General features: G+C 50.9%; 2 protein-coding genes across 42 annotated transcripts; both read left to right on the forward strand.

Annotated features, from left to right (window-relative positions):
* The first annotated feature begins 9999 nt into the window (after positions 1-9999).
* On the forward strand, positions 10000-19658 carry NR1H3 (nuclear receptor subfamily 1 group H member 3). 3 transcript variants are annotated; one of them, XM_038765026.1, is made up of 11 exons: positions 10000-10031; positions 10768-10873; positions 11506-11583; positions 12341-12541; positions 13000-13266; positions 13641-13849; positions 13976-14155; positions 14350-14449; positions 17701-17814; positions 18379-18473; positions 18653-19658. In XM_038765026.1, exons 3-11 carry the CDS (start codon positions 11541-11543, stop codon positions 18797-18799), a joined length of 1356 nt encoding a protein of 451 aa, XP_038620954.1. In that variant the 5' UTR covers positions 10000-10031; positions 10768-10873; positions 11506-11540; the 3' UTR covers positions 18800-19658. The 3 variants fall into 3 exon arrangements, with proteins under 3 accessions (XP_038620954.1, XP_038620952.1, XP_038620955.1); XM_038765024.1 differs by lacking the exon at positions 10000-10031 and adding an exon at positions 10270-10451; XM_038765027.1 differs by lacking the exons at positions 10000-10031; positions 17701-17814 and having other exon boundaries at positions 10666-10873.
* Positions 19659-43411: 23753 nt separating this feature from the next.
* On the forward strand, positions 43412-110334 carry MADD (MAP kinase activating death domain). 39 transcript variants are annotated; one of them, XM_038764164.1, is made up of 36 exons: positions 43412-43578; positions 45696-46295; positions 48775-49078; positions 51041-51172; positions 57314-57427; positions 58824-58904; positions 62474-62652; positions 63076-63311; positions 64088-64244; positions 65250-65353; positions 65544-65737; positions 67943-68202; positions 68421-68560; positions 74998-75099; positions 79456-79515; positions 79833-79935; positions 80928-81114; positions 81207-81357; positions 82217-82423; positions 84232-84285; positions 85156-85256; positions 85497-85580; positions 86193-86351; positions 92671-92779; positions 93117-93179; positions 93456-93576; positions 93656-93761; positions 94153-94263; positions 96730-96837; positions 104582-104746; positions 104898-104970; positions 105139-105245; positions 106977-106985; positions 107179-107248; positions 109240-109286; positions 109765-110334. In XM_038764164.1, exons 1-36 carry the CDS (start codon positions 43517-43519, stop codon positions 109939-109941), a joined length of 5037 nt encoding a protein of 1678 aa, XP_038620092.1. In that variant the 5' UTR covers positions 43412-43516; the 3' UTR covers positions 109942-110334. The 39 variants fall into 39 exon arrangements, with proteins under 39 accessions (XP_038620092.1, XP_038620094.1, XP_038620100.1 ...); XM_038764166.1 differs by having other exon boundaries at positions 85497-85568; XM_038764172.1 differs by having other exon boundaries at positions 109713-109902.
* Positions 110335-112168: the final 1834 nt, after the last annotated feature.

Here is a 112168-nt window from a genome sequence, read left to right on the forward strand (position 1 = left end):
TCTATTATCATTCTAGACTGTGAGCCCACTGTTGGGTAGGGACCGTCTCTATATGCTGCCATCTTGTACTTCCCAAGCGCTTAGTCCAGTGCTCTGCACACAGGAAGCGCTCAATAAATACGATTAATTGATTGATTCTATTATTCTATTATCATTCTAGACTGTGAGCCCACTGTTGGGTAGGGACTGTCTCTATATGCTGCCATCTTGTACCTCCCAAGCGCTTAGTCCAGTGCTCTGCACACAGGAAGCGCTCAATAAATACGATTAATTGATTGATTCTATTATTCTATTATCATTCTAGACTGTGAGCCCACTGTTGGGTAGGGACTGTCTCTAGATATTGCCAATTTGTACCTCCCAAGCGCTTAGTCCAGTGCTCTGCACACAGTAAGCGCTCAATAAATACGATTGATTGATTGATTCTATTATTTTATTATTCTATTATCATTCTAGACTGTGAGCCCACTGTTGGGTAGGGACTGTCTCTAGATGTTGCCAATTTGTACCTCCCAAGCGCTTAGTCCAGTGCTCTGCACACAGTAAGCGCTCAATAAATATGATTGATTGATTGTCATTATATTATCATGTTATAGTATAATGATATAATTAATAATATCTTCATAATATTAATTAATATTATGTCATGTGTCTAATATATGTTTTATATCCTGTATATCATATATTACATATTAATACTATATAGATTGATTGATAATGTCATCGATACATTATTAATTAATGATAATTAATGATGTTATCGATGCATTATTAACTGCATTATTATAATAGAAAATAATGATATGCCAAATGTAAATAATAAATATAACGAATAATACGTGTAATAAATCAGTAATCGTATCAATAAAAACGATTGAATTGAATTGTGGCTGCATATATGGTATATTAATAGTATATATTATATATTAATAGTATATATTAACTAAGAATAATTGCAACATTAATCATAATTATATTATTTATTGAATTCTAGATGTATTATTACATTTAGAGTAATAAATGTAAATAGAGTAATAAATACATGCAAACATATATACATAGGGAAGCCGCGTGGCTCAGCGTAAAGAGCCCGGGCTTTGGAGTCAGAGGTCATGGGTTCGAATCCCAGCTCCACCATATGTCTGCTGTGTGACCTTGGGCAAGTCACTTCACTTCCCTGAGCCTCAGTTCTCTCAACTGTAAAATGGGAGTTAAGACTGTGAGCCCCACGTAGGACAACCTGATCACCTTGTATCCTCCCGGCGCTTAGAACAGTGCTTTGCACATAGTAAGCGCTTAACAAATGTTATTATTATTATTATTATTATTATTATTATTTTATATTTACAGGTGCTGTGGGGAGGGGAAGGAGGTAAGGCGAGGGGGAGGAGGGGGAGAGGAAGGAGGGGGCTCAGTCTGGGATGGCCCCTTTTCAGTCATTCATTCACTCAATCGTATTTATTGAGCGCTTACTGTGTGCAGAGCGCTGGACTAAACGCTTGGGAAATCAAATTGGCAACATCTAGAGATGGTCCCCACCCAACAGCGGGCTCGCAGGCTAGAAGGCAGGCTCACAGTCTTTGCGCACATTCTTGAAAAAGTCCGTGTTCGTGAAGCCCTTACTCTGTGTCAAACACTTTCTTATGACATTCGTTAAGCGCTTACCATGTGCCAAGCACTGGGATATTCATTCATTCATTCCATCGTATTTATTGAGCACTTACTGTGTGCAGAGCACTGGACTAAGCGCTTGGGAAGTCCAAGTCGGCAACAGATAGAGGCGGTCCCTACCCAACAGCGGGCTCACAGTCTAGAATAATAATAATAATGATGATGGTATTTGTTAAGCGCTTACTATGTGCAAAGCACTGTTCAGTCATTCATTCATTCAATTGTCTTTATTGAGTGCTTACTGTGTGCAGAGCACTGGACTAAGCGCTTGGGAAGTACAAGTCGGCAACAGATAGAGGCGGTCCCTACCCAACAGCGGGCTCACAGTCTAGAATAGTAATAATAATAATGATGGTATTTGTTAAGCGCTTACTATGTGCAAAGCACTGTTCTTTCATTCATTCATTCAATTGTATTTATTGAGCGCTTACTGTGTGCAGAGCACTGGACGAAAAGCTTGGGAAGTACAAGTCGGCAACATATAGAGGCGGTCCCTACCCAACAGTGGGCTCACAGTCTAGAATAGTAATAATAATAATGATGGTATTTGTTAAGCGCTTACTATGTGCAAAGCACTGTTCTTTCATTCATTCATTCAATTGTATTTATTGAGCGCTTACTGTGTGCAGAGCACTGGACGAAAAGCTTGGGAAGTACAAGTCGGCAACATATAGAAGCTGTCCCTACCCGACAACGGGCTCACAGTCTAGAATAATAGTAATAATGATGATGGTATTTGTTAAGTGCTCACTATGTGCAAAACACTGTTCTAAGCACTGGGGGGATACAAGGTGATCAGGTTGTCCCACATGGGGCTCACAGTCTTAATCCCCATTTTAGAGATGAGGGAACTGAGGCACGGAGAAGTTGAGTGACAAGGATAATGATGTCATTTATTGAGCGCTTACTATGTGCAAAGCACCTTTCTAAGCACTGGGGGGGTTACAAGGTGATCAGGTTGTCCCGCGGGGGGCTCACAGTCTCCATCCCCATGTGACAGGTGAGGTAACTGAGGCCCAGAGAAGTGAAGTGACTTGCCCAAAGTCACCCAGCTGACAATTGGCGGAGCCGGGATTTGAACCCATGACCTCTGACTCCAAAGCCCGGGCTCTTTCCATTGTGAAGCCCTTACTATGTGTCAAACGCTTTCTTATGACATTCGTTAAGCGCTTACCATGTGCCAAGCACTGGGGTATTCATTCATTCATTCATTCAGTCGTATTTATTGAGCGCTTACTGTGTGCAGAGCACTGGACTAAGCGCTTGGGAAGTACAAGTTGACAACATATAGAGACAGTCCCTACCCAACGGTGGGCTCCCCACAGCACCTGTATATATGTTTGTACAGATTTATTACTCTATTTATTGTACTTGTACATATTTACTATTCTATTTATTTTATTTTGTTAATATATTTTGTTTTGTTGTCTGTCTCCCCCTCCTAGACTGTGAGCCCGCTGTTGGGTAGGGACCGTCTCTAGATGTGGCCGACTTGTACTTCCCAAGCGCTTAGTCCAGTGCTCTGCATACAGTAAGCGCTCAATAAATACAGTTGAATGAATGAATGAATAAATCCCGATTCCCCACTTGCCAGCAGTGTGACCCTGGGCAAGTCACTTCTCGGTGCCTCAGTTCCCTCATCTGGAAAATGGGGATTAAGACTGTGAGCCCTACCTGGGACAACCTGAAGATGGTATTTCTTAAATGGTTACTAAGTGTCAAGCACTGTTCTAAGCGCTGGAGCAGATACAGGGTCATCAGGTTGTCCCACGGGGGGCTCACAGTCTTAATCCCCATTTTCCAGATGAGGGAACTGAGGCACAGAGCACTGAAATGACTTGCCCAAGGTCACACAGCGGACAGGTGGCAGAACCGGGATTAGAACCCGCGACCTCTGACTCTCAAGCCCGGGCTCTTGCCACTAACCCACGCTGCTTCTCACCACATCCTGATAACCTCGTAACTGCCCCAGCGCTTAGAACAGTGCTTGGCACATAGTAAGCGCTTCACAAATACCATCATTATTATACAAGCTTATCAGTTGGGACACGTCCACATCCCTCATGGGGCGCGCAGTCTTAATTCCCATTTTAAAGACGAAGTAACCGAGGCACAGGACTTATCCAAGGCCACTCAGCAGATACGTGGCAGAGCTGGGATTAGAACCCAAGTCTTTCTGACGCCCAGGCCTGTAATAATAATAATAATAATAATGATAATAATAATAATAATGGCATTTATTAAGCGCTTACTATGTGCAAAGCACTGTTCTAAGCGCTGGGGAGGTGACAAGGTGATCAGGTTGTCCCTATGTGGGCCCACAGTCTTCATCCCCATTTTGCAGATGAGGGAACTGAGGCCCAGAGCAATGAAGTGACATAATAATAATAATAATAAAGGCATTTATTAAGCGCTTACTATGTGCAAAGCACTGTTCTAAGCCCTGGGGAGGTGACAAGGTGATCAAGTTGTCCCACGGGGGGCTCACAGTCTTCATCCCCATTTTACAGATGAGGTAACTGAGGCACAGAGAAGTGAAGTGACTAATAATAATAATCATCATCATCGTCATCAATCGTATTTATTGAGCACTTACTGTGTGCAGAGCACTGTACTAAGCGCTTGGGAAGTACAAGTTGGCAACATATAGAGACAGTCCCTACCCAACAGTGGGCTCACAGTCTAAAATAATAATAATAATTAATAATAATAAGTAATAAAATAATAATAATAATAATAATAATGGCATTTATTAAGTGCTTGTTATGTGCAAAGCACTGTTCTAAGCACTGGGGAGGTGACAAGGTGATCAGCTTGTCCCGTGAGGGGCTCACAGTCTTCATCCCCATTTTACAGATGAGGGAACTGAGGCCCAGAGAAGTGAAGTGACTTGCAATAACAATAATAACAATAATGGCATTTATTAAGCGCTTACTATGTGCAAAGCACTGTTCTAAGCGCTGGGGAGGTGAGAAGGTGATCAGGTTGTCCCGCGGGGGGCTCCCAGTCTTCATCCCCATTTTCCAGATGAGAGAACTGAGGCCCAGAGAAGTGAAGTGACTTATAATAACAATAATGGCATTTATTAAGCGCTTACTATGTGCAAAGCACCGTTCTAAGCGCTGGGGAGGTGACAAGGTGATCAGGTGGTCCCGCGGGGGGGCCCCAGTCTTCATCCCCATTTTCCAGATGAGGGAACTGAGACCCAGAGAAGTGAAGTGACTTGCCCAAAGTCACCCAGCCGACAATTGGCGGAGCCGGGATTTGAACCCATGACCTCTGACTTCAAAGCTTGTACTCTATCCATTGGGCCACACTGCTTCCTTCGCTGTTCTAAGCACTGGGATACCCACAAGTTCATCGGGTCGGACGCAGACCGACACATGGGGCTCACGGTCTAAATCGGAGGGAGGAGAGTTTAATCCGTATTTTATAGATGAGGGGACCGAGGAACAGAGAAGTAAAGTGACTTCCCCAAGGTCACCCGACAAGCAACTGGCAGAGCCGGGATTAGAAACCGGGATTAGAAATATGTTTGGTTTTGTTCTCCGTCTCCCCCTTCTAGCCTGTGAGCCCACTGTTGGGTAGGGACCATCTCTCTATGTTGCCAACTTGTACTTCCCAAGTGCTTAGTACAGTGCTCTGCACACAGTAAGCGCGCTTAGTACAGTGCTCTGCACATAGTAATCGCTCAATAAATATGATTAAAAAAAATAAATAAATACGATTGATTGATTGCAGTGCTCTGCACACAGCAAGCGCCCAATAAATATGATTGAATGAATGAATGAATGAATTTACTGTGTGCAGGGAGCACTGGACTGAGCACTTAGGAGAGTACATTACAACAGAGTTGGTAGATGGGTTCCCTGCCCACAAGGAGCTTTCAGTCTGGAAGGAGACGAGAGAGGCCCCTTAAAGGAATGGCTCAGGGCAGGGGGTGATCGCGGGCGAGACTGTGAGCCCACTGTTGGGTAGGGACCGTCTCTCTATGTTGCCAACTTGGACTTCCCAAGCGCTTAGTACAGTGCTCTGCACACAGTAAGCGCTCAATCGATACGATTGATTGATTGATTGAGAGGGCCAGAGCTGAGCTGTTGGGAAGAACACTTCGAGGCACAGAAGGATGGCTCTAAGGGGAAGATGGGCCAGAGGGAGAAGCAGCATAGCCCAGTAATTTTTTTATTTTTAATGGCATTTGTTAAGCGCTTACTATGTGCAAAGCACTGTTCTAAGAGCTGGGGGGGGGATACAAGGTAATCAGGTTGCCCCACGTGGGGCTCACAGTCATAATCCCCGTTTTCCAGATGAGGTAACTGAGGCCCAGAGAAGTTAAGTGGCTTGCCCAAGCTGAGAAGTGGCAGGGCAGGGATTCGAACCCATGACCTCCGACTCCCAAGCCCGTGCTCTTTCCGCTGAGCCACGCTGCTTGGCCATGGCACTTCATTTCTCTGTGCCTCAGGTCCCTCATCTGTATAATGAGGGACCTGCAGAGAAGCAGCGTGGCTCAGTGGAAAGAGCCCGGGCTTTGGAGTCAGAGGTCGTGGGTTCAAATCCCGGCTCCGCCACTTGTCAGCTGTGTGACTTTGGGCAAGTTACTTGACTTCTCTGTGCCTCAGTTCCCTCATCTGTAAAATGGGGATGAAGGCTGTGAGCCCCCAGTGGGACAACCCGATCACTTTGTATCCTCCCCAGCGCTTAGAACAGTGCTTTGCACGTAGTAAGTGCTTAAGAAATGTCATTATTATTATTATTATTATTATTATAATGATTAAGACTGTGAGCACCGTGCGGGTTCTGGACTCTGTCCAACCTGATTAGCTTGTATCTCCCCAGCGCTTAGTGCAGTGCCCAGCACCTAGTGAGAGCTTAACAAATACCATAAAAAAAAGAGGCACCCGGGGTCTGGGGCCCAGCAGTTGCTGTCCTTGGAGAGATTCCCTTTTACTCCCAGGCTTGGGAAGATACTGGAAGAGGGGAAAGAGAGTGAGAGTGAGACGAGGGAACTTGCGTGGGTTGAGTCAGGGGGGGCCTGAGACAAGCGGGAGCCTCGGAAGCGGAGTATGTGGATCGCGTGACTGTCTTGAGGGAGGTGGGGGGTGAGACCGAGGGCTCGGGGGACTCCGGGTGAGGGGACTGAACGGGCTGTCTATGATAATGCGAAAACTCGTCTCGGAGCAGATTTTGCAACATCACCGCCCTTCCTCTCTCCTATTTCTCCTTCTCTTCCTGTATTGTTCCTCCATCCCTCCCCCATCTCTCTTTCTTCCCTCCCTCGTCCTTTCGTCCTCCTCCTCGGGGCCTTCGTTCCCATCTCTCCCCTTCCCATCCCGTACCTTCCCTTTCCTCCCCCAGTCGCCCCATCACGTCCCCCCCGTCTCGTCCGCCCTCCTCTGCCTTCTCCCCCACTGCCATTCATGCCTTCCCATCCCCTCCCGTTTTCAGTGGGACCCATGGGAACTGGAGTTCATGGCCAAAACAGGAAGAAGGCCAAGCAGAGCTAGTGTCGAGGAGGGTGGAGGGGGGACCGGGGGGAGCGGAGGGGTGAACAACCGACAGTAACCTTAACTCCCAGCTCCTCTCCTCCCACAGCCGGACCGAGGCGTCCGGCCGGACACCAAATCCCACCGCTTCCATCCCTGGCTCCCCTGCCTCCTCGTTTCCCGCTCCGGTCCCTCACTCCCTGCTCCGCCAGGCCCGATAGGCAGCGGGCGGGAGACTCTGAGCTACTCGGAGAGGTGAGCTGAGGAGGGCCGTCCATGCCACAAGGGGACTGAAACTGGGGTTTGGTGTCTTTGGGCCCCTTCGAGCGCTTAGTCCAGTGCTCTGCACTCAAGTAAGCGCTCAATAAATACGATTGATTGATTGTGGAGAGAGGAGCTGCCCCTGGCGTGGAGAGCTGGGGAGTGGAAACGAGGGGAGACCACTCCCATTCTATCAATCAATCAATCAATCAATCGTACTTATTGAGCGCTTACTGTGTGCAGACCACTGTACTAAGCGCTTGGGAAGTCCAAGTTGGCAACATCTAGAGACAGTCCCTACCCAACAGTGGGCTCACAGTCTAAAAGGGGGAGACAGAGAACAAAACCAAACATACTAACGGAATAAAACAAATAGAATAGATATGTACAAGTAAAATGAATAAATAAATAAATAGAGTAATAAATATGTACAAACATCTATACATATATACAGGTGCTGTGGGGAAGAGGAGGAGGTAAGATGGGGGGGATGGAGAGGGGGATGAGGGAGAGAGGAAGGAAGGGGCCTTCTACCCCTGTTGGGCAGGGGCCGTCTCTATATGTTGTCGATTTGTACTGCCCAAGGGTTTAGTACAGTGCTCTGCACACAGTAAGCGCTCGATAAATACGATTGAATGTACGAATGAAGGGCGATCCCGTTGAAAAGGAGGTCTTTGGGCAGATAGTTCGGTGTTTCTGCGCAGTTTTCTTGCCAAGAAACTCATCCTGGCTGGAAGGGGCTGCAGGCCCAATGAATCATCATCATCATCATCATCATCAATCGTATTTATTGAGCGCTTACTATGTGCAGAGCACTGTACTAAGCGCTTGGGAAGTACAAATCGGCAACATATAGAGACAGTCCCTACCCAACAGTGGGCTCACAGTCTAAAAGGGGGAGACAGAGAACAAAACCAAACATACTAACAAAATAAAATAAATAGAATAGATATGTACAAATAAAATAAATAAATAAATAGAGTAATAAATATGTACAAACATATATATATATATATATACACACAGGTGCTGTGGGGAAGGGAAGGAGGTAAGATGGGGGGGATGGAGAGGGGGACGAGGGGGAGAGGAAGGAAGGGGCTCAGTCTGGGCAGAATCCTGGGCAGATTCAACCCACCTGCGAAGGGCTTGGTGGGGTGGGGACTTGACCTCTGAGAAAGGAGGGAGCCTATCTCGTCAATCTGTGGGTCAGCCGGTCATTCATTCGATGGAACTGATTGCGCCTCTGACTGTGCAGAACACAGGACAGAGTGCTTGGGAGTTGGTAGACACAATCCCTGCCCTCAAGGAGCTTGCCATCTTCCCCGGGGACATTTAGAAATTCAGAGGGAAGGGAGTCGGCCTAGCTGGAGCCTCTGTGTATAGTCACAGGTCTGCCCCGGGCTCCTCTCCTGGACTTCACAGGGGTTGGGGGCTGGATGAAGCTGCAATTCGGCCTCTTCTCTCTCCCCGCTGCTCACCCGTAGCCTGATTCATTCATTCAATCGTATTTATTGAGCGCTTACTGTGTGCAGAGCACTGTACTAAGCGCTTGGGAAGTACAAGTTGGCAACATGTAGAGACAGTCCCTACCCAACAGTGGGTTCACGTCTGATCCCAGATGCTGCTGAGGAGACCCCCCCAACTTCCAGGCTGCACCCCCTCCCACTACTCTGAGAGTTCCTTCAAGATCCCCTGTTTCTGATCCCAAGAACAGCATCCCAAACTTCCTTTCATTCATTCAATCAGTCGTATTTACTGAGCGCTTCCCGTGTGCATTCATTCATTCAATCGTATTTATTGAGCGCTTACTGTGTGCAGAGCACTGTACTAAGGGCTTGGGAAGTACAAGTCGGCAACATATAGAGACGGTCCCTACCCAGCAACGGGCTCCCAGTCGAGAAGGGAGCAGAGCACCGTACTAAGCCTTAGAAAGTACATTTCATCAATAAAGAGAGATAATCCCAGCCCACAAAGGGCATGCAGTCTAGAAGTTAATAGTAGTATTTGTTAAGCACTTACTATGTGCCCCCTTTTAGACTATCTCCCCCTTTTAGACTGTGAGCCCACTGTTGGGTAGGGACTGTCTCTATATGTTGCCAATTTGTACTTCCCAAGCGCTTAGTACAGTGCTCTGCACATAGTAAGCGCTCAATAAATACGATTGATGATGATAATGATGATGTGCCAAGCACTGTTCTAAGCACCGGGGTAGATACAAGGTAATCAGGTTGTCCCACATGGGGCTCACAGTCTTCATCCCCGTTTTCCAAATAATAGTAATAATAGCATTTGTTAAGCACTTACTATGTGCCGAGCACTGTTCTTAGCTCTGCGGGGGATACAAGGTCATCAGGTTGTCCCACATGGGGCTCACGGTCTTAATACCCATTTTACATTATTATTACAGATGAGGTAACTGAGGTCCAGAGAAGTTAAGCGACCTGCCCAAAGTCACACAGCGGACAAGCGGCGGAGCGGCATTAGAACCCATGACCTCTGACGCCGAAGCCCGTTCTCTGTCCACTGAGCCACGCAGATGAGGGAACTGAGGCACAGAGGAGTGAAGTGGTTTGCCTGGCCTCCTGCGCCTGCTTCTTCCTGACCCCCGGTCTCTCGGTCTGGCCAGTGAGGGGGGCGCGGGGAAGGGATGGCTTGGTCAAAGGAGAGCAGGGGAAGGCAGGGCCTTTCGGGCCCTTGGGTGTGAGCTTTCTCTCAGTGCTTTCTCTGCCCCCTGACCGTAGTGGCAGGGGACCTTCAGGGGTGACGAGTGTGGCGGGGACCATTCAGATCGCAGCTTCGGCGGAGGGCCGGCGGGGATGGGGTAGGAGCCCGGGGAGCACCCCAGCCCTGACAGAGCAGGGAGCGAGAAAAAGGCTGGGAAAGAGAGTGGCTGCGTGTTGCAATCCGTGGCCTGCATAAAGACCTTTGCTCAGCGAGGTGTCTGTGGAGTGGCGGCTCCGGGGGAGGAGAGAGCAGGGCCAGCTTTGAAAGGGGCAGCGAGGAGAGGCGGGCAGAGCCTGGAGTGAAGCTCCTGTGGTGAGGACAGTGGGTCAGGGGGCTACCCTGGGGTGGGAGGAGGTGGGGAGCCACTCAGGCTGTGGGGGAAGAGGAACTGCCTCAGTGGGAGGGAAGAGGAAGGGGGGAAAAGGGGGAGGTGGTGCCACTGGGGAGCTGGGTCCCTGAGGAGGAGCCATCCCGGGAAGACACCGCCCCCGGGGGGGCCAGCAGAGGCCCAAGCCCTGGGCAGGCTGAGTGGAGTTCCCTGGTGGGAACAGGGGGTGTTGTCCAAGTCCCCACCCCCGGCCTTCACTTCCCTGGTGAGCTCCAGCTCTCTCCCCACTATCCTTCCCAGCTCTGCCATCAGGGGCTTCCTCTTCGGTGCCAGGGGCACGGCCGCACGGACCCCCCACTCTCAGCCTCCAGAGACCTGCCAAGAGGGACGCCGGCCTTCCGATCGGGTGGGTGTTGGCCTAGGGGAACAGGAGAGAGGGGTGATCGAAGAAAAGGGTCAGTAGCTGGGAGTCTGGGGGATGTTTTAGACTGTGAGCCCACTGTTGGGTAGGGACTGTCTCTATATGTTGCCAATTTGTACTTCCCAAGCGCTTAGTACAGTGCTCTGCACATAGTAAGCGCTCAATAAATATGATTGATGATGATGTGGGGATCTCGGCAGGCACATGGTTCTAGACAGGCGACCCGAGGAGGCAAGATCTCTGTTCAGCTTGCGGACGAGGAGCAGGAGGCCTGCCGTGGGAAGGGGGAAAGCTGTTGGCTCCCGGCACTGAGAAAAAGTTCAGAGTCCCATTTGGGGCTGGGGGGTTGGGAGGCAGCTCTCTCCTGAGAGGTGCTGAAGTGGCCTGCTGCTCCTCTGTTGGTTGGGGGGGATGTCCCCTACCCCCAGACGGCAGGTTGTCTCTATCGCTTTCCAGGCCTCAGAAAGTCTGCAGAGTAGCTGCGGGTATCGGAGGGCAGGACGGAGGAGAGCAGGGACCTTGGAGAGGGCAGCTTCCGAAAGAGACGGGGACCCTGGCTAGCCTGGGATGGGGCGGGACGGATTCACCGGGGAACCTAACATGTGTCCTCCTGGCAGGGCGACCATCTCGGGAATGACCGGGGCCTCAGGAGATGTCGGCGTGGCTGGTGGCCCCCGCTCCGGATGCCGCTGCCAGTGAGTGACCTCTAAACGGCTCGGGCCCTGCCCGTTGATCTCCTTCCCCTGATCCTTTCTCTCTTTCCAGAAATGAGCCCTGCCCATCACTCAAGTTGAAACCAGCCTCGCTACTCTGCCCTAGCCTCCCCGCCTCCTTTTCCTTCTCCCCCTCCTCCTCCTCACCTTCCTCCTCCCTCTCCTCCTCCGCCTCCTCCTCCACCTAGAAACAGGTAGAGAGTTGGGTTCTAGGGATGTGGTTCTCCTCTCGCCTAGAGTCTTCCCACATCCCTGGCATCTACCTTGATCTCCACACCCAGCTCTAGGGAAGGGGACTGCATTAACAGGCTGATGCTTATCCAGAGCTGACTCCCAAGATTTAACAATAATACCAATAATAATAATAATGATAACAATAAGAAGAATTGTGGTATTTGTTAAGCGCTTCCTGTCTACCAGGGGCTGTTCCAAGCACTGAGGTAGATTACAAACAGATCAAATACAGTTCAAGAGGGAGGAAGACTTCTAAACTGAGGTCACGCTAATCCTCGGGAAAGGGGTCAAAAGCTAATCTCGCCTTGGAATTGGGGGCGGCGGGGAGTGAGGCCCAGAGCTAGGGTCCGAGCTTTGCTGGTGGATCAGGATTTCCACATTCCTGACCTTTGCTTTCCAAAGTTGGAGTTGGGAATTGTACCGGCAGGCTTCTCTGGGTGTTGGGGCTGAGCTGGCTCGGCTGCTGTCCGGGCCACCGTCTCGGTCGACCTCTCTCCACCCTCAGGCTGCACCCCTGGGGACTGGCTGCTGGGGCCCAAGTGGCCCTGGAAGGCTGAGGCCCAGGATGCCTGCCGCCTGGCTCGCAAAAACCTCGGGGACGGTTCCGGCTCTTCTCTCCCTGACCCGGGCGGCTCGGCTGCGGGACCGGAGGGGGAGGAATCTGTCTCCCTGCTCCCGGGCTCGGAAGCTCCTCCGGAGCTCACAGGTGAGGGCTCTGGGGAGTGGGAGACTATCTGGGTGGGCAGGAATGTGTCTGTTTGTTGTTATACTGTATTCTCCCAAGTGCTTAGTGCTCTCAAGCTCTCAATAAATACGATTCAACAAATGAATGAATGGAGAGAGGAGCCCAGGGCTTCCTCTGCAGGGAAGCGCAATGAGCAGTGAGCGGAGGCCAACGGGGAGCTGGGGACTGTGAGCCCACTGTTGGGTAGGGACTGTCTCTATATGTTGCCAATTTGTACTTCCCAAGTGCTTAGTACAGTGCTCTGCACATAGTAAGCGCTCCATAAATACGATTGATGATGATGATGATGGGGACGAGGGGGAGCGGGAAGGGCTGGCATCCTGGGGGAGGGAGCGGGAGGGCCTAACTGGCTCCAGGGTGAAGGGCAGCCCAATGCCCGCTCCCCTCCCCTGCGCTCACACCCACATCGTGCCCCGCAGAGCTGCGGCCGCCCAAGCGCAAGAAGGGCCCGGCCCCCAAGATGCTGGGGAACGAGCTGTGCAGCGTGTGTGGGGACAAGGCTTCCGGCTTCCACTACAACGTACTGAGCTGCGAGGGCTGCAAGGGCTTCTTCCGCCGCAGTGTCATCAAAGGCGCCCGCTATAGTTGCCACAGCGGGGGGCACTGCCCCATGGACACCTACATGCGCCGCAAATGCCAGGAGTGTCGTCTGCGCAAGTGTCGCCAGGCAGGCATGAGGGAGCAGTGTGAGTGTCCGGGCCCACGGGGAGCCAGGCCCCTGGGTCGAGGGGCGACACGGGCGGGAGGAAGGCAGGAAGGGAGAGGGCCAAGTCCGACACGGGGGGATGCCCGGGAGGAAGGCGGGCAGAGGGTGGGATGGAGAAACGCCTGCTGCTCGGGGAGGAAGACTTTAGCGCTTAGTGGGAGGTGTGTGGGAGCACAGCGTCTGTTCCTGAGTGTCTGTTAAAGCTCCTGCTGGTCTTCATCCTGAACCGCCATCCCAAACCTCCTCCTAAAACTTCCTGCTGCTTCCCTTTCCCCAACTCGGTGTCCACCCCCCGAGCCTGGTTTCCTCTCCCGACCCCCCCCCTCCAAGCCTCACCCCCGGCCCTGCTCTCAGGCGTGCTGTCTGAGGAGCAGATCCGCTTGAAGAAACTGAAGCGGCAAGAAGAGGAGCAGGCCCAGGCGGTGCCGCCGCCCCCGCAGGCCTCCTTGCCCGGCCCGGCCCTGCCTCAGCTCAGCCCCCAGCAGCTGGGAATGATCGAGAAGCTGGTGGCTGCTCAGCAGCTGTGCAACCGGCGATCCTTCTCCGACCAGCTCCGTGTCACGGTACCCAAGCGGGGAGAGGGCGGGCCATGGTGGTCCGGGGCTCGGCGCCGGACCGGTTGGGGAACCAGAGCCAGCTCGCTGGCCCACGTCAAGGCGACTCTTTCCTCTCTCCGGACTCGCGGGCAGCCCTGGCCCGTGGCCCCAGACCCCCAGAGCCGGGAGGCGAGGCAGCAGCGTTTTGCCCACTTCACGGAACTGGCGATCGTCTCTGTGCAGGAGATTGTGGACTTTGCCAAACAGCTGCCCGGCTTCCTGCAGCTCAGTCGTGAGGACCAGATCGCGCTGCTCAAGACCTCCGCCATCGAGGTGTGGGATGAGCAGAGCGGGCTGGGAAGGGGCGCTACCCGGGATGGGGACTCCTGGGGGAGGGGTCCGACCGATGGTTAGAGCCAATTTGGGGTGGGAAGGATTTCCCTTCCGTGGCCCCGGAGCAGAGGCGGGGGGCTCCGGGAGGACGGGGAAAGCTGGGACGAGCCGGACGTCGGGGCCTATCTTGGCAGGTGATGCTCTTGGAGACGTCTCGGAGGTACAATCCTGGCAGCGAGAGCATCACCTTTCTCAAAGATTTCAGTTACAACCGGGATGATTTTGCCAAAGCAGGTGAGGTCCCTGGGTTCAGCAGGTCGGGTACCAGAGGGGACAGTCGCTCAATTGCATTTATTGAGGGCTTACTGCATGCGGAGCACTGTAAAACCAGAGTACAATATAACAGGGTCGATAGACACGTTCCCTGCCCACGACGAGCTTATGTCTAGAGGTTAGGCGGGCACTTAGTACAGTGCTCGGCACATAGTAAGTGCTCAATCTAGATGCGTGAATGATGAATGAGAAAGTGTGTCCAGGCTTGACGAGTTCCAGGAGAAAGGGCATTATCCATCAAGAGAAGCAGCGTGGCTCAGTGGAAAGATCCCGGGCTCTGGAGTCAGACGTCACGGGTTCAGATCCCGGCTCCGCCGACTGTCAGCTGTGTGACTCTGGGCAAGTCACTTCGCTTCTCTGTGCCTCAGTTACCTCACCTGTAAAATGGGGATTCAGACGTGGAACAACCTGATCACCTTGTATACCCCAGTGCTTAGAACAGTGCTTTGCACATAGTAAGCGCTTAACAAATACCATTGTTATTCGTCTAGACTGTGAGCCCACTGTTGGGTAGGGACCGTCTCTATTATGTTGCCAACTTGTACTTCCCAAGTGCTTAGTACAGTGCTCTGCACACAGTAAGCACTCAATAAATATGATTGATTGATTGATTGATTGATTGATTCCGAAGGTAGAGAAGGCCCCATTTCCTGTCTGGGAACAACAGGTTGGGTTAGGGTCCTAGGGCCCTCCCAGGCATTTGGTTCCAGGCTCTAGACTTTCTTCCTCCAGTTCAGTCACTGACACACTCAGCTGGGCTCACGCTCAGAGACTCTCGGGCCCACGGCTGCACTCAAAGAGACTCCTGACCTCCCCGGGCCTCTCTGTTTACCACTCTGGTTTTTACTTTTCCCGTGACTGCTCCTCTCCACAGCCTTTTAGGGTTCAGGATTTGTCCCCTCCCTTCTCGCCAATGCTGTCTTCCAACTGCCCCTCTTCCAAAACCCAGGAAGCATCCTTATGATAGAAACAGGCCGTCTTTTGCTTCTGTGATTTCCCCAACCATCACTACCGAAGCATGGGATCTGTGGGAGAGCCCGATAGATAGAACGAGTTGGAGGATGATTGCCGTTCCGGGCTTTTGGAGAAGGGAAGATTGAGATAATAATAATAATAATAATAATAATAATAATAATAATAATGGCATTTGTTAAGCGCTTACTACGTGCAGAGCTCTGTTCTAAGCGCTGGGGTGGATACAAGGTGATCAAGTTGCCCCACGTGGGGCTCACAATCTTAATCCCCATTTTACAGATGAGGTAACTGAGGCTCAGAGAAGCTAGGTGACTTGCCCAAGGTCACACAGCAGTCATGTGGCGGAGTCGGGATTCAAACCCATGACCTCTGACTCCAAAGCCCGGGCTCTTTCCACTGAGCCACGCTGCTTCTCCAATCTCACTGGACAGTTAAGGATGAGACTAGGGAGAGTGAGGCTCAATTGGTCACTGGGGAATTTTGCTCCCCGTCTCTATATGTTGCCAACTTGTACTTCCCAAGCACTTAGTACAGTGCTCTGCACACAGTAAGCGCTCAATAAATATGATTGAATGAATGAATGAATGAATCTCTCTAGGTGACTGCTTGGACCTCAGTTTCTTAGATGTAAAATGGGGACAGGGATACTGACCTGCTTTCTGGGGTCAGTATTCATTCATTTGATTATATTTATCGAGCGCTTACTGTGTGCAGAGCACTGTACTAAGCGCTTGGAAAGTACAGTTCGGCAACAGAGACAATCCCTACCCAACAACGGGCTCAGAGTATCATTAGGGAGTGTAGCTCACAAGCGATGGAGTGTTCGCAAAGCTCAAGTGGGGTGACTCGAGACTGCTCTTCACTTAATAATAATAATAATAACATTTATTAAGCACTTACTATGTGCACAGTACTGTTCTAAGCGCTGGGGAGGTTACAAGGTGAGCATGTTGTCCCACGTGGGGCTCACAGTCTTAATCCCCATTTTACAGATGAGGGAACTGAGGCCCAGAGAAGTGAAGTGACTTGCCCAAAATCACCCAGCTGACAATTGGCGGAGCTGGGATTTGAACCCGTGACCTCTGACTCCAAAGCCCGGGCTCTTTCCACTGAGCCACGCTGCTTCTCTGCTTCGCTTCCTTCCCTTTAATTCTCCTCCCGGGCCCCAGGAGCGCCCAGTGAGATCTCTTTATACAGGGTCTGGGCCTGCTTAACTTGGTTCTTATAGGACCCAGAACGGCTCCTTGGGGTGTGTGGGAGCTCAATAAGTAGTAGTTAATAAGTAGTTCTATGTGATGGTGACATATTCCAGCTCGGCTAGGGGCCTAGCTACCCATTATTATTATTATTATGGCATTTATTAAGCGCTTACTACATGCAAAGCACTGTTCTAAGCGCTGGGGAGGTTACAAGGTGATCAGGTTGTCCCAAGCGGGGCTCACAGTCTTAATCCTCATTTTACAGATGAGGTAACTGAGGCCCAGAGAAGTTAAGTGACTTGTCCCAAGTCACACAGCTGACAATTGGCGGAGCCGGGATTTGAGCCCATGACCTCTGACTCCCAAGCCCGTTCTCTTTCCACTGAGCCATGCTGCTTCTCCAAGTCTTCCCAGTTCTTCCCGTTCTTCCCAGTTCCACCCATTCTTCCCAGTTGTCTGCTTTCAGGCGGATCTCCTTTCAGGTTGCAGATCACATTCACTGGGCGGAGCTCAGGGTGTATTTTGAACTTCCAAAAAGTGGCTCATGACCCCAGGTTGAGGCCCAGGCCAAGGCTGAGCTAGGAACCCCCTGCCAGGGAACGGCTCCAGCCCTGTTCCCCCCGACGTACGGAGCTGACGAACCTCAGGTCAAAGGTACAGGAAATGATATATCAACAAGCAGCGAGTGAGAAAATTTGGCAGGTGAATCCTAAAGCCAGTTTGGACGCGAAACGGGAGCCGGGGGAGAGGTCTCTAGATGCTTCTGATGCCAGTTGGCTGGATGATCCACCTCAGGCTCACGTCACTGCAGAAAGACCCACTGTAGGGGTTAGAAACCCTGAGGCGTCTCCAAATACTGCAAAGGGGAGAAAGGTCAGGAAAATCAGTGGCCAAGCGTAATAAAGACTATTGCCAGGGTCCAAGGAATTCTTGGTGGAGTCTCACTGGTTTCCCCTCGATGAGCGTCATTTAGAAGAGTTGGGGGCGGGGGGAGTCCGGCTCACCTCCCACCCCCTGTTCTGTCCCCTTCTTTTCCAGGCCTGCAAGTGGAGTTCATTAACCCAATCTTCGAGTTCTCCCGGGGCATGAACGAACTACATCTCAATGATGCTGAGTTTGCTCTGCTCATTGCCATCAGCATCTTTTCTGCAGGTGCTCAAGGCCAGAGGAAGAGGAAGAGTTAGGAGGGCGGGGGGGTTGTCCGAATGAGAAGCTGGAAGAGGCCAGGAGGGTTGAAGGAATCCAACAGGGATTCAGGAGAGAGGTGCGGCTTAGAGGGGAGTAACTGTAAAGGGGGGAGATTTTTCCTGTAGGTCTGTTTCAAGATAAGGCTAGTTTAGTGGGCTGTCCGTACTTCCTAGATGGGCTTGGGACCCGGAATTCAGCCTGGAGTCCTGGCCAGACCGACCCCTCAACCCCGACGTTTCTTTTAGAGAAGCAGCGTGACTCAGTGGCTAGAGCCCGGGCCTGAGATTCAGAAGGACCAGGGTCCTAATCCCGGCTCCGCCGCTTGCCTGCTGTGTGACCTTGGGCAAGTCACTTCACTTCTCCGTGCCTCCCTTCCCTCATCCGTAAAATGGAGATTAAGACCGTGAGCCCCGCTTGGGGCAGGAGCTCTGTCCAATCTGACCGGTTCGCATCCACTCCGGCGCTTAGAAAAGAGCCCGGCTTGCAGTAAGCGCTGAGCAAACTCCACGGTTGGTGTTTTTATTTCAGATCGTCCCAATGTCCAGGACCAGCCCCAGGTAGAACAGTTGCAACACACGTACGTGGAAGCCCTCCACGCTTACGTCTCTATCCACCGCCCCCAGGTGAGCGTCTCCTCAGGGTGGCCCGTCCTCTCCGTCACCCCGGCCCTCCTTCCGCGCCTCCCCCGTAGCGGTCCTTCCCTGGCCGAGTCGGCAATAGCTCTCTCCATCACTTCCCCTTCCCCAAAGCATCCCCGTGGGGGGAGGACTCAAGGTGGCAGCTGGTTTAATCCTTCCCTCAGGACCCGCTGATGTTCCCCCGGATGCTGATGAAGCTGGTCAGCTTGCGGACCCTAAGCAGCGTCCACTCGGAGCAGGTGTTCGCCCTCCGCCTGCAGGACAAGAAGCTGCCTCCGCTGCTCTCTGAGATCTGGGATGTGCACGACTGAACGGCCGACGACGACGCTATTCACCCCTTCCTCCTCCTCCCTGGGGCGTGGGCCGCTGACCGGGGTGAGGGGGCATGCTGTAGACTAGGACTGCGGCCTGCAAAGGGGAGGGCGGGTCATCCTGCGAGAGAAACGTCGTAATGGGGAATTGAAGCAGCAGCAGTTCTGTTGATTGACCCACCGGGTTTGGCTTCTCAGGGCCCGGCCTAACTGTGGTCAACTAACAGGCCACATCCCCTTCCCGCCCTCTCCGCCGAGCCCGCACCAACCCTGCACCTCAAGAACGTCTGCTTTGGCTGATTCAAACGACAACCACGCTGGCCAAGGCCCTAGTGTCATTCCGGGAATCCTAAGAGCCCAGCTGCCTCAAGGACGGGAGGCCAAAACCGAATATAAAAATGAGACAAATAACTCTGATCTCTTCCATGGTGGAGGCCGTGGAAGAACGTACGACTGTCCTGTCTGTCTCCCTTTGGAAATGGGCATAAAGGAGGGAGATCTAGAGCGAAGTTTCTCCAGAGACACGAGAAATCTCAATTGCCTGGGCCGTAGAATCCCGCACGAGCTGAAATTCAGTGATCCATCCCAAGACAAGGTGGCACCCGGCCAGCGGGGAAGGAGGGAGGGCACGCGTGGTTGCCCTTGTGCGTTGTTGGTACCATCAATCAATCAATCAATCGACGGTATTTACTGAGCTTTTATTGTGTGCAGAGCACTGTACTAAGTGCTCGGGAAAGTGCCATACGATATACGGTGCGTGTTTGAAAGTGCCACCATCTCTAAGCCTGCCGGGAGCTGTGGTTCGTCCCTTTTTACATCCATCGTCATCATCATCAATCGTATTTATTGAGCGCTTACTGTGTGCTTACTGTGTACTTGGGAAGTACAAATTGGCAACATATAGAGACAGTCCCTGCCCAACAGTGGGCTTACAGTCTAAAAGAGGTCGGGCGACGGTGCCCCGAATCACTTCATCTCGGTCCGAGGCCCGTCCGCTTTCTGCATCTCTTAGAAGCTCCACTTTTAAGCCTACCCGCTAACCCCGCTAGCCTCTTGTCCGAGAAAGCACACAGAAAGCACACTGACACTTTCAAAACTCTCACGGGTCATCACCCCACTCGAGGCCCCAAATAAAAGAGAAGGAGCGTGGCTCAGGGGAAAGAGACTGGGCTTGGGAGTCAGAGGTCGTGGGTTCTAATCCTGACTGACTTTGGGCAAGTCACTCCTCTGGGCCTCATCTGTCAAATGGGGATTCATTCATTCATTCGATCGTATTTACTGAGCGCTTACTGTGAGCAGAGCACTGCACTAAGCGCTTGGGAAGTCCAAGTTGGCAACATATAGAGACGGGCCCTACCCAACAGCGGGCTCACAGTCTAGAAGGAGGATGAAGACTGTGAGCCCCATGTGGGACAACCTGATGACCTTGTATCTCCCCCAGCGCTTAGAACAGTGCTTGGCACATAGTAAGGGTTTAACAAATTCTTAACAAATCCCCCTTCTAGACTGTAAGCCCACTATTGGGTAGGGACTGTCTCTATATGTTGCCAACTTGTACTTCCCAAGCGCTTAGTACAGTGCTCTGCACACAGTAAGCGCTCAATAAATACGATTGAATGAATGAACAAATACCATTATTATTATTATTATTAAAAGGTCCCCAAGGCCTCAATTGAGAGTATCTCCCCCAGCACTTAGAACAGTGCTTGGCACATAGTAAGCGCTTAACAAATACCATTATTATTATTCTTATTATTAAAAGGTCCCCAAGGCCTCAATTGAGAGTATCTCCCCCAGCACTTAGAACAGTGCTTGGCACATAGTAAGTGCTTAACAAATACCATTATTATTATTATTATTATTGTTAAAAGGTCCCCAAGACCTCAATTGAGAGTATCTCCCCCAGCGCTTAGAACAGTGCTTGGCACATAGTAAGCGCTTAACAAATACCATTATTATTATTGTTAAAAGGTCCCCAAGGCCTCAATTGAGAGTATCTCCCCCAGCGCTTAGAACAGTGCTTGGCACATAGTAAGCGCTTAACAAATACCATTATTATTATTATTATTGTTAAAGGGTCCCCAAGGCCTCAATTGAGAGTATCTCCCCCAGCGCTTAGAACAGTGCTTGGCACATAGTAAGCGCTTAACAAATACCATTACTATTATTATTATTATTGTTAAAAGGTCCCCAAGGCCTCAATTGAGAGTATCTCCCCCAGCACTTAGAACAGTGCTTGGCACATAGTAAGCGCTTAACAAATACCATTATTATTATTATTATTGTTAAAAGGTCCCCAAGGCCTCAATTGAGAGTATCTCCCCCAGCACGTAGAACAGTGCTTGGCACATAGTAAGCGCTTAACAAATACCATTATTATTATTATTATTATTATTATTATTAAAAGGTCCCCAAGGCCTCAACTGAGAGTATCTTCCCCAGCGCTTAGAACAGTGCTTGGCACATAGTAAGCACTTAACAAATATCATTATTGTTATTATTATTATTGTTAAAAGGTCCCCAAGGCCTCAATTGAGAGTATCTCCCTCAGTGCTTAGAACAGTGCTTGGCACATAGTAAGCGCTTAAAAAATACCATTACTATTATTATTATTATTATTATTAATAAAAGGTCCCCAAGGCCTCAATTGAGAGTATCTCCCCCAGCGCTTAGAACAGTCCTTGGCACATAGTAAGTGCTTAACAAATACCACTATCATTATTATTATTATTATTATTAAAAGGTCCCCAAGGCCTCAATTGAGAGGGTTGGCCTCGTCAAACCGACAGGCCCAGGGGTCGCCAGGTGGGCAGAACTAAGTTTCCGATAATGGAGGGGGGGAAAAGGAAATCTGACTATCCTTGGTCTTCAGCGAAGGCACTACATCGCCCACCCTCACTTTATCACTTTGTAAATAACAAAAATTGTGATGACTCATAAGATTATTAACCCCATTTCGCCGATCGGGGCCTCGTTCCCCAAAATACACCAAGCCGTCGCCCCCTCTCCTTTGGTATTGGTACGCTCCCGTCAACGGAGCCTCCCTCCCCCTCTCCTTTGGTATTGGTACGGTCCCGTCAACGTAGCCTCCCTCCCCCTCTCTTTTGGTATTGGTACGCTCCCGTCAACAGAGACTGCCTCCCCCTCTACTTTGGTATTGGTACGCTCCCGTCAACGGAGCCTCGTTCCCCCCCTCTGCTTTGGTATTGGTACGGTCCCGTCAACGGAGCCTCCCTCCCCCTCTCCTTTGGTATTGGTACGGTCCCTTCAACGGCGCCTCCCTCCCCCCCCGCAGAAGCAGAATGAGACGTTCCTCCGTCCATCTGTCGCACCTGAGCACTTTCCAAAAGAAGGGGGAGCAGGGGGGGAGAGAAGGAGGAAAAAAAGAGGAATACTCAATCAATCAATCAATCGTATTTATTGAGCGCTTACTGTGTGCAGAGCACTGTACTAAGCGCTTGGGAAGTCCAAGTTGGCAACATATGGAGACGGTCCCTACCCAACAGTGGGCTCACAGTCTAGAAGGGGGAAGCAGGTCATCCTATTCATTCATTCAGTCGTATTTATTGAGCGCCTACTGTGTGCAGAGCACTGTACTAAGCGCTTGGGAAGTCCCAAGTTGGCAACATATGGAGACGGTCCCTACCCAACAGTGGGCTCACAGTGTAAAAGGGGGAGACAGAGAACAAAACCAAACATACTAACAAAATAAAATCAATAGAATAGATATGTACAAGTAAAATAAATAAATAGAGTAATAAATATGTACAAACGTATATACATATATACAGGTGCTGTGGGGAAGGGAAGGAGGTAAGATGAGGGGGCTGAGGAAGGAAGGGGCTCAGTGTGGGAAGGCCTCCTGGAGGAGGTGAGCTCTCAATAGGGCCTTGAAGGGAGGAAGAGAGCGAGCTTGGCGGATGGGCAGAGGGAGGGTATTCCAGGCCCGGGGGATGAATAGGTCATCCTATTCATTCATTTAATCGTATTTACTGAGCGCTTACTGTGTGCAGAGCACTGTACTAAGCGCTTGGGAAGTCCAAGTTGGCAACATATGGAGACCATCATCATCAATCATATTTATTGAGTGCTTACTATGTGCAGAGCACCGTAGAGACGGTCCCTACCCAACAGTGGGCTCACAGTCTAGAATCAATCAATCGTATTTATTGGGCGCTTAATGTGTGCAGAGCACTGGCTCAGTGGAAAGAGCCCGGGCTTTGGAGTCAGAGGTCGTGGGTTCAAATCCCGGCTCCGCCACTTGTCAGCTGTGTGATGCTGGGCAAGGCACTTCACTTCTCTGGGCCTCATTTCCCCCATCTGTAAAATGGGGATGAAGACTGTGAGCCCCTTGTGGGACAACCTGATTACCTTGTACCTATGCCAGCGCTTAGAACAGTGCTTTGCACATAGTAAGCGCTTAACAAATACCAACATTATCATCAGTATTATTCTCTGAGCCTCAGTTACCTCATCCGTAAAATGGGGATTAAGACTGTGCGTCCCACATGGGACAACCTCATCACCTTGTATCCCCCCCAGCGCTTAGAACAGTGCTTTGCACATAGTAAGCGCTTAACAAATACCATCATTATTACTAAGCACTTGGGAAGTCCAAGTTGGCAACATAGAGAGACGGTCCCTACCCAACAGTGGGCTCACAGTCTAGAAGGGGGAGACAGAGAACAAAACAAAACGTATTAACAAAATAAAATAAATAGAATAGGTCTGTACAAGTAAAATTAATAAATGGAGTAATAAATACGTAGAAACATATATACAGGTGCTGTGGGGAAGGAGGTAAGGCGAGGGGGGATGGAGAGGGGGAGGAGGGAATAAGCCATCGCCGCAGGCTGAGCCTGAGAATCAGCTTCGAAATACTGGGCGTACATAATTAAAACAATACGGATAACGTAAAAAAAAAAACACCTTATGTCGACCTACATCTACATGTCCATATCTATTCTATTTATTGTGGGGCCTACGCCCCACAACAGCCAGCCATGTTCTGACACTGGAGTCAGTATATATGTATACTGGCCACCTGTATATATGTATATCACCTGTATATATGTATATATGTTTGTACATATTTATTACTGTATTTATTCATTTTATTTGTACATATTTATTCTATTTATTTTATTTTGTTAATATGTTTTGTTTTGTTCTCTGTCTCCCCCTTCTAGACTGTGAGCCCGCTGTTGGGTAGGGCCCGTCTCTATAAGCTGCCAACTAGGACTTCCCAAGCGCTTAGTACAGTGCTGTGCACACAGTAAGCGCTCAATAAATACGATTGATTGATTGATTAGGAGGCCTTCCCAGACTGAGCCCCCTCCTTCCCCTCATCATCATCATCATCATCAATCGTATTTATTGAGCGCTTACTGTGTGCAGAGCACTGGACTAAGCGCTTGGGAAGTCCAAGTTGGCAACATATAGAGACAGTCCCTACCCAACAGTGGGCTCACAGTCTAAAAGGGGGAGACAGAGAACAAAACCAGACATACTAACAAAATAAAGTAAATAGAATAGATATGTACAAGTAAAATAAATATATAGAGTAATAAATATGCACAACCATATATCCATATATACAGGTGCTGTGGGGAAGGGAAGGAGGTAAGATGGGGGGATGGAGAGGAAGGAGGGGGCTCAGTGTGGGAAGGCCTCCTGGAGGAGGTGAGCTGTCAGTAGGGCCTTGAAGGGAGGAAGAGAGCCAGCTTGGCGGATGGGCAGAGGGAGGCCATTCCAGGCCCGGGGGTCGATTGCGGGACAGGCGTGGACTTCCCAAGCGCTTAGTCCAGTGCTCTGCACACAGTAAGCGCTCAATAAATACGATTGATTGATTGATTGATTGATTGATTGAATGAATGAATTGACCTCGGCGTTCCCCCATTTAGCGAGATGGTACGTACCAAGGACGCGCCAATCAATAGGGCGGGGCCAGGGAAAGTGTACGATGAAGGGGGGGTTCGTCCCCCCCCCCCACCGCGCTGTGGTTTTGGTACGTTCCGGGCCGCCCGCCCCTCGCCTCACACGCTCCACCGTCCCCCCCCCCGCGCCGGGCATGGTACGCGCCCCCTGCTCCGATGCGGAACTGGCGCGCGCCGGACCGAGCGCCGTCGCCCCTCCCCCATCCCCTTCACGAGCAGGTGAGGGGAACCGGGTCCAACCGGATCGAACCGGATCCAACCGGATGGAACCGAAGCGGGGGAGAAAACGGCCATTCGGGGGAGGGGAACGATGGGGGAGGGGGAGCCTTCTCTTCATGAGGGCAGGCTTTATTATTATGATTATTATTAATAATCATAATAATATAATAATAATGATAAGGGCATGTATTAGGCGCTTACGATGTGCAAAGCACCGTACTAAGCGCCGGGGGAGGCTGCAAGGTGACTCTGAGGGGAGAAATGGCGGCCTGAGGAGAGACTGGGGGGCTCTATTTATTCATTTTGCTTGTACATACTTATTCTGTTAATAATAATAATGGTATTTGTTAAGCGCTTACTATGTGCAAAGCCCTGTTCTAAGCGCTGGGGAGGTACAAGGTGATGAGGTTGTCCCACGGGGGGCTCACAGTCTTGGTCCCCATTTGACAGATGAGGGAACTGAGGCCCAGAGAAGTGAGGTGACTGGCCCAAAGTCACCCAGCTGACCATGGGTGGAGTCGGGATTTGAACCCATGACCTCCGACTCCAAAGCCCGGGCTCTTTCCACTGAGCCACGCTGCTTCTCTGTTGCCAACTTGGACTTCCCAAGCGCTTAGTCCAGTGCTGCGCACACAGTAAGCGCTCAATAAATACGATTGGTTGATTGATTGGACTTCCCCAGCGCTTAGTCCAGTGCTCTGCACACAGTAAGCGCTCAGTATGATTGATTGGACTCCCCAAGCGCTTAGTCCAGTGCTCTGCACACAGTAAGCGCTCAATAAATACGGTTGATTGATCGGACTTCCCAAGCGCTTAGTCCAGTGCTCTGCATACTAAGCGCTCAATAAATGCGATTGATTGATCGGACTTCCCAAGCGCTTAGTCCAGTGCTCTGCATACTAAGCGCTCAATAAATGCGATTGATCGGACTTCCCAAGCGCTTAGTCCAGTGCTCTGCATACTAAGCGCTCAATAAATGCGATTGATTGATTGATCGGACTTCCCAAGCGCTTAGTCCAGTGCTCTGCATACTAAGCGCTCAATAAATGCGATTGATTGATCGGACTTCCCAAGCGCTTAGTCCAGTGCTCTGCATACTAAGCGCTCAATAAATGCGATTGATTGATTGGACTTCCCAAGCGCTTAGTACAGTGCTCTGCACACAGTAAGTGCTCAATAAATGCGATTGATTGATTGGACTTCCCAAGCACTTAGTACAGTGCTCTGCACACAGTAAGCACTCAATAAATACAATTGATTGATTGATTGGACTTGCCAAGTGCTTAGTACAGTGCTCTGCACACAGTAAGCGCTCAATAAATACAATTGATTGTACTTCCCAAGCGCTTAGTACAGTACTCTGCACACAGTAAGCGCTCAATAAATACGATTGATTGATTTTGTTAATATGTTTTGTTTTGTTGTCTGTCTCCCCCTTCTAGACCGTGAGCCCGCTGTTGGGTAGGGACCGTCTCTCTATGTTGCCGACTTTCATTCAGTCATGTTTATTGAGCGCCTACTGTGTGCAGAGCACTGTACTAGGCGCTTGGGAAGCCCAATCAATCATATTTATTGAATGCTTACTGTGTGCAGAGCACTGGACTAAGCGCTTCGGAAGTCCAATCAATTGTATTTATTGAGCGCTTACTGTGTGCAGAGCACTGGACTAAGCACTTGGGAAGTCCAAGTTGGCAACATTTAAAGATGGTCCCTACCCAACAGTGGGTTCACGGTCTAGAAGACTTGTATTCCCAAGCGCTTAGTACAGTGCTGTGCACACGGTAAGCGCTCAGTAAATACGATTGACTGACTGAATGAATGAAAAATGGATCGGGGCGGGCTGGACCCCCAGCAGTGGAGGGTTTGAAGAGGATGGGGACTCAAGGGGCCGCAGAAGGAGAAGTGGAGCCCAGAGACGGGGAGAGGAAAGGAGTCGTAATGGTGCAGGAGGGAGGTGGTGCGGCGGATTTTGGTCAGGGATTTCGATTAATCAATCAATCAATTGTATTTATTGAGCACTTACTGTGTGCAGAGCACTGGACTAAGCGCTTGGGAAGTCCAAGTTGGCAACATATAGAGACGGTCCCTACCCAACTGCAGGCTCACAGATTAGAAGGGGGAGACAGAGAACAGAACATATTAACTAAATAAAAGAAATAGAATAGATATGTACAAGTAAAATAAATGGAGTAATAAATCCGTACAAACGTATATCCATATATACAGGTACTGTGGGGAAGGGAAGGAGGTAAGATGGGGGGATGGAGAGGGGAACGAGGGGGAGAGGAAGGAGGGGGCTCAGTGTGGGAAGGCCTCCTGGAGGAGGTGAGCGCTCAGTAGGGCCTTCAAGGGAGGAAGAGAGCCAGCTTGGCGGGTGGGCAGAGGGAGGGCATTTCGGGCCGGGGGGAGGACGTGGGCCGGGGGTCGACGGCGGGACGGGCGAGAACGAGGCCTAACGGTGAGGAGAAGAGCGGCGGAGGAGTGGAGGGTGCGGGCTGGGCTGGAGAAGGACAGAAGGGAGGGGAGGTAGGAGGGGGCCAGGGGATGGACAGCCTGGAAGCCCAGGGGGAGGAGTTTCTGCCTGATGCGTAGATTAGACACCGGTCAGTCCGCGCGTGGAGGCTGCTCAGAGCTGTCCAGCCGGGGAGGGGATGAGGAAGAGCTGTCCAGCTTCGGGGGACCAGAATTGCCTTCATCACCTGCATTTGACATCTTTTTTGGCCTCCCTCGCCTCCCGGCATCCTTTGCGGCCCGCCCGTCCTCCCTCGCCAGGCCCGGACTCATTCGTCCATCCATCCAGTTGTATTTATTGAGCGCTGACTGTGTGCAGAGCGCTGGACTAAGCGCTTGGGACGTCCAAGTTGGCAACAAATAGAGACGGTCCCTACCCAGCAACGGGCGGCCCGCCCATCCTTTCTCACCAGGCCCAGACTCATTCATCCATCCATCCATCCAGTCATATTTATTGAGCACTTGACTGTGTGCAGAGCGCTGGACTAAGCGCTTGGGACGTCCAAGTTGGCAACAAATAGAGACGGTCCCTACCCAGCAACGGGCGGCCCGCCCGTCCTCCCTCGCCAGGCCCGGACTCATTCATCCATCCATCCGTCCATCCATCCAGTTGTATTTATTGAGCGCTGACTGTGTGCAGAGCACTGGACTAAGCGCTTGGGATATCCAAGTTGGCAACATATAGAAACGATCCCTACCCAGCAACGGGCTCACAGTCTAGAAGGGGGAGACAGACAACAAAACAAAACACGGGGACAGGTGTCGAGTCATCAGAACAAATAGAATTAAAGCTAAATGCACATCATTAACAAAATAAATAGAACAGTAAATAGAATAGAAGCACCACTTGTCTGCTGCTTGACCTTGGGCAAGTCACTTCACTTCTCTGGGCCTCAGGTAACTCATCTGGAAAATGGGGATTCAAACTGTGAGCCCCCCGTGGGACAACCTGATCACCTTGTTACCTCCCCAGCGCTTAGAACAGTGCTTTTCACATAGTAAGCGCCCTTCAAAGCCCTACTGAGAGCTCACCTCCTCCAGGAGGCCTTCGCAGACTGAGCCCCCTCCCCAATCAATCAATCGTATTTATTGAGCGCTTACTGTGTGCAGAGCACTGTACTAAACACTTGGGAAGTACAGGTTGGCAACATATAGAGACAGTCCCTACCCAACAGTGGGCTCACAGTCTACATCCCCCCGCCTTACCTCCTTCACCTCCCCACAACACCTGTGTATATGTATATATGTTTGTACATATTAATTACTCTATTTCACTTGTACATATTTATTCTATTTATTTTATTTTGTTAATATGTTTTGTTTTGTTGTCTGTCTCCCCCTTCTAGACTGTGAGCCCGCTATTGGGTAGGGACCGTCTCTAGATGTTGCCAACTTGTACTTCCCAAGCTCTTAGTACAGTGCTCTGCACACAGTAAGCGCTCAATAAATACGATTGATTGAATGAATGAATGAATGTTAAAATTCACAATTCATCCATCCATCCATCCATTCAGTCGTATTGATTGAGCACTGACTGTGTGCAGAGCACTGGACTAAGCGCTTGGGGAGTACAAGTTGGCAACATCCAGACTGGGTAGGGACCGTCTCTATATGTTGCCAACTTGGACTTCCCAAGCGCTTAGTCCAGTGCTCTGCACACAGTCAGCGCTCAATAAATACGATTGAATGAATGAATGAACATCGAGAGACGGTCCCTACCCGTTGCCAACTTGTACTGGGTAGGGACCATCTCTCTGTGTTGCCAACTTGTACTTCCCAAGCGCTTAGTACAGTGCTCTGCACACAGTAAGCGCTCAATAAATACAATTGATTGATTGTACTTCTCAAGCGCTTAGTACAGTGCTCCACACACAGTAAGTGCTCAATAAATGCGATTGAATGAGTGAATGAAAAGGGGGAGACAGACAACATAATGTGGAGGCAGGCGTTAAAGTCGTCAGAACAAATAGAATTAAAGGTATATGCATATCAAAATAAATAGAGTGACAACTATGTACAAGTAAATAGAGTAATTCATTCATTCATTCAATCGTATTGAGTGCTTACTGTGTGCAGAGCACTGTACTAAGCGCTTGGGAAGTACAAGTTGGCAACGTACAGAGACGGTCCCTACCCAACAGTGGGCTCACAGTCTAGAAGGGGGAGAAAGAGAACAAAACCAAACACACTAACAAAATAAAATAAATAGAATAGATATGTACAAGTAAAATAAATAAATAGAGTAATAAATATGTACAAACGTATATACATATATACAGGTGCTGTGGGGAAGGGAAGGAGGTAAGATGGGGGAGAGGAAGGAGGGGGCTCAGTCTGGGAAGGCCTCCTGGAGGAGGTGAATATGTAATAAGTAATAAATCTGTACAAATATACGGGTGCTGTGGGGAGGGGAAGGAGGTAGGGCAGGGGGGATGGAGAGGAGGAGCGCTTAGAACAGTGCTTTGAACATAGTAAGCGTTTAACAAATGCCATCATTATCATTATTATTATTATTATAAAAAGGGGGCTCAGTCTGGGAAGGCCTCCTGGAGGAGGCTTTGAAGGGAGGAAGAGAGGTAGCTTGGCGGATGGTCGGAGGGAGGGCATTCCGGGCCGGGGGAGGACGGGGGCCGGGGGTCGACGGCGGGACGGGCGAGAACGAGGCCCGGTGAGGAGGTTAGCAGTGGCAGAGGAGTGGAGGGTGCGGGCTGGGCTGGAGAAGGACAGAAGGGAGGGGAGGTAGGAGGGGGCCGGGGGATGGGGAGCCTGGAAGCCCAGGGGGAGGAGTTTTTGCCTGATGCATAGGTTGACAGGCAGCCAGCTGATGCAATCAATCAATCAATTGTATTTATTGAGCGCTTACTGTGTGCAGAGCACTGTACTAAGCGCATATCATCATCATCATCATCATCAATCGTATTTATTGAGCGCTTACTATGTGCAGAGCACTGTACTAAGCACTTGGGAAGTACAAATTGGCAACATATAGAGACAGTCCCTACCCAACAGTGGGCTCACAGTCTAAAAGGGGGAGACAGAGAACAAAACCAAACATACTAACAAAATAAAATAAATAGAATAGATATGTACAAATAAAATAAATAAATAAATAGAGTAATAAATATGTACAAACATATACATATATACAGGTGCTGTGGGGAAGGGAAGGAGGTAAGATGAGGGGGATGGAGGGGGGAGGAGGGGGAGAGGAAGGAAGGGGCTCAGTGTGGGAAGGCCTCCTGGAGGAGGTGAGCTCTCAGCAGGGCCTTGAAGGGAGGAAGAGAGCCAGCTTGGCGGATGGGCTGAGGGAGGGCATTCCAGGCCCGGGAGATGACGTGGGCCGGGGGTCGATGGCGGGACAGGCGAGAACGAGGTACGGTGAGGAGATTAGCGGCGGAGGAGCAGAGGGTGCGGGCTGGGCTGGGAACTGAGCTGTCAGTGCCATGTCTTCAATTCCAGCATTTTCATCCATCTGCAGAACAGTGCTTCTGATCGTTATCACTGCCTTCTGTTCCTTCTCCTCCTCCTCCCTCTTCTCCATCTTCTCCACAGCGTGGAGGAGGCAGGAGAGCCCCAGGCCTTAGGTTGTCCTCACGGCAGCTCAGACGTCACACTGCCCTCCGGCCTCTGCCACCGTGCCCCGGGACTCCTGCCGCGTCTGCCCACAGGGCAGGGTTGACCCTCTGAGGGGCGGCCTGCTCATTTTAAGGAAGAGAAAGGATTTAAAACTCGGGAAAGGAAATAATAATAATGGCACTGGTTAAGCGTTTTACTATGTGCAAAGCACCGTTCTAAGCGCTGGGGAGGTTACAAGGTGATCAGGTTGTCCCACTGGGCCTCACAGTCTTAATCCCCATTTTGTAGATGAGGTAACCGAGGCACAGAGAATAATAATAATAGGAATAGTGGCATTTGTTAAGCGCTTTACTATGTGCAAAGCACTGTTCTAAGCGCTGGGGAGGATACAAGGTGATCAGGTTGTCCCACGGGGGGCTCACGGTCTCAATCCCCATTTCACCGATGAGGTCACCGGGGCCCAGAGAATAATAATAATAATAATAATAGTGATGGCATTTATTAAGCGCGTACTATGTGCCAAGCACTGTTCGAAGCGCTGGGAAGGTTACAAGGTGATCAGGTTGTCCCACGGAGGGCTCACAGTCTTAATCCCCATTTTACAGATGAGGCAGTTGAGGCCCAGAGAAGTGAAGTGACTGGCCCAAAGTCACACAGCTGACAATTGGCAGAGCTGGGATTTAATAATAATAATAATGATGGCATTTATTAAGCGCTTACTATGTGCAAAGCACTGTTCTAAGGGCTGGGGAGGTTACAGGGTGATCTGGTTGTCCCGTGTGGTGCTCACTGTCTTAATCCCCATTTTACAGATGAGGCAACTGAGGCCCAGAGAAGTGAAGTGACTGGCCCAAAGTCATACAGCTGACAATTGGTAGAGCCAGGATTTAATAATAATAATAATAATAATGGCATTTATTAAGCGCTTACTATGTGCAAAGCACTGTTCTAAGCGCTGGGGAGGTTACAGGGTGATCTGGTTGTCCCGTGTGGTGCTCACAGTCTTAATCCCCATTTTACAGATGAGGCAACAGAGGCCCAGAGAAGTGAAGTGACTGGCCCAAAGTCACACAGCTGACAAGTGGCAGAGGCAGGATTTGAACCCATGACCTCTGACTCCAAAGCCCGGGCTCTTTCCATTGAGCCACGCTGCTTCTCAGGTGATTCTGACCCATTTGCCCGTTCTCTTTCTCCTTCTTCTTCTTCCCGCTCTCCCTCCCCAGGAGCTCCCGGGGGTGTGGGGGAAAGCCTGGTGTCCTTGGTACCCCTGGAGGAGGCGGGAGCGGGAGGTCAGAGAATGCACATGGTTCTGCACGCAGCAAGTGCTCCGTAAATCCGATTGATCGATTGAGTGAGGAATCGTGTGTGGCAGCCGGGGCCTTGGGTTTGGAGTCCTATGGGAGAACCAGGAGATGCTCTTTCTCCCCAAGTAATAATAATAATAATAATGATAATAATGATGGCATTTGTTAAGCGCTTACTATGTGCAAAGCACTGTTCTGAGCGCTGGGAGGATACAAGGTGATCAGGTTGTCCCCACGTGGGGCTCACAGTCTTCATCCCTGTTTTCCAGATGAGGTAACTGAGGCACAGAGAAGTGAAGTGACTTGCCCAGAGTCGCATAGCTGGGATTTAATAATAATAATAATAATAATAATGATGGCATTTGTTAAGCGCTTACTATGTGCAAAGCACCGTTCTAAACGCTGGGAGGATACAAAGTGATCGGGTTGTCCTGTGTGGGGCTCACAGTCTTCATCCCCATTTTACAGATGAGGTAACTGAGGCACAGAGAAGTGAAGTGACTTGCCCAAAGTCACACAGCTGACAGCTGGCATAGCTGGGATTTAATAATAATAATAATAATAATGATGGCATTTGTTAAGCGCTTACTATGTGCATAGCACTGTTCTAAGCGCTGGGAGGATACGAAGTGATCGGGTTGTCCTGTGTGGGGCTCACAGTCTTCATCCCCATTTTCCAGATGAGGTAACTGAGGCACAGAGATGTTAAGTGACTTGCCCAAAGTCACACAGCTGACAGTTGGCAGAGCTGGGATTTAATAATAATAATAATAATGATGGCATTTATTAAGCACTTACTATGTGCAAAGCACAGTTCTAAGCGCTGGGAGGATACAAAGTGATCGGGTTGTCCTATGTGGGGCTCACAGTCGTCATCCCCATTTTACAGATGAGGTAACTGAGGCACAGAGATGTTAAGTGACTTGCGCAAAGTCACACAGCTGACGGTTGGCAGAGCTGGGATTTAATAATAATAATAACAATGATGGCATTTGTTAAGCGCTTACTATGTGCAAAGCACTGTTCTAAGCGCTGGGGGGGATACAAAGTGATCGGATTGTCCTGTGTGGGGCTCACAGTCTTCATCCCCATTTTACAGATGAGGTAACTGAGGCACAGAGATGTTAAGTGACTTGCGCAAAGTCACACAGCTGACAGTTGGCAGAGCTGGGATTTAATAATAATAATAATAATAATGATGGCATTTATTAAGCACTTACTATGCGCAAAGCACAGTTCCAAGCGCTGGGGAGGTTACTTTGTGCCAGGCACTGGACTAAGCGCTGAGGTGGATACAATCTAATCGGGTTGGACACAGTCCCTGTCCCATGCGGGCCTCATAGGCTCAATTCCCATGTTACAGAGGAGGGAACTGAGGCACAGAGAAGTCAAGTGGCTTGCCCAAGGTCACACAGCAGACAGGTGGCGGATCCGGGATTAGAACCCATGACCTTTTGACACCGTGAGGTTCACAGACCTAACGGCTGCTATTGGGGCCTCAGCTGTGGGTTGAGATCTGGCCAAAGAGCCATCGTGTCGAGCCGGGACTCGAGCGGCGGCCGTGGAAAACAGCTTCAGATTAAAATTATTGACGTCGGGGCATTTTGGGGGCCGTGGCAGGGGTGGTTTGTGACCTGGGCGTTAAAGAAATGATATTTGGGTGTGGGGATTCATTCATTCATTCATTGTCGTATTTATTGAGCGCTTACTGTGTGCAGAGCACTGTACTAAGCGCTTGGGAAGTACAAGATGGCAACATATAGAGACGGTCCCTACCCACCAGTGGGCTCACAGTCTAGAAGGAGGCCTTCCCAGACTGAGCCCCTTCCTTCCTCTCCCCCTCGTCCCCCTCTCCATCCCCCCCATCTTACCTCCCTCCCTTCCCCACAGCACCTGTATATATGTATATATGTTTGTACGTATTTTTTTTACTCTATTTAATTTATTTGTACTTATCTATTCTATTTATTTTATTTTGTTGGTACGTTTGGTTTTGTTCTCTGTCTCCCCCTTTTAGACTGTGAGCCCACTGTTGGGTAGGGACCGTCTCTATATGTTGCCGATTTGTACTTCCCAAGCGCTTAGTACAGTGCTCTGCACATAGTAAGCGCTCAATAAATACGATTGATGATGATAGAAGGGATGGGGCTGGGGGGGGTCTGGGACCGTGGTATAGCCAGAAACCCTGTTGGTTTCTGCAAGCAGGGACCCTGAGGTGTCCCCGGGGAACGACCGCTGATTTTTAACATAAACACAAACCTCAGGGCTCTCCCTTTGGGGATTCTCCTCCCCGCTGACGCTCCTTTTATCCTTTAAAATGATAATAATAATTGTAGTATTTGCCGAGCACTGTGCTAGGGGGAACTGTGCAGTAGAGTTGGTAGACATGATCCCGGCCCACAAAGAGCTCACGGTCTAGGAGGGGAGACAGCCATTAAAATAAATTACTGACAGACGAATGGCAGTCTTTTAGACTGTGAGCCCACTGTTGGGTAGGGACTGTCTCTATATGTTGCCAATTTGTACTTCCCAAGTGCTTAGTACAGTGCTCTGCACACAGTAAGCGCTCAATAAATACGATTGATGATGATGATGATGATAGTATTTGTTAAGTCCTTCCTATATGTCAGGCATCATTCTAAGCACTGGGGTGGATATAAGCAAATTGGGTTGGGCCCAGTCCGTTGGCACTCAGACCCCTAACCTAAGGTCGCTTGGACTGTCTCTATGTGTTGCCAATTTGTACTTCCCAAGCGCTTAGTACAGTGCTCTGCACATAGTAAGCGCTCAATAAATACGATTGATTGATTGATTGATTCTTGGAAGCATCGGTTGTTATTCGGCGTTGCGTGATTTCATGCCTTCTTACCCGTCACCCCCCCAACTTCTTCATATTTTGCATATTTGGAGGCCGAGGACCAGATCTTAGTACTGAATTGGAGTTATCGCTCACCTTCTATGGGACATTGAAGGCCTTCTGACGGATAAAGGGGAAAGAGACACCCCAGGTTCACTCAGTCAATCAATCAATGGTATTTATGGAGTGCGTACTGTTTGCCAAGCACTGTACCAACAGTAGAGTTGGTAGACATGATCCCTGCCCACAAAGAGCTCACAGTCTAGAAGGGGAGACAGCCATTAAAATAAATTACTGACAGACGAATGGCAGAGTATAGGATGGGGTGTGGTGAATATCAAGTTCTTAAGGGGTACAGAGGAGAAGCAGCATGGCCTAGCAGATAGAGCACGGGCCAGAGTCAGAAGGTCATGGGTTCTAATCCCGGCTCCGCCACTTGTCTGCTGTGTGACCTTAAGCAGGTCACTTCACTTCTCCGGGCCTCAGTTATCTCATCATAAAATGGGGATCGAGACTGTGAGCCCCACGTGGGATGGGGACTGTATCCAACCTGACTATCTCTATATGTCTATATGACTATCTCTCTCTCTCTCTCTATATATATATATATACAAGCGCTTAGTACAGTGCTCTGCACATAGTAAGCGCTCAATAAATACTATTGATGATGTTGCCAACTTGTACTTCCCAAGCGCTTAGTACAGTGCTCTGCACACAGTAAGCGCTCAATAAATGCGATTGATTGATTGATTGATTTGCTTATATCCACCCCAGCGCTCAGCACATGGTAAGGGATTAAGAAATACCAGAGTTGTTATTATTACAGATCCAAGCGCATAGACATTGAAGAAGGGAGGGTGAATGGTAGAAGTGAGGGCCCGAGTCAGGGAAAGTGGTGTGATTTTAGTAGGGTTTTGAAGGTGGGGAGAGTTTTGTCAGGGGTCCTTGGGCACAGGGTATTCGCTACCCTGAGGCTGGACCAGAGGTCAAGGGGTCAGCCACGAGATAAATGAGATTTCGATAGATTAGCCTTAGAGGAAGAAATGTCTAGGCTGGGTTATAATGGAAGAACGGTGAGGTAAGGTCGGAGAGGGTGGTTGGTTAAGTGCCTTAACGCTGATGGAAACTACATTTCTATCCTACTTATTTTATTTTGTTGGTATGTTTGGTTCTGTTCTCTGTCTCCCCCTTTTAGACTGTGAGCCCACTGTTGGGTAGGGACTGTCTCTATGTGATGCCAATTTGTACTTCCCAAGCGCTTAGTACAGTGCTCTGCACATAGTAAGCGCTCAATAAATACGATTGATTGATTGATTGATTGATGGCGGGGAGTTTCTGTTTGATGTGGAGGTGGGTGGGAAGCCATTAAAGGGTTATGAGGCACGGAGAGATGCGGACTAAATGGGTTTTTTTTTTAGAAAAATGATGCAGGCAGCAGAGTGAAGTTTGGACTGGAGGGGGGAGAGACAGAAGACAGGGAGGATCCCGCAGTAGTCAAGATGGGCTAAGCTAAGGACTTGGATTGGCATGGTAGCAGTTTGGAAAGAGAGGGAGGGGCAGATTCTAGAGGTGTTGTAAGAGAAGAAACTACAGGATTAGTGGCATTGCCTATGCGGGTTGAATGGGAGAGAGGAATGGAGGATAACGCCCAAGTTGCGGGCATGTGAGGCAAGGAAGATGGCGGTGTCGCCTGCCGGGATGGGAAAGCCTCTAAAATGTGGATTAGGACGGTGAGTCGGATGCGGGACGTGGACTGCGTCCAACCTGATCAGCTTGTGTCTACACCAGCGCTTAGTAAAGTGCCTGGCACATAGCCCTTAATGGATACCGTTCGAAAAGGGATGGGAAGCAGGGGGCAGACTTTAAAATAGATTAAGGATTGGGGAAATAGTAGAGTTGACTGATTCTTATTCTGGCTATTCCCAGAGGCCTGTGTGCCTTACTTTATTCTGTTTATTTTATTTTGTTAACATGTTTTGTTGTCTGTCTTCCCATTCTAGACTGTGAGCCCGCTTTCGGGTAGGGACTGTCCCTATGTGTTGCCAACTTGTACATCCCAAGCGCTTACTACAGTGCTCTGCACACAGTAAGCGCTCAATAAATACGATTGAATGAATGAATGAAAAGCCGCAGGGACGACGGGGTGGGGTGGGATGGTGAGGAGTTCTGCTTTGGATATGTTTAGTTTGAGACGTGGGGATGACATCCAGGAAGAGGTGTCCCAAGGGGCAGAAGGAAATGCGAGACTGCGGAGAAGGAGAGAAGTCAGGGCTGGAGATGGAGATTATTGGAATCCGTGTAGTTGAAGCCCGTGGGTGTAGATGGAGGATAGAAGGGACCCAAGACCGAGCTCCGAGGGACTCCCACGATTAAAGGGTGGGAGGCGGGGGGGGGAGCATCTGGACCCTCAGGAAGTTGGGTGTAAATGTGGGGGTCTGAATTCCTAGTTCTGGAGAAACCACCGGTGTCTTTAGGATGGGGTCACTGGAGCTCCTGGGGTGGACGGGGGCAGGAACGGCTGGCTCTCCAGGGGCCCTCCGTCCGTCCGTCCGCCCATCCGAAGGAGAGCTGCCTCTGGGCCCAAGGAAAGCCTATAGTGTTACAAGCTTTGGTCTGCGCCTAAGTGGGCGGCCGCTGCCTGGACCGTTGTCGCCGAGCCGGGGAGGGGCTACCACCCAGCTATTAATAGCACCAGGAGCCGGGGTTGCTATGGAGACGGAGCTGAATCCCATATTACCTACGGATCCTATTATCCCGCATCTGCTGAGGGATGGGAGCTCCATACGCCCCCGTTGACGGAGGCAGAGGGAGGCCTGCAAGTGGGTCTTTGGGGTTAGGGGGTAGGGAAGGAGAAGAGAGATCAGGCTGCTCCATGTGGACGGCAGGCGAGGCCGTAAATATTTTCCGTAATTCTGCGTGTTTTAGTGATAAAGGGTGCTTGTGCATCTGAATGTGTAGAGTGGTAACGGGTGTGAGTGTGTGTAAAGTGTGTGTTAAAGGACAAAGAATATTTGTGTATGTGTGAAAGGATAAAGAGCGTATGTATGTGTAAAGTGATAAGGGGTTTTTGGGGTGTGTGTGTGTGTGTGTGTTGAATAGGATTCTCACCAGGTGAAGTGAACACACCTTGTGTTGACAGTGGTCACACACTTAGGGATCTAGAGGTGGAAATTGATAACATCGGGAAGTAGGCCTCGGGGTCCAGCCTTTGGATTGTATTGTACCTCCCAAGTGCTTTAGTACAGTGCTCCGCACATAGTGAGCACTCAATAAATACAGTTGATTTAGGGCCTAGGGATTTAGGGAGACTGAAGAGCCCAGCTTTTCTTTCTACCTGAGACCCTCTTACCCTTTATTGATGTTATTTCCTCAAGCGAATGGCCCGTGAGCCTTTCTCGGGGGGGCCCGGTTGAACCCTTCTTCCTGCCTAGATTTCGGATTGGATTTCGACCAAAGATCAAAGATGGGAGTTGCTGTTCTCAGAAGAGGGGTCAGGCTTCTAATTCAGCACCAACGGCGGAGTTAGTGGCAGTAGCTCCTTCATTTTTGGGGTACAGACATGCCAGACACATGTGGTTGTAGAATATATGCCTAGTGGAAAGAGCATGAGCCTGGGAATTGGGACCTGGGTTCTAATCTTGACTCCATCCCTTGCCTCTTGTGTGATCTTGGGCAAGTCACTCAACTTCTCTGTGCCTCATCTGTAAAATGGGGCCTAAACACCTGCTCTCCCTCTCTAGCTTGTGAGCCCCGTGGGAGATAGGGACTTGAATATCTTGGCACATAGTAAGCACTTTACAATGCCACAGTTACTAGTATTATTAATTACGATTATTGCTCTTTCTATACATGTCACAAGGCTCTCTAATATAATGTGTTAGGACAAGAGCGTCCAGGTTTTTTCAGTAGTGGACCACATGACCAGAAATCTATATTTCTGCATGAATTGTCTGTCGCTAACAACAGTACGGTATAGCCTGTCAGTCATTCCAAAATACTGTAGATTTTAAAGTATAGATTTTTCTAGCAGTTGGGAAAAATGCAAGTAGTCACCTTTAATAGTACAAAAGTGGATAGTTGCAAGACTCGCGCTAACCATTGATCAGTTTTGATCAAGTCAGTGAGAGCAGACTGTACTCTTCTCGTAAACTGAGGAGCGCATTCAGTCAGGATATAATAATAATAATGGCACTTATTAAGCATTTACTATGTGAAAAGCACTGTACTAAGTGCTGGGGAGGTTACAAGGTGATCAGGTTGTCCCACGGGGTGGCTCGCAATTTTAATCCCCATTATACAGATGAGGTAACTGGGGCACAGAGAATCAATCAATCAATCGTATTGAGCGCTTACAGTGTGCAGAGCACTGTACTAAGCGCTTGGGAAATACAAGTTGGCAACATCTAGAGACAGTCCCTACCCAACAGTGGGCTCACAGTCTAGAAGGGGGAGACAGAGAACAAAACCAAACATATTAACAAAATAAAATAAATAGAATAGATAGGTACAAGTAAAATAAATAGACAAATAGAGTAATAAATATCATGGGTTCAAATCCCGGCTCCGCCACTTGTCGGCTGGGTGACTTCAGGCAAGTCACTTCATTCATTCATTCATTCATTCATTCATTCAATCATATTTATTGAGCGCTTACTGTGTGCAAAGCACTGTACTAAGCGCTTGGGAAGTACAAGTTGGCAACATATAGAGACGGTCCCTACCCAACAGTGGGCTCACAGTCTAGAAGGGGGAGGCAGAGAACAAAACCAAACATATTAACAAAATAAAATAAATAGAATAGATATGTACAAGTAAAATAAATAGACAAATAGAGTAATAAATATCATGGGTTCAAATCCCGGCTCCGCCACTTGTCATCTGGGTGACTTCAGGCAAGTCACTTCATTCATTCATTCATTCATTCATTCAATCATATTTATTGAGCGCTTACTGTGTGCAGAGCACTGTACTAAGCGCTTGGGAAGTACAAGTTGGCAACATATAGAGACGGTCCCTACCCAACAGTGGGCTCACAGTCTAGAAGGGGGAGACAGAGAACAAAACAAAACATATTAAAAGTCGGCTCACAGTCTAGAAGACTTCTCTGGGCCTCAGTTACATCATCTGTAAAGTGACTTGCCCAAAGTCACGCAGTTGACAATTGGCGGAGCCGGGATTTGAACCCATGACCTCTGACCCCAAAGCCCGTGTTCTTTCCACTGAGCCACGCTGCTTCTCAAGATGGATCTTGAGAGGATACGCCTCAGCGCTTAGAACAGTGCTTTGCACATAGTAAGCGCTTAATAAATGCCATTATTATCATCATCTCAATTCTGACCGCGTCCTGCTAGACAAGTTGTGCACACAGTCACGTGCTAAAAAATGATTAAAAATCTCAGGCAAGACCACCTTCAGCCCAGGTGGACTGCACGTTGGACGCTCCTGTGTCAAAATGATAGCCTTGAGCTGTATACCCCTATATCTTTTATAGCCTGTACATCTAATTTACTTTACATGTACCTTATATACCTAATCAATCGTATTTATTGAGCGCTTACTGTGTGCAGAGCACTGTACTAACTTACTCCTGTGGACTGGAAGTTCTTTGTGGGCACCTGCCAACCCTCTGGTATTGAACTTGCCGTGGCGCTTTGTATAGTGCTGTGCACACAGTAAGCTTTCAGTGATTTATGTATTTATTTTACTTGTACCTATCTATTCTATTTATTTTATTTTGTTAGTATGTTTGGTTTTGTTCTCTGTCTCCCCCTTTTAGACTGTGAGCCCACTGTTGGGTAGGGACTGTCTCTAGATGTTGCCAATTTGTACTTCCCAAGTGCTTAGTACAGTGCTCTGCACTTAGTGAATGCTCAATAAATACGATTGATGATGATACCACTGATAATTCCCCAAATATTTTTTCCCGTAGTGTTTTAAGCATTAAAATAGTGGTGCAGCTGGACTCGGGACTATGTGAGAATTAAGTCTAACAATTAGGGAGAGCAGGGGGTAAAAGAAGAAGGAAAAGAGGAGAAAAGGAAGAGAAAGGTGAGAGGGCATTTGAGACTGTTATTTCTATTGCACTCTCACAAGGACTCTTGATCAATCAATCAATCGTGTTTATTGAGCGCTTACTGCGTGCAGAGCACTGTACTAAGCGCTTTCTTGATAAAAAGCAACCTCCCTCCCCCAACCTTACTTTCCCTCAAAGAAGAAACTGATCGTCGCTGGTATGAGCTTGGCTCTGCTGGGTTATCTTGATCTGACCTATTTCCTGGCACCATCACTGCTTACAATGCAGCGGCACCCAAAATATTATTTTCTTTCCCCCTCCAAAATTGGAGTGGGAATAAATGATATTTACCTAATAATAGTTATTATCCAGCGCTTAGTACAGTGCTCTGCACACAGTAAGCGCTCAATAAATACAATTGATTATTAGGCAGATAAATACTGAGAAGCAGCGTGGCTCAGTGGAAGGAGCCCGGGCTTTGGAGTCAGAGGTCCTGGGTTCAAATCGTGGCTCTGCCAACTGTCAGCTGTGTGACTTTGGGCGAGTCACTTCACTTCTCTGGGCCTCAGTTACCTCATCTGGAAAATGGGGATTAAAACTGTGAGCCCTGCCGTGGGACAGCCTGAACACCTTGTAACCTCCCCAGCGCTTAGAACAGTGCTTTGCACATAGTAAGTACTTAACAAATACCATTATTATTATTATTATTATTACTATTATTATAAATATGGTAGCCCAGAGCCGGCTAGTGTAGCATCAGGTGGAGTGCATGGGAACTGATAACTTGTACTTCCCAAGCGCTTAGTACAGTGCTCTGCACACAGTAAGCGCTCAATAAATACGATTGATTGATTGATTGATAGGCCACATCTTCCCCCAACAGTGCTCTGCATGCAGTAAGCACTCAATAAATACGATTGATTGATTGATTGATAGGCCACATCTTCCCCTCAGAGGCCAGTTCTGTCCCTCTAAACTGGTCCAGTATTTCTACAACAATAACGATGGCGACGTGGCTCAGTGGAAAGAGCACGGGCTTGGGGGTCAGAGGTCATGGGTTCTAATCCCGGCTCAGCCACTTATCGGCTGTGTGTGACTTTGGGCAAGTCACTTCACTTCTCTGTGCCTCAGTTCCCTCATCTGGAAAATGGGGATTAAGACTGTGAGCCCCATGTGGGACAACCTGATTACCTTGTATCTCCCCCAGTGCTTAAAACAGTGCTTGGCACATAGTAAGCGCTTAACAAATACCGAAGTTATCATTATTATTATTATTGTTGAGCTCTTACTATGTCCTAAACAGCGGGGTAGACACAAGTTAATCAGGTTGGATACAATCACTGTCCCACATGGACAGTCTTAATCCCCATTTTACAGATGAGGTAACTGAGGCCCGGGTCTTTCTGAATCCCAACCCCATGCTTATCCACCGAGCCACCTTTTTACCTCTAGTCCAGGGAGCCTTGTGCTAAACTAAATTTGTCACCGAGTCCCCTGGAAGTGAACTGGAACTGCCCTTATGGGCAGAGGGGAAAAGGTTTGTGCCATCCTCGTCGTCATCAATCGTATTTATTGAGCGCTTACTGTGTGCAGAGCACTGTACTAAGCGCTTGGGAAGTACAAATTGGCAACACATAGAGACAGTCCTTACCCAACAGTGGGCCATCTTGTTGGGTTCAGTGTGATTTTTGGCAAACCAGCTCAGCAGCGTGGCTCAGTGGAAAGAGCCCGGGCTTTGGAGTCCGAGGTCATGGGTTCAAATCCCGCCTCTGCCGCTTGTCAGCTGTGTGACTTTGGGCATGCCACTTTACTTCTCCGGTCCTCGGTTCCCTTATCTGTAAAATGGGGGTGAAGACTGTGAGCCCCCCGCGGGACAACCTGATCACCTTGTAACCTCCCCAGCGCTTAGAACAGTGCTTTGCACATAGTAAGCGCCTAATAAATGCCATTATTATTATTATTATTCGGGACCCTGGGCTGTGGAAGCTCTCTAAGTGGGACTGACTCCTCTTTGGCTGATTTCCGTCTTTGATTCATTCATTCAGTCACATGTATTGAGCATTTACTCTGTGCAAAGCACTCTAGTAAGCACTCTCAGTTCCATCTGAGGATCCAGGACTGGGCGACGGGAAGCGAAGTGTCAGCCGTCTAGGCAAAGGGATGGCGACTTACAGGTGTTTTTGTCCTCCTAGATTGGCGTCACTGAAATTTCTAGTGTTTTCCGGGCCCAGCCGGGCCAGCCATTCCTGGCCCGATGCCCTGAAGGTTCCCTGAGATGAGCCGGTGACTTGGGTCGGCGCCATGGTGCAGAAGAAGAAGAGCTGTCCCCGGTTGCTTGACTACCTTGTGATCATTGGAGCCAGGTATCTAACCGTAGGGGTTCGAAGCCGAGGTTATCAATCAATCAATCAATCGTATTTATTGAGCGCTTACTATGTGCAGAGCACTGTACTAAGCGCTTGGGAAGTACAAATTGGCAACACATAGAGACAGTCCCTACCCAACAGTGGGCTCACAGTCTACAAGGGGGAGACAGAGAACAGAACCAAACATACCAACAGAATAAAATAAATAGGATAGAAATGTACAAGTAAAATAAATAAATAAATAAATAAATAGAGTAATAAATATGTACAACCATATATACATATATGCAGGTGCTGTGGGGAAGGGAAGGAGGTGAGATGGGGGATGGAGAGGGGGACGAGGGGGAGAGGAAGGAAGGGGCTCAGTCTGGGAAGGCCTCCTGGAGGAGGTGAGCTCTCAGCAGGGCCTTGAAGGGAGGAAGAGAGCGAGCTTGGCGGAGGGGCAGAGGGAGGGCATTCCAGGCCCGGGGGATGACGTGGGCCGGGGGTCGACGGCGGGACAGGCGAGAACGAGGTACAGTGAGGAGATCAGCGGTGGAGGAGCGGAGGGTGCGGGCTGGGCAGTAGAAGGAGAGAAGGGAGGTGAGGTAGGAGGGGGTGAGGTGATGGACAGCCTGGAAGCCCAGGGTGAGGAGTTTCTGCCTGATGCGCAGATTGATCGGTAGCCATTGGAGGTTTTTGAGGAGGGGAGTAATATGTCCAGAGCGTTTCTGGACAAAGATAATCCGGGCAGCAGCATGAAGTATGGATTGAAGTGGAGAGAGACACGAGGATGGGAGATCAGAGAGAAGGCTAGTGCAGTAGTCCAGACGGGATAGGATGAGAGCTTGAATGAGCAGGGTAGCGGTTTGGATGGAGAGGAAAGGGCGGATCTTGGCAATGTTGCGGAGCTGAGACCGGCAGGTTTTGGTGACGGCTTGGATGTGAGGGGTGAATGAGAGAGCGGAGTCGAGGATGACACCAAGGTTGCGGGCTTGTGAGACGGGAAGGATGGTAGTGCCGTCAACAGAGATGGGAAAGTCAGGGTTCTGCCCTTTCGTCTTCCTCCGGCTCTAAAATTCTCCTCCCCGCTTTCACGAGGAGCCGGAGCCCTCATTCCACCCCACCAAGTGCCTTACCTCCCCCTTACCTCCCCCTTTTAGACTGTGAGCCCACTCTTTTAGACTGTGAGCCCACTGTTGGGTAGGGACTGCCTCTATATGTTGCCAATTTGTACTTCCCAAGCGCTTAGTACAGTGCTCTGCACATAGTAAGCGCTCAATAAATATGATTGATGACGTTGGGTAGGGACTGTCTCTAGACGTTGCCAACTTGTACTTCCCCGGCGCTTAGTCCAGTGCTCTGCACACAGTAAGCGCTCAATAAATACGATTGATTGATTGATTACCTCGATGAGAAGCAGCGTGGCTCAGTGGAAAGCGCACGGACTTTGGAGTCCGAGGTCGTGGGTTCGAATCACTTAGCTGTGTGACTTTGGGCAAGTCACTTCGCTGGGCCTCAGTTCCCTCATCTGGAAAATGGGGATGGAGACTGCGAGCCCCCTGTGGGACAACCTGATCACCCAGCGCTTAGAACAGTGCCTTGCACACAGTAAGCGCTTAATAAGTGCCATTATTATTATTATAGAGAGAGCGTATTCTCCTTCCGTTAGAGTTCAGTGCTGTGCTCCTTGCTGCCTTCATGAGAAGAGACTGGTCCACAGAACAGCATTTATTTGGGGGAAGATAAAATTCCAATTCACTCCGATTGCCACGGTTGGAATTCGAGCAAGTCATGGAATGGCTTTGTGCCTCAGTATTCCCGGCTGTAAAATGGGGATAACAATCCATGCCCCCTTCCCCCAGCTCAGCGATTTTTGTGGTCGTGCCTGAAACCAGGACCGGCCAAGTTCGGCTTTTATTTTCTCTCATTTTGCCTTCGGCGTGGGAATGAATGCCTCAGAGACTTCAGGGGCCTAATTTAATCCGTCGGCTAGTCTGGGCACACGGTCCCCTCGCCCCTCAAGGTCTCGGGCCTTAAACAAAATGGTAATTTGAGCTTTATTTAGCAGCCGTGATTGAAATTCGGTCGGGCCTTCCGCCCTAGGGTAACCGGGTCGCTCTCCTGTCTCTCAGGCAACCGAGCAGCGACAGCGTCGCCCAGACCCCCGAATTGCTGCGGCGGTACCCGTTGGAGGATTATCCGGAATTCCCGCTGCCCCCGGACGTGGTGTTCTTCTGCCAGCCGGAGGGATGCCTGAGCGTGCGGCAGCGGCGGACGAGCCTGCGAGACGACACCTCCTTCGTCTTCACCCTCACCGACAAGGACACGGGCGTCACCCGCTACGGCATCTGCGTCAACTTCTACCGCTCCTTCCAGAAGCGGGTGCCCAAGGAGAAGGGCTCGGAGGGCGGGGCGGGGCACCGCGGGCGGGAGGCGCCCAAGGCCGCCCCCGTCCCGGAGGAGACGGGCACCGAGGGCTCGGAGAGCGGCCCGGCCCCGCGGCCCCCCAGCGCCGACTCCACCCCCGATCTCAGTCAGTCCCCACGCGCCAAGCGCCGGGCCCGAGCGGGCAGCCGCTCTCGCAACAGCACCTTGACCTCCTTGTGCGTGCTCAGCCACTACCCCTTCTTCACCACCTTCCGGGAGTGTCTGTACACCCTCAAGCGTCTAGTGGACTGCTGTAGTGAGCGACTCCTGGGCAAGAAGCTGGCCGTCCCTCGGGGCGTGCAGAGGTAGGGGATCCTCCTCACCCGGAGTCTGTTCCCGGGACGGCGGCGGGGCGGGGGGCGGTCTAGAAGAGAAAGAACGGGATGGAGGGAAGGGGGTAGGGGATCGGCCGTCCTTTGAGCCTCGGGATCCTGTGATTGAGACAAAGGGAATGTTGCGGGGACTGGAGTTATCCATCTATTCGTTAAGCAGGAGGGAGTTGGGAGATTTTGCCACCCCTTTCGTCTCCCGCCACCTAAACCAAACCCTGTTGGGAAAAGGAGCCTGGGGATTTCACGTTCTCGATGGGCGGGAGGTCCGTCGCTCGTGAAGCCGGAGGGAGTTGGGAGATTTTGCCATCCCTTTCCTCTCCTTCTCCCTCCACCTAACCCAAACCCTGTTGGGAAAAGGAGCCTGGGGATTTCACGTTCTCGATGGGCGGGAGGTCCGTCACTCGTGAAGCCAGAGGGAGTTGGGAGATTTTGCCACCCCTTTCTTCTCCTTCTTCCTTCACCTAACCCAAACCCTGTTGGGAAAAGGAGCCTGGGGATTTCACGTTCTCGATGGGCGGGAGGTCCGTCACTCGTTAGGCCGGAGGGAGTTGGGAGATTTTGCCACCCCTTTCTTCTCCTTCTCCCGCCACCTAAACCAAATCCTGTTGGGAAAAGGAGCCTGGGGATTTCACGTTCTCGGTGGGCAGGAGGTCCGTCACTCGTTAAGCAGGGAGCCGGGAGATTTTGCCATCCCTTTCTTCTCCTTCTCCCTCCACCTAAACCAATCCCTGTTGGGAAAAGGAGCCAGGGGATTTCATGTTCCCGATGGGCGGGAGGTCCGTCACTCGTTAAGCAGGAGGGAGCCGGGAGATTTTGCCACCCCTTTCTTCTCCTTCTCCCTCCACCTAACCCAAACCCTGTTGGGAAAAGGAGCCTGGGGATTTCACGTTCTCGATGGGTGGGAGGTCCGTCACTCGTGAAGCCGGAGGGAGTTGGAAGATTTTGCCACCCCTTTCTTCTCCTTCTCCCTCCACATAACCCAAACCCTGTTGGGAAAAGGAGCCAGGGGATTTCACGTTCTCGATGGGCGGGAGGTCCGTCACTCGTGAAGCAGGAGGGAGTTGGAAGATTTTGCCACCCCTTTCTTCTCCTTCTCCCTCCACCTAACCCAAACCCTGTTGGGAAAAGGAGCCTGGGGATTTCACGTTCTCGATGGGCGGGAGGTCCGTCACTCGTGAAGCCGGAGGGAGTTGGGAGATTTTGCCACCCCTTTCTTCTCCTTCTCCCTCCACCTAAACCAAACCCTGTTGGGAAAAGGAGCCTGGGGATTTCACGTTCTCGATGGGCGGGAGGTCCGTCACTCGTGAAGCCAGAGGGAGTTGGGAGATTTTGCCACCCCTTTCTTCTCCTTCTCCCTTCACCTAACCCAAACCCTGTTGGGAAAAGGAGCCTGGGGATTTCACGTTCTCGATGGGTGGGAGGTCCGTCACTCGTTAGGCCGGAGGGAGTTGGGAGATTTTGCCACCCCTTTCTTCTCCTTCTCCCGCCACCTAAACCAAATCCTGTTGGGAAAAGGAGCCTGGGGATTTCACGTTCTCGGTGGGCAGGAGGTCCGTCACTCGTTAAGCAGGGAGCCGGGAGATTTTGCCATCCCTTTCTTCTCCTTCTCCCTCCACCTAAACCAATCCCTGTTGGGAAAAGGAGCCTGGGGATTTCACGTTCTCGATGGGCGGGAGGCCCGTCACTCGTGAAGCCGGAGGGAGTTGGGAGATTTTGCCACCCCTTTCTTCTCCTTCTCCCTCCACCTAAACCAAATCCTGTTGGGAAAAGGAGCCTGGGGATTTCACGTTCTCGATGGGCGGGAGGTCCGTCACTCGTTAAGCCGGAGGGAGTTGGGAGATTTTGCCACCCCTTTCTTCTCCTTCCCCCTCCACCTAATGGGAAAAGGAGCCTGGGGATTTCACGTTCCCGATGGGCGGGAGGTCCGTCACTCGTGAAGCAGGAGGGAGTTGGGAGATTTTGCCATCCCGTTCTTCTCCTTCTCCCTCCATGTAACCCAAACCCTGTTGGGAAAAGGAGCTTGGGGATTTCACGTTCTCGATGGGCGGGAGGTCCGTCACTCGTTAAGCCGGAGGGAGTTGGGAGATTTTGCCACCCCTTTCTTCTCCTTCTCCCTCCACCTAACCCAAACACTGTTGGGAAAAGGAGCCTGGGGATTTCACGTTCTCGATGGGCGGGAGGTCCGTCACTCATTAAGCCAGAGGGAGTTGGGAGATTTTCCCACCCCTTTCTTCTCCTTCTCCCACCACCTAAACCAAACCCTGTTGGGAAAAGGAGCCTGGGGATTTCACGTTCTCGATGGGCGGGAGGGCGGTGCTCCGAGCAGCCCGGGCTCTCAACCTGCCCCGCGTCCCGGCCTGGCCCTCGTGTCCCTTACTCCGGGCGACTTGGGGTGGAATGGGAATCGGCCTCCCGCGTCCCAAGCCCCTGACCCGTGTTGGCCGGGCCCCAGGGACACGATGTGGCGCATCTTCACGGGCTCCCTGCTGCTGGAGGAGAAGCCCAGCGCGCTTCTGCACGACCTGCGGGAAATCGAGGCCTGGATCTACCGGTTGCTGCGCTCCCCGGTGCCCGTCTCCGGCCAGAAGCGGGTGGACGTCGAAGTCCTGCCCCAGGAACTGCAGCCGGCCCTGACCTTTGCTCTTCCCGACCCGTCTCGCTTCACCTTGGTGGACTTCCCCCTGCACCTGCCCTTGGAGCTGTTGGGGGTGGAGGCCTGCCTGCAGGTGTTGTCCTGCATCTTGCTGGAGCACAAGGTGAGAGGCCCCTTCCCCTCCGGCCGCGGCTCTGGCTTGGGAGGTCGGAAAGCCGGGACGTTCTTCTTTGCTTCCTCTGGAGGAGACGGAGCGGCGGCGGGTCGACCTTTAGGGGTGAGCCCGGGGTAGGAGGAAGAGGAACTGGGAATCTTAGAGAGTGGAATCAATCATTCTGGTCACCACTGAAAGATTGATTCCCCTCCCTAAGCTTTCCAGGGAGGCAGCGTGGCTCGGTGGAAGGAGCCCGGGCTTTGGAGTCAGAGGTCATGGGTTCCAATCCCAACTCCTCCAGTTGTCAGCTGGGTGACTTTGGGCAAGTCACTTCTCTGGGCCTCAGTTCCCTCATCTGGAAAATGGGGATTAAGACTGTGAGCCCCCCGCCGTGGGACAACCTGATCGCCTTGTAACCTCCCCAGCGCTTAGAACAGTGCTTTGCACATAGTAAGCGCTTAATAAATGTCATTATTATTATTATTATTCTCTGGGCCTCAGTTACCTCATCTGGAAAATGGGGATTAAGACTGTGAGCCCCCACCACCGTGGGACAACCTGATCACCTTGTAACCTCCCCAGCGCTTAGAACAGTGCTTTGCACATAGTAAGCGCTTAATAAATGTCATTATTATTATTATTATTATTCTCTGGGCCTCAGTTACCTCATCTGTAAAATGGGGATTAAGACTGAGCCCCCCACCCCGTGGGACAACCTGATCACCTTGTAACCTCCCCAGCGCTTAGAACAGTGCTTTGCACACAGTAAGCGCTTAATAAATGTCATTATTATTATTATTATTATTCTCTGGGCCTCAGTTACCTCATCTGTAAAATGGGGATTAAAACTGTGAGCCCCCCATGGGACAACCTGATCACCTTGTAACCTCCCCAGTGCTTAGAACAGTGCTTGGCACGTAGTAAGCGCTTAATAAATGCCATCATTATTATTATTATTATTCTCTGGGCCTCGGTGACCTCATCGGTAAAATGGGGATTGAGACCGTGAGCCCCACGTGGGACAACCTGATCACCTTGTAACCTCCCCAGCGCTTAGAACAGTGCTTGGCACATAGTAAGCACTTAACAAATACCATCATTATTATTCTTATTATTATTTATCGAGCGCCTACTGTGTGCAGAGCACTGTAATAATAACAGTAGTAATAATGGCATTTATTAAGCGCTTACTACGTGCCAAGCACTGTTCTAAGCGCTGGGGAGGTTACGAGGTGATCAGGTTGTCCCCCGGGGAGCTCACCACCTCCATCCCCATTTTGCCGACGGGATAACTGAGGCCCAGAGAAGTGAAGCGACTTGCCCAAAGTCGCCCAGCTGACAAGTGGCGGAGGCGGGATTTGAACCCACGACCTCTGGCTCCAGGTCCTCTGATTCCCAGGACTGGGCTATGCCGCTTCCCCCATTAAATGGGAGGTGATTAGATGAGGGACGGAGTCACGCCACCCTCCGCCCCATAGCTCTTACGTCCGTATCCATAATTTATTTGAGTGTCGGTCTTTCTAGACTGTGAGCTTACTGTTGGGTAGGGACCGTTTCTATCTGTTGCCAAGCGCTTAGTACAGTGCTGTGCACACAGTAAGCGCTCAATAAATACGATTGATTGATTGATTGATTGACTCCAAAGCCCGCTTAGTACAGTGCTCTGCACACAGTAAGCGCTCAATAAATACGATTGATTGATTGATTGATTGATTGACTCCAAAGCCCGCGCTCTTTCCACCGAGCCTCGCTGCTTCTCCACCGTACTAAGCGCTGGGGAAGACACACTACAGCAGAGCGGGTGGACACGATCCCTGCCCTCAAGGAGCGGACGGTGTAGTAGGGGAGGGGGAACGGTGAGCCCGGGACCTTAAATTAGGGGTCGGGGTGGGGAGGAAAGGGGGCACGGGGCTTTTCAGATCTTATTTCGGGCCGAGAGTGATCCTTTTGGTGGGGTGTGGGTTCAATCAGGTGGTGCTGCAATCCCGAGACTACAACGCCCTGTCCATGTCGGTGATGGCCTTCGTGGCGATGATCTACCCCCTGGAGTACATGTTCCCGGTCATCCCCCTGCTTCCCACCTGCATGGCGTCCGCGGAGCAGGTAAGTCTCCGGGAGACCTCCGGTCGGGGCCCGGCCGCCGCCTCGCCTTCCTGGGGACGGGCCCGACGACCTCCGGCCCAAGCCACGGCGGTGTGACGGTGACCCACGTCTCTGTCATCTCTTATTTGGTTTTGCAATTGTTGAATCAATCTATTAATCGTATTTATTGAGCGCTTACTGTGTGCAGAGCACTGTACTAAGCGCTTGGGAAGTACAAGATGGCAACATATAGGGACGGTCCCTACCCAACAGTGGGCTCACAGTCTAAAAGCAAGTGAAGCAAGCACTAGCTCCTTTGTGGCTCTGTCTCCCCCAGACTCAACGAATCAATCAGTCATTTGTAGAGAAGCGGCGGGGCTCAGTGGAAAGAGCCCGGGCTTTGGAGTCAGAGGTCATGGGTTCAAATCCCGGCTCCTCCAGTTATAATAAATAATAATGATAGCATTTATTAAGCGCTTACTATGTGCAAAGCACTGGGGAGGTTACAAGGTGATCAGGTTGTCCCATGGGGGGGCTCACAGTCTTAATCCCCATTTTCCAGATGAGGTCACCGAGGCCCAGACAAGTGAAGTGACCTGCCCAAAGTCACCCAGCTGACAATTGGCGGAGCCGGGATCTGAACCCGTGACCTCTGACTCCAAAGCCCGGGCTCTTCCCACTGAGCCACGCTGCTTCTCGCTCACCAGTTGTCAGCTGTGTGACTTTGGGCAAGTCACTTCACTTCTCTGGGCCTCAGTGACCTCGTCCGGAAAAGGGGGTGAAGACCGTGAGCCCCCCGTGGGACAACCTGATCACCTTGTAAATTCCCCAGTGCTTAGAACAGTGCTTTGCACATAGTAAGCGCTTAATAAATGCCATTATTATTATTATTTATTGAGTACTTACTTCATACAGAGCTCTGTACCGAGCGCTTGGGAGCGTACAGTGCAACAGAATTAGCAGACGTGTTCCCTGCCCATAATGAGCTTACGGTCTAGAGGACCTTCATTCTCTCTGTCCAGCTCTCTGCCGCTGCTGCTGCCGATGATAATGTCAGTTATTGGGTTAGGGAATTCATCGGTCAAGCGACGGTATTTATTGAGCCCTTACCGTGTTCCAGAGGATGGTACTGTGCGCTTGGGCAAGTAATAATAATTGTAATAATAATAATGATGGTATTTATTAAGCGCTTACTATGTGCAAAGCACTGTTCTAAGCGCTGGGGAGGTTACAAGGTGATCAGGTTGTCCCACGGGGCTCACGGTCTTAATCCTCATTTTACGGATGAGGTAACTGAGGCCCAGAGACTAATAATAATAATAATTTTGATGGCATTTATTAAGCGCTTACTATGTGCAAAGCACTGTTCTAAGCACTGGGGAGGTTACAAGGCGATCAGGTTGTCCCACAGGGGGCTCACAGTCTTCATCCTCATTTTACAGGTGAGGTAACTGAGGCCCAGAGACTAATAATAATAATAATGATGGCATTTATTAAGCGCTTTCTATGTGCAAAGCACTGTTCTAAGCGCTGGGGAGGTTACAAGGTGATCAGGTTGTCCCACGGGGGGCTCACAGTCTTAATCCTCATTTTAGAGATGAGGTAACTGAGGCCCAGAGACTAATAATAATAATAACGATGGCATTTATTAAGCGCTTACTATGTGCAAAGCACTGTTCTAAGCGCTGGGGAGGTTACAAGGCGATCAGGTTGTCCCACAGGGGGCTCACAGTCTTAATCCCCATTTTACAGGTAATAATAATGATGGCATTTATTAAGCGCTTACTATGTGCAAAGCACTGTTCTAAGCGCTGGGGAGGTTACAAGGCGATCAGGTTGTCCCACAGGGGGCTCACAGTCTTAATCCTCATTTTACAGATGAGGTAACTGAGGCCCGGAGAATAATAATAATAATAATAATGATGGCATTTATTAAGCGCTTACTATGTGCAAAGCACTGTTCTAAGTGCTGGGGAGGTTACAAGGCAATCAGGTTGTCCCACAGGGAGCTCACAGTCTTAATCCCCATTTTACAGATGAGGTAACTGAGGCCCAGAGACTAATAATAATAATGATGATGGCATTTATTAAGTGCTTACTATGTGCAAAGCACTGTTCTAAGTGCTGGGGAAGTTACAAGGTGATCAGGTTGTCCCACAGAGGGCTCACAGTCTTAATCCTCATTTTACAGATGAGGTAACTGAGGCCCAGAGACTAATAATAATAATAATAATGGCATTTATTAAGCGCTTACTATGTGCAAAGCACTGTTCTAAGCGCTGGGGAGGTTACAAGGTGATCAGGTTGTCCCACAGGGGGCTCACAGTCTTCATCCCCGTTTTAGAGATGAGGTAACTGAGGCCCAGAGAATAATAATAGTAATAATGGCATTTATTAAGCGCTTACTATGTGCAAAGCACTGATCTAAGCGCCGGGGACGTTACAAGGTGATCAGGTTGTCCCACAGGGGGCTCACAGTCTTAATCCTCATTTTAGAGATTCATTCATTCATTCGTATTTATTGAGCACTTACTGTGTGCAGAGCACTGTACTAAGCGCTTGGGAAATCCAAGTTTGCAACATAGAGGTGGGGTAACTGAGGCCCAGAGAATAATAATAATAATAATAATAATGGCATTTATTAAGTGCTTACTATGTGCAAAGCACTGTTCTAAGCGCTGGTGAGGTTGCAAGGTGATCAGGTTGTCCCACAGTGGGGGCTCACAGTCTTCATCCCCGTTTTAGAGATGAGGTAACTGAGGCCCAGAGAATAATAATAATGGCATATATTAAGCGCTTACTCTGTGCAAAGCACTGTTCTAAGCGCCGGGGAGGTTACAAGGTGATCAGGTTGTCCCACGGTGGGGGCTCACAGTCTTCATCCCCATTTTACAGATGAGGTCACTGAGGCCCAGAGAAGTGAAGTGACTTGCCCAAAGTCACCCAGCTGACAAGTGGCAGAGCCGGGGTTTGAACCCCTGACCTCTGACTCCCAAGCCCGGGCTCTTTCCGCTGAGCCTCGCTGCTTCTCTAGTGAAGTGACTTGCCCCAAGTCACGCAGCTGACAAGTGGCGGAGCTGGGATTTGAACCCATGACCTCCGACTCCAAAGCCCGGGCTCTTCCCACCGAGCCACGCTGCTTCTCCCGCGTGCCACGTGATAGAGCTGGTAGACCTGCTCACTGCCGGCAGGAAGTCTGTGAGCCTGCTGTTCGGTCAGGAAATGGGACAAACGGGTGCGTATTTTTGGAACGCGCACGGAGTGTACTAGACGCCGAGAGGCAAACCTCGGAGAGTGGGCTTACCATTTCTATTTTCAGTGAGCTCTCAGCCCATTTGGTGCCGGGGGGTGGGAGGCTAGACAGAGCAATCTGCTCCAGAGTGGATTTGGTGCGAGAGAATTCCCAATTTCCAGGAGAACTTGAACCCGCACCCCTCCGACCCTAATACAGCACCCCTAGTACTGCTTCCCGACAGGTACTGCTGAGTGAAAGAATCACTTCTAATAATAATAATTATCGTATTATAATGACGGCATCTGTTAAGCGCTTACTATGTGCCAAGAGCCCCGGGGAGATACCAGGTGATGGGGCTGGCCCGCGTGGGGCTCACAGTCTTCATCCCCATTTCCCAGATGAGGTAACTAAGGTTCAGAGAAGTGAAGTGACTGGCCCAAAGTCGCCCAGCAGACAGGTGGCGGAAGCCGGGATTAGAACCCACGACCTCAGACACCCAAGCCCGGGCTCTTTCCACTGTACATATTTATTACTCTATTTATTTTGCTTGTACATATCTATTCTATTTCTTTTATTTTGTTAGTATGTTTGGTTTTGTTCTCTGTCTCCCCCTTTTAGACCGTGAGCCCACTGTTGGGCAGGGACTGTCTCTGTGTGTTGCCAATTTGTACTTCCCAAGCGCTTAGTACAGTGCTCTGCACATAGTAAGCGCTCAATAAATACGATTGATGATGATGATGAGCCACGCTGCTTCTCGCGACCAAAGGCCTGGGTCACCGGGGGGAAAGGGCTGAAGTCTAAGTTAGCTGTGGAGCCTGGTTTCTCTTCCTCTCAATCAATCAATCAATCAGTCGTATTTATTGAGCGCTTACTGTGTGCAGAGCACTGTACTGAGCGCTTGGGAAGTCCAAGTTGGCAACATATAGAGACAGTCCCTACCCAACAGTGGGCTCACAGTCTAAAAGTACAAGTTGGCAGTCCGTTCCAGCTCTCATTCATTCATTCAGTCAGTCGTATTTATTAAGCGCTTACTGTGTGCACAGCACTGTACTAAGCGCTTGAGAGAGCACACGATAACAATAAACAGATCCATTCCCTGCCCACATTCATTCAATCGTACTTATTGAGCGCTTACCCTTTTTCCTCTCCCCCTCCCCTCCCCATTGCCCCCGCCACCGCCGTATCCCCTTCCCCTCCCCACAGCACTTGGTGATGGTGATGATGGCATTTGTTAAGCGCTTACTATGTGCCAAGCACTGTTCTAAGCGCTCGGGTGGATGCTAGGTAATCAGGTCGTCCCACGTGGGGCTCACAGCCGTAATTCCCATTTTCCGGATGAGGTAACTGAGGCACAGAGAAGTTAAGTGACTTGCCCAAAGTCACACAGCTGACAAGCGAGGGAGCCGGGATTAGAACCCATGACCTCTGACTACCAAAACCGGGTTCTTTCCACTGCTTCTCACTCGTATATATTTGTATATATATTTGTACAGATTTATTACTTTATTTTACTTGTACATATTTACTACTCTATTTTATTAATGATGTGCATATAGCTATAATTCTATTTATTCTGACGGTTTTGACACCTGTCTACTTGTTTTGTTTTGTTGTCTGGCTCCCACTTCTAGACCGTGAGCCCGTTGTTGGGTAGGGACCGTCTCTATATGTCGCCGACTTGTACTTCCCAAGCGCTTAGTACAGTGCTCTGCACACAGTAAGCGCTCAATAAATGCGATTGAATGAATGATGATGTGACTAGAATAGACTGTGAGCCCGTTGTTGGGTAGGGACCGCCTCCGTATGTTGCCGGCTTCTGCTTCCCAAGCGCTTAGTACAGTGCTCAGCACACAGTAAGCGCTCAATAAATACGATTGAGTGAATGAATGAGTGAGTGAATGCAGTGAGCTTACAATCCGGAGGGAGAGACAGACGGCAATATGAAAAAATAAATAAATTACAAAGAGATCCTCTCACCCTGCTCATCGGGAGGGGAAGGGCAGTCTCCTGTGAAGTATTGACTTTTCCCTGGTCTGAGCCTAAAAGCCTATGGAGAAGCAGCGTGGCTCAGTGGAAAGAGCCCGGGCTTTGGAGTCAGAGGTCAGGGGTTCAAATCCCGGCTCCGCCAACTGTCAGCTGGGTGACTTTGGGCAAGTCACTTCACTTCTCTGGGCCTCGGTTCCCTCATCTGGAAAATGGGGGTGAAGACTGTGAGCCCCCCCTGGGACAACCCGATCACCTTGTCACCTCCCCAGCGCTTAGAACGGTGCTTTGCACATAGTAAGCGCTTAATAAATGCCGTTATTATTATTAAAAGCTGGAACGGACTGCCAACTTGTACTTCCCAAGCGCTTAGTACGGTGCTCTGCACACAGTAGGCGTTCAATAAATACGATTGATTGATTGATTGGAATGCCCTCCCTCTGCCCATCCGCCAAGCTCGCTCTCTTCCTCCCTTCAAGGCCCTGCTGAGAGCTCACCTCCTCCAGGAGGCCTTCCCAGACTGAGCCCCTTCCTTCCTCTCCCCCTCGCCCCCCTCTCCACCCCCCCATCTTACCTCCTTCCCTTCCCCACAGCACCTGAATATACATATATATGTTTGTACATATTTATGACTATTTATTTTACTTGTACCTATCTATTCTATTTATTTTATTCTGTTAGTACGTTTGGTTTTGTTCTCTGTCTCCCCCTTCTAGACTGTGGGTAGGGACTGTCTCTATATGTTGCCAGCTTGTACTTCCCAAGCGCTTAGTCCAGTGCTCTCTGCACACAGTAAGCGCTCAATAAATCCGATTGATTGATTGATTGATTGATTGATCACCAGCCCTGAACGACAAGTAATTCCTGCCCCATTTGGCACGGGGGCTTTAGCCAGGAGTGGGCAAGCCACCCCTGCGCCTCATCCCCCTCTGTTTCGTCCGCAGCTGCTCCTCGCTCCGACCCCCTACATCATTGGTGTTCCCGCCAGCTTCTTCCTCTACAAACTGGACTTCAAAATGCCAGATGATGTGTGGCTGGTGGATCTGGACTGCAGCAGGGTGAGAGCAGCAACAGGGCTCGGGACGCGGAGTTGGGGATCGGGGGTTGTGGGGGGCCGGTGGTCTCTGCCGCTGAACGTTGGGCCCCAGATAATCTACCTCTCCAGGGGAGGAACGCGAGTGCTTTAGAGGAACAGCCGCCGCTGCTTTATTTTGCTCCAATCAATCGTATTTATTGAGCGCTTACTGTGTGCAGAGCACTGGACTAAGCGCTTGGGAAGTCCAAGTTGGCAACCTATAGAGACGGTCCCTACCCAGCAGTGGGCTCACAGTCTAGAAGACTAGACTTCTAGAAGAAGTCTAGAAGTCCACCGGGAATGGTGAGAATTGCCACTGTGTGGCTGTCCCATTCACTCATTCATTCATTCAGTCGTATTTATTGAGCGCTTACTGTGCGCAGAGCACTGGACTAATCAATCAATCGTATTTATCGAGCGCTTACTGTGTGCAGAGCACTGGACTGAGCGCTTGGGAAGTCCAAGTTGGCAACATCCAGAGACGGTCCCTACCCAGCAGTGGGCTCACAGTCTGGAAGCGGGAGACAGACAACAAAACATATTAACAAAATAAAATAAATATGTACAAATAAAATAGAGTAATAAATACGTACCTCCCACTCTGAACAGATCTTCTAGACTGTGAGCCCACTGTTGGATAGGGACCGTCTCTATATGTTGCCAACTTGTACTTCCCAAGCGCTTAGTCCAGTGCTCGGCACACAGTAAGCGCTCAATAAATACAATTGATTGATTGATTGATCTCCGAGTTCCTGAGCAAAGCCCCATCTCTCCTCCCCTTCCCTCCCACCGCCCCACCCCCAGTGGCTCAGCGGGAAGAGCCCCGGGCTTTGGAGTCAGAGGTCATGGGTTCAAATCCCGGCTCCGCCAGTTGCCAGCTGTGTGACTTTGGGCAAGTCACTTCTCTGGGCCTCAGTGACCTCATCTGCAAAATGGGGATTAAGACCGTGAGCCCCCCCCGTGGGACAACCCGATCACCTTGTAACCTCCCCAGCGCTTGGAACAGTGCATTGCACATAGTAAGCGCTTAATAAATGCTATCAAAAAAAAAAAAACAACACTCTTTGGGCCTGGGTGTTGGCTCCCATAGGGAGTTTGTGCCCCTGTATGGCAGGCTGGATCATCATCATCATCAATCGTATTTATTGAGCGCTTACTATGTGCAGAGCACTGTACTAAGCGCTTGGGAAGTACAAATTGGCAACATATAGAGACAGTCCCTACCCAACAGCGGGCTCACAGTCTAAAAGATCCCCGTGGCCTCTCCCCGCGGCACGAGGGTGGACTCTGTTGGCGACGAAGGAATCGGCTCCTCCCCTCTTGTGCCGCGGGGACCGTCTTTTTGACGGACGGCAGCCATCCTGCTCTTCCCGGTGTAGGTGATCGCCCCTACCAATGCCGAGATCCTGCCCGTCCTGCCGGAACCCGAGTCTGTGGAGCTGAAGAAGCACCTAAAGCAGGTAAGGGCGCGGCGGAGGGATGAAGTAGTTGGCAGAGTCACTAGGGTGTGGGGAGAGAGCCGGGGGTTAGGGCTTTTCGGGCTATCGAGGATCATCATCATCATCAATCCTATTTATTGAGCGCTTACTGTGTGCAGAGCACTGTACTAAGCGCTTGGGAAGTACAAGTTGGCAACATATAGAGACAGTCCCTACCCAACAGTGGGCTCACAGTCGAAAAGGGGGAGACAAGACCAAACATACTAACAAAATAAAATAGAATAGATATGTACAAGTAAAATAAATAGAGTAATAAATATGTACAAACATATATACATATATACAGGCTCTTAGGGGACAGCTTTTTGTCCTGGAGGAACACCGGGGAGCTGTGGACTTGGTGGGCCTACTCCACAAGCATCAAATGTCTGTCTTCTAGACTGTGAGCCCACTGTGGGGTAGGGACCGTCTCTATATGTTGCCAACTTGTACTTTCCCAAGCGCTTAGTACAGTGCTCTGCCCACAGGAAGCGCTCAGTAAATTCAAGGCAACCCCTCCCACTCCTGGGTGCTACCCCTTCTCTTTGATCAGTGATCGGGAGAAGAGATAATAAATGCCATTATTATTATTATTATTATATATTGAGCTCTTATTTCGCAGTTGAGGAAACTGAGGCACCGAGAAGCGATGTGCCCAAGACCACACAGCAGGCGGCTGGCAGAGCTGGGATTAGAACCCAGGTCCTCTGATTCCCAGGACTAGGCTATGCTGCTTTCCCCATTAAATGTGGGGTGATTAGATGAGGGATGGAGTCACTCCACCCTCAGCCCCGTAGCTCTTATGTCCGTATCATCATCATCATCATCATCAATCGTATTTATTGAGCGCTTACTGTGTGCAGAGCACTGTACTAAGCGCTTGGGAAGTACAAATTGGCAACATATAGAGACAGTCCCTACCCAACAGTGGGCTCACAGTCTAAAAGACTGTATCCATAATTTATTTGAGTATCTGTCTTTCTAGACTGTGAGCCCACTGTTGGGTAGGGACCGTCTCTCTAGGTTGCCAGCTTGTACTTCCCAAGCGCTTAGTGCTCTGCACACAGTAAGTGCTCAATAAATGTGATTGATTGATTGATTGACTGATCAAATTACTATTCTATTTAGTTTATTTTGTTAATATGTTTTGTTTTGTTGTCCGTCTCCCCCTTCTAGACTGTGAGCCCATTGCTGGGTAGGGACTGTCTCTCTATGTTGCCAACTTGGACTTCCCAAGCGCTTAGTCTGGTGCTCTGCACACAGTAAGTGCTAATAAATACGATTGAATGAATGAATTAATGAATGAATAAATGCGATTGATTGATTGATTGTCAGCTCATCAAAGCCTCCCTCTAGCCTTGGGTTCTACAGTACAGTGCTAAGCGCTTAGCACAGTGCTCTGCACACAGTAAACGCTCAATAAATACGATTGATGATGATGGGTAGGAAGTCAGCAGTCTTACCTGAGCCCCTCCTGGATACAAAGCCCTGTAGCAGCTGCTCTGAACTGAAGTACCCGTTTGCGTAGCACAGTGAAACGCGCGTCTCCTGCCAGCCGTCAGCTGTGTGACTTCGGGCAAGTCACTTAACTTCTCTGTGCCCCAGTTCCCTCATCTGTAAAATGGGGATGAAGACTGTGAGCCCCCCCGTGGGACAACTTGATCACCTTGTAACCTCCCCAGCGCTTCGAACAGTGCTTTGCACATAGTAAGCGCTTAATAAATGCCATTATTATTATTATTATCTCCTCCTGGGCCTCTAGGTTGGGGCCTGCCTGCTAGGAAACGGCGTATCCCTCGATCTTTTCCCCGATCCGGGTCGTGTTCACCCTTCTCCGTTGTCCTTTTCAGTCAGTCCTTTTGAGTCCTTCCCAGACTGAGCCCCCTCCTCCCCCTCCCCAAAGCACCTGTATATATGTATATATGTTTGTACGTATTTATTACTCTATTTTATTTGTACATATTCTATTTATTTTATTTTGTTAATATGTTTTGTTTCGTTGTCTGTCTCCCCCTTCTAAACTGTGAGCCCGCTGTTGGGTAGGGACCGTCTCTATCTGTTGCCAACTTGTACTTCCCAAGCGCTTAGTCCAGTGCTCTGCACACAGTAAGCGCTCAATAAATACAATTGAATGAATGAATGAGTCCCTTTTTATGGTTTCTGATCTTTCTTCCCCTGCTCACTGCATGCAGTATCTGAAGGTAACATGTAGGAGAGCTCCATCTTTGGGCCTCTGCTGTGTTCTTCTCCATGGGGGTCTTTTATCTGGGAAGCGTAAAATTCATTCATTCAATCGTATGTATTGAGCGCTTACTGTGTGCAGAGCACTGTACTAAGCGCTTGGGAAGTACAAGTTGGCAACGTATAGAGACGGTCCCTACCCAACAGTGGGCTCACAGTCTAGAAGACTGTTTTTATTAAGATGCCCCGAAGCAGAATGATTTACGGACCCAACAAGCGAATAAGAATAAGTATTGAAAAGCACTTATCTGACAAAAGAACGAGCTTATTTCGCTCAATCGTATTTATTATTAATAATAATAATGATGGCATTTATTAAACGCTTACCACGTGCAAAGTACTGTTCTAAGCACCGGGGAGGTCACAGGGCATGATCAGGTTGTACCACGAGGGTCCCATAGTCCCAATCCCCATTTGATAAATGAGGGAACTGGGGCACGAAAAAGTGAAGTGACTCGCTCAAAATGAGGGAACTGAGGCACGAGAGTCGCTCAAAGTCACCCAGCTGACAATTTGCGGAGCAGAGACCTGAATCCATGACCCCTGACTCCAAAGGTGCTAAGTACTAAGTTCTTGGGAGAGGACAACAGAATTGTCAGACATTTTCCCTGCCCACAGTGAGCTTCGAGTCTAGAAGAGATGGCACAGAAATGCTCGGGAGGTCATTTTGAGGCTGTGGTTGGGAAGATGAAAAATTAATCAGGGAAGGTCTCCCGGAGGAGCTGGGATTTCAGAAAGGCCTGGAAATTAAGGAGAATTACTTTCAAGAGGGGGAGGGTTTCGGGAAAGGGAAAGGGAGTGAGCAAGGGGTTGGAAGCAGTAGGGTTGAGAAAGGTGCAGGGAGTAGATTAAGAGGAACGAAATGGTAAGCTGGGGTGAGGTAGAAGGAGAGGGAGAAAGCCGATGGAGTGCCTTTAAACCAGAAATGAGGAGTTTCTGCTTGAGGAGCTGATGAGTGGGTAGCTATTAGAGGCTTTTGAGAAATGGAGAGATGGGTGCAGAATGATGGCTTAGAAAAACAATCCAGGCAGCAGGATGAAACATGGACTGGAGAGGGAAGAAGCTGGAGGCAGGGATATCAGGGATAAAGTAGTCTAATTGGGATACAACGAGCGACCTCAAATCTTCAGTTCCGCGTCCCTACCTTTCCCTCCAGAAACCAAAGGATTGGGATGGACCGTGGAAGATGTGGGCTGTGAGCAGTGGAGGAGATGGCATTTGTTAGTAGGTTAGAGAAGGGGTAAATAGAGTCAGGGCCACTCAGCAGTCATGCCTTTTGCTTGCCTGACCAAATGCCTGATCCTCCGCAGGCCTTGGCCAGCATGAGCCTGAATACCCAACCCATCCTCAACCTGGAGAAGTTCCACGACGGCCAGGAGATCCCACTCCTTTTGGGAAGGCCATCCCACGACCTGCAATCCACCCCGTCTACCGAGTTCAACCCCCTCATCTACGGCAACGACGTGGACTCGGTGGACGTGGCTACTAGGTGAGGCAGAGTGTGTCTGGGCTCCGGCCTCTCGGTTGCTTTCTGCTTTCTCTACCGTCTTGGTCAGAAAGACACTTCCCTTGCCTTTTCGTTCTATTTGTCCGTCTGCAAGATGAGATTATCTTCCTTGGCTCGATCTCTTCCCGGGGCTGTTTTAAGCCTGGGGCCGGAAAGTCGAGGCGAAGAGGAGGGGTTGGAATATAACATGGAAGGTAGCTTGTCCCCTCTTTTGGGAAGAGGAGCGAGAACGATGGCGTCTTCAGTCAGTTGTGCTCCATTAACCGGCCTTTTTCCTGGGGGCCCTGTCTGGGATTGTCCCCTTGCGCGTGCGTGCATGCAGGCGTTTGTGTCCCCATCAAGGGGGCTTTTCTGGAGGGGCCGTGTGGGGGTCCCCGACCAGCTCCGTGTGGCTTTCCTCCCCAGGGTGGCCATGGTGCGCTTCTTCAACTCCCCGAACGTCCTGCAGGGCTTCCAAATGCACACGCGCACCCTGCGCCTCTTTCCGCGGCCCGTGGTGGCCTTTCAGGCCGGCTCCTTCCTAGCCTCGCGGCCCCGGCAGACCGCTTTTGCCGAGAAGCTGTCCCGGACCCAGGCGGTGGAGTACTTTGGAGAGTGGGCCCTCAATCCCACCAACTATGCTTTCCAGAGGATCCACAATAGTGAGTTTCAGCAACCCCCCGTCCTGTGGCACCTGCCTCTGCGTCGCTCTCCCTTCAGTACCTCCTCCCCAGTCAAACTGAGAGCCCCGTGTGGGACTCTCACCCCATCTGCTCCAACCCGATCTACCCCAGTGCCTAGTAAAGTGCTGGGCACGTAGTAAACGCTTAACAAATAGCCCAGTCTTCCTTTTCCACCATTCTTTTTTCTCCCCCTGCCTCTGTTTCCACCCTGCCTGCCCAACACATAATAATAATAATAATGGCATTTATTAATCAATCAATCAATCGATCGTATTTATTGAGCACTTACTATGTGCAGAGCACTGTACTAAGCGCTTGGGAAGTACAAATTGGCAACATATAGAGACATATAGTCCCCACCCAACAGTGGGCTCACAGTCTAAAATATCTTAATAATAATAATATATATATTATATATATAATATAATATATATAATATAGTCTAAAATATCTTAATAATAATAATATATATAATATATATAATATATATATATAATATATAATAATGATATAATAATAATGATAGCATTCATTAAGCGCTTACTATGCGCAAATCACTGTTCTAAGCGCTGGAGAGGTTACAAGGTGATCAGGTTTCCCCACGGGGGGCTCACAGTCTTAATCCCCACTTTACAGATGAGGTAACCGAGGCACAGAGAAGTTAAGTGAGTCACACATCCATCCTGCCTTGAGTTGCTCTTCCCCAACCACGGCCTGCCCTGTGCCTGATAACGGTTCTGGTTTCCCTCGGGCAGACACGTTCGACCCGGCCCTGATTGGGGACAAGCCCAAGTGGTACGCACACCAGCTGCAGCCCATCTACTACCGAGTCTACGACGGCAACTCCCAGCTGGCCGAGGCGCTGGGCGTCCCTCCCGAGAGGGACACGGATTCCGACCCCACTGATGACAGGTGGGCAGCCTCTGGGAGGAAGCGGGGAGCCCGGGCAGGGGTGGGGGCCCCACGGTGGTTTTTCATGAGCTTCCCTCCGCTTGCTGGTGGCCTGACCGCTAACAAAAGGTTCCTTTATCTCTCTCTTTCTTTCCTTTCATTCATTCAATCGTATTTATTCTCTCTGATCTCCCATCCTCGTGTCTCTCTCCACTTCAATCCATACTTCATGCTGCTGCCCGGATTATCTTTGTCCAGAAACGCTCTGGGCATATTACTCCCCTCCTCAAAAATCTCCAGTGGCTACCAATCAATCTGTGCATCAGACAGAAACTCCTCACCCTGGGCTTCCAGGCTGTCCATCCCCTGGCCCCCTCCTACCTCCCCTCCCTTCTGTCCTTCTGCAGCCCAGCCCGCACCCTCCGCTCCTCCGCCTCTAATCTCCTCACCGTACCTCGTTCTCGCCCGTCCCGCCATCGACCCCCGGCCCACGTCATCCCCCGGGCCTGGAACGCCCTCCCTCTGCCCATCCGCCAAGCCAGCTCTCTTCCTCCCTTCAAGGCCCTGCTGAGAGCTCACCTCCTCCAGGAGGCCTTCCCACACTGAGCCCCTTCCTTCCTCTCCCCCTCGTCCCCCTCTCCATCCCCCCCATCTTACCTCCTTCCCTTCCCCACAGCACCTGTATACATGTATATATGTTTGTACATATTTATTACTCTATTTATTTATTTTACTTGTACATATCTATTCTATTTATTTTATTTTGTTAGTATGTTTGGTTTTGTTCTCTGTCTCCCCCTTTTAGACTGTGAGCCCACTGTTGGGTAGGGACTGTCTCTATATGTTGCCAATTTGTACTTCCCAAGCGCTTAGTACAGTGCTCTGCATATAGTAAGCGCTCAATAAATACGATTGATGATGATGATTTATTGAGCGTTTACTGTGTGCCGAGCACTGTACTAAGCGCTTTCCTCTCTTTTCTGCCCCCCCACTTCTCCCTGGTTCACTCCTCCCTCTCCTTGGCAGTGGCAGCGACAGCGTGGAGTACGACGACTCGAGCTCTTCTTACTCCTCCCTCGGGGACTTTGTCAGCGAGATGATGAAATGCGACATCAACGGCGATACCCCCAGTAAGCGCCCCGGGGGGTGGGAATGAGTCCGCCGTGGGAAGGGGAGAAGGACCATCGCGGGAGTGACCTCTGGTCAGAAATACTAATAAACGGGGGGTTGGGTTGGGTCAGGGACCCTGGGCAGGATCTGTTTGGGGGGGCTCCGACAGGGATCTCGGCTCTGATACCCAAACCCCTGGGAAACCCGTAGATGTGGACCCCTTGACGCACGCCGCTCTGGGGGATGCTAGCGAGGTGGAGTTCGGTGAGCTGCAGGAGAGCCGCGGGGAGCTGGACGAGCCCGGCCCAGAGAGCGAGAATTCCCAGGATAACGTGCAGCCTCGCTCCAGTTCCAGCACCACAGCCAGCAGTAGCCCCAGCACCATCGTCCACGGAGCCAACCCTGTAAGTCTAGGGAGTTGGGCTCGCACGGTGTGCCGGGGGGCGGGTGGGGGGATTGGGCTCTGAAAGGCGCGAGGGGAGATGGAGGGGCGGACGCGGGGAGAATTGGCAGCGAAAGATCAGCATCTGGGCCTCTTCTTTAGGGAAGGTGCGCCGTCTTATCCCTCAAAGCTTGGCACGAAAGACTCCTTCCTTTCCCTCCTCTCGCTGTCTCACCGTACGAGCCAACCCGCGAGGGGTGTAGTGCCTGAAATCACCCTTACCGGGTCAATCCCGGGATTGTGATTCAGGTCGGGATGGAGGTTCCAGTTCGAGACTTGGGGAACTAATTCATCATCATCAGTCGTATTTATTGAGCGCTTACTGTGTGCAGTAAGCACAGTTCAGACTGTGAGCCCACTGTTGGGTAGGGACTGTCTCTATATGTTGCCAGTTTGTACTTCCCAAGCTCTTAGTATGGTGCTCTGCACATAGTAAGCGCTCAATAAATACGATTGATGATGATGATGATGATGCAGAGCACCGTGCTAAGCGCTTGGGAAGTACAAATTGGCAGCATATAGAGACAGTCCCTACCCAGCAGTGGGCTCACAGTCTAAAAGGGGGAGACAAAACCAAACATACTAGCAAAATAAAATAAATAGAATAGATATGTACAAGTAAAATAAATAAATAAATAGAGGAATAAATATGTACAAACATATATGCATATATACAGGTGCTGTGGGGAAGGGAAGGAGGTAAGATGGGGGGCATGGAGAGGGGGATGAGGGGGAGAGGAAGGAGGGGGCTCAGTCTGGGAAGGCCTCCTGGAGGAGGTGAGCTCTCAGTAGGGCCTTGAAGGGGTGTTACGGCTCTTCTTCCTCTGCGGTGTCCTCGGCTCAGCCTCTGGGGAAGGGAGCCTGGTGTGGCCTGTTTTAATAATAATAATAATAATAATGGCATTTGTTAAGTACTTACTATGTGCAAAGCACTGTTCTAAGGGATAATAATAATAATAATAATAATAATAACAATGATGGCATTTGTTAAGCGCTTACTATGTGCAAGGCGCTGGGAAAGATACAAGGTGATCAAATTGTCCCACGTGGGGCTCACGGTCTTCACCACCATTTTACAGATGAGGTTACTGAGGCCCAGAGAAGTGACGTGACTTGCCCAAAGTCACACAGCTGACAGTTGGCGGAGCCGGGATTTGAACCCATGACCTCTGACTCCCAAGCCCGGGCTCTTTCCATTGAGCCACGCTGCTTCTGAAGGGATGTTTTGGGCATCCAGGCAGAGTGGGGGACGAAGGAACGTCACCGGTGACCGGCGGTTTTCCAGAAGCAGCGCGGCGCGGTGGAAAGAGCCCAGGCTTTGGAGTCGGAAGTCGTGGGTTCAAATCCCGGCTCCGCCCCTTGTCAGCTGTGTGACTTTGGGCAAGTCACGTAACTTTTCTGGGCCTCAGTGACCTCATGTGTAAAGTGGGGATTAAGACTGTGAGCCCCACGTGGGACAACCTGACCACCTTGTAACCTCCCCAGCGCTTAGAACAGTGCTTTGCACATAGTAAGCGCTTAATAAATGCCATTATTATTATTATTATTTGGTCGTATTTATCGAGCACCGTACTGACTGTACGTTCTCGCCCGTCCCGCCATTGACCCCCGGCCCACGTCCTCCCCTGGGGCCTGGAATGCCCTCCCTCCGCCCATCCGCCAAGCTAGCTCTCTTCTCCCTTCAAGGCCCTGCTGAGAGCTCACCTCCTCCAGGAGGCCTTCCCAGACTGAGCCCCTTCCTTCCTCTCCCCCTCGTCCCCCTCTCCATCCCCCCATCTTACCTCCTTCCCTTCCCCACAGCACCTGTATATATGTATACATGTTTGTACATATTTATTACTCTATTTGTTTTACTCCCCCTCATCTTACCTCCTTCCCTTCCCCACAGCACCTGTATATATGTTTGTACGTATTTATTACTCTATTTATTTATTTATTTTACTTGTACATAGCTATTCTATTGATTTTATTTTGTTAGTATGTTTGGTTTTGTTCTCCGTCTCCCCCTTTTAGACTGTGAGCCCACTGTTGGGTAGGGGACTGTCTCTCTATGTTGCCAATTTGTACTTCCCAAGCGCTTAGTACAGTGCTCTGCACATAGTGAGCGCTCAATAAATGCGATTGCTGATGATGATGATGACGGCTTGTTATGCGATGTGGCCCTCAGGAGCCCGCTGATTCAACGGAGATGGATGAGAAGACAATGGCTGGCTTCCCCAACCCCCTTCCCCCCCTGCCCCCCGGCTTTGGCAAGTTGAGCCTGGAGAAGCGCGAGGGAGAGAGCGGGGCCCCAGAAGGGCTGGGGCGCCGGCGCGACTACGACAACCCCTACTTCGAGCCTCAGTACGGCTTCCCCACCGAGGAAGAGGAAGACGAGCAGGAGGAGAGCTACACCCCCCGATTCAACCAGAACCTCAGCAGCGCCAGGTGGGAACCCGGGCCCGGGGCCCGTCCCGGGGCCGGGCGCCTCGTGAAAGCACGCAAGGGGGACGGGGTTGAACGGAGGGGATGAGAAATCGGAATACGGGCCTCACGGGGCTGTCGGGCCCAGGGCTGTGGGGTCTGCGAGGGAAAGGGGGGTCGCGGGGAGAGAGCCTGGAGGCAACCCTCTCCAAGTCGACACCCGGCCCCGTGTCAACTTCCAGGGCCCAGAAGCTCCCGCGACCCAACAGCCTGAAGCTGGCCAGCGATTCGGATGCCGACTCGGATTCCCGGGCCAGCTCTCCCAACTCCACCGTCTCGAACAACAGCACGGAGGGCTTCGGGGGCATCATGTCCTTTGCCAGTAAGTGCCTGGGGGCTCCGCGGGCCCCCGGGGGCCCTCAGCCTCTCCCCTACGCCGGGACTAGGGCCGGAACCTGACTGAGCAAGCCGCTCCCGCGGGGACGGGCAGTGGGAAGGTCGGACCCTTTTTTGGTGTCCGGGGGACGCGGTTCCGGCTGCCAGGCGTAGGAGAGCTGGGTGACTTTGGGCAAGTCACTTCTCTGTGCCTCAGTTACCTCATCTGTAAAATGGGGATTAAGACCGGGAGCCCCCCGTGGGACAACCTGATCACCTTGTAACTCCCCAGTGCTTAGAACGGTGCTTTGTACATAGTAAGCGCTTAATAAATGCCATCATTATTATTATTGCTTGTACATAGTAAGCGCTTAATAAATGCCAGTTTTATTATTATTATGTGTACATAGTAAGTGCTTAATAAATGCCAGTATTATTATTATTATTATTATTATTATTATTATTATTATTATTATTCCACCAGAGGCAGGATACAGGGAGGGACATCGCCACTGGCCAATAATGGCATTTCATATATTGCCTGTGTGCTGGAGAATCAATCAATCAATCGCATTTATTGAGCGCTTACTGTGTGCAGAGCACTGGACTAAGCGCTTGGGAAGTACAAGCTGGCAACATACAGAGACAGTCCCTACCCAACAGTGGGCTCATAGTCTAGAAGGGGGAGACAGAGAACAAAACCAGACATGCTAACAAAATAAAATAAATAGAATAGATAGGTACAAGTAAAATAAATAAATAAATAGAGTAATAAATGTGTACAAACATATATACATATATACAGGCGCTGTGGGGAAGGGAAGAAGGTAAGATGGGGGGGATGGAGAGGGAGACGAGGGGGAGAGGAGAAGGTAGGAGGTAGAGAACGAAGTGGACATGATCCATGACCTCTGAGCATGCTTTTTATTAAAAAAAAAAATCAAATAATAATAATGATGATGGCATTTAAGCACTTACTATGTGCATATCTATTCTATTTATTTATTCTATTTATCTATTAATTTAATTTATTCTATTTATTTTATTTTATTTATTTGATTCTGTTAGTATGTTTGGTTTTGCTCTCTGTCTCCCCCTTTTAGACTGTGAGCCCACTGTTGGGTAGGGACTGTCTCTATATGTTGCCAATTTGTACTTCCCAAGCGCTTAGTACAGTGCTCTGCACCTAGTAAGCGCTCAATAAATACGATTGATGATGATGATGATGATGATGCAAAGCACTGTTCTAAGCACTGGGTGATCAGGTTGTCCCACATGGGGCTCACATCAATCCCCATTTTACAGATGAGGTAACTGAGGCTCAGAGAAGTTAAGTGACTTGCCCAAGGTCACACGGCCTACGGGGCAGATCCGGGATTCGAACCTATGACCTCTGACTCCAAAGCCATGGTATTTGTTATTTAGTTAGTACAGGCCCACCCTACATCCAAGACCGTAAATATACAAAAGGTTGCATACAAAATATAACCACCTGTGTATGGTCTGTGATTTGTGGGGAGGAAGGCAACGGTGGTCGACATGGATTTATACAGTTCTTTGTAATTAAAGAAGAAATGACTGACAGTGAGGTTGTTTATTTTTAACTGGCATTTGTTAAGCGATAACTGTCAGATGGATTTATACAGTTCTTTGTCATTAAAGAAGAAATGACTGACGGTGAGGTTGTTTATTTTTAACTGGCATTTGTTAAGCGATAACTGTCAGATGGATTTATACAGTTCTTTGTCATTAAAGAAGAAATGACTGACAGTGAGGTGGTTTATTTTTAACTGGCATTTGTTAAGCGATAACTGTCAGGTGGATTTATACAGTTCTTTGTCATTAAAGAAGAAATGACTGACAGTGAGGTGGTTTATATTTAACTGGCATTTGTTAAGCGATAACTGTCAGGTGGATTTATACAGTTCTTTGTCATTAAAGAAGAAATGACTGACAGTGAGGTGGTTTATTTTTAACTGGCATTTGTTAAGTGATAACTGTCAGATGGATTTATACAGTTCTTTGTCATTAAAGAAGAAATGACCGACAGTGAGGTGGTTTATTTTTAACTGGCATTTGTTAAGCGATAACTGTCAGGTGGATTTATACAGTTCTTTGTCATTAAAGAAGAAATGACTGACAGTGAGGTGGTTTATATTTAACTGGCATTTGTTAAGCGATAACTGTCAGGTGGATTTATACAGTTCTTTGTCATTAAAGAAGAAATGACTGACAGTGAGGTTGTTTATTTTTAACTGGCATTTGTTAAGCGATAACTGTCAGACACTGTACTGAGCGTTGGGGAAACGCAAGCCAGTCAGATTGAACACGGTCCGTGACCCACGTGGGGCTCACGGTCTTAATCCCCGTTTTCCAGATGAAGTAACTGAAGGGACAGAAAAGGGAAATGATCTGTCCAAGGTCACACAGCAGAAAAGTGGCGGAGCTGGGATAAGAACCCAGGCCCTTCCGACTTTCAGGCCTGCGCGCTATCCATTGGACCACACCGTTTCTCTACGTTCACCTGAGGTCTTATGTGACAGAAAAGGCCTCTGGCTACACTGGGTACACAGTACGTTGTCCCTTGTAATCAATCAATCGTATTTATTGAGCGCTTACTGTGTGCAGAGCACTGTACTAAGCGCTTAATCATATTGTACTTAACGTTTGTAGCACCTGGTGCTGTTTTCTCTCCGCTTCCTCGTCTCTTTCCAACAGGAAGCTTTTGCTCTGAGGGCTATATTTATGGACTTTGAATCACGCTTGGACAAGGAGGAGGAACATAGTTTGGAGGCAAGAGAATTTCAGTTGGGGCCGGAGGCGGCGGGTAGAGTGGGTTAATTCTTGGAGACTGCCGGAGACGCCGCTACGAAAGATGCCTCCTGTTCTGAATTTCGCCAGGGGCTAGGATCGGGGCGTCCAAACACCAATCAATCGTATTTATTGAGCGCTTACTGTGTGCAGAGCACTGGACTAAGCGCTTGGGAAGTGCAAGTTGGCAACGTATAGAGACAGTCCCTACCCAACAGCGGGCTCACAGTCTAGAAGGGGGAGACAGAGAACAAAACCAAACATATTAACAAAATAAAATGAATAGAATAGATATGTACAAGTAAAATAAATAGAATAATAAATATGTACAAACATCTATACATATATACAAACATCCTCTGGGGCCCCGCAGAGATGCTCTGGGGCCTTGTGGGCTGACACCTGCTGAGTTAGGACCAGTCCTTGCAGAAAATGATCCGGAAGCGATCCGGCCGGCTGTATGGAGGGAGAGCTGCACCGGGGAGTTGATGGCGTGGCTCAGTGGAAAGAGCCCGGGCTTTGGAGTCAGAGGTCATGGGTTCGAATTCCGGCTCCGCCACGTGTCTGCCGTGTGACCGTGGGCAAGTCACTTCACTTCTCTGAGCCTCAGTGACCTCATTTGGAAAATGGGGATTGACTGTGAGCCCCACGTGGGACCACCTCGGATCCTCCCCAGCGCTTAGAACAGTGCTTTGCACCTAGTAAGCGCTTAACAAATGCCGTCATTGGGCTTGTCCCCGCTACCCTGGTCTCCCCTGGGAGACCCGGAGCGGGGTCGATCTTCAAGGGAATCCCCCTCCGATCCCGGCCGTGTCTACCAGCTGTTACATCGTACTCTCCCAAGTGCTTAGTACAGTGCTCGGCGCTCGGTAAGTGCTGAATAAATACCACCGACTGATTTCTAACGGCACCGCCCGGCGGCAGCATCCTCCGGGAAAAGGAAGGCAACTGGGATTTACACCAACGCTTGCTCCGCTGGGAGCTCCCTCCCGCAGGACGTGTATCCCTCTGTCTTTTAGACTGTGAGCCCACTGTTGGGTTCTATATGTTGCCAACTTGGACTTCCCAAGCGCTCAGTACAGTGCTCCGCACACAGTAAGCGCCCCGTAAATACGATTGATTGGTTGATTGATAGCGCCGCAGAGAGCCTAGAGTAACTGGGTCACTTGTCCTGACTTAGGGTTGATTATTCTGCTTGCAAATATCTTTATATCCGTCTCACCCATTAAAGTATCAGCAGCACTTATAATGGTGTGAAACAGCTTGCCTCAGTGGAAAGAGCGGGGGCCTTGAGTTCTAATTTGGGCTGGGCCACTTGTCCGCTGTGAGACGCCGGGCAAGTCACTTTCCTCAAGCGTAAAATGGGGTTTCAGTCAATCAATCAGTTGTATTTATTGAGCGCTTGCTGTGTGCAGAGCACTGTGCTAAGCGCTTGGGAAGTACAAGCTGGATTCTTTCTCCCACTTTGACGGTGAGCCCTATTGTGGGACGGGGACTGCGTCTGACCTGAATATCTACCCCAGCTCTTAGTACAGTGCAAATGAATAATTTGTATTTATTACCCTATTTATTTATTTATTTATTTTGCTTGTACATATCTATTCTATTTGTTTTATTTTGTTGCCGTGTTTTGTTTTGTTCTCTGTCTCCCCCTTCTAGACTGTGAGCCCACTGTTGGGTAGGGACCGTCTCTGTATGTTGCCAACTTTGACGGTGAGCCCTATTGTGGGACAGGGACTGTGTCTGACCTGAATATCTACCCCAGCTCTTAGTGCAGTGCAAATAAATAATTTGTATTTATTACCCTATTTATTTATTTATTTAACTTGTACATATCTATTCTATTTGTTTTATTTCGTTGCTGTGTTTTGTTTTGTTCTCTGTCTCCCCCTTCTAGACTGTGAGCCCACTGTTGGGTAGGGACCGTCTCTATATGTTGCCAACTTTGACGGTGAGCCCTATTGTGGGACAGGGACTGTGTCTGACCTGAATATCTACCCCAGCTCTTAGTACGGTGCAAATGAATAATTTGTATTTATTACCCTATTATTTATTTTACTTGTACACATCTATTCTATTTGTTTTATTTCGTTGCTGTGTTTTGTTTTGTTCTCTGTCTCCCCCTTCTAGACTGTGAGCCCGCTGTTGGGTAGGGACCGTCTCTGTATGTTGCCAAACTTGGACTTCCCAAGCACTTAGTACGGTGCTCTGCACACAGTAAGCGCTCAATAAATAAGATCGATTGATTGATTGATTAGGGTGACGTGCTTGTAGTTAGCATAATGCAGCAGCCTTTAGCGGGGACCAGTATTGAGCGTATGTGGCGTCCTCCACCGCAAACGTCCCCTCCCTCCCCAGGCCGCTTCCCCTACCCCCTTCTTCCCCTCCCCGTCCCTCACCTTAACGGAAAGCCACCAGACAGCAGAAAAGACCAGTTTCTAAGCTGCTGTAGCAGGGAGAGGGATCCGCGTACCCCAGCGGAAGTAACAGTTGCCAACTTGTACTTCCCAAGCGCTTAGTACAGTGCCCTGCACACAGTAAGCACTCAATAAATAGGATTGAATGAATGAATGAACAGTCCCTGGCCCTGGAGCCGGTTTTCCCGGGAAACGGGACCGCAGATGCTTCAGAATCTCTGAAGCTGGCATCTTAGACTGCTACCCTGTTCTTTTGTGGAAAAGGGGATAGTCTATTGATTTTATTTTGTTAATATATTTTGTTTTGTTCTCTGTCTCCCCCTTCTAGACTGTGAGCCCACTGTTGGGTAGGGGCCGTCTCTATATGTTGCCAACATGTACTTCCCAAGCGCTTAGTACAGTGCTCCGCACACAGTAAGCGCTCAATAAATACGATTGAATGAATGAATGAAAAGGATGACCTGCCTCCCCCTTCTAGACTGTGAGCCCGTTGTTGGGTAGGGACCGTCTGTATATGTTGCCAACATGTACTTCCCAAGCGCTTAGTACAGTGCTCCGCACACAGTAAGCACTCAATAAATATGATTGAATGAGTGGAGAATTTAACAGGGCTTGCAGAGCTTTGCCTCTGAAACAAAGAAGAAGGTTGAGGCGTCGCAGAGCTGTCAGTCAGTCAGTGGTATTTATCGAGCGCTTACTGCGTGCAGAGCATTGTACTAAGCACTTGGGAGAGTATAGTACAGCAGAGTTGGTAGACGCATTCCCTGCCCACAATCAATCAGTCAATCAAGCAGTCGTATTTATTGATGTTCACATGTTCATGTCAACATGTTCACAGTCTAGAGGCCAACCGTGATGAGGTGGATGCCTGTTCTGAATCCCAAGAGGGCCATTCTCGGACTCCCAGCTCTTCTTCCTTCCCTTCCCCACAGCATCTGTATATATGTATATATGTTTTTACATATTTATTACTCTATTTATTTATTTATTTATTTTACTTGTACATATCTATTCTATTTATTTTATTTTGTTAGCATGTTTGGTTTTGTTCTCTGTCTCCCCCTTCTAGACTGTGAGCCCACTGTTGGGTAGGGACTGTCTCTATATGTTGCCACCTTGTACTTCCCAAGCGCTTAGGACGGTGCTCTGCACACGGTAAGCGCTCAATAAATACGATTGATTGATTGATTGATTGATTCTTTCCTCTCCATTGCAGGCAGCCTGTATAGGAATCACAGCACCAGTTTCAGCCTCTCCAACCTGGCCCTGCCAAGCAAAGCTGCCAGAGACAAGACTACTCCCTTCCCCAGCCTGAAAGGTAACTCCAGCCTCCGCGTTGGCCATCCCGGGGACCGCTTGAACGGTCTGGGCATTGTCGGGTGGAGGTTCGGCCATTCGGGCTACTGTTTCCCTGCCCTTCAGTGCTCAGCAGTCCCTTTCACCATACGGCGCGGGCGGGCTGTCAGGGGCTCTCTGGTGGGGGGATAAGCTGGGATCCCTGGAGGAGATCCTCATAAGTCCCCACTAGCCACCGACCGTGCCTCCTTCCAGAGGTCGCAGCCGATTCGACCTTCAGCAAGTAGTGTGGTCGGAAGGGAGATAGAGAGTTCCCTGCTATAGTTGGAGGTGCTGGAAAAAGAGGAAAAGTCGGAGAAACAAGCCATTGCCCCCGGGGGAAGGAAGGATTTGTGGGATGCTTCCAGGGATAGGGTCTGCTCAGATGACCCAAGGCTTCGGCTTTTTGCCAGTTCGAGGACTGTGCAGGTTAACCCCTCGGCAGGTTTCGTCGTGGCGATTGGCCCTGCTGTCCCTTCCCTAACTTTTTCGGCCCCTGGAGGGGTGGGCTTTGCGGGATTCAGGTTTTGTTTTCTCCGGATAGTGGGCTGCAGCCCTGTAACTGGGGGAGGAGGGATAGGAAAAAGGAATTTTTTGTGAGGTCACTTCACTTTCTTTCAACAATGGCGAGACATTGTCCTTCTGTTTTCCTTTCTGGGTGAGAGAGAGAGAGAGAGAGAGAGAGAGAGAGAGCACAGGTTGACTAGGGAAGGCATCTGCAGGGGTGCCCCAGGTGGGGCAGGGCGGGGCAGTGGGTGTGGGGAGGATGGTGAGTGCAGTGGCTGGTGCACTTTGGGGAGGGACTACCGTTGCTAGCCTTCCGCTGACGTTGCTAACCTTCCATTCCGGACATGCGAAGAAGACCTCCATCTGCGCCTCCAACCCCATCCCTTCACACCTCATCAGAACACTTTGTCTTCTCCCTTCTTCCCTCCATGACCACCATTTTCAACATTCTCCCAACGGCTTCTTCCCCCCTGCTTTCAGACGTGCTAATTTTCCCTTGTCCCACGCCCTCCCTTGGTCCCACAGCTCTCTCCATCTCCCTCCTACCTTTCCTATGCAAACTCCCCAAACGAGTTGTGTGCGCCCGCTGCTTCCGCTTCCTCTCCTCCAATTCTCTTCTTGAGCCCCTCCAATCTGGCTTCCGTCCCCTTCACTCCGCAGAAACCGCCCTCGTGAGGGTCACGGATGATCTCCTTGCCAAATCCAACGGCCTCTGCTCCATCCTAATCCTCTTCGACCTCTCCGCTGCCTTCAGCGCTGTCAACTATCCCTTCTCCTGGAAACATTATCCGACGTCATCTTCACTCACAATGTCCTCTCCTAGTTCTTCTCCTACCTCTCTGGCCATTCATCTCTTTCATGTGCTCCTCCAGGCTCAATTCTGAGTCCCCTACTATTCTCCATCTACATCCACTCCTTCATAGAACTAATTTTCTCCCATGACTTCAACTACCCTTTAATAATAATAATAATAATAATGGCATTTATTAAGCACTTACTATGTGCAAAGCCCTGTTCTAAGCGCTGGGGAGGATACAAGGTGATCAGGTTGTCCCACGTGGGGCTCACATTTCTATGTAGATGGTTCCCAAATCCTTATCTCCAACCTTTTTATATATAGTAATAATAATGATGATGGCATTTGTTAAGCGCTTACTATGTATAAAGCACTGTTCTAAGCACTGGGGGGGATACGAGATGATCTGGTTGTCCCACGTGGGGCTCACAGTCTTAATCCCCATTTTACAGATGAGGTCACTGAGGCTTAGAGAAGCTAAGTGACTTGCCCAAGGTCACACAGCAGAGATGTGGTGGAGCCGGGATTAGAACCCATGACCTCTGACTCCCAAGCCCGGGCTCTTTTCACTGAGCCACGCTGCTTGTATTTGTTAAGCGCTTACTATGTGCCAGGCACTGTACTAAGCATTGAGATAGATGCAAGTTAATCAGGATGGACATAGTCCACGTCCCACGTGGAGCTCATAGTCATAATCCCCATTTTACAGAAGAGGTAATTAAGGCACAGAGAAGTGAAGCGACTTGCCCAAGGTCACGCAGCAGACAATTAGTAGAGCCGGTACTTGAACCCAGACCCACACCCTCTCGGTTAGGCTGCTTCTGTGGCTTTGACCTTTTTCCTTCTCTGAAGTCTCGTATTTCCCCCAGCGTGGCTCAGTGGAAAGAGCCCGGGCTTTGGAGCCAGAGGCCATGAGTTCAAATCCCGGCTCCGCCAATTGTGAGCTGTGTGGCTTTGGGCAAGTCACTTCACTTCTCTGGGCCTCAGTGACCTCATCTGTGAAATGGGGATTAAGACTGTGAGCCCCCAGTGGGACAGCCTGATCACCTTGTAACATCCCCAGCGCTTAGAACGGTGCTTTGCACGTAGTAAGCGCTTAATAAATGCCATTATTATTATTATTATTACTTGGTTGTCCCACCAACACCTTATACTTAAGATATCCAAAATGGAACTCCTCATCTTTCCACCCAAACCCTGTTCCCTGTCACAACTTTTCCATCACCGTAGACATCACCACCATTCTGTCCCTCTCACAAGCCTGTGACCTTGGTCTTATCCTCCACTCGCCTCTCGAGTTTAACCCGCATTTCAATCCGTCGCCCAATCCCGTCAGGTCTACCTTCACAAAATTGCTGAAATCTGCCCTTTCCACTCCATCTAAACTGCTACTGCGTTGATCCAAGCCCTTTTTTTTTTTTATTGAGGGCATTTGTTAAGCGCTTACTATGTGCAAAGCACTTTTCATATCCCTCCGTGAGCAAGCCGCTCCTGCCGGGGCAGGTGGTGGGCAGGTCAGCCCCTTTTTTGGTGTCAGGGGGACGCGGTTCCGGGTGCCAGACGTCGGAGAGCTGTGTGACTTTGGGCGAGTCACTTAACTTCTCTGTGCCTCAGTTACCTCTTCTGTAAAATGGGGATTAAGACTGTGAGCCCCCCGTGGGACAAACTGATCACCTTGTAACTCCCCAGCGCTTAGAACGGTGGTTTGCACATAGTATGCGCTTAATAGATGCCATTATTATGATTATTATTATTATTATTAGCTTCCTCGCTGACCTTCCTGGCTCCAGTCCCTCCCTACTCCAGTTCATCACCATCATCATCATCAATCGTATTTATTGAGCGCTTACTATGTGCAGAGCACTGTACTGAGCGCTTGGGAAGTACAAATTGGCAACATATAGAGACAGTCGCTACCCAACAGTGGGCTCACAGTCTAAAGCAGTGGGCTCACAGTCACAGGTCATCCTTCACTTTGCTACCCAGATCATTTTTCTAAAAAAAAAAGTTCAGTCCACATTTCCCCACTCCTCGAGAACCTCCATCGGTTGCCTCTACCTCCACGTCAAACAGAGAACGCCTCACCCTTGGCTTTAAAGCACTCAATCACCTTGCCCCTCATATCTTACCTTGCTGATTTCCTCTTGCAACCCTGCCCTGTCGCTTCAAATCCTCTTACGCCGACCCTCAATCTCGTTTATCTTGCCACCGACCCCTCGCCCACGTCCTCCCTCTGACCTGGGACTCCTCCCTCCTCGTCAGACCACCGCTCTTCCCACCTTCAAAAGCTTACGAAGGGCCCATCTCCTCCAGGAGGCCTTTTCCGACGAAGCCCTCCTTTCCCTCGTCCGTCTTGGCTCCGTCCCTTTTAAGCACTTGATATTCACCCCCCCTTCAGCCCCGCAGCGCTTCCGTCCGTATCCGGAATTGATTTGAATGCCCGTCTCCCCGCCTGTTCTGTAAGCTCCTCGTGGGCGGGGGAGCATTTCTCCCAAGTCCGCTGTAGTAGAATTGCTTCGTACAGTGCTCCGCACCCCGTAAGCGCGCGATAGATGTCGTCGATGGATGGATCGACAGTGACCGATGGCTCCCGCCCTGCATGCCGACGCTTTGCCTCTCATCTGCTGTGCTTATTCCCTCCCCTTACCCCCATCCTCCTCCCCAACCCGTCGGGACAGCCGTGCAGGACCAAGAAATACCTCGCCCGGCCCGTGCCCGTTTAGGGCTCCCTGTGCTGGGTGTCTCATCCCCGCGGGCGATCCCCTTTTGCCTGCTTCTGGCTGTTGGGTGACTGAGGCCGTCGGACCCTTGTGCCGTGCTGTTGGCTCCGGGGGGGCCCCGAGTTGCGAAGAGATGACCTCTTGCTCAGCCCTCGATCCCTGCAGGCGAGGCCGTTGGGTGCGGTGAAGGGTCGCGGGGGGGGGGGAGCCGCCATTCAGACCGCCTGCTCGGAGCCGTCTCCGGCTCCGGCGTCACCGGGGTGTCTCGGGGTGGGCTGTTGCGGTGCACCTACTAATTGTGTATTTTGTGTCCCAGTATTTGGGCTAAATACTCTAATGGAGATTGTTACTGAAGCCGGCCCTGGGAGCGGTGAAGGTGGGTCTCGCCCGCGAGCTTGCATGACCTTCCCTTCCTGGCATCTCCCGGGCCTGGGCGGGGGCCACCTTCCTCCCGGGGGCAAGGAGCATCACGTGAGCGACCTGCCTTGCCCCGCCCGGGGTTACCTCCGTGCTTGGCCCAGGGGCGTGCCGCTGGCGCTGGGGCAGTCAGTGCATGGGGGTCGGCCTGCGCCTCCTTCCCCGTCTTCCCCCGCCTCCCCATTCGCCACCCCCCACTGCCACCCGTGCGCCCGCCTCCCGGGCAGCCGGCGCTCGGCCTGGCGACTTGGCTCACTCCTACCCACCCGGCTGTAGGAAACCGGCGGGCCCTGGTGGATCAGAAGTCTTCGGTCATTAAGCACAGCCCAACGGTGAAGAGAGAGTCCCCCTCCCCGCAGGGCCGGGCCAGCAATTCCAGGTAAGGGGACGGAGGGGGAAGAGTAGCATTTATTGAGCACCCACTTGGTGTCCTTGCAGGACACGTGTTCCCTGCCCACGAGGGCATTCACTCTAGCGAGGACTTTCTCCCCCTCGTCCTGATGGGGAGCTGGAATTCCCTTCTAGACTGTAACCCCTCTGTTGGGTAGGGACTGTCTCTATACGTTGCCAACTTGGACTTCCCAAGCGCTTAGTACAGTGCTCTGCACACAGTAAGCGCTCAATAAATACGGTTGATTGATTGATTGGGCAGGAGAGGAAGAAAGACCCCAAACCACGTCCTCTCGACTGTAAGCTCACTGTGGGCAGGGAACGTGTCCACCGACTCCGTTAACATGAAGAAGAAGCGTGGCTCAGTGGAAAGAGCCAGGGCTTTGGAGTCAGAGGTCATGGGTTCAAATCCGGGCTCCGCCAACTGTCGGCTGTGTGACTTCTCCACGCCTCGGTTCCCTCCTCTGTAAAATGGGGATTAAAACCGTGAGCCCCCCCCGTGGGACAGCCCGATCACCTTGTAACCTCCCCAGCGCTTAGGACGGTGCTTTGCACATAGTAAGCGCTTAACAAATACCATCATCATTATTATTATTATATTGTACTTTCCCACTCCCTCAGTACAGTGCTCCGCGTACATTGAGCAGTCCGTAAATACGACCGGTTGACTCTCCCGGGAGAGCAGAGCCACTTACCTCCGTGGCCAGTTGTGGCTCGTTGCCCGCAACTGTGAGCCCCACGTGGGACAACCTGATCACCTTGTTTCCCCCCAGCGCTTAGAACAGTGCTTGGCACGTAGTAAGCGCCTAACAAATACCATCGTTATTATTATTGTTAACTGAGGGCAGTTTACCTCTAGGGAAGAGGGGGTCACGAGAGGGTGGGGGCCTCGTAGAGCGGCCCCGGCGGTGGGGTGGGATGGAGGCTCCGCTCCAGGAACCGGGCTCCATGGGGAGGGGTGGTGCGTGTGGCCCCCCACAGTGAGAACCAGCAGTTCCTGAAGGAGGTGGTGCACAGCGTACTGGACGGCCAGGGGGTGGGCTGGCTGAACATGAAGAAGGTGCGGCGGCTGCTGGAGAGCGAGCAGCTGCGGGTCTTCGTCCTGAGCAAGCTGAACCGCACCGTGCAGTCGGAGGAGGACGCCCGGCAGGACGGCGTCCCGGACGTGGTGAGCGCCGGGCGGCGGGGGGGGGACGGGAGGGGGCCGGCGGCTCCGGTGAGGGCCGCGGGGCTAACCCGGGCCCCGGCCGGTTGTCGTAGGAGATCAGCCGCAAGGTGTACAAGGGGATGCTGGACTTGCTCAAATGCACCGTGCTGAGCCTGGAGCAGTCCTACGCCAATGCGGGCCTCGGGGGCATGGCCAGCGTCTTCGGACTGCTGGAGATAGCCCAGACCCATTATTACAGCAAAGGTAAGGGCGGGATCCCCGGGGCGCCGGGACCCCCCAACGGGCTCTGGTCTCTTGGTGTTTTGCGCGTCTGAGTGCCTGTGTGCGTGCGAGTATGTGGTACCTGTTAAGTCCTTACGTGCCCTTGCGTGTCAGACGCTGTACACGGATACAGACCAGGCGGGTTGAACACGGTCCCCGTCCCACTGGGGCTTCCCGGGCTTAATCCCCATTTTACAGATGAGGGAACCGAGGCAAGGAAGAGCGAAGTGACTTGCCCAGGGTCACACAGCAGACAAGTGGCGGAGCCGGGATGGGTACCCGGGTCTTTCGGATTCCCAATCCCGTGCGCTTTCCACCGGGCCGTGCTGCTTCTCCTCTGTTGCTCTTGTTGCAGAACCGGCTTCCCGTCTTTCCTCCTCCTCTAGACCATAAGCCCCTGGGGGGGCTAAGCGCTTATAGTACAGTGCTCTGCACACAGTAAGCGCTCAATAAATACGATTGAAAAAATGACTATCTTCCAACTCCGTTGTAATAATGGACTCTTGCCGAGTGCACAATCCAGCTCCAGTAAGAACTCGACAAATACCATTGATTGATTGATTGATCACCCCCAGACCGGATATTCCCAGCAGTCCACGTGTTTATTCCTGGACACGCCTGGTTGTCCTTGGGTCTGATCAGCCAGGGGATGTTGTTTTATTGTTGGGGAACTTTCTTCTCACCCTCCTGTTCGTCTCCTTCCTTGCCCCACTCCTCTGCCCTCCCCTTCGCCTCCCTTCTTTCCGCTCCTCCTTGTTCCCCACTGGGGTGTCCGGACCCTTCTGCGTCCTTCCCACCCCCAGCCCCCTTGCCATCTTCTGGTATTCGTCCTCTTCCTCAGAGCCGGACAAGAGGAAGAGAAGCCCCACAGACGGCGTCAGCACCCCGGTGGGCAAGGACCCGGGCCCGGGCGGGCGAGGGGATCCAAAGGCCACGGCCCAGCTGCTGGTTCCTCAGCTGGGACCCCGAGCACCAAGCGCAACAGGAAAGGGGCCTAAGGAGCTGGACACCCGAAGCCTAAAGGAAGAGAATTTTGTCGCGTCTATCGGTGTGTATTTGTCGGCGCGGCAGGCCCGAGAGGGGTGCCGGCATTTTCGTCTTCCTCGATCCCTTGTCCCCATTTTGAGCCTTGACCCTCTCACCCTCTCACCCCTTCCTCACCCGGCTTTTCGGATACTCAGCGCAACATCCTGCCCCTTCCCGGGCCTTGAGACTCCCTTTCCCATCATTTTTAGCGACTCGGGTGTCTTCCCGTGAGTGTACGGCACTTACGAACATATCCGTGATTTATTTATTTATATGAACGTCCATCTCCCCCTCTGAACCGGGATCTCCTTGTGGGCAGGGATCATCTACCAGTTCTGTTCATTCGATCATATTTATTGAGTGCTTACCGTGTGCAGAGCGCAGTACTAAGCGCTTGGGAAGTACAAGTTGGCAACATAGAGAGAGGGTCCCTACCCAACAACGGGCTCACGGTTCTGTTGTGTTGTACTCTCCCGGCTGCTTAGTACAGTGCTTTGCTCACCGAAAGCACTCAGTAAATACCGTTGGTTGATTGATTCCCATGTACCCTTTGATTTCCCTCTTTCTAGTAGGGGAAAATTTCTGGGGGAAGGCCACGTACCTTTTGATTTTTTTTTTTCACCCCATTCTGGTAGGGAGAAATTTTCTGAGGGAGAGGATGAAAGAAGGGCTTAGAAGACTTAGCTCAAGGTCTCACGGTTTTGAAACTTGGCTCCCTACCCCCACTGAATCTGCATCTTTGGAAGGTCCCATTGGAATTTCTCCAGAATCCGTAGATGGGCTCTTAGTTCCGCAAAAGCAACGTGGCCTTCTGCGTCTCTTTTCCCTAACCGCGCTTCTCCTGCCATTACATTCAGCGCTCATTCCCCGAGCCCGTCTGACCACTCCGTTTCCCCCTCTTAATCCCGTTTTTCCAGACTCTGGTCTTCTCGCCAGCCTCTGATCCAGGCTCAACTCAGAGCGCTGGGCATTTTCCACATCCCCCAAAGAGCCTTCAATCCTTGGATTGTAGGCTGAGTGTCTTCCGCTCCCCCAACCCCCGTGCCACCAGGTTCGCTAACCATCCCCGGACCGTGACCGTATTGACCATCTCTCTCGGGCTCTGACCCGGGCCCTTCCGATGTTATCGGCCACTTATAACCATTAGTTTCCTGGCATTTGTCGGATGAGAGGCGGCAGGAGAAACAATGTGCAGCAGTAGGAGAAATCAAGATAGGATTTTAGCTGTGGAGTCTGAGGTACAGGCCCGATGAGCTAAGCTCCTTTAGCCCCTGATGAGGTGGTTTAGGGGAAGCCAGTGGACCTGGCTGAAACGATGAGGCTGAAACTCCGTTTGTCCCAGTGCTCGAACTATCCCAAACCCTCTGACGACCGCTAAAATAGAAAAGGGCAGAGCTGAGTGGACAGGTCTCAGACGTTCCTCGGGTGAGAAGGGCCCCGTCGTGAAGGGTGGTGGCCGACAGTAAGAAGAGAGTATCTGGCCTCCACCTTCGAGCCAGCAGCGAGTCGAGCATCCACGTGCCCGGGCTAGTGAGGACTTGGGGCTTTGGTTTCTGACCCTAGCCGGCTGTCTTTTTTTCCACCTAAAACCACCCGCCTTTCTTCTCCTCCTCTCTTTGGAGGCCGGGGGCTGACTGCTCTCCTCGGGCTGGGATGAAGCAGGACGCCCTCGGGATGGGGCGGGGGAGGCGTTGGACCTCTCGATTGCGCATGCCGGACTGGGACTGGTGGCGGGGCCGCGGCGGCCGGAGGGGTGGGTTTCCATTTCGCCTGTCTGACCAGCCTCTGACTCTCTGTCTTTCTCTCCTGCTTGCAATGCATCGGGGGTAGAATGGTGGAACAAGCACCAGGAAGTGAAAAAACAAAAAGCTTTGGAAAAACCGAGTAAGGAACCAATGTCCCCTGCTACTTCCCAGTCCCCCAAACCCGTCAACGCCCCCGGGTCCGGCTGGGGCCGCTCCCCGGGTCAGCCCCAGCCCACATTTCGCTCTTGAGGACGTTAGGACCGAGGGTTAGGAGGTGGAGGCTGTGGCGGCCCATGGAGCCACGCTTCTGTAATGGGGGGCTGGCAGATCCTGGCTCTGCATCCCGAGGGATCCTAGGAGGAGAACTTGGCCTGCTCCCATGCCCCTTGGTGGAAGAACTCTCCCGTAGTTTTTGGAGGGTTTGTGGACTTAGTTGGCAGAGATGGGGGTGGTCAGAGGGTCTCTGGTGCCCCGCCTAGACGCGCTTTCTTGCTTTCTGTCATTCTGTCCTTCTGCCATCCCATTGTGGGCGGGGGAGGGAAGGCGGGTGGGCACGAGGAAGGGGCTCTGCCTTTGCTCTGGAGGTTCGGTCGGGGGCTGACAGTGCCTGGTGCTTCTCTTCAGGGGCAGCTCTTCTCCAGAGACTGTTGTCTCAGAGCCCGTGGCCGACTTTGAGCCGTCAGCTTACCTCAGTCAGGAGCAGGGCCTGGTCCAGGAGCGCAGTGGGGCCTAGTTCAGAGAGCGTAATCTGGGGCTTTGTCATCGGCCGGTTGGCCGAGGTTTGCCCAAGGCGGGGGCCGGCCCGTCGGGCCCAGTCTGATGCCCCTCACCAGGCTTTCGGGGCCCGTAAGGCCACCTTCTAAAGGGATGTTCCGAGGGGGGCAGGTACTGGAAAAATGCCCGGGACACGCTGAACAGGTCTGGGATCGTGTCGCCGTCCCTCTCCCTGTGACAGCCGGCTCCCCCTCCCTTGAGCCGGGGTAACTGACCGCCCTCCCGCTCTGCTCAGGGCCCGAGGGAATCAAACCTGCCTTCGGCCTCGGCGAAACGGAGGAGAAGAAGTCCCAGATCAGTGCCGACAGTGGTGTGAGTCTGACGTCCGGCTCCCAGGTTGGTGACAGAGCCGGTTGGAAGCTTCTCGGGTCCCTGAGGCGACTTTGGGGTGAGGCTGTGGTCGCCAGGGAGGGCGGACGGGGCCGTCGCCGCCCTCAACTCCCTTCTGGCCCGTCATCATCAATCATCAACCGTATTTATGTCGTGGGCGAGGGGAGGAGGGAATGAAGAGTCGGGTGTCCCTCCGCCGGCTACCCCCAGTGAGTCCCTTCCTCTGTCCCCCTTGTCTTATTGCAGAGGAGCGACGTGGACTCGGTCGTCAGCGTGGGGCCGGCGGTTATGATCCGAAGCACGAGCCAGGATTCGGAAGTTAGCACCGTGGTAGGGGAGCACCACGCCGGCGTCTTGGGGTGGAGCGTCAGGGAGGGGACAGTCGGTTCAGCCGTGGAGCGGGTTGGGCACTTCTTCATTCTTTCCTCCACTCAACCGTATTTATTGAGCGCTTATTGCGTGCAGAGCGCTTGGGAAGTCCAAGTTGGCAGCATATCGGGACGGTCCCTACCCAACGGTGGGCTCACCGTTGCGTGCGGAGGACTGTACTGAGCGCTTGAGAGAGGACGGCACGATCGGGTGGGCACCGTGCCTGCCGGAGGAAGGGCAGGGGCCTTCCCGCTGCAGGGACAGCTCGATGACGTGGGTCTGGGCTTAGGGGGGCAGACGGTGGAACCCCCATCTTCGGCTCTCAGTGTCCCGAATCCCACGGCCCTGAGGGAAGCCAACTTGTACTTCCCAAGCGCTTAGTACAGTGCTCTGCACACGGTAAGCGCTCAATAAATACGATTGATTGATTGGAAGCGATATGAGCTTTCCTCCCTGTGGGTGGTGGCCCGGAGCTCTGGCTGCCTGGCAGTTTCGGGGCCCAGGCTGCGAGTTTTTTTGGGGCGCCGACTCTAGCCTCGGGAAGGACCCCTCACTACCCGTTTCCTCTGCCAGGTGAGTAATAGCTCTGGAGAGACCCTGGGCGCGGACAGCGACCTGAGCAGCAATGCAGGCGATGGCCCCGGAGGCGAGGGCAGCGCCTATTTGGCGGGCTGGCGGGGCACCGTGTCCGACAGCGAGATTGAGACCAACTCGGCCTCGGGTGCCATCTTTGTAAGCTTTGCAAAGGGAAGACGGGGTGCTCTCGTTTCCTTGGGTGGGTAGGGATGCCGGGGGCGGAGGGGCCACCGGGTGTGAAGCAGGAAACCGCAAGGTGCTAATAATAATAATAATAAATAGAGAAATAATAATAGAGAGTGAAAAGTTAGGAGGCAGGTAGGAAGAGGAGGTAAAACCAGGGGCCTGGTCGGTCCACTTCAGGATAATTGAGAATTAATAATTAATAGTAATTATGGTACTTGTTAACCGCTCCCTGTGTGCCAGGAGCAGCGTGGCTCAGTGGAAAGAGCCCGGGTTTCGGAGTCAGAGGCCACGGGTTCAGATCCCGGCTCCGCCACTTGTCAGCTGTGTGACTTTGGGCAAGTCGCTTCACTTCTCTGGGCCTCAGCTCCCTCACCTGTAAAATGGGGATGAAGACTGTGATCCCCCCCGCGGGGCAACCTGATCACCTTGTAACCTCCCCAGCGCTTAGAACAGTGCTTGGCACATAGGAAGCGCTTAATAAACGCCATCATTAATGTTATTATTGTAAGCGCTGGGATAGATGCGAGTTAATCAGGTTGGACACAGTCCCTGTCCCAAATGGGGCTCACATTCTTAGTCCCCATTTTACAGGCGAGGTAACTGAGGCCCAGAGGAGTTATGTGCCTTGTTCGAGGTCACACAGCAATCACGTGGCAGAGCCTGGATTAGAACCCAGGCCCTTCTGACTCTCCGGCCCGTGCTCTATCCACTAAGCCACGCTGGAAGGAGCCCGGGCTTTGGAGTCTGGGGTCATGGGTTCAAATCCTGGCTCCGCCACTTGTCAGCTGTGTGACTTTGGGCAAGTCACTTCACTTCTCTGGGCCTCAGTTCCCTTGTCTGTAAAATGGGGATTAAGACTGTGAGCCCCACGTGGGACAACCTGATCACCCTGTAGCCTCCCCAACGCTTAGAACAGTGCTTTGCACGTAGTAAGCTTAATAAATGCTTCTCCCGACTGGAAGGCGGCGTTTTTTGTTGCTCTCTCCTCCCCCGACCTTGAGCCTGAGTCAAATAAAGCCTCTTTGACTCCGTTATCTGGGACCCGACAACCCAAGATGAGTCACTGCTCGACAGGATCTCCCATTCCCAGGTTTGATTAAGGCTTTCGGGAGGGGTGGCCTTGGGGTCACAGAGCAGTTGGGATGATAACTGTGAATTAACACCGGCGCCGGGGCCGGACATTTGCAACAGTGTATTCGTTGAATTGGGAGCAGAGAGTTCCTTTCGAGCTCTTCGGTCCCGATAGGAAGCTGCCCTGCGGCGTTTCGGAACAGTTCCCGGGATCCGTTATTCATCACCTCACCCACGTGAGATACTGTTTCTTAACGGTCGTTCGACAGATGTGGAAACTAAAGCCTAGGAAGGTATGAGGGTTTGGTGCAGCTTTCTGAGTTTTCTCCTTCACAGCCCAGCCGTGAGGCCTTTCCAGTTCTCTTTATCATCATCATCATCATCAATCGTATTTATTGAGCACTTACTATGTGCAGAGCACTGGACTAAGCGCTTGGGAAGTCCAGATTGGCAACATAGAGAGACAGTCCCTGCCCAACAGTGGGCTCACAGTCTAAAAGGGGGAGACAAGAGAACAAAACCAAACATACTAACAAAATAAAATAAATAGAATAGATATGTGCAAGCAAAATAAATAAATAAATCGAGTAATAAATATGTACAAACATATATACATGTATACAGGTGCTGTGGGGAAGGGAAGGAGGTAAGATGGGGGGGGATGGAGGGGGGAGAGGAAGGAAGGGGCTCAGTGTGGGAAGGCCTCCTGGAGGAGGTGAGCTCTCAGCAGGGCCTTGAAGGGAGGAAGAGAGCGAGCTTGGCGGATGGGCAGAGGGAGGGCATTCCAGGCCCGGGGGATGACGTGGGCTGGGGGTCGATGGCGGGACAGGCGAGAACGAGGCCCGGTGAGGAGATTAGCGGCTGAGGAGCGGAGGGTGCGGGCTGGGCTAGAGAAGGACTGAACATTCAGAGTTAAGTGTGCGGTAGATGTGCCTCATGATCAGTTGGATTAGAAAGGATGCTCTCCTTCGATGACTGTTTTATTTTTTTAGGGTATTTATTAAGCGCTTACTATGTGCCAGCCACTTTGCTAAACCCTGCTCATCAGGTTGGATCCAGTCTGTGTCACAGGGGGCTCACAGTCTTAATCCCCATTTTACGGAGGAGGGAACTGAGGCACAGAGGAAGGGACGTGACTTACCAAAGGTCACACAGCAGACCGTTGAGCCGACGGGGATACCGGAACACAAAGGTTACCCACTAGGTTCTCTGCAGAACTCTCTCCCTCTCTCCATCCCCCCCATCTTACCTCCTTCCCTTCCCCACAGCACCTGCATATATGTATATATGTTTGTACAGATTTATTACTCTATTTATTTATCTTATACATATCTATTCTATTTATTTTATTTTGTCAGTATGTTTGGTTTTATTCTCTGTCTCCCCCTTCTAGACTGTGAGCCCGCTGTTGGGTAGGGACTGTCTCTATGTGTTGCCTACTTGTACTTCCCAAGCACTTAGTACAGTGCTCTGCACACAGTAAGCGCTCAATAAATACGATTGATTGAATTGATTGATTGCAGATTGTTTTGATCACAGAACATAGAGTATTCATTCATTCAGTTGTATTTATTGAGCGCTCACTGTATGCAATCAATCATATTGAGCGCTTACTGTGTGCAGAGCACTGTACTAAGTGCTTGGGAAGTACAAGTTGGCAACATATAGAGACGGTCCCTACCCAAAAGTGGGCTCATAGTCTAGAAGTGAGGTGCAGATCACTGTACTGAGTGCTTGGGAAGTACAAGCAGCGTGGCTCAGTCGAAAGAGCCCGGGTTTTGGAGTCAGAGGTCATGGGTTCAAATCCCAGCTCTGCCAATTGTCAGCTGTGTGACTTTGGGTAAGTCACTTCACTTCTCTGTGCCTCAGTTACCTCATCTGGAAAATGGGGATTAAGACTGTGAGCCCCCCATGGGACAACTTGATCACCTTGTAACCTCCCCAGCGCTTAGAACAGTGCTTTGCACATAGTAAGCGCTTAATAAATGCCATTATTATTATTATTATTATTACAAGTTGGCAACATATAGAGACTGGCCCTCCCCAACAACAGGCTCACAGTCTAGAAGAGGGAGACAGACAACAAAACAAAACATATAGACAGGTGTCGGGCCTGTGGGTAAGAAGCATTCCTTCATTCATTCAATCGTATTTACTGAGCACTTACTGTGTGCAGAGCACTGTACTAAGCGCTTGGGAAGTACAAGTTGGCAACATGTAGAGACGGTCCCTACCCAACAGCGGGCTCACAGTCTAGAAGGGGGAGACAGACAACAAAACAAAACATATTAACAAAATAAAATAAGTAGAATAGATATGTACAAATAAAATAGAGTAATAAATACGTACAAACATATATACATATATACAGGTGGTGTGGGGAGGGGGAGGAGGGGGAGAGGAAGGAGGGGGCTCATTCTGGGAAGGCCTCCTGGAGGAGGTGAGCTCTCAGTGGAAAGAGCACGGGCTTTGGAGTCAGGGGTCACGGATTCAAATTCCGGCTCTGCCGACTGTCAGCTGTGTGACTTTGGGCAAGCGACACCAAGTACATAGCTCTGGACTCGAGGGCATTCAGTAAATATCGACTGACTGGGAGCCGGAAAGACAGCGCCCAAGCGTGGAGCTCACCCTCTCCCGAATCTGGAGTAGACTGGCTTGAACCAAACATTTGTATTCTTCCGGCCTTCCAGTGTAAAAACCATTTTTATGGTATTTAAATACTTACTGTGGGTCAAACACTGTTCCAAGTACAGGGGATGGATACAAGAAAGTGAGGTTGGACACGGTCCCTGCCCCGCATTGTGCTCACAGTCTAAGTAATAATAATAATAATAATAATAATAATAATAATAATAATAATAATTGGCATTTGTTAAGCGCTTACTACATGCAAAGCACTGTTCTAAGCGCTGGGGAGGATACAGGGTGATCAGGTTGTCCCACGTGGGGCTCACAGTCTTAATCCCCATTTTACAGATGAGGTAACTGAGGCCCAGAGAAGTTAAGTGACTTGTCCAAGATCACACAGCAGACATGTGGCGGAGCCGGGATTTGAACCCGTGACCTCTGGCTCCCAAGCCCGTGCTCTTTCCACTGAGCCACGAAGTAGGAGGGGGAACAGGAGAACTGAGGCACGGAGAAGTTAAAGGTCACACAGAAGCGTTTAGCGGAATGGGCATCAGAAGCCAGGTCCTCTGACTCCAATCAATCAATCAATTGTGTTTATTGAGCGCTTACTGTGTGCAGAGCACTGGACTAAGCGCTTGGGAAGTACAAGTTGGCAACATATAGAGACGGTCCCTACCCAACAGTGGGCTCACAGTCTGGATTCCAGGCCAGTGGTGTTTCCACTGAGCCATTGTGTAAGAGATTATCTTGTAGCGGTCTTCCAAAACCCAGCGGCCTGCCGGCCCAAGCCTCCAAATGGGGTTCCTGGCCATCTACTCCATTCGTTCATTCATTCAATCGTATTTATCGAGCGCTTACTGTGCGCAGAGCACTGTACTGAGCGCTTGGGAAGTACAAGTTGGCAACATATAGAGACGGTCCCTACCCAACAGCTGGCTCACTCAGGCAGCTTAAAATCCAAGGATTGAAGGCTCTTTGGGGACTGCGGAAAATGCCTGGATCAGAGGCTGGCCAGAAGGCCAGAGTCTGGAAAACAGGATTAAGAGGGGGAAATGGAGTGGTCAGACGGGCTCAGGGAATGAGCGCTGAATGTAATGGCAGGAGAAGCGTGGTTAGGGAAAAGAGACGCAGAAGGCCGCGTTGCTTTTGCGGAACTAAGAGCCCATCTACGGATTCCGGAGAAATTCCAATGGGACCTTCCAAAGATGCAGATTCAGTGGGGGTAGGGAGCCAAGTTTCAAAACCTTGGGACCTTGAACTAAGTCTTCTAAGCCCTTCTTTCATTCCCTCCCTCAGAAAATTTCTCCCTACTAGAATGGGGGAAAAAAAAAATCAAAGGATACATGGACTTCCCCCCAAAATATTCTCCTACTAGAACGGGTGAAATCAAAGTATACATGGGAATCAATCAACCAACCAACTGAGTGGTTTCTGTGAGCAAAGCACTGTACTAAGCAGCTGGGAGAGTACAGCACAACAGAACCGTGAGCCCGTTGTTGGGTAGGGACCGTCTCTCTATGTTGCCAACTTGTACTTTCCAAGAGCTTAGTACAGTGCTGTGCACATGGTAAGCGCTCAAATAAATACGATCGAATGAATGAACGGAACTGGTAGACGATCCCTGCCCACAAGGAGATCCCGGTTTAGAGGGGGAGATGGACGTTTATATAAGTACTCCAGCTTCTAGACTGTGAGCCCACTGTTGGGTAGGGACCGTCTCTATATGTTGCCAACTTGTACTTCCCAATCAATCAATCAATCAATCGTATTTATTGAGCACTTACTATGTGCAGAGCACTGTACTAAGCGCTTGGGAAGTACAGATTGGCAACACATAGAGACAGTCCCTACCCAACAGTGGGCTCACAGTCTAAAGCATGCTTAGTCCAGTCAAGCGCTTAGTCCAGTGCTCTGCACACAGTAAGCGCTCAATAAATACGATTGAATGAATCAATGAATACTTATGGCAAAAATATTTACATTCCTGTACTTCCCAAGCGCTTAGTACAGTGCTGTGCACACAGTAAGCGCTCAATAAATACAATTGTTGATGATGATTCCTGTGGCGGGTAAATGAAGGCCCTTTTGTCAGGTCTAAGTTATCCCAGAAACCTCGAATAGGAAGAGTCTCAACTGGTTATGTATTGTTTTGAATGCGCACGATCCCATGAATAAAAAGGAGGGAGTCAGGAGACGGCAGTTTTGCTTTCAGGGATTTTTTTTCATTCTTTCTGAAAGACCTTAGGCAAGTCACTTGCTTTCCTTTTCTGTGCCTCGGTTGCCTCATCTTTGCAAGGAGGATGATTATACCTGCTTTCTACTAAGCCACCAGAATATTTTAAGAACTGCTAAAGATCCCCTTGAGCTTTTTAACAGACCATACTCTAGCCATATAATAGAAACAGTAAGGAGTGTGAAAGTATCATAGCAGGAGGAAGAAGTGTTGGTTTTTCTTCGTCAAATATAACAGAAGGGTTGGAGTAGAATTGTAGAGGAGTTTAGCCTGATGGTCCCTCGGTGGCTGTTTCTAAGCCTTCTTTCCCCCAGACCTCTGTCCCTCTGAATGACTGACCCTCTCTCCCATCTGCAGGGCAAAGCTCACAACCTGAAGCCAAGTGCGAAGGAGAAGCCAGTGAGCAGCCCCGGACGAGCCCCCGAGGATGTGAGCCAACGTGTCTACCTCTATGAGGGGCTCCTGGGTGAGGAACCGTGGCCCCCAACTGGAAAATATCCAGCCTTAGATGGTATCTGGGGTGGGAGGGTGCGGTGAGGGGAGGGGGCCCCTCAACTCTCCGGGGCTAAGTTGGGAAAATCTGGAAAAGATGATGCACTGAGCCGGTGACTGTCTGGATTTCACGTAATATCTCCAGCTGGTGGTGGTCCGCGTTGGCCCGTTTGAAATCAGTCAGCTTGCTGGGGAAGGAAGAGTAGTCTTTCTTTCTGGGCATGGCTGTTAATCCGCAGCCTCTTTCTTCCTCTTCTCTTCCCTCCTTTCCTTCCTTGCTGCCCTGGCCCTTCCTGCTCGCAAATCGGCAGGAAGGGACAAAGGATCCATGTGGGACCAGTTAGAGGACGCGGCAATGGAGACCTTCTCTATGAGTAAAAACCTTCCCTGTGTGTCGAGCCCTTTCCGCCTTTCTGGGAGGGGCTGGCCGCATTTCTTTCCAGCCAGGGTGGATCGCGAGGGCGTCGTTGTTGATTTGGGTCGGAGGACCTCTTGGTTTTGTTTTCTGTTTCGGTCCTGGCCCGTGGGCTGGCCCCTGAGCTGGGGGAGCCTGCTTCTTGCTGCGGCTGGGTGTGTGTGTGTGCGTACGTATGGGCGCGCACGCGTGTGTTTCGCACCTGATCCCCGTCAGCCACCTCTCCTCCGAACAGGTAAAGAGCGCTCCACTCTGTGGGACCAGTTGCAGTTCTGGGAAGATGCCTTCCTGGATGCTGTGATGCTGGAGAGGGAAGGGATGGGCATGGACCAGGGACCGCAGGAAATGATTGACAGGTACGGGCCTGCTCCCTCCCCCGATTTTTGGGCGTCCCCTCCCTGAGTTCCGACGACCCGTCTCTTTTCCCGCGAGTAGGTACCTGTCCCTGGGGGAGCATGACCGGAAACGCCTGGAAGATGATGAAGATCGCCTGCTAGCCACGCTTCTGCACAACCTTATCTCTTTCATGCTTCTGATGAAGGTATTGCCCCTCTCCCCCCCAGGGAGGGTTAGAAAGAGAAGTCTGTTCCCAGCACCTGCAGGCCCAAGGGGAGGGGAGTACCCGGGGTATTTTCAAAACAGGCGGTAGATGGGTGAAGGCGACACAGCCTCTCGGTCAGTCTTGACTCTGCTCAAGCGGTGACCGTGGGAACGGCCTATTTCAGTTGAAGGTATTTTTCCAGCGTCCTCTTCCTTCCCATCTCCCAACCCAGTAGAATGGCCCTTTTCAGCGTTAGTTTTATCCCCGCCACTCTTCTGAGGATCAGGGAGCACACGGTCCCTCCTTTCTTCCCAAAAGGAGGAAGCTCACCTTTCCACTCTCCTCACTCCACGTGAGTCTTTGGAGTTGAGCCTCCTCCCTGGCTCCCTAGGTTAACAAGAATGACATCCGGAAGAAAGTGCGGCGCCTTATGGGGAAGTCACACATCGGGCTGGTCCACAGCCAGCAAATTAACGAGGTGCTCGACCAGCTGGCCAACCTGGTGAGTAGCCTTGAATCGTCCCCCACCCTCTTGGCGTGCCTTTCCGACATTCCCAGTGATAAGGGGAGTTGAACGTGCCTCTCCTGCAGCTGATCTCTGTGAGCCCACTGTTGGGTAGGGACTGTCTCTATATGTTGCCAACTTGTACTTCCCAAGTGCTTAGTACAGTGCTCTGCACACAGTAAGCGCTCAATAAATACAATTGATGATGATGATGATCTTCCCATGGGGAGTCGAGCGGCTCCTGTGGTGGCCGTTCTGGTTCAGAGGCTAGGGTAGAAACCCTGAGCTCTAGGGCTTGGTTGCCGAAGGCCAGGCGACAACCGGTCACTGGGTCCGACTTCCTCTTGGGAAATTGTTTATAAGATGGGCTGCACCACAAGAGAAGCGTTGTGGTGTAGTGGAAAGAGTCAGGAAACTGGGGTTGTAATCCTGGCTCTGCCGCCTGCCTCCTGTGTGACCTTATGCAAGTCACTTAACGTCTCTGGGCCTCAGTTTCCTCAACTGCAAAATGAGGATTCAACATCTGTTCTCCCTCCTGCTTAGGCTCTGAGCCCCAGGCGGGACAAGGTGCCGTGTCCAGCCTGATGAACTTTTTTCTACTCCAGCACTTGGAACAGTGCTTGGCACATACTAAGCACTTAGAAAATACTATGATTATTATTATTAGTTGTAGTATTTTTAGTAATAACTACTATTATTGTTAGTAGTAATAATAGTAATAATAATAAGCTCCTCCTCTAGACTCTAAGATCCTTGTGGATCTGTTATTCCAACTCTGTTATAATGTACTCTCATTCATTCATTCAACCGTATGTACTGAGCGCTTACTGTGTGCAGGGCACTGTACTAAGGCGCTTGGGTAGTGCAAATCGGCAACATATAGAGACGGTCCCTACCCAACAGTGGGCTCACAGTCTAGAAGGGGGAGACAGACAACAAAATAAAACACGTAGGACCGGTGTCAATACCATCCAAGTACAGAATGCTTCTCTACCATTGAGAAGCAGCGTGGCTCAGTGGAAAGAGTCCGGGCTTTGGAGTCAGAGGTCGGGGTTCAAATCCCGGCTCCGCCAATTTTCGGCTGTGTGACTTTGGGCAAGTCACTTAACTTCTCTGTGCCTCAGTTGCCTCATCTGTAAAATGGGGATGAAAACTGTGAGCCCCCCGTGGGACAACCTGATCACCTTGTATCCCCCCCCAGCGCTTAGAACAGTGCTTCGCACATAGTAAGCGCTTAACAAATACCATCATTATTATTAGTATTATTATCAGAATAACTAGAATTATAGCTATAGATACACCATTAATACAATCAATAGAGTCATAAACATGTGCAGGTATACACAAGTGCTGTGGGGAGGGGATGGGGTAGGATCGGGGGCAATGGGGAGGGGAGGAGGAGCAGAGGATAAGGGGGGCTCAGTCTGGGAAGGTCTCCTGGAGGAGGTGAGCTCTCAGTAGGGCTTTGAAGGAAGGAAGAGAGCTAGTTTGGCGGCTGTGCGGAGGGAGGGCATTCCAGGCCAGGGGGATGATGTGGGCCGGGGGTCGATGGTGGGAAAGGCGAGAACCATGCTCAGTGAGGAGGTGAGCGGCAGAGGAGCGGAGGGTGCGAGCTGGGCTGGAGAAGGACAGAAGGGAGGTGAGGTAGGAGGGGGACAGGTGATGGACAGTCTTGAAGCCCAGGGGGAGGAGTTTCTGCCTGATGCGCAGATTGATTGGTAGCCACTGGAGATTTTTGAGGAGGGGAGTGACATGCCCAGAGCGTTTCTGTACAAAGATAATCCAGGCAGCAGCGTGAAATATAGAATGAGGCAGGGAGAGACAGGAGGATGGGAGATCTGCTTGGTAAAGGGCTCTGCTCACAGTAAGCACTCAGTAGCAGAGTGGCTCAGTGGAAAGAGCCCGGGCTTGGGAGTCAGAGGTCATGGGTTCAAATCCCTGCTCCGCCACTTGTCAGCTGGGTGACTTTGGGCAAGTCACTTCACTTCTCGGTGCCTCAGTTACCTCATCTGTAAAATGGGGATTAAGACTGTGAGCCCCCCGGGGGACAACCTTCTAACCTCCCCAGCGCTTAGAACAGTGCTTTGCACATAGTAAGTGCTTAATAAATGCTATCACTATTATTATTATTATTTAACTTCTCTGGGCCTCAGTGACCTCATCTGTAAAATGGGGGTGAAGACTGTGAGCCCCATGTGGGACAACCTGATTACCTTGTATCCATCTCGGCGCTTAGAACAGTGCTTGGCACATAGTAAGCGCTTAACACGCCATCATCACTATTATTGTTATTATTATTAACAACAAATACCATCAATTGATGGTTTAGAGGGTGGAGGGCTGAGAAATCAAGATGAGAAACGGCCGTATGTGGGTCTCGGATACAGAGTCCAAACCCGAGAGCTCCGTTCTTGGAATTAAAGGCAGTGGCCATAGGTCCCTAAAACACTTCTCTCTCCACAGAACGGGCGGGAGCTGGCCATCCGGCCCAGCGGCAGCCGGCACATCAAGAAGCAAACGTTCGTCGTTCACGCGGGAACAGACACAAGTGGAGACATCTTCTTCATGGAGGTAAGCGGCAGGCCCAGGCCAAAATCGGGAATGTGACGAGGAAACCCGGTATCGGAGCAAAACCGCTGTCCCGCCGTCTCCGCCGGATGCTGCCCCACCATCCCAGCACGTCTTCCGGCAGCTCCCGCCCCACTGAAGCGGTGGGGACATCCTCCCCTAAACGGACTCCGGAGAAGGTCCACCCTGCTGTTGCCGTTTTCCCGGATCCCGGGAGGAAAACCGGCTGGAAAACGTCCGGTCGCTGTTCTTGACCCCCTTCTCGGAACAGAATCGGAAGCCCAACTATCCGCCTGACTAGCTCGAGGCCCTTTTTCCTCTGAGCTACCCTGTCTGTGCCCCCAGGCCCCTCCCTGTACACAGGGTTAGTCGATAAATAAGTCGTTGCTTCCTTGACTCACATTCGAGATTCGAGGAGCACCTCTATCCGTGCCATTGATGGTAATGATACTATTTATTAAGCACTTACTCGCACCTCTATCCATGCCATTGATGGTAATGATGGTACTTATTAAGCACTTACTCGGCGCCAAGCACTTTACCAGGTGCTGGGGTAGAATTTGGCATTTATTGCCAAAGAATATTGCCAAATATTTGGCATATAAATAATGGCATTTATTAAGTGCTTACTATGTGCAAGGCACTGTTCTTTGCTTTGCACATACTAAGCGCTGAACAAATGCCATCATTATTATTAGTATTATTATTATACTAATAATGGCATTTATTAAGCAGTTACTATGTGCAAAGCACTGTTCTTTGCTTTGCACATACTAAGCGCTTAACAAATACCATCATTATTATTAGTATTATTGTTATACTAATAATGGCATTTATTAAGCGCTTACTACGTGCAAGGCACTGTTCTTTGCTTTGCACATACTAAGCACTGAACAAATGGCATCATTATTATTAGTATTATTATTATACTAATAATGGCATTTATTAAGCAGTTACTATGTGCAAAGCACTGTTCTTTGCTTTGCACATACTAAGCGCTGAACAAATACCATCATTATTATTATTATTATTATTATTATTATTGATCCAGCACTGAGGCGTTCCTAATTCTTAAGGTAGCGGCTCGGCCCGTCTAATCCTTCCACCTTCTTCGGTAAATCTACCTAGCCTCTAGGACGTTAAACCCCCTTGAATTGTAAACCAATTCCGAGAAGGTTTTGTCCGATTTTGATTTTGATGGTACTTATTAAGCACTTACTCGGCGCCAAGCACTTCACCAGATGCTGGGGTAGAATTTGGCATTTATTGCCAAATAATATGCCAAATATTTGGCATATAAATAATGGCATTTATTAAGTGCTTACTATGTGCAAGGCACTGTTCTTTGCTTTGCACATACTAAGCGCTGAACAAATGCCATCATTATTATTAGTATTATTATTATTATACTAATAATGGCATTTATTAAGCAGTTACTATGTGCAAAGCACTGTTCTTTGCTTTGCACATCCTAAGCGCTTAACAAATACCATCATTATTATTAGTATTATTGTTATACTAATAACGGCATTTATTAAGCGCTTACTACGTGCAAGGCACTGTTCTTTGCTTTGCACATACTAAGCGCTGAACAAATACCATCATTATTATTATTATTATTATTATTATTATTATTGATCCAGCACTGAGGCGTTCCTAATTCTTAAGGTAGCGGCTTGGCCCGTCTAATCCTTCCACCTTCTTCGGTAAATCTACCTAGCCTCTAGGACGTTAAACCCCCTTGAATTGTAAACCAATTCCGAGAAGGTTTTGTCCGATTTTGATTTTGATGGTACTTATTAAGCACTTACTCGGCGCCAAGCACTTTACCAGGTGCTGGGGTAGAATTTGGCATTTATTGCCAAATAATATGCCAAATATTTGGCATATAAATAATGGCATTTATTAAGCGCTTACTATGTGCAAGGCACTGTTCTTTGCTTTGCACATACTAAGCGCTGAACAAATGCCATCGTTATTATTAGTATTATTATTATACTAATAATGGCATTTATTAAGCAGTTACTATGTGCAAAGCACTGTTCTTTGCACTGGTACTGGTAGAAACAAGATTATCAGGTCATAGTCCCAGTCCGCCGTGGGACTCGCAGGCGGAAGAGGTGAGAGAACGGGGCTTGAATCCCCGTTTTACAGCTGAGGAAACTGAGACACAGAGTGGCACAGAGGAAGCGCGCTGGGCCCAAATCCCAGAGGTTGAAGGATCGAAATCTTCCTCTGCTAAATTCACGTCAGCGCTTAGAACAGCGCTTGACACATAGTAAGCACTGAACAAATACCGTTGTCGTTATTACTGTTATTATTATGTGACTTGCCCAAGGTCTCACAGCAGGCCGGTGGGGTTGGCACACAGGTCTTCCGATTCCCGGGGCTGTGATTTTTTCCACTCAGCCAGGCTGCTCCCGCAGGCTGTCGTGGGAGGCAGAATTGTATGACATTTTCCGAGTCCCAGAGGGAAAATGGAAGGAAGGAACAGAGACGGGGCTCGGCCGAGGTCACGCGGCCAAGATTGGAGAAGCCGTGTGTCTCAGTGGAAAGGGCACGGGCTTTGGAGTCAGGGGTCATGGGTTCAAATCCCAGCTCCGCCAACTGTCAGCTGTATGACTTTGGGCAAGTCACTTAACTTCTCTGGGCCTCAGTTATCTCATACGTAAAATGGGGATTAAAACTGTGAGCCCCCCGTGGGACAACCTGATCACCTTGTAACCTCCCCAGCGCTTAGAATAATAATAATAATGGCATTTATTAAGCGCTTACTATGTGCAAAGCACTGTTCTTTGCTTTGCACATACTAAGCGCTTAACAAATGCCATCATTATTATTAGTATTATTATTATCCTAATAATGGCATTTATTAAGCGCTTACAATGTGCAAAGCACTGTTTTTTGCTTTGCACATACTAAGCGCTGAACAAATGCCATCATTATTATTAGTATTATTATTATACTAATAATGGCATTTATTAAGCACTTACTATGTGCAAAGCACTGTTCTTTGCTTTGCACATACTAAGCGCTGAACAAATACCATCATTATTATTAGTATTATTATTATACTAATAATGGCATTTATTAAGTGCTTACTATGTGCAAGGCACTGTTCTTTGCTTTGCACATACTAAGCGCTTAACAAATACCATCATTATTATTAGTATTATTATTATCCTAATAATGGCATTTATTAAGGGCTTACTATGTGCAAAGCACTGTTTTTTGCTTTGCACATACTAAGCGCTGAACAAATGCCATCATTATTATTAGTAGTATTATTATACTAATAATGGCATTTATTAAGTGCTTACTATGTGCAAGGCACTGTTCTTTGCTTTGCACATACTAAGCCCTTAACAAATACCATCATTATTATTAGTATTATTATTATCCTAATAATGGCATTTATTAAGTGCTTACTACGTGCAAGGCACTGTTCTTTGCTTTGCACATACTAAGCGCTTAACAAATACCATCATTATTATTAGTATTATTATTATCCTAATAATGGCATTTATTAAGCGCTTACTATGTGCAAGGCACTGTTCTTTGCTTTGCACATACTAAGCGCTTAACAAATACCATCATTATTATTAGTATTATTGTTATACTAATAATGGCATTTATTAAGCGCTTACTATGTGCAAAGCACTGTGCTTTGCACATACTAAGTGCTGAACAAATATCATCATTATTATTAGTATTATTATTATACTAATAATGGCATTAAGCGCTTACTACATGCAAGGCACTGTTCTTTGCTTTGCACATACTAAGCGCTTAACAAATACCATCATTATTATTAGTATTATTATTATCCTAATAATGGCATTTGTTAAGCGCTTACTATGTGCAAGGCACTGTTCTTTGCTTTGCACATACTAAGCGCTTAACAAATACCATCATTATTATTAGTATTATTGTTATACTAATAATGGCATTTATTAAGCGCTTACTATGTGCAAAGCACTGTTCTTTGCTTTGCACATACTAAGCGCTTAACAAATACCATCATTATTATTAGTATTATTATTATACTAGTAATGGCATTTATTAAGCACTTACTACGTGCAAGGCCCTGTTCTTTGCTTTGCACATACTAAGCGCTGAACAAATACCATCATTATTATTAGTATTATTATTATTATTGATCCAGCACTGAGGCGTTCCTAATTCTTAAGGTGGCGGCTCGGCCCGTCTAATCCTTCCACCTTCTTCGGTAAATCTATCTAGCCTCTAGGACGCTAAACCCCCTTGAATTGTGAACCAATTCCGAGAAGGTTTTGTCTGATTTTGATTATTACTATTAATAATCAAAAATCCCCCAATCAGGATGAATATTGAGCCTGTACTACGCGCCAAGCACTGTGCAGCGACTTGGGGAGGACGATCAGACACAGTCCCACGTAAGGCTTTCAGTCTGAGAAGGAGGGAGGGAAAACTCGTATTTTATCCCCATTTTACCGATGAGGCCCGTGAGGAACAGAAAGGTTAAATGACATATCCAAGGTCACACAGCAGGCCAATGGTGGAACTGGGACTTGAACTCGGTACTCCTGGGTACCAGTCCTGTCCCCTCGCCACCGAGACCAAGCTGATTATGAGCCTGCCTTCGGCTCTTACTATCGCTCTTTATGGTGGTCAAGTGCTCTGCAATCACTCTGTAGAGATAATGTCTTTAAAATGCCCTGAGCTTTCCAGAAATTGGCACTAATTGTGTAATTAATTCTTGGTTGGGTTTCAGGTACTGTGGTGTTAATGATGTGCATCTAGCTTTAATTCTATTTATTCTGATGACTTGACACCCGTTCGCATGTTTTGTGGTCTGTCTCCCCCTTCTAGACCGTCGTTGGGGAGGGACCGTCTCTATATATTAATAATAATAATAATAATGGCATTTATTAAGCGCTTACTATGTGCAAAGCACTGTTCTAAGCGCTAGGGAGGTTACAAGGGGATCAGGTTGCCCCACAGGGGGCTCACAGTCTTCATCCCCATTTTACAGATGAGGTAGCAGAGGCACAGAGAAGTTAAGTGACTTGCCCAAAGTCACACAGCTGACAGTTGGCGGAGCCGGGATTTGAACCCCTGAACTCTGACTCCAAAGCCAGGAGAGAAATGCAGAAATCAAAGCAAAACCCAATGGTTCCCCTTCACACAGAACATCAGGATCATATCCCAGGCTGCCAAAGGATCATATATTCGGTATATTATACAGATAAAAGAAACACGATTTTCCCCGAGACTTTTATAAAGCACTTCACTAAAATTTCATTTTAAAAGAACCCTCAGTATTTAAATAAAAGTTTTGGGAACATACAGTAACCCTATGTACAGGCATGTGCAGCAGACAGATGTGCAAACTGGCCCCTTTCAGACTCTTTCCACTGAGCCACGCTGCTTCTCGTGCACACCGGCAGCGCTCAATAAATACGATTTGAATGAATGAATCTTAAGATGTGGCATCCTGAAATCGGCTGCGTTCAACTTCAAAGGCCAAACACATTTTTTTTAAAAAATGTGGGCTTAAAAATAAAAAGTTGGTAATGTTTTGGGGTTTTTTAATAGTGTTACGTGCTTGCTGTGTATCCAGCACTTTTCTAAACACTGGAGTTGATAAAAGTTAATTAGGTCGGACACGATCCCTGTCCTACATGGGGCTCATTGTCTAAGTAGGAGGGAGAAGGGATAATAAATGCCATTATTATTATTATTATATATTGAGCTCTTATTTTACAGTTGAGGAAACTGAGGCACCGAGAAGCGATTTGCCCAAGACCGCACAGTAGGCGGGTGGCAGAGCTGGGATTAGAACCCAGGTCCTCTGATTCCCAGGACTATCAATCAATCAATCAATCGTATTTATTGAGCGCTTACTGTGTGCAGAGCACTGGACTAAGCGCTTGGGAAGTACAAGTTGGCACTTGTAGGACTAGGCTATGCTGCTTCCCCCATTAAATGTGAGGTGATTAGATGAGGGATGGAGTCACTCCATCCTCAGCCCTGTAGCTCTTATGTCCGTATCCATAATTTATTTGAGTGTCTGTCTTTCTAGACTGTGAGCCCGTTGTTGGGTAGGGACCATCTCTATATGTTGCCAACTTGTACTTCCCAAGCGCTTAGTACAGTGCTCTGCACACAGTAAGCGCTCAATAAATACGATTGATTGATTGATTGATTGATTGATTGATTGTCTTCCCCTGTAGACTGTAAGCTCCTGGTGGATAGGGAACTCGTCGACCAATTCTCTTGTATTGTACTTTCCCAAGCTGAGAGGTTTAAAGGATAGAGCGAGGGCCTGGGAGACCTGAGTTCGAATCCCAGGCCGGCCACTTGTCTGCTCTGTCACCGTGGGCAAGTCACTTCACTTCGCCTCAGTTGTCTCATCTGTAAAATGGGGATTAAGACTTTAAGCCGTCATGTGGACCACGGACTACGTCCAAACTGATTATTTGTATCTAGAGAAGCAGCGTGGCTCAGTGAAAAGAGCCCGGGCTTTGGAGTCAGAGGTCATGGGTTCAAATCCCGGCTCCGCCGCTTGTCAGCTGTGTGACTTTGGGCAAGTCACTTCACTTCTCTGGGCCTCAGTTCCCTCATCTGTAAAATGGGGATTGAGACTGTGAGCCCCCCCATGGGACAACCTGATCACCTTGTATCCTCCCCAGTGCTTAGAACAGTGCTCTGCACATAGTAAGCACTTAACAAATGTGCCATCATCATCTACCCCAGTCACCTACTAATAATAATGATGGTATTTGTTAAACACCCCAAATGCCATTTAAAAAGTGCTGTACATTGCTCTGCACAGAGTAAGTGCTCAATAAATACCATTGATTAGTCAGGCAGTTGTATTTATTGAGCTCTTACTGTGTGCAGAGCACTGTACTGAGTGCTTGGGAGAGTATAATAGAGCAGACGCATTCCCTGCCCACAACGAGCTGACTGCTTAAGGATCACCGTCTTACTGTTGAGGAAACTGAGGCCTTGAGGCTTACCCAGCTTCATTCGGAACAGGAAGTGGAGTCGGGATTAAAACACGGTGGAGCCTAGACTGCCCAGCTCCTGGGGACGTGATTCCCGTGGAGGGATGGGAGTAGGAAAAGAAGGAGGAGAAGGCTGGGCGAGGAGGACGGGCGAGAGAGAGAGAACAAACTGACCTGTAGCCTCCACTTCACTTTGGCAAAACACTTTTACGTTCCTTACATCATTTTCTTCATCATCATCATCATCAATCGTATTTATTGAGCGCTTACTGTGTGCAGAGCACTGGACTAAGCACTTGGGAAGTACAAGTTGGCAACATATAGAGACAGTCCCTACCCAACAGTGGGCTCACAGTCTAAAAGTAAAAATTTTCACCTCAGAACATTCCGGTTGGGTAGAGGGAGGCAGGCAAAATCACCCCCACTTTATAGACGAGGAAACTGAGGCCCGTAGAGATGAAAGTGCCTTGCCTGAGGTCACACGGCAGGCGAGCGCGGCAGAGGGGAAGCGAGAGTCAATTCCCAAACCCCTGGCCCCTTCCCGGCGGCCCCACTGCTTCCCTGTCATCCAGTCCTTTCTACCTGACGTTCTTGAACCGCGATCGTCTCCGCACCTGCTCGGGATCCGCTTCTCTTAGCGGAAGGGGACCCAGACTGAGAGAGAAATTCAGTTCCCGCAGGCCTCTCCCCGCTGCGGGCTGGGCGGAGGTCCCGGGCGACGAGGACCGAAAGCAGCTGCTCTGTGCGCCCCACAGGTGTGCGATGACTGCGTGGTCCTCCGCAGCAGCATCGGGACGGTGTATGAGCGGTGGTGGTACGAGAAGCTCATCAACATGACCTACTGCCCCAAGACCAAGGTGCTCTGCCTGTGGCGTAGGAACGGGCCAGAGACCCAGCTCAACAAGTTCTACACTAAGAAGGTACTCGCAGGCTTCAGCTGCGAACGGGAAAGTGACCGATTGGGAACCGGGGACGTGCCCCGGCTCGCGGGCAACAACCGGGGCTGGGGGAGGGTCCTCTGGGCTGGAGGTTTTTCACGCCGGGACAGCCGCCTCCCCTTATCGCTTGCAGTGTCGAGAGCTGTACTACTGCGTGAAGGACAGTATGGAGCGGGCTGCCGCGCGGCAGCAGAGCGTCAAGCCCGGTAAGGACCGCCGCGCCTCGGCCGGAGATCGTCCCTTTCCCCGGAGGGTCCCGGACCCGGCCGGGGGACCGAGTCCCGAGCCTTTCCTCCCGGGAACCGGTGGGCTGCGGGCTGGGGGGATCCCCTGTCCCCACCGCGGGTTACCGACTACTTCCTTCCCCACTCCAGGCCCCGAGCTGGGCGGCGAGTTCCCAGTCCAGGACATGAGGACGGGCGAGGGGGGCCTGCTGCAGGTCACCCTGGAGGGGATTAACCTCAAGTTCATGCACAACCAGGTGGGTAGGCTTGGCGATGCCAGGCTCTCCAGGTCTCCTCTTTCCCATCTGGAACCGCTCTAGGGCCTCACTGTCCAGGTAGGGAGGAGCGAGGGCCCTCAGAGGTGTCGGAGCGGCCCGAGAGCCCCGAGCGGGGCCGCAGGGGGAGAGCACGGACGCCTGGGCGAGCGAGGACCTGGGCCCCGCACCCCGTGGGAGCGGCAGCCTGGTGGGCGTGGGGGGCGAGGGGGCAGGATGCCGTGGTCCGCTCTTGGGGTGCAGTGTGAGTGAGAGCTTCCCCTTGGCCCTTCCTCGCCGTCTCTTTGGCTTGCTTTTATAGTGGGGATTTCTCTGGCTTGATATCGTGCGTTGGTTTTGTGAATCCAGGTTGTAACCTAGCACTTGCGTGCGTCTCTGTGAGCGAGTGAGCGTATGTGTGCCCGTGCATCTGCCGTCTCTCCTCGCTGGAGTGCGTTGGCTTCTTTTGCCTGTTCTTCTCCTGCGAGTTCTTCCCCGGATGGTCCCCGCCCGGGTTGACCCTCTTGGACATCACAGGTCCTGCACCCCTCTCCATGCCTGGGGAGTCACCAGACTATGCCGGCCTGCCCGGCCTGCAATCCCGCCTCCTCGGGGGCCGCCCCAATGGGATGAGGAGGCTCTGATTTGTTTTGCTTTTGGTCTTGACGCTCCTCCCCCTGGGAACTCCTTAAGCAGACTCCCTTCGGAGACCGGTGGGTTGTCCCGGGCACCGTCACGGCCTTCCTTGTGTCCACCGGACCCCGTTTCCCCCCCGCCGTGCCTTGCCCTGCTGATCTGATGGCTTTCACTGAGATTCTGAGCCCCCCCTGCCCAGCCACCTTCCTGGCCCCTGGCCATTCCGGGACCATTGAAGGGATCGGGCCCCCGGCAGCTCTGCTTCTCTCCAGGGAGACACCTCTAGCACTGGTGTCACTGGAAACGGCTGCCCATCCTGCCGTGTCCCCCCTGAAATCCTTTGCAATCTGAGGCCTGGAAGGGGGAGGTCGGGCGGAGGCTCCTGCAGTCTACGGGAACACCCTGGGGAGCGGGAAGTGGCTATCATGAATCTTCCCTGGCCCGACTGGGGTCCTGATCCTTCCCAGAGAGAGGAAGAGAGAAACCCACGGTCTCAACCTGATAGCCAACATGGTCTCCAGCCTGCAGAGTCCTGGTTAAAACATACAGATGCCCTGCTCTGTCCTCAGTATCCTCACCCAAGGGCTCGTCCAGTGATTTGTCAGTCATGGAGCATTTTGGAGCATTTCTCCTAGCTGGAACTGCAGGAGGAGGCAGCAAGGCCCAATTCGTCCATCCTGCCTCAGGCCCGGTGCCCTCGTTCAGTCCTGTTGAATCTTTTGGCACACCAGTTGAAGCCAAAAGTGGTACTGATTTGACCCCGTGGGGACTACGGCGTCGCTCCTTCTCGTGACTTTAGGAATCCTGCTCTGAGAAGATTGGGCGCTTCCCACAAGCCCCCTCGTCCCCCACCCTGGGGCAGCTCCTGGGGAACCTTGCTCCCGTGCCAGCCCTCTGCGCCGGAGGAGGAAGAGGATGCATGGAGGGGTAGAGACTTAGGGGGCTGGAGGGGGGGGCCGCTGGAATGGAGCCTCCTGCTAGTACTGGCCTGGGCAGGGGTGATGGGCAGGCAGCCCGGGCCAGCGGAGGACCTCAGGGTCGGGGTGCGTGCGAACACTAACGCCTTCGTTTCTCTCCCATGCTTTCTCCTCCGGCCAGGAGCGGAAGGTACATGCCCTCTCTGCTGTCTTTGCTGCTTGGCGCTTTTGAGTTGTGTGTGACTGGATTTCCCCTCGTTCTCCCCTCAGACGTGTGCTCCTCGTCCGGGGGCGGGGCTGCAAGCAGGCCGGGCTGGGTCTCGTGGGATCGGGGCGGAGGAGTGTCTCGGTCTCACCGTCCCCTCCCTCTCCCTCTCTTTCAGGTTTTCATAGAGCTGAATCACATTAAAAAGTGCAATACGGTGCGAGGCGTCTTTGTCCTGGAGGAATTTGGTAATTAACACTATTTTGCTCGGGGGGGCTGGACTCACATGGCAGCAACTCAAACCTCCGAGCCCCGCCCGGGGAGGGGCTGCCGAGGGCCAGGAGGAAAGAGACGGTGGAAGCAGGAGAGGAGCGGATTTCAGGGAAGGATGGGGAGCGTAGGAGAAGGAGCCCGGGGAAGACAGAAGAGGGCTTGGCGCGAGTCCGGAGGTGGCATTGAGGAGGGGCACATCTGAAAACCCCCCGTCCCTCCCCTGCCTGGCAGAGGTCAAGTTGCAGGTGGGGATTCAGTCCCCTCGAGCGGGCCTCTGTCCCTTCCACCACAGGGAGTGTCCTGCTGGGTGGTCCCTCCGGCCTACAGGCTGACACCCCTCCTCGCCCTCCCCTCCAGACTGAGACCCTCACCCCACCTTCAGGCTGCCTGAGGCCCAGAGGGTCCCCAAGGGTGCACACTGGGTACGTCCTCAAGGGAACGGGGACCTGAAGTCCTGAGGGCAGAGCCGAGCTGAGGCCCGCGCATCTCAAGGAAGGGTTAGGACCGATGTTTTCACCCGGGGGTGCAAGCTTTCCCCCTAAGGCCAGGAGCGGGTGTGCCTGGGGGCTGTCACCCTGGGGCTTTGAGTTCCTGCTGTGTCTGCTTCACTCTCTTGTGGCCCCTTCACCGCTGCTATGAAAACCTTCGTTCTCCAGCAGGTAAAGTGATCTCGGTTCGCGCCGGCCTCCCGCCTCGGGCCCCGCGATGGGCGGGGAGCTCGCTGCGGCAGAACCAGCTGCTCACATGGCTCCGATTCTCTTCCTTTCTCTCCCCGTCGTCCTCGTCGTCCCGTTTCCCCCCATCCCTGACCTTCTCCCCGGCCCCCGCCGGTTCTTTGGTTACGTACCTTTTCTCCCCAAGCGTGTCTTGCCCTCCTCTCCTCTTTCCTCCGGAAAGGCCCTGGAGCCTCGTGGTCTTTTCCCCCCCAGGGTGTGTGCTGAATGCTCCCTGCTTTCCCCCTGGGTGAGGAGGTAATGAAGGCACCCGTCTTACTACCTCCCCCAAGCTGGTACTAGGGAGCACCCGTTAGACGCATCGCCCTCCCCGGGTCCAAGAGGCCGTGGTGATACGGCTGAACCCGGCAGAGTCCCCTGCGTGGCTGGGGCAGAGCCTACTCCAGATCTTGGATTTCAGGCCGTGCCCGTGTGGGTGGTTGTGTGTGTATGGGTGTGAGTGTTGGTGTATATGCGCGCGTGTGTGTTGCCCGTTGCTTCCTCTCCTCCCCAGGGTGCCGTGCTGTCCCGTCTCTCCCGTTCGACCTGCTCCCTGATGCTCTCCCTCACGTAGGCAGGCCTAGGGTCATTTCCACCCCTGGGGAAAGAAATCGTCCCAAGGCTGGTGGGTTTAATTGGGTGTGAGTCCTCCTCCAGCCCACCCCGGCGGCTGCCGTGGCCATCTTGGGCGGACTGTGCCAGGGCATCTTGGGACCTCAAGACGGTGCCGAATTAGGCATCAGCCCCCGGAGATGGTTCAGGGCCTGGATTATAGCAGTAGCTCCCCCACTTTGTTGAATTCTCTCAGCCGAGTGCCGCGTTTGGGTGGGTGGGTGAGGGGCCGGTGGAGATTCAAAGGGTCGGGAGTCGCGAGGGGAAGGCGGGGGGAACGGAGGTGACAGGTGACCGTTGCTCGGACGGAAAAGCCACTCCTTCCCCGGGTTTTTCTCCAGCTCCTGATTTGCTGACCAATGTGCGCCGACCAGCTGCGGGGCTCAGAGGCCCATAGGAGGGTCTGGCCCTGGGCTTGACTTCTTCCCCACCGCCTCCCTTCTCCCCTAGACAGGGTCGGGGCAGGAGCCTGAGCCCCCAGATGGCGGCCCAGGCCGTCGGAGCCGCCGTGAGGGGCTCCAGGGGTCGCGGGGCCCCCGGTGCCCAGTGCCGCCGCCGCCGCCGCCGCTTCTACTGCTGAAGTAGTCCCGTTCCTCTTGGTTTTGAACTCTCTGTTTTGTCTCTTACTCGTCCGGTTTTAGTTCCTGAAACTAAAGAAGTGGTGAGCCACAAGTACAAGACACCAATGGTGAGTGGCTGTCCCCTCATCCCACAGGCAGGAACCTGCCCGGGGCTCCTCGTCGGGGCCTTCAAGGCGGGCGTGGGCAGGGAGGCCTTGGTGCTAGAGGGAGGCATGGCCCAGTTGGAAGGCGGATTTAATTGTCGTGCGAGGACCCAACCGAACTGAGAGAGAAACCCCCGGCCCCGGGGGCCGGGGCTGGCAGGGAGAGAGGGCCGCCCACCCATCCCTTCTGTCCCCGAGGCCGCTCCCGAGGGGAAGGAGTTTATCCTCCACTCCCTTGAGGTTCCGTCCCCTCTGCCGTTCGGGTGAGAGTCTGAACCCCCAGATTCAGTCTTCTCCTTCTCTACTCAGTAGGCCCACTCCTGCGCAACCCCTGGTCCCTCCCCTGGCCGGTGTCCGGGCGACCTATCCGCTTCTCTCTTTCCCCTTCAGGCCCACGAGATCTGCTACTCCGTGTTGTGTCTCTTCTCTTACGTGGCTGCAGTGCGCGGCAAGGAAGCGGAAAACCGAAGCAAACCCCCCCGGCCCGTCTCCAGCTGACGGAAGACAGCTAAGCGGGCAGCCCCCCGGCCCCTGGGCCACGGGCTGCTCCTGGCGTGCACGTTGCTCCCCTCGCCGAGAAGCGGATATTTGTGTGTTCTCTGCAAGTCCTTCCCCGTGACTCACCGTGGGCTCCCAGCTGCGTATGCGTGCGTGTGTTTGCCTCTAGCTCTCACGGGACTGAGTAAACGCCACTGACATCCCTTCCTCCCGCTTCTGGAAGAAGCCCAGTCTGGTCCCCCCCCAAGGACACTACCGTCCGCCTGCCCGTCCGTGGGCCTAGTGGCTGCCGGTAACCGAGGGAGTAGGCTGGCCCTTCTCATGCTGTCTTGTATTCTTGTGACATTTGTGTGGTGTATTTTCTCCTCCGTGTTCTTGGCACTTTAAGCCCTTTCGGTGGACAGTCCGGGCCTTCGACCCGCCGAAGCAGCCGAGCGCCTGAGAGTCAGGGTGGAACGGGGCAGGCCGGGGGCGATGCCCTCCGGCCAGGGGCAGGGTGCGGGCAGCAAGGAGAGGCTGGGAGGGTGGGTGGGAAGGCGGCCAGTCCCGAACAGGGCTGCTTCCCCTTCGCTGCCGCCATCAGCCTTCATCAGCACTGAAGGGCTGCCTGGCCTGTGGGCCGTGATCGGGCCGGGAGGGGAGCGAGGAAAGTTGGGGCCTGTCCGCCCTGGAAGCGGAGAGAGAGGAAGCAAAGTTGATTGTAAATATTTCTCCGGGAGCGGGAGTCCCCCGTAGCTCCGAGAGTCCGGATGGGGGATGGCGGGGAGGGGGCCCCGGAGGGGCAGGCGAAGGATGTAAATATTTCGGCTCCACATAATTTATAGAAACTGTACAGCCGTGTGAATGTGAAATAAATGTCCATCGCTCCATACCGGCTCCCTGGCCGTCGCCTCGACTCGGGCGCCCCAAAAGCAGCCGCCTCCTGCCCTTCTGATGTGAATTTGGTGATCCCAGCTGGAGGCTGTTCCCTGGGGTGGTTTGGTCCCCCGGCGAAGACTGTGGGAGGGGAAGTGGGGGTGGAGAGAGGAAGGGGTGTCCTAGAGAGGGCCTGAATTTCCAGCAGCAAACCCCCTCTCCCACTCTGTACCGTTTGCACCCGGAAGGTGATTCCTGTGTTTTCCAGCTGAGTTTCCCAGCTGGAATCTGAGTTGGCAGGGGTGTCCCGTGGGCCTGGGACCAGTAAAAGGGAGTCTAGCTGGCCTGGGCATGGACTCTGCCCCGGTTTCAAGCACAAGCCCCTACCTGCCGCCCTGCCACCGAACAGCTTGTGAGCATTCAATACCAGAAGAAAGGGCCCCGTAAAGGTCCACGCCTTGATTTTCAAATACTAGAGCAGGTTCCCCATGATTTCCCAGAGGAAACGGGTGCCATCCGGAAGCAGGAACAACCAGGTAATCCTCCAGCTGGGGTGAAGGAAGGTCCCTTCCACCCACTAGACAGACGCTGAGCTAGGCCTGACTTTATTCATTCATTCAATCGTATTTATTGAGCGCTTACTGTGTGCAGAGCACTGTACTAAGCGCTTAGGAAGGACAAGTTGGCAACCTATAGAGACGGCCCCTACTCAACAGCGGGCTCACGGACTTAGTCTCGAGCAGGCGGAGCCCCGGACATGTCTGCCCGCCGTGGTTACCAACTGGCTCCCTTGGCTCAGCACCACTGGTCAACTGGCCGCTTTCTTTCTTTTAGTTACTGAAGTCGCTGATCTCTGTCAAAGCCACTCTAGGGGGGCTTTCTGCTGGAGCTTTGCCAAGAACCCTAAAGGGGGGCCTTTCCTCCACTCCCGGGGCACAGCCAGTGGGTGAGCGAGGCCTAAATAATAATCATAATAACAATAATTGTAATAACGGTGCTTATAAAGCTCTTACTCTGTGCCAAGCACCGAGGTGGATGCAAGGTTATCAGGTTGGACACAGTCCCTGTCCCACATGGGGCTCTCGCTTTTAATCCCCATTTTACGGTTAAGGTAGCTGAGGCAAGGAGAAGTTACTTAACTTGCCCAAGGACACACAGCAGATGAGTGGCAGGGACGGGATTAGAACCCATGACCTTAGTAACTACTAAGCTACGTGACTTCTAGTAAGTCACGCTGCTTAAATATGCTAAGTACATGTTGTTGCCAACATGTACTTCCCAAGCGCTTAGTACAGTGCTCTGCACACAGTAAGCGCTCAATAAATACGATTGAATGAATGAATGAATAAATAGGCAAGGCTTTGCAGGGAGTGAAACTGAAAAAGGCCATTTAGGAGCCAGGGTTTCAGCTCCTTCCTCATTCTTCAGCCGCCGGAGGTGGCCTTCATGGCTATAGGCTTGCCTGGGCTAGACTTTTCCATCACTCCTGTTTA

Source organism: Tachyglossus aculeatus, chromosome 22 (genome assembly GCF_015852505.1).
Source record: "Tachyglossus aculeatus isolate mTacAcu1 chromosome 22, mTacAcu1.pri, whole genome shotgun sequence".
NCBI classification, from domain to species: domain Eukaryota; kingdom Metazoa; phylum Chordata; class Mammalia; order Monotremata; family Tachyglossidae; genus Tachyglossus; species Tachyglossus aculeatus.

Coding starts and splice junctions, on each gene's coding strand:
- NR1H3 (XM_038765026.1), top strand. CDS start 11,541: ATGTCGGCGTGGCTGGTGGCCCCCGCTCCGGATGCCGCTGCCA. Junction 11,584..12,340: donor CGCTCCGGATGCCGCTGCCA/GTGAGTGACCTC, acceptor CTCCACCCTCAG/GCTGCACCCCTGGGGACTGG. Junction 14,156..14,349: donor TCAAGACCTCCGCCATCGAG/GTGTGGGATGAG, acceptor CTATCTTGGCAG/GTGATGCTCTTGGAGACGTC.
- MADD (XM_038764164.1), top strand. CDS start 43,517: ATGGTGCAGAAGAAGAAGAGCTGTCCCCGGTTGCTTGACTACCTTGTG. Junction 86,352..92,670: donor CGGCCTCGGGTGCCATCTTT/GTAAGCTTTGCA, acceptor TCCCATCTGCAG/GGCAAAGCTCACAACCTGAA. Junction 107,249..109,239: donor CTTTGTCCTGGAGGAATTTG/GTAATTAACACT, acceptor GTCCGGTTTTAG/TTCCTGAAACTAAAGAAGTG.